The sequence below is a fragment of the Callithrix jacchus genome, chromosome 5 (assembly GCF_049354715.1).
Source record: "Callithrix jacchus isolate 240 chromosome 5, calJac240_pri, whole genome shotgun sequence".
Lineage (NCBI taxonomy): Eukaryota > Metazoa > Chordata > Mammalia > Primates > Cebidae > Callithrix > Callithrix jacchus.
In genome coordinates, this window is record NC_133506.1 from 116,637,752 (window position 1) to 116,781,072 (window position 143,321).

The 143,321-nt window shown below is 45.1% G+C and overlaps 2 protein-coding genes across 31 annotated transcripts; one reads left to right on the top strand and one right to left on the bottom strand.

The window, feature by feature from the left end:
* The first annotated feature begins 8,117 nt into the window (after positions 1-8,117).
* Positions 8,118-88,673, top strand: SPOP (speckle type BTB/POZ protein). Of its 30 annotated transcripts, none has more exons than XM_078374226.1 (15): positions 8,118-8,292; positions 10,265-10,385; positions 17,747-17,794; positions 18,562-18,684; positions 51,246-51,296; positions 58,610-58,715; positions 66,324-66,467; positions 67,143-67,264; positions 69,827-69,978; positions 70,099-70,226; positions 77,750-77,927; positions 81,510-81,565; positions 82,076-82,198; positions 85,995-86,137; positions 87,426-88,673. In XM_078374226.1, the coding sequence occupies exons 7-15, from the start codon at positions 66,390-66,392 to the stop codon at positions 87,568-87,570; spliced, it is 1,125 nt and encodes a 374-aa protein (XP_078230352.1). In that variant the 5' UTR covers positions 8,118-8,292; positions 10,265-10,385; positions 17,747-17,794; positions 18,562-18,684; positions 51,246-51,296; positions 58,610-58,715; positions 66,324-66,389; the 3' UTR covers positions 87,571-88,673. The 30 variants fall into 30 exon arrangements, with proteins under 30 accessions (XP_078230352.1, XP_078230357.1, XP_078230362.1 ...); XM_078374231.1 differs by lacking the exon at positions 10,265-10,385 and adding an exon at positions 17,931-18,412 and having other exon boundaries at positions 17,747-17,807; XM_078374236.1 differs by lacking the exons at positions 51,246-51,296; positions 58,610-58,715 and adding an exon at positions 17,931-18,412 and having other exon boundaries at positions 17,747-17,807.
* Positions 88,674-106,163: 17,490 nt separating this feature from the next.
* NXPH3 (neurexophilin 3) lies at positions 106,164-110,789 on the bottom strand. Its single transcript, XM_002748452.7, has 2 exons — positions 110,242-110,789; positions 106,164-107,930 (listed from the first exon to the last, which is right to left on the bottom strand). Exons 1-2 carry the CDS (start codon positions 110,293-110,295, stop codon positions 107,226-107,228), a joined length of 759 nt encoding a protein of 252 aa, XP_002748498.1. The 5' UTR covers positions 110,296-110,789; the 3' UTR covers positions 106,164-107,225.
* Positions 110,790-143,321: the final 32,532 nt, after the last annotated feature.

Below are 143,321 nucleotides of genomic sequence, written 5' to 3' on the forward strand. Positions count from 1 at the left end.
CGCTCACCGCAACCTCCGCCTCCTGGGTTCAGGCAGTTCTCCTGCCTCAGTCTCCTGAGTAGCTGGGATTACAGGCACACGCCACCAGGCCCAGCTAATTTTTTGTATTTTTAGTAGAGACGGGGTTTCACCATGTTGACCAGGATGGTCTCGATCTCTTGACCTCGTGATCCACCTGCCTCGGCCTCCCAAAGTGCTGGGATTACAGGCATGAGCCACTGCTCCCGGCAACAGAAAGGTTTTAAGCCAGATTGCAATGTGGTTGCTGAGAGACAAGCAGAGAACGAGGAGGAATAAGTAAGATCCTCTTTCTATGGTCCAGGCAAAAGAGGATGGTGGCTAGAACTTCGATGGGACAGAAGAGAAGTAGACAAGTGGGTAGATTCATGAGATACTTTGAAACTAGAACTTAACAGGAATTCCTATGGATTAGGTGTGAGACAACGAGACTAGAAGAGCCAAGGATAGTGGCTAATTTCTTTTTCTTTTCTTTCTTTTTTTTTTTGAGATGAAGTCTCACTCTGTTGCCCAGACTGGAGTGCAGTGGCCCGATCTTGGCTCACTTCAACCTTTGTCTCCCTGGTTCAAATGATTCTCCTGCCTTAGCCTCCCGAGTAGCTAGGATTATAGGCATGCACCACCATGCCCCCACTAATATATTTTTTTTTTTTTTTGAGACAGAGTTTCACTTTTATTGCCCAGGCTGGAGTGCAATAGCACAATCTCAGCTCACTGCAACCTCCACCTTCCCAGATTCTCCTGCCTCAGCCTCCCCAGTAGCTGGGATTACAGGTGCCCCAGCTAATTTTTGTATTTTTAGTAGAGATGAGGTTTCACCATGTTGGCTAGGCTAATCTTGAACTCCTGACCTCAGGTGATCCACCGCCTCAGCCTCCCAGTGCTGGGATTACAGGCATGAGTCACCATGCCCGGCCTTTTTGTATCTTTTTAAATAGATACAGGGTTTCACCATCTTGGCCAGGCTGATCTCTAACTCATGGCCTCAAGTGATCAGCCTGCTAGTCTTCCAAAGGGCTGTGATTACAGGCATGAGCCACCAAGTCCGGTTGATGATGGTTAATTTCTGAACTGAATGGGTAAAAAGAGAACCAGGTTTGCTTGGCTTGGCCTGTCCTTGCCCCATTTGGTCCCTCCCTCACCCACTTCTTGGAGCCCTTGAGGCGAGTCTTCAGAAGCCCAAAGCTTGGGAAGCAAATGCCATTTGAAAACTGGGTTGGAGAAGCTTTAAGGTCCCTTTTAGTTATAAAATTCTTTATTTGAAAAGTCTGTGAATAGGGACAATATTCTATCTCTTTTGACTCATCCTGGAGTACCCTGCCAGAGTCCTGTACCTGGGGAGCGCTCAGTTGACTTTTCACTTTGGCGCAGATCTTGCATAATTGAATTTTAGATTAAATTCTTTTTTAAAAAATAAGATTCTAATGTAGAGTAAACGTTCAGCTGAAATCAATTCACCTTGATAAAGTAGAGCTGTGGCAAGGATCATCTAAAATAGTAAAATCCAAAGTAATTATTATTTGAGTTGATGTAGGAAAAAAATTTGTTTTTGCTAAACTAATTATCTACATTTAGGTAAATGTTATTTTCGGGCAAATGCCAGCAGATGGTAGATCAATCCCATTCAGAATAGGACTAAAAAATCCACAGAAAATAATTCATGACAGTGAATAATAAAATCTACTTTTGATAATATATTCTTTGTTGAAAACAAATATTAACCTTCTAAAACTTATTTTGAAGTAATGACTTCAGGTAACTTTTAGACCCGTTTTAAAGATGAATGAGATGGAGATGGAGTTGTGTTGCTAGTCCAAGACAAAAATCCAAGAAAAACAGGCTCAAACCTGCCATTTCCTTTCCTTTCTTTTTTCTTTTTTTTTCCCCCGTTTTTCCTTTCTTTTTTTTTATTGCATCTTCTTTGCCTGGAGTGCCACCCTGTAGACATCATGTATCCCAACCCTTCCCCAGGTTAAAACCTCAGAACTTCCATATCTGTCAACATACTGATTAGATCCTCGGGTAAGTACACCACTCCAAGCCTGTTTTTGTTTGTTTGTTTTTTTGAGACAGAGTCTGGCTTTGTTGCCACAGCAGCACAATCTCAGCTCACTCCAGCCTCGACTTCCCCTGTGATCCTCCACCTCAGCCTCCTCAGTAGCTGGGACTACAGGTGCCCACAATGCCCAGCTATATTTTTCTGTAGAGATGGGGTTTTGCTATGTTGCCCAGGCTGGTCTCAAACTGCTGGGCTCAAGTGATCCTCCTGCCTTGGCCTCCCAAGGAAATCCCATGGGATTACAGGCATGAGCCACTGTGCCCAGCTGTTTTATTATTTTATTTTACTTTATTTTATGAGTTGGGATCCCAGTCTGTCAACCAGGCTAGAGTGCAGTGTTGCAATCACAGCTCGCTGCAGCCTCCAACTCCTACACTCAAGCAATCCTCCTGTGCCTCAACCTCCCAAGCAGCTGGACTACAGGTGCAAACCATGGCCCAGCTCTCTTTTGTTTTATTACAGAGGGAAGTAATGTAAAGGAATCCTTTTGTATGTCAAGCACTTTTGAACAGATATCTCATCCAATGCTGTTTATTGCCCTATGATGGAATGTCCCACTTCACTGTTGGGATGGGGGCCTGGAGGTCCAGCATCTGACCTGCTTCATGTTTGGGATGAGTCCTCTGCTGTGGATCACATCAGTGAGGAAGGTTACACATCACACCGTGGACACCATGTGTAACAAGGCTTTTCCTTGTTACCCTCCATGGTGGTCAGGGCCCAAGAGGTGGACTAGGATTGGACAACTGGGTACTTCCACCTGGAGCTGTGGGTATGCAGCATGAGACACAAGATGAAGAGATCAGACACCCTTTGCAGCAGCAATGGCAGCGATGTGTCTGGGGGTGGCACACTGTGGCAGTGTCCAACAGCTGGGCCTCCTCTCCACACTGTCCTGCTGAAGAAGGTGGTTGTTCTTCCTCCACCAGCCACTGGTTTTCAGCTGAATTTCCAAGTTGGACTCTTTAGGTCTTATTAATTCTCGGAGCCAGCAATATTTCTTCAGTCAATTCCAGTTCTGGTTGATGTAGCCAGAGGTGGTGGAGTTCTTGCAGCTGGGAACCCTGGCTGATGTTTGAGGAAACAGGTTCTGAGGCCAAAGAGCTTGTGCAGAGGCCACAGTTAGCAAGTAACAGTGTTCCAACTGAGAAGTCTGTGCTGTTTTGTTGATTCCACATTCTTCAAAGAATTCTGAAGAAAGGCACAGAGGCAAGAAATGGCACAGTGCACAGATGAGAGTGGGACTTGAAGACTAGGAGATATGTGAATACTTACTCCAAAACATCCATTCAGTGACACATTAATAAATAAGTTGATTCTACTCAACTTATGCCAGAGACCGTGCTGTGTTCAAATACTATTTCAGCCAGGTGCGGCAGTGCATGCCTGTAATCCCGGCACTTTGGGAGGCCAAGGTTGGCGGATCACCTGAGGTCAGGAGTTCAAGACCAGCCTGACCAACATGTTAAAACCCCATCTCTACTAAAAAAAAAAAAAAATTAGCTGGGCGTGGTGGCAGGTGCCTGTAGTCCCAATTACTCAGGAGGTTGAGGCAGGAGAATAGCTGGAACCCGGGAGGCGAAGGTGACAGTGAGCTGAGATTGCACCACTGCACTCCAGCCTGAGCAACAGAGCGAGACTCAGTCTCAAAACAACAACAACAAAATACTATTTTAGTTCATTCTCACATGGTATGATAAGGTGGGCATTATTTTGCTTATTGTTGCAATGGAAAAACTGAGCCTTAGAGAGGTTTGTCTAAGTTGATATTGTAGTAAGTGTCAGCACTGGATTTGAACTTGAGTCTCCAGACAAGGGGGCTGGAGCACATTCATTAAGCCACAGCTGCCTCACTATGCAATTTCATGAATCAATCAAAATGTCTCCACTGCTAATGTTTGTGAATTCCATAGTGGCCCCAGAGCAATGTCATCAATGCATTCTTCTTGTTTCTTTGTGCATGTTCTTACACCTGTGTCCTGGGGTATGTCATTTGTCTCTTTTCATTTAGGCTGGATATTGCTGGAACACAGGATTCTGCCCCTACTAAAGATCTTCCTTCCCGTATAGTCATCTCCCATGTCCACGAAGGGCTCCACTAAAGGAGCCACTGGGCCTGGGGACCAACTGACCAAATGAGACGTTGATCATTGACCACCCAATGGAAGAGCTGTCCAGAGAGAAGAGAGGGACTTCAGCTTCCCTTGGCACTTACAACTCAAATGAGAATCTGTACTCATTTTCTATTCAGCCCTGCCTGCCTCCACCTCCCCTAGAGCTTCGAGGAAAACCATGCCTTTGCTTGCTGGACTGTAAAATGGAGCTGAAGGTCCTTGTTGGCATACTGAATAAATACCAGGCATCTCAGCGTCTTTGGGGAAGACCCTGAGCCCAGACCTGGCTCATGACAGCCAATGAACACTTTGTTGTTTGTGTTTCGGATTAAGAAAATGAGTTGGATGTTTCTGGATGTTGCTTACCGTCACAAGGAGCAGTGAACTGAATTGGTGCCATTGCAAGCTTGACTGTTGTTGCATAGATAAAAGCCTCATTAAGTCCCTCAGGAGGAGACAAGAATTTTATTTTGAGGAAAGAAGAACAAGAAGGGCTTCTTGCTTGTTGTCATTACAGCAACAAAACATTAAATGGAGGAAATAATTAAATAACTTCACTGTTTTTTCTTTACTCAAACCTCGTCAAGAGGCTGGGTGAGTTTTTAATTAGTGCTGCATTTTCAATAAATCCCTATCTGTATGTGGTGCCGATTCTTTCCTGGATAAGGGAAAGATAATAATGAGAATCCTATTTTTCAGTCCCACACTAAAGGGATGCCTGGTATATTTAATCATGCTGAAGAAATCCTGGCAGCTTTCTCTGAGCCCAGCCTCTGCTCTAATTACATTTCTAGATTTTAGTAAATTGAAAGGGAAAATGTAGGAACAAAATAATTAAAACCGAAGAGGAAGTGCATATTAAAAAGGAGAAGCTGTTTAAAATTCTTCCACATAGTGCTTCCAAGGACATCTACAATCGTTTAATCAGCTCCACACCAAATCAAAGTCCTTTGTACAGAGGCTGATAGGATCACATCTCAGGTGGGAGGTATGGTCCCCACAGTATAATAGGAGCCTCATCGCACCAGGCTACAGATGGGGATAAGACCTCTCATATCCTTCGAGATCACCGGGGATTCAGGCCCAGCCTGGACAAGCTGTTGGCACAGACTCCCTTTCCCTGAAGAGTCCCCTTCCAGGTCCTGGGTAGAGTCTGGCGAAGCTGTTACAATTAGCTCCAAATGTGAGGGAGCTAAAGTAGGTTGTACATGCATCCAGTTTCCTTTTTCTGCACCCTGTTCCCCACTTCCATGCTCCTTCCCACAAAGAGTACCCCTTTTTCCTCTGCTTTCATGTGAACTCTGAAGTCAAGAGAATGGGTAATTGAACAGCCTCAGTGACACCAGGAACCAGTTACTTGTTATTGGTCACTGGGTTATTTCTGGGGCATTATGAATTTTCATAAGGACCAAAAATCTTGCTGGCTTCAGCTAAAGGAATTATGTTTGTTGATAACAATAAGTGAAATCTCTCTTTTTATTTATTTATTTTTTTGAGATGGAGTCTCACTCTGTCGCCCAGGCTGGAATGCAGTGGCGTGATTTCGGCTCACTGCAACCTCTGCCTCTAGGTTGAAGGGATTCTCCTATCTCAGCCTCCCAAGTAGCTGGTATTACAGGTGTGTGCCACCACACTGGGCTAATTTTTATATTTTTAGTAGAGATGGAGTTTCACCATGTTGGCCAGGCTGGTTCTCAAACTCCTGACCTCAATAATTCACCAGCTTCGGCCTCCTAAAGTGCTGGGATTACAGATGTAACCACTGCACCTGGCCGATAAGTGAAATCTAATTGGAAATTTCAAGCCTCTGCCTAATAGGTGACAAAAGCTCTTTTTGTTTTGCAGTGGGGCACATCATTGTAGAATTTAGAATCTACATTTCTTGATCATTCTGGCTGAAAAATCGGTTGTGTAAACTCTAGGAGTCTGGAATGTTTTGTCCATGATTCCCAGGAAATTTTAAACTGTGAGATTATAGGGCTTGTTTCTGTATTTGAAAGTGGAAGACAGCCTGGCACTGTCAGGGGGCTTTTTTTTCCCCCAAACCCCTGCAGTTTTGCTCATGGGCACCCAGCCTTCTCAGCTGAACAGACTCACCAACCACCTGGCACCAGGACGCATGTGGCAGGAGACAGTGCTCACTGTCTCCTGGAAACAGTCACATAGGCCTGGGGGACAGCAGGGCTCTCAGAAGCTGTTCCCAAGGCAGGGCCCACACTGTGTCACCTCCCAACCCACAGGTTCCTTGAGTTGGTCTCTTGTGTCCAATGCTCTGTGTGTGTGTGTGCGTGTGTGTGTGTGTGTGTGTGTAATGACACAATTCCAGCATGCAAGAGAGACAATGACTGCTCTGGATTATTTGGCCTCATTCAGTAAGAATATTAAAAAACATTTTATTAGGCCAGGCATCGTGGCTCACGCTTGTAATCCCAGCACTTTGGAAGGCTGAGGCGGGTGGATCACCTGAGGTTGGGAGTTCAAGACCAACGTGACCAACATGGAGAAACCCTGTCTCTACTAAAACTACAAAATTAGTTGGGCATGGTGGTCCATGCCTGTAATCTCAGCTACTGGGGAGGATGAGGCAGGAGAATCGTTTGAACCCAGGAGGCAGAGGTTTTGGTGAGTCAAGATCGTGCCATTGCACTCCAGCCTTGGCAATGAGAGCGAAACTGTCTCAAAACAAAAACAAAACAATTTTGTTTAAAGACAGGATGTCACTTTGTTGTTCTGGCTGGAGCACAGTGGCATGGTCATGGCTTACTGCAGTCTTGAACTCCTGGGCTCAAGTGATGTGATCCTCCTACCCTAGCTTCCCAAAGTACTGGGATTACAGACACGACGTAATAAAAACTTTTCTTAAGAGAAAGTATCACTCTGTCGCCCACTTTGGAGTGCAGTGGCACAATCAGCTCATTGTAACCTCAAAGTCCTGAGCTCAAGGGAACTTCCTGCCTCAGCCTCTTGAGTAGCTGGAGCCAACAGGCACTCACCAACACCTCGGCTAATTTTTTTGTAGAACAGAGTATGGAGTCTTGCTTTGTTGCCCAGGCTGGTCTCCACTCCTGGGCTCAAGTGATCCTCCCACCTCAGTCTCCCAAAGTGTTGAGGTTACAGGCATGAGCCACTGTGCCCAGCTCAAGAATAATATTTTAAAAGTTTGACCTAAAGGAAAGAATCGTAACAACTGACACCCAACACTAACATTATTACTGTAACACTGAGACAACTTTTTTTTCTCCCAGGGCCAACATGATCTGAGATCTTTCCTTTCACTCAGCTGAGCAATCACTTATGGCCTGTGGGAGCTAAGATGTGAAGCTGACGGGGACTCAGGTGTCCAAGACAACAAATTGTCACGGAATTAGCTTCCTTTTAGTTAGGTCACCTATATTTCCTGCCTTCCCCTGAAAGGATAGTCCTTGTTTTTGTTTCCAAGTGCTAAGTTTTAAAAGTTACTTAAAAGAGTCTCTAGCATCATCATAAAGTTCAAAAAATATTTTACTGACAGGGCTGGCTTTTAAAAAATGAGTTAATAGCATATAAGAGTCGTTGGTACTCCACAAATTACTTGCTGACCTAAGTCGCTGTTGTGAAATGCCTTTGTTACTCTGCCCACTCCCACCCTTGGCTTGCTATACCTCTCTTTGGTCCTCGCACCTCGGCGCGGTCTCCTGCGCCCTGCACGCGACCCCCTCCGAGTTCCCGCCTCTTTTTACTGAGACCCCCTCCTTCCTCTCAAATCCTTGGGCCCTGGCTTGGCCCCGAGACGCATGCGCGCTAGTGAAGGTAGGCGGAGTCTTGAGGACCAGGGAGGAGGAGCAGGAAAACCCAGGAAGGGGAGGGGAGGGGAGGGGTAAGGAGTAAAGGGGAGGAGGCCGTGCGGGGTGGGGCCCAGCAGTACGCGCTGGCTGCGTCGACGTGCTGACGCCATGACGCCCCGGCCGGTGTGTGTCGATGTATGTGTGTGTGTGTGAGTGTGCGCGCTCCGAGTGTGTGTGTGTATTTGTGTATCGGCGGTCCCGCAGGTCCCGGATGTTGCGGACAGTATGAGGCGAGCGCAGGGGGACGGGGACCAGCAGCTGTCGCCGCCGCTCTCAGGTGAGTGGGGGGAGGAGAGTCGAGGGAGGCGGTTGTTCTGTCGGGGTGGGGGGCCGCCTCCCCGAAGAGGTGACTGACCCCCACCGCCCCCCCACCCCCCGCCACACACACATACTCTCTTCAGTCCCATTTCCAACATCCTGATTACGTGGCCTGCGAAAGCCAGAGCCGAATCAGCCGTCCCTTCTCCCTATCTCAAGCATTCAGGAGACACAAACGCGCCCCCTGCCTTCAGCTCCCCCCCATCATTTCCCAGCCCCATCCCCCTTGCCAAATAGTGAGCTGTCGCCTGTGGCGAGATGGGTGACTGCGCATGTGCGAGTGTGAACGAGCTCGAGGTGCTTCTTCGCTGCCCCCGGGGCGCATGCGCATCGCGGTGTTGCGGGGACCTGCGGGATAAAGAGCCGGTGGACCACGAGTCTGCCTTCTTCCCACACTGTGGGCTAGACTTGCTGCCGGATAATGAGCCTGTTGCTCCTGTCCAAAAGGAGGAATTTAAATAATGTGAAAGACTTATGGACAAAGCACTATTCTCATCTGGTGTTGCCTTAGAGACTCCCAGGCTACAAACGCCTCCCAGAGCCAGCGTGTCCCACGCTGACCCTTCTTTTGAAACTGTCACTTCATCTTCTAGTTCTAGAATTACTTTTCCATTCCTGTGCGCTCATCGTCGTGCTTGTACCTTTTAGTACCAACTTACCCTAAATTTAGGAGTAGGTGCTCCATCCTATCACTTATTCTGGCAGGGGATTTTGGAAGCCTTGCTAAAGAAGACTAAAGGTCATAAAAGAAACCAAGTGAGGCATTTCATTTTAGTAAAATTCTTACTTCGCAGAACTAGATAAGATAGAGATAAAGGTACAAAAGTGTAAAGTTTAGAATCGTAACTGTAAATAAAGACATCAGGATTCTCACCCACCGGCCCTCTTACTTTGTGTGACCTATTTGCCTCTTTTTGGTCAAAGATATTCCTTAGCACTTTTCATTTTATCTGTACCTTATTGGTGCTCTGTGACATGGAAACAAAGGCAATCTGAGACTGTTGGTGGACACTAACTTATTCAGTGGAGGTTTTAAGTAATGTGTTTCTTTCACATTGGCAGATAAAAAGAAATGTGAATAACGAACTTCAAAGTACAATAATATTTCAGTGATCTAGGATGTGGGTTTTCAGTTGACGGTTATATGTGGCTCTTTGATTTGCTCCTATGCTGCCACTCTTTTGGATACTTTGCTGCTCCTTACCTCTGCTATCAAAACAGAGTGAAGAAAACATAAACTCAATAGCGAAAGGTTTTCTGGATAGCACTGAAATGAGTAGCTAAATGGTTGTGGGGAAGGGAGTGGGAGGGGGGGAAATTTTTTGTGTTTTTCAGTTCTTGTCAATCCTGTCTCCTAGCTGGATTACTGGGAAGGGACCTATTAGTAAGCTTTACTTACTAGTCTCTTTAATTTGTATTCTTTGATGTTCTTCTGTTAAGGCTTTTTCGGCTGCCACTGTTAACTCCAAAACTGCATGTTCTTGGGCCTTAAAATATATGTATTTTTCACTTCCCTTTTAACCCTGGCCCTTACAGGGTTCAGTTGTCTTTTGTGCCGTTTCCTGTTGCCATGGTTACAGTTAGAACCAAGAGATGACACACAGGAAGCAGAGGAATTTGGGGTGCATATATCTTCCCAAAAGAGCTGGAGAGTCATCTCTTTTGTGTGAAGACTGAGGAATAGAAGTTACTGTAAGACTACCCCACTCATAGGGTTGGGGCATTTGGTATCCATTTGGTACTTCATTGACTTCTCCTTTTAGAACTCTTAATAGTAGCTAGTTTGGTACTTGTAGATGTTTAATGTTCCCTGTGTCCATATTTAGAATAGGTTCTAGTAATAGCTAGAAGTGAGACTATTGTAGTAATAGATTTCAACCATTAGGATGCTTTGATTTCTCTCTCTCTCTCTCTCTTTCTTTCTTTCTTAGACGGAATCTTGCTCTGTCACCCAGGCTGGAGTGCAGTGGTGCGATCTTGGCTCGCTGCAACCTTCACCTCCCAGGTTCAAGCGATTCTCCTGCCTCAGCCTCCTGAGTAGCTGGGATTACAGTTGAGTGCCACCACATCCAGCTAATTTTTGTATTTTTGGTAGAGATGGGGTTTAGCCATGTTGGCCAAGCTGGTCTTCAACTCCTGACCTCAAGTGATTCCCCTGCCTCAGCCTCCCAAAGTGGTGGGATTACAGGCATGAGCCACCGCTCTGGGCCTGATTTTTTTCTAGAAACATTTCGTCTAGTTGAATTCACTGAAACCTCATTTTAAATGTTGATGGCATTCAGTGCTTTTAGATTAAGGTGAATATTGTTAAATAATTCTTACTGGTGCAGAGCCTTTTTTTTTTTTTTTTTAAATCACTCTTTAAAATGAATAACATGTATATACATATGAAACAAAATTTGAAAGTTACACAGAGAGTGAACTCTCTTTTCTTACTGTCTTCCTTTTATCCATGAGTTCCCCTTCCCAAAGGCAACAATCTTGTTTATTCATCCAGAGATAGTATATCATTTTACAAGCCTATATACCTATATATTCTTCACATTTTTAAATTTTATTTTATGCAAATGGTAAGACACTATGCTCATTCTGCACTTTGCTTTTCTCACTTTATTTATCTTGGTGATCATTCCATGTAGTAAATACAGTTCCTCTTCCTTTTTGAAAGATGGCAGATGATTCCATTGTATAGATGTACCATCATTCAGCCAACACTTACTGGACACTTAGGTCATTTCCAGTGGTACAGTTAATTCCTTGTATATACTTACTATGTGTACATGGTGTCTGTTGGATTAAATTCCTAGTGGAAGCGCTGGATCAATGGATGTGCATTTGTAATGTGGTTTTGTATTACTAAGTGCTTTCCACAGAGGTTGTATGAATTTATATTCCTGACAGCAGTGTGAGTCTGCCTATGTTCTTACCAACACCATTATCAAAATTTTTGATCATTTGTGCAGTCTCTTATCTAATATTTTAAAGTTCATTATGTAGTCAGTTAAGCTTCATTACACTGAAGAGTTGTGTGTAAATATCATCACTGTTTTGCAGATGGGGGAGGGGTCATGGAGGATTTTGTTTGAAAAATAATGTCATGAGAATAAAGTCATGTGTCTGGATAATAGCAAATCCATGACAATGCTAGGAAGACATACAAAACCTATATTCTAGTTTCTTCCTTTAATTCTTACATGCTAGTTTGTCTGTTAGATATTCTGTAAGCCTGTAAGTGATTTATGATCTCCTTTTAATCGCTGTGACTTTAAATTGTTTATCCAAGTAAACTGCTATTCTGCTGAGAAATTGAAAAGCTAACCCAGTTAGTTAAGGTGCTTTAGTGAGTGTCTGCTGTCTTGGCACAGAATACTGGTACTAGCATTTTTTAAGTCTGCTGATTGCAGAATACTTCACTATGAGCTTCGAAGAAATAGAAAAGAATTAAATATAACTGTGCCTGAAGAGAGCTTACAGTCTTGTTGGAAAACCTAGAAGAAATGGATAACTTTCTGGACACATGTAGCCTACCAAGATTGAACCATAAAGAAATAGAAAACTTGAACAGATCAATAATAGTGAGAAATGAGAGTGAAGCAATAATAGTCTACCATCAACGAAAAGGCCCAGGGCCTGACAGCTTCATCGCTGAATTCTACCAAACATTTAAAGAAGAACTGATACCAATTGTCCTCAAACGGTTCCAAAAAGTTGAAGGGAAGGGAGTATTTCTTAAACTCATTCTATGAGGCCAGCCTTACCCTGATACCAAAATCAAAGACGTAATCTTGTAAAGCCACACCTACTGAATATATGAAATAAAAAGAGAACAATTAGAAAACAGAACTGGTACAGTAATGCACTATTTTCCATGCTGAGAGGACCTTGTGAAGACATGATTAAGGGTTGGAGGAGAGTTCATTTGGGAGGCCTTCCTGGAGGAAGTGCATTTGGAACCTTTTTTTTTTTTATAATGGTTTAAGTGAAAAATTTTAAACATACAGAAAAATGGAAAGAATATTACAGTTATCATCTTTATATTCATTACTTAGATTCAACAGTTGTTCACATTTTGCTACATTTAGGTTATGTATGTGCATATATATTTAAATATATAAATTTTTGTATTGCAAACATCATGACACTTTACCCTTAAATACTTTATATTTATCTCTTTAAAGCTTATGGTACTTGTCACAGTTAAGGCAATTAACAGGAATTTTCTAATTGTCTTGAAGGTGACACTTCTTTTTTTCCTCCAAACATACCTCTTTAGTCTCTTTAAGTCTAGAAGAATTTAGAAGCCACATGATACCGGTTTTTTTTTCGAGATGGAGTTTCACTCCATCGCCTAGGCTGGAGTGCAGTGGCACGATCTTTGCTCACTGCACCCTCTGCCTCCCAGGTTCAAGCAATTCTCCTGCCTTGGGCTCCCAAGGAGCTGGGATTACAGGTTCCCACCACCATACCTGGCTAATTTTTTGCATTTTTAGTAGAGACGGGGTTTTACCATGTTGGCCAGGCCAGTCTTGAACTCCTGACCTCAAGTGATCCACCCACCTTCACCTCCCAAAGTACTGGGATTACAAGCATGAGCCCACATGCCCAGCCTCATTATAATAATTTTTTAGGAGACTAAGCTGTCTGTCTTGCAGAATATATCACTTCTGGAATTTTCTGGTTATTTCCTCAGATTCATAAACTGATATTGAGCTCTAAAGTTCTGATTAGATTATGGTTAGATGTTTTTAATGAGACTCCTTTATTTGTGTTTCTCAGCTCCTCGTTCCATCATAATAGGAGAAACATAGGATCGTAATATCCCATTACTATGATGTTGAGTTTATTTGATCATTTAAGGTGATAAATATCAGACTCCTTTGTTGTAAAGACATTTTCCACCCTTTGTAATCAGTAAGTTATCTGTGGAGTGGTGCCGCTTTGGCATTGTTGCTGGCACTTCTCCAGCAACATTTCACCTGATGATGATGATCTTTGATTAAATTAGTTAATTCATTGGTTTTTGGAAATAGTGATTTTTCTAATCCTGTCATTTATTTTACACTGATTAGCTTTTAATCTTCTGTAAGGATTTATTTCATCAATTAGGAATAAATTATACATTTTGTGTGTGTATATTTTTAGTAGATATGGGGTTTTACCATGTTGACCAGACTGGTCTCAAACTCCTGACCTCAGGCAATCTGCCTGCCTCCGCCTCCCAAAGTGCTGAGATGACTGGCGTGAGCCACTGTGCCCCACCCTTTTTTTTTTCTTCAGGTGGAGTCTCGCTCTGTTGCCAGACTGGAATGCAGTGGTGCAATCTCAGCTCACTGCAACCTCCGCCTCCTGGGTTCAAGCAATTCTCTTGCCTCAGCCTCCCAAGTAGCTGGGAATACAGGTGTGTGTCACCACGCCCAGCTAATTTTTGTATTTTTAGTAAAGATGAGATTTCACCATGTTGGTCAGACTGGTCCCGATCTCTTGACCTTGTGATCCACCTGAGTTGGCCTCCAAAAGTGCTGGGATTATAAGTGTGAGCCACTGTGCCCGGCAATTTTTTTTTTTTTTTTTTTTTGAGACAGAGTCTTGCTCTGTCTCCCAGGCTGGTGTGCAATAGAGTGATCTTGGCTCATGCAACCTCTGCCTCATGGATTCAAACGATTCTTGTTCCTCAACCTCCCAAGTAGCTGGGATTATAGGCACCCGCCACCACACCTGGCTAATTTTTGTATTTTTATTAGAAATGGGGTTTCACCATATTGGCCAGGCTGGCTTCGAGCTCTTGACCTCAAGTGGCCCTCCCGCCTCAGCCTCCCAAAGTCCTGGGATTACAGGAGTGAGCCACCATGCCTGGCCTAAATTATAATTTCTGGTAAAAAATATAGGTCTGGCTCACACCTGTAATCCTAGCACCTTGGGAGGCTGAGGTGGGTGGACCACCCGAGGTCAGGAGTTTAAGACCAGCCTGGCCAAGATGATTGAAACCCTGTCTCTACTAAAAATACAAAAATCAGCCAGGTGTGGTGGCATGTACCTGTAATCCTATCTACTTGGGAGGCTGAGGCAGGAGAATCACTTGAACCCAGGAGGCAGAGGTTGCGGTGAGCCAAGATCCTGCCACTGCACTCCAGCCTGGGTGACAGAGAAAAATTCTGTCTCAAAAAAAAAATATATATTGAGGTAAATTCTTCTTTTTCTTTTTGGTAAAATCTTTATTTTTTTTCTTTAATATTTTTCTGAGTACAGGGATGGTATAATATCATCTCTAATGGTGGTAAATGAGGTTTTTTTTTCACCCTCATTGTTTTAATGTCATGGATTTTAGTTTCTTCTGTGTTTTACCAACACATTCTTTTTGATGCTCACACTGTCTCATATTTGAACTGTGGGAACCTTTAAGCTTGGGCTATGAGTGCTTCCTTGCTTTCTGTCAGAAGAAGTTCTGAGCTCACTTTGTACTTTCCTGTCCCCGATGCAGAACCCCTTACCTTTACCTTCATATATATGATATTTTCTTCCCTTTCAGTAAATTATTAGGTTGGTATAAAAGTAATTGCAGTTTTTACCATTACTTTTAATGACAAAACCTGCAATTACTTTTATACCAACCTAATAAATTATTTGTCTACCATGTGGAGCTTCTGGAACCAAATTCTGAAAACTAAAGGTGCTTTTATTTTAACCTGATGCACCTAGTGGTTGACTCACTTCTGTGTCACTGGCATTGCTGGATTCTGGATTTTAGAACTCAGCTTCCTTGTCTTGAATATTCTTCGTGAAGGGCAGTGTCTCTGAAGAGAGCATTGACCACCCCCTCGCCCCCACCTCTCATGAGCAAACTTGATTTTCTTTAAGATGAAAAGCACACAGAATAAAATTTAGAGGTTGAAATTATGTGTTTCTAAGCTTTGGTATATGACAGTTTTATTATTATATAAAAACATCTGTGCATCCATGCGCAAGTATGTCTTCCCTTTCCCTCATCTCTACACAGTGTTACGTAAGATTATGCTGTAATCACATATTTTTTTATTATCACTAGATTTTCATTATAAAAAAGAAGTAAGGCAAATTGTTCTTGGTTTGGGAAAAATTTCAGATAGGCCATAAACTCTGATATCTAGCTGTCTTACTTAACTTAGGGTCTGGAACAGTGCCGAATCCTGTGGCTTTCTATCATGTACTTTAGACTCAGAAGAAATGTCAGGGCAGCCACAGTGTTTCCTGAAAATTCATCACACTAATGAAGGTTAATACAAACGAAAGATGCAGCAGAACTGCATTCTAAAGTGGGTTTTGGGGTGGACTAATTCCTGTCTTAGCAAAAAATGTTTTGTTAGACTCCTACAATCTAGTGGTATTTGAGTAATCTTACTGATTTCAGGTTACTTAAAGCCAGACCATAACAGTATTCTGATATTTATCTGAAATTCATATTTCAGTTTCTTTTTACCATTTTGTCATATTTACAAGGTTATTCTCAACCTGGTTTCATAACAATACTGGTCCCAAATTCAATTCTGATTGTGTATTCAGGGAAGCACACCTGTTTCTTGTGTTTGTTTTCAGGCATAGTGAATCACTCAGGCTATTCTGATACATTTGCCAATAAGATCTAGTAGCTTCCTTTACTTTTGTTTTTGAAAAACTCCCATTACAGGAAAAAAATTCTAAAGTACACATTCTTTAGGAAATGCTTGGGCTGTCATTCTTTTATTTTATTATTTTTTTTTGAGACGAAGTCTTGCTCTGTCGCCAGGCTGGAGTGCAATGGCATGATCTCAGCTCACTGCAACCTCTGCCTCCCTGGTTCAAGTGATTCTCCTGCCTCGGCCTCCCAAGTAGCTGGGATTACAGGCACACACCACCACACCTGGCTAATTTTTTGTGTTTTTAGTAGAGACAGGGTTTCACTGTGTTGGTCAGACTGGTCTCGAACTCCTGACCTCGTGACCCACCCGCCTCGGCCTTCCAAAGTGCTGGGATTACAGGTGTGAGCCACCACGCCCAGCCAGGCTGTCATTCTTACAACTATGATCATGTTTTAATAGAATTGGCAAGGAGGTGCCTAGGTACTCTATACGACAGAGCTAGTCATGCCGCTTTGGAAGAGCTGGTTGAGACCTTAGGGAATTAACCATTCGGACACACCTGCTTGACCATGAAGACCTTTATTCCTGACTTTTAATTTTCTCAAAAGTTGTTAGTGTAAATCTTCCTGCCATGGCAGTAGTTCTTTGAAAATCTCTAATCTCTCCTATCTATGTATCTATATATTGGTAAGAGGAAAAATGTATGTGTGATCATTCATCTCCTCAAATTGAGATTTATATATTCCTTCATTTGATATTTGGAAACAGATAACCATATAGAAATTTGCTGTAAATACCACAGTTTTTCAGTGAACATCTTTTATGCCATCTTAATTTTTTAATTATAAAATATCTTGGGTGGGCACAGTGTCTCATGCCTATAATCCCGGCATTTTGGGACGCTGAGATGGGTGGATTACCTGAAGTCAGGAATTCAAGACCAGCCTGGCCAACATGTTGAAACCCCATCTCTACTAAAAATGAAAAATTAGCTGGGCATGGTGGTGGGCGCCTGTAGTCCCAGCTACTAGGGAAGCTGAGGCAGGAGAATCACTTGAACCCAGGAGGGGGCGGTTGCAGTGAGCCGAGATCATACCACCTCACTCCAGCCTGGGCAACAGAGCCAGACTCGTCTTAAAAAATATATATATATATGTGTGTGTGTGTGTGTGTGTGTATATATATATATATATAAAAATATAAGGAATACTACCATGCATATAACCATCACCCAGCTTTATAAAATCTGGACATTTTGTTATATTTGCTCCCAGATATTTTTTCTAGTAAATAAAACATTACTGAAATAGCAAGGCCTTAGGGTACTCCTGTTCTCTTCTTCTCTCCCTCCTTATCGGTAACACCTATCATGAATTTGGTATTTATCATGTTCTAACTGTGTTATAATCCAATATGTACTATATACTCCAATATGTACCATTCTTTGCCTTAATATTTTTGCTTAATATTGTTTTTTGAGATTTATTTATGTTTATACATATAACTTGAATTCATTTTAACTGCTGTTTAGTATTTGGTTGTATGAATATGCTGTACCACAATTTATCCATTTCCTGTTAATAGACATAAGGTATTTCCATTTTTTATTACATATAATAATCTTTTATTGTTTATTTTTATTGTGGTAAAAACAATATTAAATTTAACACCTTAACCATTTTTAAGTGTACAGTTCAGTAGTGTTTAATATTTGCACAATATTCACATTGTTGTGCAACAGATCTCTATAATTACTTTTTCATCTTGCAATACGGAAACTCTATACTCACTAAACAACTTCTTGTTTCCTCCCTCCCCCAGGCTCTGGGAAGTACCCTTCTCCTTTCTGTCTCTAGGAGTTTGACTACTGTAGGTACCTGGTGTAAGTGAATCATACAGAATTTCTCTCTTTGGTGACTGGCTTGCTTCACCTAGCCCAGTGTCCTCAAGGTTCATCCATGTTGTGGCATGTGCCAGGATTTCCTTTCTTTTTTTTTTTTTTTAGATGGAGTTTCGCTCTTGTTACCCAGGCTGGAATGCAATGGCGCAGTCTCAGCTCACCACAACCTCTGACTCCTGGGTTCAAGCAATTCTCCTGCCTCAGCCTCCAGAGTAGCTGGGACTATAGGCTGCACCACCATGCCCAGCTAATTTTTGTATTTTTAGTAGAGACGGGGTTTCACCATGTTGACCAGGATGGTCTCGATCTCTTGACCTCGTGATCCACCTGCCTTGGCCTCCCAAAGTGCTGGGATTATAGGCATGAGCCACCATGCCCGGCCGATTTCCTTTCTTTTTAAGGCTGAATAATATTCCATTCCACATTCTGTTTATCCCTTTAGCTATTGATAGACACTTGTGTTGTTTTTATCCTTTGGTTTTTGTGAGTAATGCTGCTATGAATGTGAGTGTACAGACATCCTTTCAAGACCCTGCTTTCGGTTCTCTTGGGTATATATGCCCGGAAGTGGAATCGTGGATCATGTGGTAATTCATTTCTAATTTTTTGAGGAACCTCTATACTGTTTTCCATAGTGGCTGAACCATTTTATCTTGCCAGCAGCAGCTAACAAAAGTGCCAGGCTCTCTACAGCCTCACTAACACTTTTTCTTTTCTTTTCTTTTTTTTTTTTGAGATGGAAGCCTCACTCTGTCGCCCAGGCTGGAGTGCAATGGTGCCGTCTTGGCTCACTACATCCTCCGCCTACCAAGTTCAAGCGATTCTCCTGCCTCAGCCTCCCAAGTAGCTGGGATTACAGGTGTGTGCCACCATGTCCAGCTAATTTTTTGTATTTTGGTAAGATACAGGGTTTCGCCATTTTGGCCAGGCTGGTCTTGTACTCCTGACTTCAAGTGATCCGCCCTCCTTGGCCTCCCAAACTGCTGGGATTATAGGCGCGAGCCTCTTTTTTGTTGTTGTTAAGGGTTTAGATACCTGTTTAAGGCAACACTTATTGTTAAAAAAATTTTTTTTGTAGTAGCCATCCTAATGGGCGTATTTTGTTTTTAAACTTAATTTTATCTTTTATCAAACTGAGTTTTTATATATATATATATTTTTTTTTTTTTTTTTTCATTTTCTTTTTTTTTTTTTTTTTTTTTGAGACGGAGTCTTACTCTGTTGCCTAGGCTAGAGTGCAGTGGCACAATCTTGACTTACTGCCCCCTCTGCCTGCCAGGTTCAAGTGATTCTCCTTCCTCAGCCTCTTGAGTAGCTGGATTACAGGTACCCGCCACTACACCTGGCTAATTTTTGTATTTTTTGTAGAGATGGGGTTTTACATTGTTGGCCAGGCTGGTCTTGAACTCCTGACAGCAAGTGACCCACCTGTCTGGGCCTTTCAAAGTACTGTGATTACAGGTGTGAGCCACTGTGCCTAGCCTTGAGTTTTAGATTTTCATGCAGTCAGATTTATTATATTGTTCCTATATGTTTTATGTGTGTGTGTCTTCATGACACTATACTGAGGTAATGGTTACATCCTATATTTTCTTCTAAAAGTTGTAAAATTTTGCTTTTCGCCTTTAAGTCTCTAATCCACCTAGTATTTTGATGTTTGGTGTGAAGTAGAGATCACATTTTTTGTTTTCATAAGGATAACGCTGAAGTGTGGATCTAATTTTCTTTCCATAAGGATAATCTTGTGACCCAGCATCATTTATTGAATAGTCCATCTGTTCCCTACAACTTTATATCACTTACATGTTTCCATATATAAGAATTTGTATTTTCTCTATCCTGTACCATTGGTCTGTTTGCTTATCTTGTACTGGTACTACACTGCATTAATTCTGATAGCTTTATAATAATTATTTATATTTGACGGGGCAAGTCTCACTCCCTTGTTCTTTTTCTATTTGTCAGGCTTTCTATCAAATTGTTTTTTTGTGTGTTTTTTGTTTTTAGACAGAGGCTTGCTCTGTCGCCCAGGCGTAATCTCTGCTCACTGCAAACCCCACCTCCTGGGTTCAAGCAATTCTCCTTCCTCAGCCTCCCGAGTAGCTGGGACTACAGGTACACACCACCATGCCTGGCTAATTTTTGTGTTTTTAATAGAGATGGGGTTTCACCGTGTTGGTCAGGCTGGTCATGAACTCCTGACCTCAGGTGATCCACTCGCCTTGGCTTCCCAAAGTGCTCAGATTACATGCATGAGCCACCTCACCCAGCCAAATTGGTATATTTTAATGACACTATTTGTTGTCTAAAATATATTCACATAATATGTAACGAACTTTGCCAAAATAAAAGAAAAATTGCGTCTTCCTTATCTAATAACTGATCACTTGTTTTGAATGAGCCTACAATTTCCATTCAACTTTTAGTATTGTTAGAGTGATTTTATAAAACAGTTTGGGTAAAGGCATTGAAGATTTATGGTGTTACGGCTTCTGTGATCATAAGGAAAGAAAATCTATTCAAACCAGTTGGTACAAAAGAGCTTCTAATGCCACATGCAAGGTTGAAAACAAAAGCGGCGGGGGGGTAGATTTATGTAAAGGAAAAAGGAGATAGCTGTTGCAGACATCAGAAAAGGCTGGAACTGAAACAGTGCCAGGGTTTTCCGACAGAGTTTATGGTCTCTAGATTTCTGCTATAAATAGGCTTTAGTCTCTATGAGGACTAATTCAGATTCCTGGGGGAGATCTGATTTGGTCAGTTGAAAGTTTGATTTTCCCCTGGGCCAGATATCTGCCCCAGGTTCAACTCCAGTTTCGGGTGAGGAAAGGGGAAGGGGAGATTTTGGTACAAACAGAGCAATTTTGGGAATGGCTGGAATCAGAGGCATATTTTCTTAGAACAGTGATTCTCACTGTTGTCTCAGGAGTGTATACTCTTAAAAAAAATTTTGGCCAGGCCTGGTGGCTCACACCTGTAATCCCAGCACTTTGAGAGGCCGAGGCGGGTGGATCATGAGGTCAAGAGATCGAGACCATCCTGGTCAATAAGGCGAAACCCCATCTCTACTAAAAATACAAAAAAATTAGCTGGGCATGTTGGTGTGTGCCTGTAATCCCAGCTACTCAGGAGGCTGAGGCAGGAGAATTGCCTGAACCCAGGAGGCGGAGGTTGTGGTGAGCCGAGATTGTGCCATTGCACTCCAGCCTAGGTAACAAGAGCAAAAATTCCCTCTCAAATAAATATATATATATATATATATATATATATATATATATATTTTTTTTTTTTTTTTTTTTTTTTTTTTTTTTGAGACCTCGTGATCCACCCACCTTGGCCTCCCAAAGTGCTGGGATTACAGGCGTGAGCCACCGTGCCTGGCCTCCAGGTTTTCTTACCTACTTCTATTCAGTTTGATGTGATAATTTGTTTTGATTGAAGTATCTAAAGAAAATATGGCCTGAAAGAATATGTAGTTGGAAAAGGGAGAAGTATTTTATAGTCTTTTCAGACAATTGTGCATATTCTCTGATACTACACCAAAACTTGACAAGTATTAGTTTCTTATAAATTAAGTTGTAGTATGGATTCTGAAATTGTATTGATGTTACTGTTACATTAAGATCCATTGGTCTGACTTGCACTTGAATGGATCTTTTACACACATGTGATTTTTAGAGTATTGTGCTGTGGTCATTTGGGAAATACTAGTGAATTGAGTTAAGCAGATCTTCTGAATGTTTAAACATTTTATAATACAATATCAGAAAACCCACATTATTATCACCACCCATTTCATCAGCAAAATCTTTGTAAGTATTGGGAAGCTGTCAAGCAGCTACAAGTTTTCCAAAATTCTAGTTTTTCGCTGGAAGCCTGGATTTTATCATTGGCAACAAATACTGTCACTTGTTTTCCCCAGTGACAGACTCCATTTTCAAGAAAATGTCTGCTAAATATTCATGTCTAAATAACTAGTTTGTTCTTTGTTTCAAGTAAGTGTAGGGTTCCATGAAAAAAGCAGCTAGTTCAACTCATAGCCCAGAGTCACAAGTGCTTTTCCTGGAGACCGCCCATGGTACTTGAGTACCTTGCAGAAGTGCTTTCTTCATACTGCCCCATTTTGTTACAGACTATTTAAAAGACCTGCACTCAAGCGTTTAGATTTAATTAATAATTTTTATTGCTGCATCAAGAACATTCTTAAATGCAAGCAATTGTTTTTTTTTTAAATCACCTATGTGTGATGACAAAAGACAATGACAATGACTATAGTACAGTTCAATGTCATTTACTCATGCTAGCAGTGGTCCCCAACCTTTTTGGCCCCAGGGACTGGTTTTGTGGAAACCAAAACCATTCCCCTGGTAGTGGGGAATGGTTTTGGGATGAAACTTTCACCTCAGATCATCAGGTATTAGATTCTCATAAGGAGCATGCAACCTAGATTCCCTCCCATTTTTTTCATAGTAGGGTTGAGGCTACTATGAGAATCTAATGACATTGCTGATCTGACAGGAGGCAGAGCTCAGGCAGTAATGCTTATTTGAGTGCCCACTGCTCACCTCCTGCTGTCCATCTGGTTCCTAACAGGCCACGGGTCAGTAAAGTCTGCAGCCCTGGGGGTGGGTACCCTTGCGCTAAGACACCAGCAGTTTTACCCATTATTGCTTTTGTGCTGTCAGCACAAGTATCAACACAATGAAAAAGGCAAATGTTATGAAAATAATGTTGACTTCACAGACCATTTGAAAAGGACCTCCAGGAATCCACTGGGACCATTTGAGAACCACAACATTAAAAGAGAGGATGTGGGTGGGGAAACAGGTCAGTACTTGAAGTGCAGGTTTTTCCTGATGGAATTTTACTGGATTGTTAATGCAGTCACTTAATATCACTGAGCATAAAGTCGACATGAATGGGATATTTTTATTTATTTTTTTTTTTGAGACGGAGTCTCACTCTGTCACCAGGCTGGAGTGCAGTGGCGCAATCTCTGCTCACTGCAACTTCCGCCTCCCAGGTCCAGGCAATTCTCCTGCCTCAGCCTCCCGAGTAGCTGGGATTACAGGCGTGCGCCACCACACCCAGCTAGTTTTTGATTTTTTAGTAGAGACAGAGTTTCATCATTTTGGCCAGGATGGTCTCGATCGCTTGACCTCGTGATCCATCTGCCTCGGCCTCCCAAAATTCTGGGATTACAGGCATGAGCCACCGAGCCCGGCCGGGATATTTTTAAAGATTATAAAAACTTTCAAATTTCTTTTGAACAAAAATGTTTTTCTAAGAATTATTTTCTTTTTTTTTTCTTCTTTTTTTGAGATGGAGTCTTGCTCTGTCACCCAGGCTGGAGTGCAGTGGCGCGATCTCGGCTCACTGCAACCTCCGCCTTCCAGGTCCAAGTGATTCTCTTGTCTCAGTCTCCTGAGTAGCTGGGATTATAGGCGCCTGCCACCCCGCCCGGCTATATATTTTTTATTTTTAGTAAAGACAGGGTTTTATCATGTTGGCCAGGCTGGTCTCGAACTCCTGATCTCAGGTGATCTGCTTGCGTTGGCCTCCCAAAGTGTTGGGATTACAGGTGTGATCCATCGAGCCAGGCCTGGAATTACCATTTCCAAACAGCAGAGTTTATGGTGTTCAGATTTTCAGCCAGATAGTGGCTGAAAATTTTCAAGTATGTGATAATCTTAGGTCAGACCATTTTAATATAGCTTATGAATTTGCCTCATGTAGTAGTACATAGAGCTTAACATTCTTTTTCAAGCATTTAAATGTATTTTGAAAATCTGTCAGAATCTGAAGGGGGAAAAATCTGAGCTCTATCAATTGCATTTGGGTAGGTCCTGCCTTTCTAGAAAAGGCATAGAAGAGAAAGTTTAGACGGAGAATCCTCCATTCTAGCTTTGTATCTTTTCGTCATTCAAGGGTCTCTCTAAAGAGGGAAAGGCCCCCATCCCCCCAAAAATTTAAATATGTTTTATGATATAGAAGGGGCAATAGTGTTGGCCGGGTGCGGTGGCTCATGCCTGTAATCCCAGCACTTCAGGAGGCTGAGGTGGGCGGATCACCTGAGGTAAAGAGTTCGAGACCAGCCTGACCAATATGGTAAAACCCCATCTTTAAAAAAAAAAAAAAAATCCAGATGAGGATTCTTACCAAATAAAAAAAATAAAAAATAAAAATAAAGTAATAATGAAAAGGGAAAAAAAAAGGAAGGGAATAGTGTTAACTGACTTTTCTTTTTAACAAATACCTGCTGAGTGACTATAAGTAAAAGACAGTAGAAAGTCAGGGAGGGGTATGGTCTGAAATGAGTGGGAGATTAAACCAGTATTATATATTTAGTGTTTAGAAGAGGAAGAGATCTTTGGGGAAGCTGGGGTGAGAGTCAGGACTGTCTTTCTGAAGGTTACATTTGAGCTGGACTTTGAAGGGTAGGTATTTTGAAGTTGGAATTTTCGTTAGCAGAGATGGGGAAGGGAATTCAGGGAGAAGGAATGTCATGAGTGAAAATGTGGAGGTGGGAAAGTGCAGTATTAGTTTAGGGTGTGTACTGGAAATAATGAAGAGCACAGCATGGCTGAAGCAGAAGATGGGATAATGGAGGATAAGAGTGGAAAATAAATGGGCTCAGAGCATGGAAGGTTTTCAACAATGGCCAGGCAGTTTGGGTTTAATGTGGTAAAGCATTAGAGACTGAAAATTTTTGATTGAAGAAATAACATGGTTAGAGTGTGCCTTTCACAAATTTTATTTCACCTCACTCATTTATTTACTGATTTATTGACTGTTTTTTTAGTAGCTCCCCTGCCATATAAGTGAGGAAAAGTGTATATAATGGTGGACCTAGTAGAAAATCCCCACTCTCACAGAATTTGCAGTCTAGAAAAGGAACTTCAACAAGTGAATATAGTTATAGATTATTATAAATGTAATGAAGGAAAGGAATAAATTATTAAGGAAAATAATGAGGAGATTAAATTTAGTCGGAGGAGTCAGTGAAGGCCTTGCTTAGGCATGAAATATTAATTTGGTACCTACTGTGTGCCAGATACTATAGATGCTGGGGATATAGTTAAAGAACAAAACAGACAAAAGTCCCTGCTCTCATGGAGCTTATATTCAGGCAGCAAACAAAATAAAAAAAATATATGGTATATTGGACAGTGATAAGTTTCAAGGAGAAAAATGCAGCCCAAAAAAGGGATAGATAGGGAGTGTTGGGGTGGGAGTAGGTGTTGTGATTTTAGATAGAATGCCAGGGAAGGCCTCACAGAGGTAATGCTTCAGTAAATATCTGTAGAAGATGAAGGAGTGAACTAACACTCTAGACAAAAGAAATATTTGTGCCTGGCATATTCAGCGAACCAGTAAGGAGGCCGACATGGCTGGAGTTAAGTGAACAAGAGAGAAAGTAGTTGACGTGAAGTCAGAGAGGTTGGTGGAAGTCCAAATGCTGTAGAGCAGTGGTTCTCACTCTTAGCTGTTTGTTAGAATCACCTGGGGTACTTTTTATACTCCTGATGCCTGGGCTGCACCCATACCACTTAAATAAGAATCTTTGCAGGTGGGACTTAGTGGCAGAAGAGATGGAGAGAAGTGGATGGATTTGAGAAGTATGTTAAAGAAAGAATTCATTTAATTATAGATTGAATGTGGGGGTTGAGGAAAAGGAAAGTGTCAAGAATGACTCCCAGGTTTCTGGCTGAAGCAACTGGATGGGTAGACGTGTCACTTACTGAGATGAGGGTGGGAGATAGGAATGGGAGGAGTAGGTGTGGAATTTGGAGGGAAGATCAGAAATCAGGAGTTCAATTTTAGACATGTTAAATTTGAGATGCGAATGAGGCTAAGTATAAATATGTTAAGTAGGCAGATATATGAGTGGAGCTTGAAATGAAATCAGAGCTTGAGGTAATACAATTTTATATCATCTGCTTATTGGTGGTCTTGAAAGTATCTAAATAACATCATATAGGATAAACTTAAGGGCGAAAGAACTGGGGATATGGAAACTAGCTTATTCTAGTAATCTGAACAAGAATGGTGCTAATGTGAATCAGGATAGTTTCTGTGGCACTAGAAAAGTATAAGTAGGTTGGAGGCTTAAGGACTGAGGAGCCTGTGTGTAATGGAGGTGGACAGCAGGCGAGGAGTGAAAGATAATGTTGAGATAAAGCCTGGGTGAATGATATGAAGTTGTCGGAGGAGCTGGTTTGGGAAAAAAGTGTTTGGCTTTGGTTGTATTGATATTTAGGAGAGGCTGCCTAGTAAGCAGACAGTTGGATCTGTTGCTTTGAGTTTTGGAAGAGTAAATGAGGTTCAAAACATAGATCAAGAAATAGATTTTCATACCTTGAAAATGAAACAATTTCATTTGCATAAAATTGATTCACCGTGGGAGCAGCAACATTTATGAAAATAACAACATCCACAGATTTATTACGACCTGTTAGGATCTCTGTGATACGGTCCTTGCCTGTTTCTTTTAGTGTTTTCCTTTGATGACCATGTTCAACCTATACTGCCTTTCTTTCTGTTTGTCCGGTATACCCAGCTAGGTCCTCCCTTAGGGCTTTTGCACTTTTTGTTTTCTCATTTTAACTCTTCCCTCCTTCTTGGTAGAGGGATAAGGGGACAGAAAAAAATTCAGAAGTTGGTATCTGGGAAGTGGAGAAGGTTCCAACCAGATCTTTGCTAAGGTGTGGGAGTATGGATGAGCACATGAAGGAGAGTGGCTGTGGGAGCCCTTATGTTGATGTCCTGTCAACATAAAGACACAGAGTAGCATGTTGGTCTCAGTGTATCCCAGACTCAAATCTGTTGATCAGAGATGCCACAGCAGTGGTAGTTCCCCTCCACTTGGTGGTCTGACGGTGGTGGTGGTAGTGGTGGTCCACCTTGGAAATATAACTTGACTTGGTGATGACTTGCCTCATTGCTGTTTTTTCTGCCATCATGGATGGAAACATCTTCTGCATATGTGAGAAACTCCCTTCAGTGAAAGCTATGGGTAAATGATTTCAGAAACTTGCTGGCTTGAAGAAACTACAGGAAAACAGCAGGGAAGTTTTATGCAGTCTACTTTGACACATTGTTAAGAATTACCACTCATTAGGAGCACCTATGTGGCTCTTTAAGTGGTGGTGTTAGTAGTAAATGGGAGTATTGCATTCCACAGGAATCCTTAAAAAGACTTGACAGTTAAAAATCAACATGGTATTATTTTAGAATAAAAGTATTTGCTTTTTCTGGTTATAAAACAATTAATGGGGAAAAAAAAGAAAAGTATAAAGGAAATAGTAAAAAACTACCCCAAATCCCACCACACAGAGTTAACTACAGTTAACTTTTCTGGACGTCTAATTGTGCATTTCTCTAAATGTGTGTGTGTATATTGATATTTAGATCTTTACAGAAAATTGTGTGTTTTTAAAATGGCTTTAAAAATTCAGCATATTGTAGACCTCTTTTATGCCAGTAAAAAATATAATTTCTTAAACTACATAGAATTCTGTTGTATGGGTGCATCGTATTTTATTTGGCCAATTTCCCAATAATGAACTTTTTTCCTCCAGTTTTTTCTCATAAATTTTGTTGTGATGGCTGGGCGCGGTGGCTCACGCCTGTAATCCCAGCACTTTGGGAGGCCAAAGGCAGGCAGATCATGAGATCAGGAGATCAAGACCATCCTGGCCAACACAGTAAAGCCCTGTCTCTACTAAAAATACAAAAAATTATCTGGGCATGATGGCACGCTCTGTAGTCCCAGCTCCTTGGGAGGCTGAGGCAGAAGAATCACTTGAACCCGGGAGGTAGAGGTTGCAGTGAGCCAAGATGGCACTAGCCAGTGACAGAGTGAGTCTACAAAAAAAAAAAACGTAAATCTTTATACATCAATCAGATTGATTCCTTACGATTTATTCCTGGAGTAGAATTGCTGTACAATATTAGATTTTTCCTAATTATTCCTTAAATATTCTTATAATTGAAAAAAATATGTAAACAGCATTAAAGGACATTTTGATAAAAGGAAAAAAAATCAACTTTTTTTCTGAGGCAGAGTTTTTTTGCTCTTGTTGACCAGGCTGGAGTGCAATGGTGCAATCTCAGTTTACCGCAACCTCTGCCTCCCAGGTTTAAGTGGTTCTCCTGCCTCAGCCTCCTGAGTAGCTGGGATTACAGGCATGTGCCAGCACGCTTGGCTAATTTTGTATTTTTAGTAGAGACAGGTTTCACCATTTTGGTCAGGCTGGTCTCGAACTCCTGACCTCAGGTGATCCGCCAGCCTCGGCCTCCCAAAGTGCTGGGATTACAGGCATGAGCCACAGCGACCGGCCAACTTTATTCTTACAGCAACTATTTTCTTCTTTCCATCTGAGGAGTTGAAGTACCAATTCCTAGGTCTTACTAGAACTACAAAACAGAATTTTGGAGTAGGGAAAAACATATAGAGAATTAAAACTCTTGGCATTCTACGTTTATTGGCAGCTAATGGGTTCTTAGTAACATTTGTTAACTGCCAAGAAAGTGACAATAGGAATTTAGAGTATACTGGGGCTGTTAGGAAATGCTTCAGGACAAGGTAGGACTTGACTTGGACCTGGAAGGGTAGTATTCAGATAGGAGGCAGGAGAACACTTCTAGCTTTCTGGGTGGTATGAATAAATTTGGGAAAGGCATATGGTTGTATGTATGAGCTGACAAACAGGCTAGTATCAACTAATTAGAGAGGAGGGTTTGTGTTGTGGTGTAGTGGAGAGGTTTTTATGGGAGTTGTGTCCCAGAGGACTGATTTTATTTTTAGCACATCTCAAGTTGTGTAGTATGCAAGTGTAAGATAAAGCAGATATCTAGATGTGTTCTAAGTTTAAGCAAACTGGATACATTGACATGTCTTTTTACAAGAAATACAGGAGAGCCGGGCGCGGTGGCTCAAGCCTGTAATCCCAGCACTTTGGGAGGCCGAGACGGGTGAATCATGAGGTCAAGAGATCGAGACCATCCTGGTCAACATGGTGAAACCCCGTCTCTACTAAAAATACAAAAAATTAGCTGGGCATGGTGGCACGTGCCTGTAATCCCAGCTACTCTGGAGGCTGAGGCAGGAAAATTGCCTGAACCCAGGAGGCGGAGGTTGCGGCGAGCCGAGATCGCGCCATTGCACTCCAGCCTGGGTAACAAGAGCGAAACTCCATCTCAAAAAAAAAATACAGGAGAAAGTTTTTTTTTTTTTTTTTTTTGAGACTGAGTCTTGTTCTGTTGCCCAGGCTGGAGTGCAATGGCATAATCTCGGCTTACTGCAACCTCTGCCTCCTGGGTTAAAGCAATTCTCCTGCCTCAGCTTCCTGAGTAGCTTGGATTACAGGTGCCTGCCACCATGCCCAGCTAATTTTTGTATTTTTAGTAGAGATGGGGTTTCATCATGCTGGCCAGGCTGGTCTTGAACTCCCCACCTCAGGTGATCCGCCTGCCTCTACCTCCTAATGTGCTGTGATTACAGGCATGAGCCACTGTGCCTGGCCAAGAGAAAGTTTCTTTCTTTATATGTGAATTATTTAAATAATGGTCTTCCTACTTATTTATTTTACTCGATAGTTTGACAAACATGTTACAACTTCTTTGGATCTTAGTTTCTTTCATAATATCAGAGAGTTCAGACATAGTGATTTCTGAAGTCCTTTCTGGCACAGAGATTATCACATAACTTTTAAGAATACCTGGCCGGGCATGGTGGCTTACACCTGTAATCACAGCACTTTGTGAGGCTGAGGTCAGGAGTTTGAGACCAGCCTGGTGAAAACCCATCTCTAGTAAAAAATAAAATTAGCCAGGCACACTGGAGTGTGCCTGTAATTCCAGCTACTCAGGTGGCTGAGAGAGGATAATCTCTTGAACCTGGGAGGTGGAGGTTGCTGTAAACTGAGATTACACCATTGCACTCCAGCCTGGGTGACAAGAGTGAAACTCCATCTCAAAAAAAAAAAGGCCAGGCGCGGTGGCTCACGCCTGTAATCCCAGCACTTTGGGAGGCCGAGGTGGGCAGATCACGAGCTCAGGAGATCGAGACCATCCTGGATAAGATGGTGAAACCCCGTGTCTACTAAAAATACAAAAAATTAGCCGGGCGTGATGGCCCGCGCCTGTAGTCCCAGCTACTCAGGAGGGTGAGGCAGGAGAATCACTTGAACCCAGGAGGCAGAAGTTGCAGTGAGCTAAGGTTGCGCCACTGTACTCCAGCTTGGGTGAAAGAGTAAGACACTGTCTCAAAAAAAAAAAAACAAAAAACCTTGACATTATGAAATAACTTGGCCTATAGTAAGGCTGGTACCCACTTGTATCTCCTCAGGCACAAAAATATATCCCAGTATCTGTAGAAGCAAAAATCCTCAATTGGACTATTCTTTAATGGTCTCCTAGGTCTAGATTGATTCACTTTTGGAAATTCAGTTCTCATCTTTTTTTTTTTTGAGACAGTCTCACTCTGTCACCCAGGCTGAAATGCAAAGGCACAGTCTCGGTTCACTGCAACCTCCGCCTCCCGAGTTCAAGCCATTCTCCTGCGTCAGCCTCCTGAGTAGCTGGTATGACAGGTGCCTGCCGCCACTCCTGGCTAATTTTTGTATTTTTAGTAGAGATGAGGTTTTGCCGTGTTGGCCAGGCTGGTCTTGAACTCCTGACCTTGTGATCTGCCCGCCTTGGCCTTCCAAAGTGCTCGGATTATAGGCATGAGCCACTGTACCCAGCCTCATCAATGACATTTAGAAATTTTCATTTGAAATATATTTTATGGCTAAGACTGAGCTGCTAGAAGATGCTGTGAGATCAAGAGGAATTACTATATAATAATCAGTTTTAAATTATCCTTATTTATCTCATGCTTATTTTCTATTTTATCTTGAATTTACTCCCATTATGTCTTTTAATCTATGTCCAGGCTACGTAAATAATTACTATTAGTTCAGCTAAGATAGAATTTTGGATGTAAATCTACAGGAAAAAATCACATAATGCATTCCAAAGTAAAATGTTAAGGATTTCTTTTTTAATACCTGTTTTGGAATATTTATATCACTTTTTACATCCTTTAGTATGGATAATTGAGAACTGACTAGTACTTTTTTAAACTCAGAGACTTTCTTTTTAAAAAGTATATAGTTGGGCTGGGCGCGGTGGCTCAAGCCTGTAATCCCAGCACTTTGGGAGGCCGAGGTGGGTGGATCATGAGGTCAAGATATTGAGACCATCCTGGTCAACATGGTGAAACCCCGTCTCTACTAAAAATACAAAAAATTAGCTGGGCATGGTGGCGCGTGCCTGTAATCCCAGCTACTCAGGAGGCTGAGGCAGGAGAATTGCCTGAACCCAGGAGGCAGAGGTTGTGGTGAGCCGAGATTGCGCCATTGCACTCCAGCCTGGGTAACAAGAGCGAAACTCCGTCTCAAAAAAAAAAAAGAAAGTATATAGTCATGGTCAGAAGTTATCAGGGACATACTAAGTATCTCCTTCCTAGCATCACATTCTTTTCCCTAAATTATATGACTTGACTAAAATATTGCATTTTAGGGAGAACCCTGGTAAGGCACCATAAGGTAACTGGCTCTTCTGACAGGCCTTGTCAGGATGCTGTGAACTGGGTGGGGTCTTGAAGATTCAGGATTAATTCCTCAGTTTTGCTAGTAAACTCAGTTTCTTCATTGTTACCAGAGTTAATTGGTCTTGGGAAAAGTAGTTAACTAAACTCACTAATAGTTGACAAAATCAGAATGCCATTTAATATAATTTAATTTTTATTTTTATTTTTATTTTTTTTTGAGACGGAGTTTTGCTCTTGTTACCCAGGCTGGAGTGCAATGGTGCGATCTCGGCTCACCGCAACCTCCGCCTCCTGGGTTCAGGCAATTCTCCTGCCTCAGCCTCCTGAGTAGCTGGGATTACAGGCATGCGCCGCCATGCCCAGCTAATTTTTTGTATTTTTAGTAGAGATGGGGTTTCACCATGTTGACCAGGATGGTCTCGATCTCTTGACCTCGTGATCCACCTGCCTCGGCCTCCCAAAGTGCTGGGATTACAGGCTTGAGCCACCGCGCCCAGCCTATTTAATTTTATTTTTGAGACAGAGTCTTGCTCTGTCATCCAGGCTAGAGTACAATGATGCGATCTTGGCTCACTGCAATCCCCAACTCCTAGGTTCAGGCAGTTCTCCTGCCTCAGCCTCCTGAGTAGCTGGGACTATAGGCATGTACCACCAAGCCCAGCTAATTAAAAAAAAATTTTTTTTTAATTTTTAGTAGAGATGGGGTTTCACCATGTTGGTCAGGCCGGTCTCAAACTCCAGACCTTAAATGATATGCCTGCCTTGGTCTCCTAGAGTGCTGGGATTACAGGCCTGAGCCACTGCTCTGGGCTGTAAAGGTCAAAGTTTTTAGACTTGCGATACCTATAGAAGTGATTGGGTTAATTCTAAATCCCAAGAATGTTGGACAACAATTTAAAAACTGCTTACTTTTGGAAGTTATTTGTATGGCCAGGCACAGTGGCTCAGGCCTATAATTCTAGCACTTTGGGAACCTGAGGCGGGTGGATTGCCTGAGCTCAGGAGTTTGAGACCAGCCTGGGTAAAATGGTGAAATCTCGTCTCTATTAAAGATACAGAAATTAGCTGGGCGTGGTGGTGCATGCCTGTAGTCCCATTTACTTGGGAGGCTGAGGCAGGAGAATTGCTTGACCCAGGAGGTGGAGGTTGCAGTGAGCTGAGATCATGCCACTGCACTCTAGCCTGGTGACAGAGAGAGAGAGACCGTCTCAAAGAAAAAAAAAGGTTATTTGTATTACCTGATCTGATTGGATAAACTTTTCTGACAGTTGTGGGCAGTAACCAATAAATATGCACTTGGATATCTAGATTGTTGACAGCCAATTGTGAGCTATTATTTTCTTTTATGTCATAGTAGTTTGCTATGGCAACCCAAGCAAACATTGCTTTAGTTTGTTCTTGATGGTATGTGCAAGCTCAGTGTTAAGTTGAATTGTCTTTGGATTTGATTTTTGGGTTAGTTTCATGTTATTTATTTTTTTCTCCTTATTCCATTGCCACTTAATACCAATCTCAAGTCCAAGAAACAGATTGTTGTATGTCTTGGAAACAGCAGATTGTATTGAGGGGTGTGATTACTTTTCCTCAGTCGGAGGCCGGTTTGTTTAGTTGTTGGTTGGAATATTTGTGACGTTTTTGTGGTTGTTTTCTTTTGGTGTTGTTTAAAATTTTTATTTGAAAACACTTAACCTAAAATTTTTATTTACTAATCTGTGGAATTCAGTCCGATAAATGGGACATTGGCTCTGTTAAGCAGAATTTTCAAGCACTAGAAGATTTTAATTTTTCTTCAGCTGCAACTCAAATCATATGCCTACAGGTAAGAGTTTCTTTATTAGTGATAAAATTTGGGGACCTCCCACAAAATTTTTTGATAATAGGCCAGGTGCCTTATAAAGTAGCTTTTTGTTTTGTTTTGTTTTGAGACAGGGTCTCACTCTGTCACTCAGGCTGGAGCACAGTGGTGTGAATATGGTTTACTACCAACCTCTGCCTCCTGTGCTCAAGTGATCCTTCCACCCCAGTTTCCCAATTTGCTGGCACCACAGGCGGTAAGCCATCATGCTTGGCTAATTTTGGTGTTTTTTGTACAGATGGGGTTTTGCCATGTTGCCCAGGTTGTCTTGAACTCCTGAGCTGAAACGATCCTCCCACCTTGGCTTCTCAAAGTTTTGGGATTATGGCATGAACCACTGCACCCATCCCAAAGTAACTCTTATATTTGACTTTCTATCCCATTTAATTCAGCTCACCCTCCCTTTTCTAGTTTATGCCCTGTTGGATACCTGGAACTATTTGCTTTTAGCCCAGTGTCTGCTGTTGAGCCCTATCAATAAATTGTGGTGTCGTCAGAGCAAATACTAGAAGACCACCTTCATTTTGAAAGAAGTATTTCTGGTCCTCAGCATAATACCAGTTGGTTTTATGTGTAAGTGTATATAAGGCAGGCTTTGACTCTGAGTGCTTCCCATCAGTGGGAAGCATCTGAGTGCTTAAAGTAGTGAGGCCTGTGTTTTAGTGACTCCTGATAGTAGAAGAAACTGGGGCCAGGTTTTGTTGTTGTTGTTGTATTTAGTTATTTAAGAGATGGGGTTTTCCTATGTTATCCAGGCTGGACTTGATCCCCTGAGCTCAAGGAATTCCCCCTGCCTCAGTCTCTCTCATAGGTGGGCCCAGTGGGGGGCAGTTTTCTTAAGAGATTTAGTGTTGGGTGTAGTTGGTTTACTTGGGTGAGGAGAGGAAAGAATGTGTTGGGAATAGTCTCATATGAATGTTCATAAGTTGTATTTTCCTACTTATAAAATTAGAGGGAGCTTTGATTGAAAACAAATGTACCACTTTAGATATACTAAGTTTCTCTGATTCTAAAATAGTCAGTTTTTTTGCATTTCAATTTAAGAGCAAAGTATTGTTTTTTTCTTTTCCTCTTCAAAATTGATAGCATGTTACAGTCGAAGATATAAATATTTATAATAGCAAGTTACAGGAAAGGAAAATGGGAACTTCGCACACACTTATTTTGATTTTAGGAACTCATATATTCTTCCTCACCCACTCCTAGGGTTGCCTGGTGTTTACATAGTCCTTTGCAAATACTTTCTGTTAAAACTAAGCTGATACTCAATACTGTGTGCCTGTAGTCCCATCTATTAGTAAGGCTGAGGCTGGAAGATCCCTTGAGCCCAGGAATTCAAGTCCAGCCGGGGAAAGATAGGAATACCTTGTTTTTCTCTTTTTTAAAGATACCTCCAACTGTATTGCACAGGCTCGAGTGGCTATTCACAGACACAATCATAGCAACCTACAGCCTCGAACTCCTAGCCTCAAGTGATCCTCCTACCTCAGCCTCCCTAGTAGCAGGGACTACAGGCATGTGCCACCATATGCAGCTTACTGTCTTTTTTTTTCTTTCTTTTTTGAGACAGAATCTCTGTAGCCCAAGCTGGAGTGCAGTGGCATGATCTTGGCTCACTGCAGTCTCTCCCTCCAGAGCTCAAGGGATTCTGGTGCCTCAGTCTCCTGCGTAGCTGAGACTGCAGGCACGCACCACCACACCTGGCTAATTTTTTATATTTTAGTAGAGATGGGGTTTCACCATGTTGCCCAGGGTGGTCTGCAGCTCCTGAGCTCAGCCAGTCCTCCCACCTCGGCCTCCCAAAGTGCATAGTCTCTTTAAAAAGAAGAAATAAAAGAAAAAAGAAACAAATATGATTTCCAAAGTGGATGCCATGAATTTAATAGTTACTTATTCAGTGTCTACTACATGCCAGACATTGTAAGAGTTACTCAGTGGAACATTTAGTTGCATGTGGTGGTAGCATACCTGTAGTCTCAGCTCCCAGGGAGGTCAGGGTTGGAGGATCACTTGAGTCCCTGAGTTTGAGACCAGCCTGGGTAACATAGTGAGACACTGTCACTAGTGAAAAATAATTCAAAAAATACCCCGAGAACATGTTTATCACCTCTAGAGTCCTGCACTGTCCTATTTAATTAGGGGATAATGGCTGCATTAATAGGTATCCTTTGTCAGTGACAAAGACAAGGAACTAAATTCACTTTTCACTTTGCTGATAACCATTTCTGGATGAAAGAGGCCAAATTATATGTAGAGGAATTCAGTTGTACATTTAAATTCACATCCTGATCTAAGAATTAGGCCTTCTTGGGATTCTTAGGATTTGCAATACAAGTTGATCACCTACTCTTCTTGAATAGAAGAAACTGTTTTTTCTATCTGTATCTTCTTTCAGAAGCTCTGCAAGGAAGCATCAACACTTAAATCTTGTAAACAAAGTACCACATATCATATCCATTATATATTTATATGTAATGTATATTATTTATATTATTTTTATATTTATAAAAGATATTTCTGACTTTTTCTTTTTTTGGTCTAAATCTCACTGGCTCTCAAAGGTTTTTTTTTTTTTTTTCAGTGCCAACAAGCCTGATCAAAAGGTTTTTTTGTACCTACTCTTCTATGACTATCTCTGACCATGCTGAATGTGTTAAAGAGGGTAGATGCTCAAGTGGGAGTCACATTGGAAGTACATGTTGATATATTTTGGAGGGTAATTTGACAATATCAGAATAAACAGCATGCAGGCTATTGGGCATGCTTGTGCTTATGTTTAGATACACTTATTGCTACATTGTTTGCAGTAGCAAAAACCTGGAAACCAGCAGGGTATGGTGGAATTCTTTGCAACCATTAGAAAGAATAAGGTGTGTCTACATACACATAGACACACACACACACATAAACACACATACATGTGCTGGTAGATGCCGGTTGATTCATTTTTTGTTGTTATTGTTTTTGAGGATACAAAAAACTCCCTCTCTAAAGGCTTAGAGGGGGATTTGGAATTTAGAAGGAAACTTAATTTTCAATTGTAGCTTCCTGTAACTTTTGAATTATTTAGGTTATGTATTTCATCTTTAAAATGCATATATGAAGAAAGGCAGACACAATTTTAACAGTGTTTCCAAAGGGGCATAGAACTTTAGCACTGAAGGGACCTTAGAGATTCTTATACAGTCACCTTCAAATAAAGATGAGGAAATTCAGATTTAGGAAAATATCTGTAAGCCTGCACCAGAATTCAGGCCCTGAGGATAGCAGTAGCTTACGAATATATTGACTTGTTCTTATTCTGACAGTTTATTTAACTGATGTCCATTTCTCATTGTGAAGAATTGATTTTTGGAAGACCCAATAAAATGTTGACCTTTGTAAGACAGTTCTCAAAGCAGCTACCTCTGGCAATAATGATAAAGTGCTAATGTTAACTCTTCCCCATGTTTTGTAACTTTGAGGGGCCCAATCCCTTAGAAATATATTTATAAGTTCCTGAAGAATTATTTGAAGTGAATTTGAGTCTAGAGTCCAGAGTTTCCCTTCCTGATTTGAATTCCTAGCTGACTATTCTAGATGTTTAAAATTGGTTTTACTGTGTTTTTGTTCCATTTAGTATGCAGGGGTGAAAGAGTCGGGATATAATCTTGGTGACTTCTAAATGGCTTGGAATTTAAAGGAAAATTTACTGTAAGAGATGATAGGAAATTGTCTAAAGGAGGAAATTTTATGTATTCCTAAAGAAGAGAAACTCTTTAGTTTTTGAAAATATGAATTATTCTTTAAAATTTATTCTTTTCCTGGCTCTTCAAGGGCAGAAACACTTTCTCCTTATTCAAACCACACAAAGAAATTGGTAATGGTGAGATTGGCAGTTCAGCATGGGACTGGACATTCAAACTACATTCAATGAATATTTTTTATGGTTAATTGACTTTAAGTAAGGCTCAAGCAATAGAAACACATTTACTATTGTTAAGATCAGTTGTTAGATTTAAGATTAAAATCTATCTGTACTAGTGACTCTGCTACAGGTTGAGCATCCCTTATCCAAAATGCTTGGGACTAGAACTGTTTCATATTTTTTATTTTTTTTTCCAATTTTGAAATATTTATACCCCAATCCAAATATTCAAAGCCGAAATGCTCTAATGAACATTTACTTTGAGCATACCTGTGCTCAATAAGTTTTGGATTTTGGGGCATTTCAGATTTTCAGATTAGGGATGATCAACCTATAGTAGTATATGTGGTGAAAACTTATTCTTCCCATTTTTTTGTGGGGGGGGGTGGTCACTGTCGCCCAGGCTGGAGTGCAATGGCACAATCTCATCTCATTACAACCTTCACCTCTTGGGTTCAAGTGATTTTCATGCCTCAGCCTCCCGAGTAGGTGAGATTACAGGCGTGTATCAGCATGCCTGGCTAATTTTTATATTTTTAGTGGAGATGGGGTTTTACTACGTTGGCCAGGCTGGTCTGGAACTCCTGACTTGAAGTGATCCTCCCGCCTTAGCCTCTGAAAGTGTTGGCATTACAGGCATGAGCCACTGTGCGGAGCCTATTCTTCCAAATTTTAGTGATTCATAGGCCTCTCACAAAATGGATACTCTAAATATTTAATAACAATTTGATTAAATGATAGGATGAATCTTTGCTTTATAAGAAAGAGGAAATAAAGGTAGCTTTTTATTCAGGAAATAAAGATACCTTTTCACATCTTAAGAATCAAAGTCAAATTAGGTCTATGCTGTTTTAATCAGTAAAGGTTTGGTTGAATTGAAAATAAAAAAGGTTCCAGGAGCCAAGAACACATAGAGTTGCAAATTTATCTTTGTAACTCCATATCCTACGGAGGAATCCAGTTTGTATAGCCACTTTAATTTTGTTGTGAATATAGACTGAGCAGTGGAATTGAGTAGCTTGACAGTTGACTTAATTTGAACAGTCACTGGAAAGCTAGGTTGAGGGAAGTCAATTTTGTGTGTATTTTCTGGTTTTGTTTCTAGTATCCTTTCTGATAACAGAGAGAATTTGGTGGCCTATTTGGACCCTACTTAACGGGTAACTATAGTGCCTCACCAATATCTTTCTTGCGCTAGTTCAATTTATCAATCATTATTGGACCCAAGGTCCTGAATTACAGTCTGATTATTTCTCACCAGTCTTTTATTTTTCATTTACCTGCACTGAAATTCTTGAGCCCATCATCTCTTTTTTCCTACATAACTGTGGGGAGATAGTGTGATAGCTAGGTACTGTTCTAAACTCTGCTGCTGGCTTCCTATATGTGTTATAATCTATCACATTGGGCAAGCTACTAAGCTGCTTTGGGGTTCAGTTCCTTGATCTGTAAAATGAAATCATTTGACTGGATATTATCACGTCTTTTTTATCTCTAGAGTTATTAATTCCTTTATTCATCAGACATTTCTTATGAAGCACCTTCTCTGTACCAGGCACAATACAAGCTGTTCTGGGTTCAAACCCCTTGCCCACAAAGAGAATTAAGAACTTCTGTCACGTTATTCAAATAAGCTTAGTCTTGTAATAGCAAGTTTTCACAGTTTTTACTATCACTCTACAAGGCATTTGTTACAATTGCTGGTATTATTTAGATCTTCATCTCCAAAAATACTCATATCTCTTCTTTTTGTTTTTCTATTTATTAATTATTATTTTTAAAACAGAGTCTTGCTCTGTCACCCAGGCTAGAGTGCAGTGGCATGATCTCAGCTTATTACAACCTCTATCTCCCGGTTTCAAGAAATTCTCCTGCCTCAGCCCCCCAAGTAGCTGGAACTACAGATGTGTACAACCATGCCTGGCTAATTTTGTATTTTTGGTAGAGATGGGGTGTCACCATGTTGGCCAGGCTGGTCTCAAACTCCTGACCTCTAGTGATCCATCCGCTTTGGCCTCCCAATGTGCTGGTATTACAGGCATGAGCCACCGCACCTGGCCTGTTTTTCTATTTATAAGCCAATTTCTCATCCTGGAAAAGAAATCTCATCTTCCTGGTCACATTATGACTAGTTGTTGTTTTCGTTAATTGGTAGAAACTGAACTATGTACTATAGAGTAAGAAAAACTAGTGATTTTTTTTTTTTTGAGGTGGAGTTCTGCTCTTGTTGCCCAGGCTAGAGTGCCATGGCGCAATCTTAGCTCACTGCAACCTCCTCCTCACGGTTTAAGCAATTCTTCTGCCTCAGCCTCCCCAGTAGCTGGGATTACAGGCACCCACCACCATGCCTGGCTAATTTTTGTATTTTTAGTAAAGATGGGGTTTCACAATGTTGACCAGGCTGGTCTCAAACTCCTGACCTCAGATGGTCCACTCACCTTGGTCTCCCAAAGTGCAGGGATTATAGGCGTGAGCCACCACACCTGGCTGATTTCTTTAAGGCAAATAAAAAATACAGAATCTAGAGGTGTGATGTAATTTTTAAAAACAGAGACCTAAACAATATCATAGGAAAATTTTCTAAGATTGAGAATGGCTTTGTTTAAAAATTTTACACCTAAAGTAAAAAGAAATTTTAGTAGATATTCTGTTGGACACTTAAAAGAAAAAGACCAGGGGGCTGCTTCTGACTTGGAAATGGGCATTCACTCAGCAGAGCCCCCAGTAGTCGAGGTTCTGAGCCTCAGCCCTGAAGGACCACATGTGATTATTATACAGGCACCCAGATGATCAGGCTGTAGACTGTAGATAGTGTAGAAGATTAAGTCTCATGAAACAAATTCATAGCAGGGGTAGGAGTAGAGCTGCTACTTTTGGCTGTGGTCAGAGAAGACCTAAGTAACAAGAAGCAATGTGAAGATCTAGAAAAAGTGTCTTTCAGTCTGAGGGAAGACTACAAAGACCCTAAGATGGAAACAATTTTGACTCGTTTGTAGAAATAAAACCAAGTGTGTTTGGAGTAAAGTTAGTAATAAGGGAGAGTGGTAAGTGATAAATTTGGTCTAATGGGCCAGTTCTTATAGGACACTGTAGGTTCAGATAAAGAGCTTCAATTTTATTTATTTTCTGAGACAGCTTCGCTCTTGTTGCCTAAGTTGGAGTGCAATGGTGAGATCTGGGCTCACTGCAACCTCTGCCTCCTGGGTTCAAGCGATTCTCCTGTCTCAGCTGGGATTACAGGCATGTGCCACCACACTCAGATAATTTTGTATTTTTTTTTTTTTTTTTTTTTTTTTAGTAGAAATGGGTTTTCTCATGTTGGTCAGGCTGGTTTCAAACTCCCAACCTCAGGTGATCCACCCGCCTCGATCTTCCAAAGTGCTGGGATTACAGCCACCATGCCCAGCCAAGAGCTTGAATTTTAAGGGTGGTTGAGTGAAGAAGGATATCTGGATTTACATTTTAAAAACTCACTGTGCGGCCAGGTGTGGTGGCTAAAGCCTGTAATCCTAGCACTTTGGGAGGCCGAGGCCGGTGGATCACCAGGTCAAGAGATCAAGATCATCCTGGCCAACATGGTGAAACCCCGTCTCTACTAAAAATACAAAAAATTAGCTGGGTGTGGTGGCGTGCGCCTGTAGTCCCAGCTACTTGGGAGTCTGAGGCAGGAGAATTGCTTGAACCCAGGAGGTGGAGGTTGCAGTGAGCCGAGATTGTGCCACTGCACTCCAGCCTGGTGCCTGGCAACAGAGCGAGATTCTGTCTCAAAATAAATAAATAAATAAATAAATAAAAGTAAAAATAAAAATTAAAAAATAAAAGCTCACTGTGTTGGCCAGGCGTGGTGGTTTACACCTATAATCCACAGCATTCTGGGAGGCCAAGGCGGGCAGATCCACGAGGTGAAACTCAGTCTCTACTAAAAATACTAAAAATTAGCTGGGTGTGATGGTACAAGCCTGTAGTCCCAGCTACTTGGGAGGCTGAGGCAGGAGAATTGCTTGAACCCAGGAGGTGGAGGTTGCAGTGAGCCGAGATTGTGCCACTGCACTCCAGCCTGGTGCCTGGCAACAGAGCGAGATTCTGTCTCAAAAAAAATAAAAATAAAAAAATAAAAGTAAAAATAAAAATTAAAAAATAAAAGCTCACTGTGTTGGCCAGGCGTGGTGGTTTACGCCTATAATCCACAGCATTTTGGGAGGCCAAGGCAGGCAGATCCACGAGGTGAAACTCAGTCTCTACTAAAAATACTAAAAATTAGCTGGGTGTGATGGTACAAGCCTGTAGTCCCAGCTACTTGGGAGGCTGAGGCAGGAGAATTGCTTGAAGTGGGGAGGCGGAGGTTGCAGCGAGCGGAGATCGTGCCACTGCACTCCAGCCTGGGTGACAGAGCAAGACTCCGTCTCAAAAAAGAAAAAAAAACAAGCTCACTGCGGCTGCTATGTGGAGAATACATAAATTGAGCTACAGAGGAAGCTGGGAGATCAATTAGAAACCAGTAACCATTCAGGTGAGAAAAGTCTAGCTTGGACAGAAATGGATAAATGTGGGATCCATTGAGCAGCAGAACAGCTGACAGGATTTGCTGATAAAGAGGATAGGAAAAGATAGGGTTTTTTAGCTTAAGCAGTTGAGTTGAAGAGATACCAGTTAGTATTTTAGTCATGTTAGACACCTGAAATGAATTTAATTAAAGAACGGTAGAAATTGTGCTTTTTAATTATGTAAGTTTGTGGCAAAGGAGAAAAAGATAGCTGTGGAGAAAGACCCTGGTTTCTTGAAAACTTAGACTGGAAAAATTACTCTGACATGTTAGAACAGTAGGTACTTTATTTGAAAAAAATGAATGATAATTAGGTGCTAAAGCATGAAAAGTCATTCTAAAATAATTGCAACATAGGAGGGCCAGGCACAGTGCCTCACATCTGTAATCCCAGCACTTTTGGAGGCCAAGGCACATGAATCACTTGAGGTCAGGAGTTTGAGAGCAACCTGGCCAACAAGGTGGAACCTCATCTCTATTAAAAATACAGAAATTAGCCGGGTGTGGTGGCGCACACCTGTAATCCCAGCTACTCTGGAGGCTGAGGCAGGAGAATCACTTGAACCTGGGAGGCAGAGGTTGCAGTGAGCCGAGATTGCACCACTGCACCCCAGCTTGGGCGACAGAGACTCCATCTCTAACTCAAGAAATTAAAAAAAAAAATTAAAATAAAAAAATGCAACATAAGATTTGTTCCTAGGATCCAGTCATGGAAGTAGGCATGAACCCATTAATGATGTGCTAAGGTCTCCATTAATTTGCTGAGGTGCTCCACGTTCATTAGAACAAACAAACATACTTTATTTCCCTTTTTTTTATACAGAGTCTTGCTCTGTCACCAGGCTGGAGTACAGTGGTACAATCTCGGCTCACAGCAACCTCTACATCCTGGGTTCAAGCGATTCTTCTGCCTCAGCCTCCCAGGTAGCTGGAACCACAGGCTCGTGCCACCACGCCTGGCTAATTTTTTTGTATTTTTAGTAGAGACAGGGTTTCACCTTGGCCAGGATGGTCTCGATCTCTTGACCTTGTGATCATCTCACCTCGGCCTCCCAAAGTGCTGCAATTACAGGTGTGAGCCACCACACCCAGCCTCTTTTTTTTTTTTGAGATGGTGTCTCACTCTGTAGCTCAAACTGGAGTACAGTGGTGCAATCTTGGCTCACTGCAACCTCCACTTCCTGGGCTCAAGTGATTCTCCTGCCTCAGCCTCCGGAATAGCAGGGACTACAGGCATGTATCACCATGCTGGCTAATTTTTTTTTTTTGGTCTGTGTATTTTTTAGTAGAGACAGGGTTCCACCATGTTGCCCAGGGTGGTCTGGAAATCCTGAGCTCAGGCGATGTGCCCGCCAAGGCCTCACAAAGTTCTGGGATTACAGGCATGCGCCACCTCGCCTGGCCAAAAGACCATACTTTCTTTTATACAGAGTTGCCACTTGAAAATGAAATTGGAACCGTAAGCTAGGGGAATATGCTTCTCTTTCTCAGCGGTTTATCCTGTTCTACATGTTGAATAAAAGACCATACCTGCTCTAAGAGTCACCCCAAAGGAATTCCAGAGTGTTGGTTTAGAAGTTAAAAGACTGTGTTCTGAACTCAAGCCCATTAATGGCCTTGTGACCACAGCAAATCGGGACTCTGAGCTTCTGTTCCCTTATTTGTAAAATACTTGTTCTGTGTGCCTCGCAGAGCTGTTGAAAATCCCAAATAAGATCATAAATGTCAGAGTACTTTGAAGACTGTGAAACATTGAATACTGCTTATGAGGGAGTGGTTATATAGCTTAAAGCATTTAACTGAGAAGGACCTTGGAAATCCTTTTAAAGGAGGATGGGGGTAGAAATACAGAGTTTGTTTCTTTCCGCTCTCTCTTTTTTTTTTTTTTTTGAGACAAAGTCTCACTCTGTTGCCCAGGCTGGAGTGCGGTGGCATGGTCTCAGCTCACTGTGGCCTCTGCCTCCCAGGTTCAGTCAGTTCTCATGCCTCAGCCTCCCAAGTAGCTGGGATTACAGGCCTGCACCATTATGCCAGGCTAATTTTTGTATTTTTAGTGGAGACGAGGTTTCACCATGTTGGCCATGCTGGTCTGGAACTCCTGACCTCAAGTGATCTGCCTGCCTTGGCCTCCCAGAGTATTGGGGTTGAAGGGATGAGCCAATGCCCCCAGCCTAGGTTGTTCCTCTACTGTGAATCTTGAGGTTGTGGTTTCCTCTAGACTATAGTGCTCAACTATAGTGGCCTATTCTAAGTGGCCTTATAATTCCTAACCAAAGTGACTTGTGAAACAAAGGACCCTGCATAAATTTAAATGCTATAAAGATGATAAAATGTACAGGTAAGTTTAATTTTGCTCTCTTATTTGGTAATTAGAGCTTTATTTCCTAGCCACAATACAGAAAGGAAAGGCAGCAAAATACGGTTAGTACTTTTTATGTGAGTTTTTTTGATTTTTGGGTTGTGGAGTGGAAGCATCTTTTTCTTTAAGAAGTGAAAAATATAAACATGCCAGAGCTTCCTAGCAGTTAAAAGCTAGGTCAGTGAGAGAATGGAAGGAAACAAATAAACAAACAAACAAACAACTGGTTAGAGATGGGAAAAGTAAAGGAAGAAGGAGGAAAAACATATTTGAAAGGGAAAAAAGGCTTAAGTCAATTCAAGAAGGCAAAAGAGTCTCAAGTGTTCTTTTTATAATCTGTCTTTGAGTTTCAGGTACTAAAATGTAAGATGATTAAAAGAGAGGTTGGTTCTTAGAGGAATAAATAAAATTAAGGCAAAATAATAAGGATTTATGGTCTCTATGAAGATGTGTTGGATTACTATGAACATTATTTTTATTTAAGATGTGTTTTCTTACTGACATATATGGAGTCAGTCTCTTTCTCTGCTTAAGGGACCCCAGTGCTGTATAATGCTATAGGAAAAATATTTACCAACACAAGATTTTCATTAGTGAGATGATCTGTACTGACATTGGTTCTTTTTGGTTTGATTTAGGCTGTTTTAGTATCTATTTAAAATATTGTTCTGAGTTTTTTTCTTTAGCTTTTTTTCTCTATATCACAAGTTGTTAAGCAACCTTTAGCTTTTCTAATTTACCATTTATGCTGAATTCATGAATTTGAAAAGCTTAAAAAAAAGCCAAACGAAACTGTGACACTGTCAGCTAAAGTTTTCTTTATTTACACACTCAGTTCTGTTTTCAGCCTTCACTCGCAGAGACAGCCTATTGCCGTGAATTGAGTGTGTATCATTCCAGTGCAATGTAGATGTATATGTATGTGTGTGTATCAAAATGTATTGCTTTATGTGTTTAATTTTTAGACAATAAATTATATATGTATGTATGAGTATATATGTGCATATGTAAATATATTTATATATAAATTCTACAGCACTCTTATTTTCATTCTTGTTTTCTAAAATCTATACATGTTGATAGATTCAGATCTAGGTCTCCCATTTTAGGTCTTGTTTTTATTATACAGTCTGAATATTTCACAGTTTTTCCACAGTCCCTTTGATGGATATTTAAATTGTTTTTCTTCTGTTCCTTGTTACATTATAGACAACTGGTGAACCACCTTGTACATATCTATTCTGGTCTTTGTCCTCATCATCTTCTTCTTCTACCTTCTCTTCTTTTGTTTCAGTGGTTTGCTTTTGTCCTAAACTGTCTTATTATTCAAGTTCTCCCAGTGGGTCCAACACTTTAGTATTTATAGTCATTATTTAAGGGAGGGAGAAGGATGAGGAAAACCTTCCATACTTTGAATAAGGAACCTCTTTTATCAGAAAACAAGAGGCTTAGATTGTTTTTGGAATCTGATAAATTTTGCAACTTCGAATTTTATTTTAATTTAATTAATTTTTTTAGAGACGGGGTCTCACTATGTTGCCTAGGCTGGTCTTGAACTCCTGAGCTCAAGTGATCCTCCTGCCTTGGCCTCCCAAAGTGCTGTGATTACAAGGTGTGAGCCACTACGCCTGGCCAGCTTTGCATTTTAATATTTTGCATTTCTATTGTCTCAAGTTATTAACTGTTCTTTCTTTTTTTTTTTTTTTTTTTAAATAAGCTTCAGTAACTGCTCACCTTTTATTCCTCTTATAAGCTTTCTTTTACTACTTTTTTTTTTTTGAGATGGAGTTTTGCTCTTGTTACCCAGGCTGGAGTGCAATGGCACGATCTTGGCTCACCTCTGCCTCCTGGGATCAGGCAATTCTCCTGCCTCAGCCTCCTGAGTAGCTGGGATTATAGGCACGTGCCACCATGCCCAGCTAATTTTTTGTATTTTTAGTAGAGATGGGGTTTCACCATGTTGACCAGGATGGTCTCGATCTCTTGACCCTCATGATCCACCCGCCTCGGCCTTCCAAAGTGCTGGGATTACAGGCGTGAGCCACCGCGCCCGGACTTCTTTTACTACTTTTTAACTCCGAGAATGCTTTCTTCCTGCTGAGTGTGGGACTGTTTAGTGATCTCCAATCCAGTTTATGCACTTCTTATGTTACTTTATGAGTTCAGTGTGATCCAGACATAGCTGATATTTATAGAAGGATTTCTTGAAGCATTCTTAAGCCAAAGGAAGCATTTAAAAAATATGTCTTCACCTTGAAAATTGATTAGAATTATTACATTTAAATTTTATTCAAAGACCATATGTTTCAATTACCAGTGGTTTTCATTTATAAATTTCTTTCTGGAGTCTAATCCACTGTGCTTTATTCATTATTGTGAGGTTGAGTGTATTTTTAATTTTTATGCTCCCTGTTTTTTTCACCCTTTAAACCTGGCTCCTATTCAGAGCTTTGAGCACTTGGAATCCTGAAGTGTTACAAATGAAAACTGTTACTCTTCTCTAATAACACACTCTGCCTGCTGCAAGTGTTTGAGTAGGACTTCCTTTCTTAACAAGTACTTTGGGCAGCCACCTGTCTCATGAATATATCAACTATCTTTAAGAATTTGAGAATTTATGTGCTGAGTATTTTTTTTAAGACAATGAATAAGACCTTCAAATAGAAATCAGAGTAATAAATAGAACTAGAATATTAGATGTCTGTGTGTTTTGTCTCAGATCTGTTCTTGTCTTAGGGTTTGGTTCAGGTAGGTAATAAATAGTGTGGTTGGAACGTAACCTTTGGACCTAGGCTTACACCAGCTTTAACACAGATGATGTATTCCATCCAAACTACAAGCACTATATGTATACTCTGGAGTATCTGTCATGTCACCCAGTAGTAGGCACTTCCATTTAGTGAATTATCTTTCCTTTGCCATTGTAGTCACCAAGTTTGAATGGAATTTACCCGCCCTTTGTCACATCAATCCCACATTTTATGCTGCAGAGAAATGTTCCTATCTTAAATCTTTCTTTAGAAGAAAATTATGCTCTTATATGGAACACTAACACCATAGAGTTTGTTTTCCCTTCCACTCTGGAAACTGCTATAAAACTTTTTTTAGTTCCTAAGTAAAAAACCATTATTTTTCTAACTGTGGTTACGCTCTTGGGATATTTCATCTGGATATGCAACAGAAGCCTTTATTGCTTTGGTTGGAGTCAAAATATAATATAAATAACTTTCCTTTTTTTTTTTTTTTTTTTTTTGAGACAGACTCTCTGTCACCCAGGCTAGAGTGCAGTGGCATGATCTTGGCTCACTGCAACCTCTGTCTCCCTCCCAGGTTCAGGTGATTCTTCAGCCTCAGCCTCTTGAGTAGTAGCTGGGACTACAGGTGCCCACCACCATGCCTGGCTAATTTTTGGTAGAGATGGGGTTTCACAGTATTGGCCAGGCCTGTCTTAAACTCCTGACCTCAGATGATCCACCCACCTCAACCTGCCAAAGTGTTGGGATTGCAGGCATGAGCCACTGCACCTGGCCAATATTACACATTTGTTAAAGGGAAAATATAGTTCTGTTTGTATCAACTTTTTAGAAGTCTTAACTCTGACCTATTAGTAAGTGCATAAACCTGAAACATGTTAGTAAAATAAACTTCGTTAATTTGACATAGAGAGGAAACTGGTGTTTTTGTTTGTTTGTTTTGTTTTGTTTTTTTAAACTATAGAGTTACTGTCTGATCTTTCAAGCACAAGGATCTAAAAACATTAATTCAGTCATTTATTAAATAAGTATTTGTGGCCTTCCATGTGCCAGACACTGTCTGGGTGCAGCAGCAAAACGACAAGAACCTGCCTTGGTAGAGCTTATTTTCCAGTTAGAGAAGACAGATTGTAAAAAGATACAGGATGTTAGATGACTTTATGTGCCATAGAAAAAAGTGATGAAACAAGAATAGGATTGTGGCTGTTAGGGGAGGGAATTTTTTTTTTTTGGGGGGCAGGGGGATGAAGTCTTGCTCTGTCATCTAGGCTGGAGGGCGGTGGTGCAATCTTGGCTCACTGCAACCTCTGCCTCCCGGGTTCAAGCTAGTCTCCACCATGCTTAGCTAATTTTTGTGTTTTTAGTAGAGACAGGATTTCACCATGTTGGCCAGGCTGGTCTTGAACTCCTTACCTCAAGTGATCTGCCCTCCTCAGCCTTTCACAGTGCTGGGATTACAGGTGTGAGCCACCATGCCTGGGTTGAACATTTTTATTATGGAATACAATAGAAAAATACACAAAACATTAATGTATAGTTTAAAGATTAATTACAAAAGGCAAATACCTATGCAACCACCAGTTAGACCTAGAAATGTATCATTGCACCTAGAAGAAGCCTGCTGCGTCTCCCTTCTAGATCATAACCTATACTATTGCTCAGAAATAACTACTGTTCTGACATGTGTGATAATCATATACCTATTTTTCTTTTTGATTTTACTACCTAGGATTCATTCTAAACCAATATAATGTAGTTTTGTCTGTTTTTAAACTTTGTATAAATTGGAATAATACATATGTGATTTTTATATTTTTATGTCATCTTTCAGGAAGAAGCTAACAATATATATGTACATAACTTTCGTCCATATTGCTATATAGAACTGTAGTTTGATTTCATTGCCATATAGCATTCTGTTATATGAATATACCACAATTTATGTATTCATTCTACTGTTCATGGACACTTGGATTGTTTCTAGTTTTTGGCTGTTAATGAACAATGCTGTTTTGAATATGTACAGAAGTTTCTCTAGGCCATATACTTACCACAGAATTGCAGAATCTTCAGTCTTATTAGATAATAAACTATTTTCCAAAATGGTGGTACCAGATTGTTCTCCAGCCAAACTGTTCTAGCCCTTACCTATATTGTCAGATGCTTTACATTTTGAGAAACCAAAACCTTAAACTTAAAAAAAAATTGGAGAGTAATGAATTAAAGGTGTTGGTTTCTGCTTTAAGAATCACAGCTGTTCATTTTCATTTGTTAGAATTGGTCAATACCTTCTGCCATAGTTACTTAACAGCATTCTATCTTTCTGTCCTCAGAGGGTCAGGAACCTTGTCTGTTTTTTTGCCACTGTGTCTCAAAGAATGCCCTGCAATTGGTACTCAGTAAATATTTGTTGCATGAATTCACCCTGACTCCTGCTGCTATTAACTGAACTATGAGGGATTTTTAAGGGCTTTTTTTTTCTTTTTTTTTTTGAGATGGAATCTCACTCTGTTGCCCAGGCTGGAGTGTGGTGGTACAGTCTCTGCTCACTGCAACCTCTGCCTCCCAGGTTCAAGCAATTCTCCAGCCTCAGCCTCCCAAGTAACTGGGATTACAGGTGCCCGTCACCATGCTTGGCTAATTTTGTATTTTTAGTAGAGATGGGGTTTTACCATGTTGGCCAGGCTGGCCTCAAAATCCTGACTGCAAGTGAATTTATTTTATGGTATCTATTAAGACTGCCCTGCTTTAGCATCACTCATTTAGCACAGTTTTTGGTGATGGCTCATTCGTTTACTCATAGTAACTGGGCTCAGTTTACCAAAACGTATTATGGTCTAAGAGAAGTTTATTTGGACCAGTGTACTAAAGTTGGTGTTTACATTTTAGGAAGAGATTCTGTTTTTAAGGAATCACTTACCTGTGATTTATGCAATACTTTATTTTCCCACAAAAGGTAATAATAGCACTGGAATTTTTTGCCTATGTCAGACTCCTAGAAGCATTACTACTTCTCTTATCCCTGTTTCTGTTTTGGGTTACTTTGTAGGATATGGTAGATTATCAGGGGTTGGTGTTGCTTAGCTATTTCTCCAGTCTTCAACAGGAGCCTCTTTCTCTCCCTGGTATAATCAGTATTAACCCAGTCTTTAGTGTCCACTATTCTGCTATCTCATTGTCACAGTTATTTATTAAAACCATAGGGCCAGCCATGGTGGGGTGTGCCTTTATAGTCCCCACTACTCCTGAGATAGGAGGCTGAGGTAGTGCACTATGATCAGGTCTGTGAATAGCCAGTATACTCCAGCCCAGGCAGCATAGTGAGACTGTCTCTAAACAAAGAAACAAAATCATAGGATACATGCCTTTGTTTATATGTGTCTTGCTTTGGTGCAGTTTACCCATAGAGCACTTCTTTAAAAAGATGTTTTACATACAAACTTGGCCAGGCACAGTTGCTTATGCCTGTAATCCCAGCACTTTGGGAATTAGAGGCTGGCGAATCACCTGAGGTCAGGAGTTCAAGTCCAGCCTGGTTTCCAACATGGCGAAACCCCATCTCTACTAAAAATACAATAGCTAGGCATGGTGGCGGGCACCTGTAATCCCAGCTACTTGGGAGGCTGAGGCAGGAGAATTGCTTGAACCTGCGAGGCAAAGGTTGCAGTAAGCTGAGATCACTCCATTGCACTTCAGCTTGGGTGACAGAGCAAGACTTCATCTCAAAAAGAACTAGCTTGGATTTTTCTGACTTCCATTTCTAAGTATAATCTTTTTTTTGAGAGATGACTAAGAAATAAAACATTCAGAGCCAGTAATGCGATAAAGGAGTGTTTTTTTTGTTTTTTTTGTTTTTTTTGAGAGTCTCACTCTGTCACCCAGACTGGAGTGTGGTGGCACGATTTCAGCTCACTGCAACCTTCACCCCACCTCTCTCTGCTGGGTTCAAGCAATTTTCGTGCCTCAGTCCCCCAAGTAACTGGGACCACAGGCATGCACCACCATGCCTGGCTAATTTTTGTATTTTTAGTAGAGATGGGGTTTCACCATGTTGGCCAGGATGATCTTGATCTCTTGACCTTGTGATCTGCCCACCTTGGCCTCCCAAAGTGCTGGGATTACAGGCGTGAGTCACTATGCCTGGCCTGGCTAATTTTTTGTATTTTTAGTTGAGGCAGGGTTTCGCCGTGATGCCAGGCTGGTCTCAAACTGCTGGCCTCAAGTTATCCGCTCGCCTTGGCCTAAGAATGGTAATTTTGGCTAGTAAATTTTTACCATTTCTTTGCAAATGTATCACTTGCTTTTGTGAGATTTTTCCCTTTTAGGAATAGACAAAGTAAGTAAAGACTTGTATGAGATTCAGAATTTAGTTAAGTCTGATTCATCTTCTCTATTTCCAACAGAGATTTCCTGTTAGACAAGACAAATTAGAGTTTTTCTACTGACTTAACTTGGTGAGTTTTTACATAGTTTTATTTTAAATATAGTTTAATCATGCGGGAAAAAGCAGAATGAAATGCATAAAAATATTTACCATGACTTTAAAAAATATACCTCTTGAGTATAATATACTGTTTCATTTTAGTGCAAATGATAGGTAAAGTTAAAAAGTTAAAGTCATATAAGGTAAGCATGTAAGATTTTCTTTTTAAAATAAGAATAATTACAGTGTTAAATAAACATTTTTCATGAGTGGCTTCAAAAAAAGTCTTATTCTAAATATTCTTACCTGGAGTAAGCCAGAACTATTTATTCTGATCTTCTCTGGTGATTTCTAGATATAGGATAAGACTTTACACTAATGGTAGAGGGGAGAAATGATGTTTGAATTTAAATTTTTAATCAATGGTTGTTAATATATGATACGGAAAACTTAGGATCAGATTATTTTTCTTCCTAGAGAAGTTTTTCAGGAAGGTTGGGCATGGTGACTCATGCCTTTAATACCAGCACTTTGGGAGGCTGAGGCAGGAAGATTGCTTGAGCCCAGGAGTTCAAGACCATTCTGGCCAACATGGTGAAAACCCATCTCTACAAAAATTATAAAAATTAGCCAGGTGTGGTGGCACATGCCTGTAGTCCCAACTACTCCAGAGACTGAGTTGGAGGATAATATGATACCAGGAGGTGTAGGCTGCAGTGAGCCATAATTGTGCCACTATATTCCAGCCTGGGCAACAGAGCAAGACCTTGTCTTAAAAAAAAAAAGCTGGGCACAGTGGCTCATGCATGTAATCTCGGCACTTTGGGAGGCCGAGGTGGGTGGATCATTTTTTAGTAGAAACCCCGTCACTGTTAAAAATACAAAAATTAGCCAGACATGGTGGCACATGCTTGTAATCCCAGCTACTGGGGAGGCTGAGGTGGGAGAATCACTTGAACTCGGGAGGCAGAAGTTGCAGTGAGCTGAGATCATGCCACTGTACTTACTCCAGCCTGGGCAACAGAACGAAACTTCATTTCAAAAAAAAAAAAAAGGAAAAGAAAAAGAAAAGGGATACCTTAAAGAAATTTGTAGGCTTCTTTTACTCTATAAAAGGAGTTTGATTTTGAACAAATTGCCTTTGTATATTGTCCCTTGGAGCTCATTTCTCTCTGGGTAACTTACAGAAAAAAACTCTCTACCATTTTGTGTAGCATCTTAAAACTTTTACTTTGTAGTGTGAGACTTTTGCCTCCAAAGCTTGTGTATGTTTTGATAGAGTCTTGTTGGGTTAAATAGGTGTTACTGCATTTTAATCTTTTAAATTCTGACACAGATTATTAGGAGCCAGGAAATTCTGTTAAGACAGACGTTCTGTCTAACTTTCCCTATTTTGTCTGCCTATGTGGTTTTACTTTTTCCTTGAGTCATGAATTTTGGAATGAACATTTAAAACTGAGAACTTCCTGCCCATCCTTTGTTCCATTTCGTTTACTTAGAACTGTAACATTAACATAGAATTTTGCTTATTTTTAATAATGTTGGAGGAGAGGGAATTTATTTTCTGCAGATTGTTTCTAGGTAAGGCACGTGGAGTCTATGTAAATAGTAGTCTGGTTTTTTTAGTTAAGACCGTAAAGGGGAAGATTAAAAACATACCTCTATCTCTCTTTCTCTTTCATAGTTGGAAGGAGGTCTAGGTGCCTTTCAGGAAGAAAAGTGTCTCATGGGAATACTGAATTCTGTACTGCTGGATAATAATAGTTAGTGTTGAACGTAATTAGTTGTCCTTGTAGGAGACCAAATCCTCTGGAGCAGGTGGGCCTTTTCAGTCTCCAAGTTAATGAACTTACTCTGAATTGTATGCCCGGAGACTAATTAGACTTTCTCCTTTGATAGTCATTCCTTGAGTCCCTTACACAGCCAAATCATGTTAGCAAGAAATATTTTTAAATGGCTTGGCTGAAGTAGATGGCCAAAGAGAACTGCCTGTTGAATTTGGCTTCTGTAAAGGCCAGGGGACTCTCTGGGGTTACATAAGCTCTATTTGTTTCAAGAGATGACTCTTCTGTTTTTGAATTCCTTGCAGATTGGACTTGCTTAAATAGTATTAGGGCCAGCTCTTTCATCTGTCTACTATTTAGATTTTATAAGGTTCTTCCTAGTCATAATTGGGGGGAGTGGGAGATAGACTATAACTGCTAAAATCCCAAAACAGCTGAGAATATTAACCTATATAATAAATGGAATCGTCTTACCATAGGGCTTTTCCTTGCTTCCTCCTTTTCCAATTATTTTTCAGCTCTTCTTTAGAATAAGTAAATCTTCTCAACCTAGAGGAGGAATCTTTGATAACATGTAGGAGGTGTTAAAATCTTCATTTTTCCCAGGTTCACTCCTTGTGGCCCTAGAGATTTGTGCCCAAGCCATTCCGTGGAATCAACACATGATTCTAATTTGTGAGAGTGGAGAAGTTGTTGATTGATTGCTTTTGTGTTTCTGACTTCATTTCTAAAGATGTTCTCTTTTGGAACTGAGACCCACTTTGAAGTGAAATAGCTCCTTTATAATCGGGTTTGTTTCCTGATTCAGATTCCTCTCCTTCCATTTCAGGTATTTCCCAGTGTGGAACCCTACCTGCTTTTTTTTTAGCAGCTGGGGGAGTTTTTCTTCCTAGCAGTGGTTCCATAATTAACAGCAGCAGCACGTCACCTGATGGTATTAACCCAGACCTTGTGAAATCTGTGCTTGTTGAGGCCATTTTTTTTTTTTTTTTTTGAGACGGAGTCTTGCTCTTTTCATCAGGCTGCAGTGCAGTGGTGCAATCTGGGCTTACTGCAACCTCTGTCTCCCGGATTCAAGTGAATTCCCTGCCTCAGCCTCCTGAGTAGCTGGGACTAGAGCCATGCGCCACCATACCTGGCTAATTTTTTTTTTTTTTTTTTTTTTTTGTATTTTGATAGAGATGGGGTTTCACCATGGCCAGGATGGTCTCGATCTCCTGACCTCATGATCCGCCCGCCTCGGCCTCCCAAAGTGCTGGGATTACAAGGGTGAGCCACTGCACCTAGCCTGTTGCAGCCATTCTTTATTCTGCTGGATCCTCCATCCAAATGGAGACAGAGGAATTTTTTCCTCTGATGCTGTTAGGCAGATGTGTTTAGCTCCGGAATCCTTTGTGCCTAAATTAAAAGCAAAACAAAAGTTCAAAAAGTCTTTTTAAGATCCAAGGAATTGCAGTCCTGCAAGACGGTTGAGTGACATCTTCCCCTTTCTAGGACAAAGTTCTACATTTGCGGCAGAGATGCATTGCATTTTCCCTGGACGTATTTTTGGGTAGATAATTATGCTAATATGTTTATATCAATAACTTACCTAGTGGACAGTTTCTAGGGTGAGGGAATAGTCCCCCTGCCCTAACTTAACATGGCAATACATTTTCCCCTTTTTTGATTTTTTTTGCTAACTGGAAAAGATCCATCCAAAGTGAGAATTATTCCATATTTTAACCTTTGAGCTGGCTGCTAAGGTCTCCTTGGGGATAAGGACAGTTTGTAGTTATTTATAAACTGTAAGAAGAGCAGTAAGCCTGTAAACTATCAGCACGCACTGAGGCTTTGGAGTCGGAGCATTCTGTTGTTATCCTATTGGGTTTGGTGACTTGAGAGTCATGTATCTTCTAGTTCGTCTTCAGCTTGACTTTATCTATCTAGATGAGCCTTACTAGCTAAGCATTTCTGTAAAATTACCTTATAACACTTAGATTGAGGAGAAGGAGGAGAAGTAAGCTTTTATGTACAAGTGCATATCTAATCGTCAAAATCATTTTAGAATCTATACTTACCTAAGAAATATCTGTAAACTGGGAAAATCTTACAGGTACTGACTTGAACACATAATACTATGCTTGTTTCTAGGTTTTCCTTATATACAACAGTTACAAAGCAATTCAGCTCTTAATTAGAGAAATACTTGGCTGTGCCAGCAATGTGTTGTACATCTTAGCCTGGTATAGAAAAAATTTAGTTTACACACCTAGACATGTTTTTACATATATAGATATTTACACTGGTCTGTATTTAATAAATGTTAATTATCTTTTCTCCATACATCCAGAATCAAACCCAGTGTCAGATATAAAAATAATAGATAAAATCTAAGTAGATGCTAAGGATTTCCCTCAATCAATATATTGGAATTTTATTATAATATATAGAATTTAACTTGAAGCCAAGTGTGATGGCTCATGCCTGTAATTTCAGCACTTTAGGAGGCCAAGGTGGGTGGGTCACGTGAGGTCAGGAGTTTGAGACCAGTCTGGTCAACATGGTGAAACCCCGTCTCTATTAAATATACAAAAATTACTCGGGCATGGTGGTGCTCACCTGTATTCCCAGCTACTTGGGAGGCTGAGGCAGGAGAATCGCTTGAACCCAGGAGGCAAGGGTTGCAGTCAGCCAAGACTGCGCCATTGCACTCCAGCTTGGGCAACAAGAGCGAAACTCTTGTCTCAAAAAAAAAAAAAAGAATTTAACTTGAAATACCTTAGAGTTTAACCTGGTTCCTGACAGCTGCTGTAATGGTACTGTCTATAACCAGGATCGACTTATTCTGGGAAATGGACTTCTCTCACTGTTGTCTTGTGGATTCAGGAACTTACCCCATAGCCTTGCAGTTTTCCCTTTTCTTTTGTTTTCTTGGCTTTGAAAAGATTTTTTAATCAGGGAAGGCTGTAAATAGTTTTGTAATGGACTGACTAAGATCTTAAAGTTGGAGTAGACTTGATAGTTTTCTTTTTAAAATGTTTTATTATTTTATTTTATTTTTTTTTGAGATGGAGTTTCACTCTTGTTGCCCAGGCTGAAGTGCAGTGGGTCGATCTCAGCTCACCACAACTGCCGCCTCCTGGGTTCAAGCGATTCTCCTGTCTCAGTCTCCTGAGCAGCTTGGATTACAGGCATTTGCCACCATGCCTGGCTAATTTTGTATTTTTTTTACTAGAGATGGGGTTTCTCCGTGTTGGCCAGGCTGGTCTTGAACTCCCAACCTCAGGTGATCCACAGGCTGGTCTTGAACTCCCGACCTCAGGTGATCCACCCGCCTCGGCCTCCCAAAGTGCTGGGATCACAGGCGTGAGCCACCACGACTGGCTGTGTTTTATTGTTTTAAAAGTATATCTGGATTCCTATAGCTACATTCATTCAACAGCTCCTAAACTTTAACTTGTTAACTAGAACTCATTAAGGGAAAATGATCCCAAAAGAGAAGAAGTCTAGTTTTTCTTTTTTGTTTTCTTTTCTGAGATGGAGTTTTGCTCTTGCTACCTAGGTTGGAGTACAATGGTGCAATCTTGGCTCACCGCAGCCTCTGCCTTCTGGGTTCAAGTGATTCTCCTGCCTCAGCCTCCCGAGTAGCTGGGACTACAGGCGTGCACTGCTGTGCCCAGCTAATTTTTGTATTTTTAGTAGAGACAGGGTTTCACCACGTTGACCAGGGTAGTCTTGATCTCTTCACCTCGTGATCCACCTGCCTCAGCCTCCCAAAGTGCTGGGATTATAGGCATGAGCCACCACACCCAGCCAGGAGTCTAGTTTTTCAACCAAAATTTCATTGAACAAATATTTACTGAGTGCCTGTTATGATGCCATTCTAGGCACAGGGGAATGCTGTTCTCATTGAGTTTAACTTCTAGTAGGGAACACAATAGATAAAAGCAAGATAATTTCAGGTAGTGGTAATAAGGAAGAAAATAAATAGGGTAATGTGATGAGAGGAACGGGCTAGAAGTGGGAGTGGCTTCAGATTGGGTGGTCAGGAAAGACCTCTGTGAAGGTAACTTCATTTGATAGGAGATCTAACTGACAAGGAGGACCCAGCAGTAAAAAGACCTGAGGGAAGAAAGAGCTTTCTAGGCTGAGGAAAGAGCCCAATGTGTTTGTGGATTAGAGTTAAAGACCTGAGTGACTAAAAACATCAGACCTGAGAAGAGTATTAGAGAAGGTCAGGGAGGTAGGTATGCTGAGGCCAGGTGATTGTGATGAAAGGTTGATTTTATGCAGATAGCAATGGAAGCCAGTGAATAATTCCTTTCTTGTCTCTCCTGTGGGTCTGATGTATAAGCCTCCTCACAACTTGGAAAAATTAATTGTAAAGGCTGCTAATTCCTTTTTAAATGTTTTATTTACTATTTGAATAGGTAATATATTTACATGGTTCAAAATTCGGAAAGTACTAAGAGTAATACAGTAGGACTTCTTCCCACTCAGGTGTATCCAGTTTCCTTCCATGGGAGTAGCCAGCATCTATAGACTCTTATGTCTTTTCAGAGATATTCTATATGTTAAAATAAGTATATATTCTATATTAAAAAATAGAGCTTCCTTTTTTTTGTTAACCAGATGTATATTATTGCATTATCTGTATTATAGTTTATTTAATCCACTGTTGATGAACTTTTAGGTTATTTCCATTTTTGTGTGTTTATAAATAGTGCCACAGTGAAAAACCTTTTATATTTGTCATTTAAAATATATCAGAAGGGATACATTTCTAGAAGTGAAATTGCTGGATCAAAGGGGATATGCATTTCTTTCTTTGATAGACATTGCCCTTCACAGAGATTGTAACAATTTATACTCCAACCAGAAATGTTTTCTTTACCCTGGGTAAGTGTTATCAAACATTTTGATCTTTGCCAATTCAGTGGGTGAATCAATGTGTGATTTAATTTGCATTTTTATCTTGAATGAGAGTTGAGCATCTTTTCATATGTTTAAGAACCATTGGTATTTCCATTTCTGTACACTGTTGGTTGTTCTTTGCCCATTTTTCTGTAAGGCTGTTGACTTTTTTCTCCTTGAGCTCTAGATTCATTTAGTATTGATAAATTCCCTTAGAGATGCAGTGTTTAAGAATTTAAAAAATGAAAACAGGCTGGGCGTGGTACCTCAAGCCTGTAATCCAAGCACTTTGGAGGCCAAGGCGGGCGGATCACCTGAGGTCAGGAGTTCAAGACCAGCACGACCAACATGGTGAAACCCCGTCTTAAAAAAAAAAAAAAAAAGAAAGAAAACCGGCTGGGCACAGTGGCTCATGCTTAAAATCCCAAGGCAGGAGAATTTTCTGAGGCCAGGAGTTTAAGACCAGCTTAGGCAACAAAGCAAGACCCTGTCTCTACAATTTTTTTTTTTTTTAAAAGAAAACAAACAGGCATATTTAATTTATAAAGTTTTACAAAGCATGAACCTGATAGAAGATGTAAAGGAACCGCAGTCTTTCCTTTGTTGATTGAGGTCTGTCTGAAGCCCTGAGTTTATTTATTTATTTATTTTATTTTTTTTGCAGGCACCGTCTCACTCTGTTGCCCAGGTTAGAGTGCAGTGGCACAATCTTGACTGACTGCAACCTCTGCGTCCCAAGTATAAGCAATTCTCCTGCCTCAGCCTCCTAGGTAGCTGGTATTACATGCACTCGCCACCATGCCCGGCTAACTTTTGTATTTTTAGTAGAGACAGGGTTTCACCATGTTGGTCAGGCTGGTCTCGAACTCCTAACCTTGTGATCCACCCGCCACAGCCTCCCAAAGTGCTGGGATTACAGGTGTGAGCCACCACACCCGGCCACCCTGAGTTTCATTTTAAGCAGTGTCTCTAAATATTTTTTAAGTACATTTAGTATTTTGTTGGACTAGATTGAACTGCAGAAAGTTTACTCATAACAAATATTCAAAAGTCATTTAAACCTTGCAATGATAGAAGTCAGTGTGACCTGTAATAACTACCTACCCTTGGGGTAATGAGAAAGAAATGATTACCTCCTGGGCTGTATATGATTGAGCAAACTGCAACAGAAGAAATAAAAAGCTCCTTTTAGGTCACATTAGTTTCTCAAAAATGAGTAAACCAAAGTCATATAGTTTTTTTTTTCAATTGTCATCCATCTTTTTGGCATCTTCTGTTTTGGAAAATGCAAACATCTCAGGTTTAAAATAGTTGTGACACTGGGGCTTTTCTTTATTTGGAAACTGTACAAAGCTTTAAACTAGAAGGAAACAGAGAGAGTGTTAGGCTTTTAAAAAGTCCCTAACATTCTCTGGCAAGAAGCTATGTTCCTAGTCATCTAGCTTGTACATGCTGTGTATTATGTTCAACCATATGAAATTGCTGATATTCAACTATTTTTGTTATATAAGATAACAGTTTTCATGGTTCAGTCGAATGTCTTCAGAATCTTAACTCCTGTCTTAAAACTGATGGATATAAGTAAGGCTGATTCATAGATACCATGTATCAGATTCATGCCTCTGTCTTAACTGATTGATTTTATGTTTTTAAATTTTCTGGATAAATAGATTAGACTTACTATGGAGAAATGCCCATGGGAAATAGGTGAAAGATTTGAAAAGTGACTGCACAAGCTGTCTATGTAACACTTTCAGAGGGTGTTTCAGCCTAGCTCTGTAAATACTGCAAAGTAAACTATTGAAATATTTTCCTTTATTGTACAGGGAATTTGTCTTCTGTCTTGAAAGAATTCTGATTATGTAAGAGTTTAGTTCAGATTAGTTACTGATTTGTGTTTTCAAATGAAGAAAATTATAAAAAGTCTTTCTCCTCTTGTGTAATATATACTGGATACTGGATACTGGATGAAAAACTGACTTTTATCAGGGCCAGAATTAGAGGTACCAGGCTGGGAGTTTTTGGCTTTGTAATATAATTTTTTTGAAATTAATTATTCTCATTATATTATAAATCTTACATACTCAGCATGTTCAAAGGGCTGTTTTAGAGGTATGTGAAAGAAACAGAAAACTTAATGAACTTGAATGCAGCTGGATGAGTGTTTCAATCATCATAGAGTTTTTTTTTTTTTTTTTTTTTTTGAGATGGAGTCTTGCTCTGTCGCCCAGGCTGGAGTGCAGTGGTGGGATCTCGGCTCACTGCAAACTCTGCCTTCCAGGTTCAAGTGATTCTCCTGCCTCAGCCTCCTGAGTAGCTGGAATTACAGGCGCACACAACCACACCTGGCTAATTTTTGCATTTTCAGTAGAGGAGGGGTTTCACTATGGTGGTCAGGCTGGTCTTGAACTCCTGACTTCGTGATCTGCCTGCCTCGGCTTCCCAAAGTGCTGGGATTACAAGCGTGAGCCACCATGCCTGACCTTCAACAGAGTATTTTACTGATTCCATTGAGTTCCAGGCAGGATGTGCTAGGTTGTAAGGGATAGTTAGAATAAGTTGCAGGTTCTATTTAAGGAGCTTAAAGTCTACAGGAGTCAGCAGAAGTGTTCCTAAGTATAAAAGAAGGCAGAAAAGAAATGCACTATAGGTTCAGTTGTGAAAGCATTATCTGTGCATCACAACAGCATTGTAGGTTGAATATCCCGTTATCTGAAATGCTTGGGACCGGAGTGTTTTGGATTTCAGATTTTTCTACATTTTTTGGAATAGTTTCGTTATGTACTTAACGGTTCAGCATCCCTAATCTGAAATCCAAAGTGTTCCAATGAGTATGTCATGTCAGTGCTCAGAAACTTTGGATTTTGGAACTTTTTGGATCGGGGATACTCAACCTGTAATGCATTTTTGTTTGTCCTTCTGTCTGTCCTCCAAAGTTTAATGTTCTAGTTAGAAATTGTATTGTTGACTTGAGTCACATCAAAAGTGGTTAATGACTTCATGGTCTTACCATACCCACTAGGAGGCAATCTGTTAGAGACTGCTATTAGTTACTAGCTGATAATACCTTCATTGGAAATTAAGCAGTATTACAGTTGACAGAGATATTTTAAAGTGTATTTTTTGATGTAACTCAAAGAGGTCTGTCCTCACAGGTCAGAATTTAATAGAGTAAACAGGAAAATAAATGGTGGCATATAATAGATATGTTCAGCCTCAGAGTTTCAGTGTACTAGAAAGTTTGGTAAGCTTTGGAAAATAAATTTCTTAATAGGGAATGCAGACAGACTTGTCTTAACTTGTTTGAAGGCAGGAGCAATATATTTTGGCTTTAGTTGTCTACTGTGGAGGTTCTCAAACACTAACCCTCAGGTAGATCTCCTCTTTTCTAAAATATTTTTCTGCTGGTCATCTGCAGCAATTGGCATGAAGTGCTAGAGAGTTCATGTAGCACCAGGCTACTTTGCTGATGAACCCTTTGCCCATGGTTCCTGCTATGAGTGAAATTAATTAGACTTGTGCTGTCCTAGTCAATTTTCTTCCCAGCAGGTTGTGTGGTTAGAGCTCCTCAGAGTCTGAGACTGATTCTCTAGTTCTGCTGGCTGTGGGGTTATGGATTTTTGAAAATTAGAAGAAAGGAAAAGAAGTAGCTACAAAATAAGTCAGAAACAAAATAGGTGGGAAAAAATGGTCAAGATCAAAGTAGTATTTTCTTTTTTCTAGTTATAATCATGAACCAAGGATCAGTAGCAACAATTAAGGTATTAAAATAAACTGGTTTTTAAAATTTGGCCTTTCCCTGGGCTTAGAGAATTCATAATTTGTTCATTGTTAGATAAGTTTGAAGTATTTTTTAACTTCAAAATAAGTTCAAATTAGTATTTTATGATTACTCATTGTAGAGCTGTGCCTATAATCCACCTCTCCAGAGCCAAATGTTTTGTTCTTAACTAACACATAAAGTCAAACCTTCATTGCCACCCTGTCCCAAAGTAGGAATTTTGAAATTTCATTCTGGCCATTAACGATAATTGGGCCATTTACAAGGTAAAACTAGCTAATTTATACTTACTTGTTAATGGAAAAATAAACAGTTCTTTGAGTATGTGTTTTCCTATCAAATGCAAACCTATCTTGGAGGTGACGATGGTAGCATTTGGCCTCTTTTGTTCATATTATCATGGAATCATGAATTGCTCAAGCCAGGGAGGCCCAAATGCCACTGCAGTGCTTAGTTTATTAGTTTAAGTGAGACAGCACACCATGTATATGACTGTTAGCTTATCTGTGATTTCATAGATGCTTTAATTGTAAATTCCTGTAAGATAAGTGTTTATGACCATGGGAATAGCATCTCATTCCACTTATTAGTATTACTCTGTGAAGGCGCAACTGTAGTTTATTAATCTCCTTGTTTATTATTTGAGTAGTCAGTGAATCTTTGTGAGCTGAGTTACTATTGCATGATTTGTTGTTACTTTTTTTTTTCCTCTGTCGCCCAGGCTGGAAGTGCAGTGGCACAATCTTGGCTCACTGCAACCCCCACCTCCACCTCCTAGGTTCAAGTGATTCTCTGCCTCAACCGCCTGAGTAGCTAGGATTACAGGAGCGCACCACTACACCCAACTAATTTTTGTATTTTTAGTAGAGATGGGTTTTCGCCACATTGGCCAGACTGGTCTTGAACTCCTGACCTCAGGTGATCTACCTGCCTTGGCCTCCCAGAGTGCTAGGATTACAGGCATGACCACCATGCCCAGCCTGTTGTTACTTATTTTTTTTGCACTGCAGCTGAGAAAACCTGGAAACCATGTTGTTACTTATTATACCTCTTTCTACAAATGATTTGAGGCAGATTCCAAAAATACTTAACGTATTAAAGATTAAAAGTTGGGATAATTATAGCAAAGAGAATAATTAAGAAAATAAGCTATTACAGAATAAGCATATGATCCTGTATGGGCTTACGGTTTTAAGAGATGAGTCACAGGCCAGTCGCAGTGGCTCACGCCTGTAATCCCAGCACTTTGGGAGGCTGAGGTGGGTGGATCCCGAGGTCAAAAGATCGAGACCATCCTGGCCAACATGGTGAAACCCCGTCTCTACTAAAAATATAAAAATTAGCCGGGTGTTTGGCAGGCACCTGTAGTCCCAGCTACTCGGGAGGCTGAGGCGGAAGAATCACTTGAACCTGGGAGGCGGAGGTTGCAGTGAGCCAAGACTGCACCACTGTGCTCCATCAAGACTGTGTCTCAAAAAAAAAAAAAGAGAGATGGGTCACAAATTTGTCTCAGGATTTCCTAGTTGCCAAGCAATGAGGGCAACGCGTTCAGTTATAAGATTCATATTGTTTGGCCAGCTGAAAACAAACTAGGTGTTCAGGAAACTTCTCCATTGTATATTATAAACAATAGATATGTGATATAATGGAATACATACTTACACTATTGCTCCAATATAAAAAAATAAATCAGAACAGTAGAAAAAGTAGTTTATACCCAGTACTAGTCATCCCTAACAGATATTTATATTATCATATTTTTCTTGTGTCCTTATTTAAAAAGAATCACGAGAGATAAACTTGAAGTGTCTTATATTATTTTCCCAGTCTCCTTCTTCTCCCTCCTTCTCTCAGTATGAAACTGATATATAGGCTGTCAAGCCTTTTTTTTTTTTTAACTTTTACTGCATCATGTATCTGTAAATAATAATAAATAATGTACTGTACATGTCATTCCTAAACTTGCTTTTTAAAATTAGCACTGTGTATGATATCCATGTTGCTATAGATCTAGTTCATTAATTTTAAATCCTGAAATAGAGTTTTCCATTATATCGAAATAATACAAATTATTATTCCCCTACTGAAGGATTTTTAGTTTGTTTCTAGTTTTTCACTGTTATAAACAGTGCCACATTGAACACCCTTGTCTGTGTCTTCTTGTGCCCACGTATAGTTTCTCTAGGGCAGCAGTTCTCAAAATGTGGTTCCAGGAACAGTACCTCAGAATCATCTGGGAACTTGTTAGAAATGCAAACTTGGGCCCATCCCAAATCTCTGAATCAGAAACTCTGGGGGTGGGGCCAGCAATCTGTTTAAAAGGAAATTCTGGTGCACTCTACACTTCAGAATCACAGCTCTAGCACTTGTATAGTTAAAAGTGGAATTACTAAGTTTTAGGGTACATTTATTTTCAACTTTACTAGATACAGCCAATTGGTTTTATAGAATTCTTTTTATGGAATCAATTTTTACATATTAAGTCCCTTGTTACAAGCTTTTTTTAAGTTTGTCTTTTGACTTTGTTTATGGTACTTAAAAATTGTAACCAATTTTTTTTTTTTTTTTTAAGACGGAGTCTTACTTTGTCACCAGGCTGGAGTACAGTTGCGCAATCTCGGCTCACTGCAACCTTCGCCTCCTGAGTTCAAGTGATTCTTCAGCCTCAGCCTCCCGAGTAGCTGGGGACCACAGGCATGTGCCATCATGCCTGGCTAATTTTTTTTGTATTTTTAGTGGAGATGGGGTTTCACCGTGTTGGCCAGGATGGTCTCGACCTCGTGACCTCGTGATCTGCCCGCCTCGGCCTTCCATAGTGCTGGGATTACAGGCGTGAGCCACTGCCCAAGCCAAAATTGTAACCAAATTTAAAAAATTGTGGCCCAGTGTGGTGGCTCATCCCTGTAATCCTAGCACTTTGGGAGGCCAAGGTGGGCAGACTGCTTGAGTCCAGGAGTTCAAGACCAGCCTGGGCAACATGGCAAAATGCTGTCTCCACAAAAAAATATTAAAAATTAGCAAGGTGGTATGGTGGTGCACACCTGTAGTCCCAGCTACTCATGAGGCTGAGGTGGGAGGACTACTTGAGCCTGGGAGGCAGAGGTCATAGTGAGCCAAGATTGCACCACTGTACTCCAGCCTGGGTTACAAAGTGAGACCTTGTCTCAAAAAGTAAAAATTGTATATATTTGAGTTATGCAACATAATATTTTGATTTGCATATGCATAGTGAAATGATTACTATAGTCAAACCAATGAACATATCCATTATCTGACAGCTACCATGCGTGTGTGTGTGCATGCATAGGTAGTAAAAGCAGCTAAAATCTATAATAACAATATTATTAACTATAGCCCTCATATTGTACATTCGATCTCTAGATGGATTCATCCTACCCCTCTGCAACTTTGTTCCCTTTGACCTACATCTCCCTGTTCCCACTCCCTCATCCCCAAGTTCACCAGCTTTTCAAATGACTTTGGTATTTAGAAAGGCTTTGGAAATCACTTGAACCTGGGAGGCGGAGGTTGCAGTGAGCCAAGACTGCACCACTGTGCTCCATCAAGACTGTGTCTCAAAAAGAAAAAAGAGATGAGTCACAAATTTGTCTCAGGATTTCCTAGTAGCCAAGCAATAAGGGCAATGCGTTCAGTTATAAGATTCATATTGTTTGGCCAGCTGAAAACAATATTGTTTTCAGAATTGAGGGAAAGAATTTTGAGTTGGATTTGATTTGCTACTGAGACACCCCATTGAGATGTATAGCAGTTATTTGAGAATCGTCTGAGGCTTATGAGAGAAGTGATAGTTGTAGAGATTTGGAAAATATTTGTATAAAGGCAGAAATTCAACATTGTTGGGATGGATGAAATTGCCATAAAGATATGTCTGTCTGTCTGATGAAAAACCAAAAATTGCCATAAAGAGAATGTAAATTGAGAAAATGATTGAGGATTAAACCATGGGGAGCAACAGTAGACAAAGAGAATCTGGTAAAAGAGGCTGAGGAATGATCACAAAGCAGAGTAAGGAGAAGAATCTGAAACATGAGGGGTGACAGGAATGTAAGCAGGGAGAGATCACGAATGCTGCAGAGAAAGGAATACATCTAAGAAAGGTGTAAAAATGTTGCCTTTCAAGAGAGCAGCTAGCAAAGGTTGAGGAATAGAAGACTCCTTAAGTTTCAGTAAAGCTTAGGAGAAGATGAAACAAACTTAGAGAGGGTAACAAGGTCATTTTGCTTTACTAGAGTATTTATACCCCAGAGGAAGGAGCCCATGGCAAGTTCGGTGTTAACGAGTCTATCTTCTCTTCAGGCAGCCTTTTCATAAATATACTTTAAATACCCTTTGAGTAAATTTATTCGCAATATTGTGCAGAAGTATAGTGTGATATAATTGTGACTAGGTGATTACTTTACATTAGGTAGTCTTCTCTGATGTTAACATTTAAATTTGGGACTTCAATGGTAAGGAGCCACTCAAACAATATGGAGACAAAATGTCCAGTATCTAGCAGGTCAAACAATAGTTGGGATAGTATCTCAATTTTATTAGATAGAATCTAATAAAATTCTTGCTTCTTGGATCTGACCAGGGTGAAGAGAGAACAGAAATCTTTGTCCCCTGACATTGGAAATCTTGTTTAACCTTCAAACTGGCGATGTCAAGGGTCCCAAGTCCTCCACCTCCGGCAGAAATGTCGAGTGGCCCTGTAGCTGAGAGTTGGTGCTACACACAGGTAAGTTCAAGTTTTCACCCTGTGAATCTTGCATTTGGGGAGGGTTTGGTGGACAAAAGGAGTAGGATTGCTTTTCCACATTGGGCTTCCTGCTTTCTCTGGAATACAACTGCCAAAGAGCAGATAGATAAGGGATTTGTTAACCTTAGGTTCCTTAGTTTTCCACATGGAATCTGTATTCCCTAGGCTAGTGTTTTTCAGTGGAGATTGAAAGGGGGAATCTTTGAAACTAGATCCACTTACATTGCCCTTGATAAAAGTGTGTTCTAAGTTTCCTTTGCTGGGGAAATAAATTTGAGATGGGCAACCCCAGGCAGTGACATCAGCATTTTAATTCCAGAGACCCATTTTAAGTACAGTTTTATCATATGCTTTCCCAGCTCTGTTCATGGTGGTAGTGGTGGTGGCCTTTTTTTTCCTGTCCATATTTCTCTCACTTTCCATCCAGTGTTTCTCAATAGCTGAAAAAAAGTAACAAAAACTATTGGTCAGTGTGAGATTTCTTAAAATGTGGATGAGGAAACCTAAGGTGAGAAAAAGCTGAAAACTGCTCTCTTTCCATCAGGATCATGCAGAGGGAGGGAGAGAGGGAGGGGAAATGATGATCTACTCTTCAGCCTGCTTTTTCAGGTTGTCCACTTCCTATTTAATTGCTTCCTGTTTTTCTATCAACAGATCAAGGTAGTGAAATTCTCCTACATGTGGACCATCAATAACTTTAGTTTTTGCCGTGAGGAAATGGGTGAAGTCATTAAAAGTTCTACCTTTTCATCAGGAGCTAATGATAAACTGAAATGGTGAGGAAGAATACATCTAGCTGTAAAATTTTTTCTAAAGCTCTCTGTTTTGTTTGGCTTTATGGGACACTGATGGGAATGTAAGTTCCATGAAGGCAGGGACTTTGTTTTGTTCTTACTGTATTTCCCAGTGCCTAGCACAGTGCCTGGCACATAATAGGTACTTATTAAATATTTGTTGAATTAATTGAATGAGTATATGAGAGATCAGCAAAATCAAGCTATAGGGTAATGCAAACAAGTAAAGAAGGCCAGTGTTATAAATTATATCCATAAATGGAATGACTGGTGACTGCTTGGCAAACTAGTAAGTGTTCTTCTAAAAGAGGTGCTGGCTACTCAGCTCCAGCTAACTATAGCTATGTATGAGTAAGGGCTGACCCTTGCCAGGTTTTCTAATTTTTCAAGAAAAGCAAGAAATCTAGATTTTAACATACAATCTCTTTACTTTTAAATTGCCTGCTTTTAAATAAGAAAGGGGATTTATTTGCTTATGTAACTGTATTAACAGGGTATAGGATAGGTTTGAAGGTAGCTTGATCCAGCAAGCCAGTGGTTAGAGTAAGAACCCCATCTCTCTCCTGGCCCTGCTCTCCACGCTCTTGGACATCTCAGGTCTGGCTTCCCTTGTGCTTGAAGGATGACTGGCAGTAGCAATGGACGTAATCCACTACATGCCAGCAAAAGTCTTTGAGCTTTCTCTGAACTAACTGTGTGGCCAGGAATATGTCATACATGCACTGATAGTTTTATGTCTGCATTCCCTGAACTAATCCCTGGAGCAGGGGAAATATGATCCAGGAGTGGGGATCAGCCTCATTCAAACTATGCGTCATCTTGCCCGAGGAGCAGGCAGTTAAGGATACAGCCATATACCCACTGCAAAGACCAAAACACATGTCCCCAAATCACCAGTTTTGACCTCTGTTAACCCACCAAAAGTTGTTCTTTCATTCATTTAGTATTTGTTGGCTATATATTGTGCATTGTACTATTAAGTGTTGTGAGAGATGTTTATTCTTAGATGTTATATTTAAATCTTCATCATTAGCAAGGCGTATAGTAATTTATGTGGCATATGCAGTCCCTAGAGAGACACTGGATTGGGCCACCTATTTGAGAGAGGTGCAGTAATACTGACAAGGCCTAAGGATACTTACGGCCTATGTATTGCATGTGGTAGAAGCAGTGTCTGAAACACAGGCATTTGACTAATGACATTCACAACTTAGTTCAACCTATTCTGTCTGAATTTTGTTTTGATCTCTTCGTAACAGATTGGCATCTCTAACTATTAGAAGTCTGGCCTGGCATTCTGTGTTGTATAATGGGAATTTACTGTCTCTGTGCTTCCTTCATATTACCTCCTTTATTTTAGTCTTAGAATATTATTGCCAGATTGGTAAAATATCTATAAAAGATTATGTATGTTATCATTATCTTTTTTTTTTGAGACAGACCTTTGTTCTTGTTGCCCAGGCTGGAATGCAGTGGCGCAATATCAGCTCACTGCAGCCTCTGCCTCCTGGGTGTAAGCGATTCTCCTGCCTCAGCCTTCTGAGTAGCTGGGACTACACCACACCTGGCTAATTTTTGTATTTTTAATAGAGACGGTTTCACCATGTTGGCCAGGCTGATATTGAACTCCTGACCTCAGGTGATCCACCCGCCTTGGCTTCCCAAAGTGCTGGGAGTCCGAGGCCGATGGATCACCTGAGGTCAGGAGTTCAATATCAGTCTGGTCAGGTCAGGAGTTCAGTCACCTGAGGTCAGCCACTGTGCTCAGCCCTTTTTTTTTTGAGACAGAATCTCACTCTATCCCCCGGGCTGGAGGGCAGTGGTGTACTCTCGGCTCACTGCAACCTCTGCCTCCTGGGTTAAAGTGATTCTCCTGCCTCAGCCTCTAGAGAAGCAGGGATTACAGGCGCCCACCACCACACCTGATATTTTTAGTAGAGACAAGGTTTCACCATGTAGGCCAGCTGTTCTCGAATTCTTTACTTCAAGTGATCTGCCTGCCTCAGCCTCCCAAAGTGCTGGGATTACAGGCATGAGCCACCGTACCTCGGCATGTTGTTTGCTCTTTAAAAGGTGACTCAGATTGCTTTAGAAAAGTGGTTCACATCCAGGTGTGGTTGCTTATTCCTGTAATCCCAGCACTCTGGGAGGCTAAGGCAGGTGGATCTCTTGAGGCATTCGAGACCAGCCTGGGCAATATGGTGAAACCCCGTCTTTACAAAAATTATCTGGGCATGGTGGTGCACACCTGTAGTCCCAGCTACTCAGGAGGCTGAGGTGGGAGGATCACCTGAGCCCAGGGAGATTGAGGTTGCAGTAAGCCATGATGACACCACTGCACTCCAGCCTGGATGGCAGAGTATGACCCTGTCAAAAAAAATTAAAAAAGAAGAGAAAGGTTGTTCCCAAGTATCATTCTACTGGATTATATTCTTCTATGGGGCCTGGATTTGTTCTTTTAAGTATCTCCCTCTTGAGTCTGATGTTCCATTTCTATCAACATGGATGCTTTTGACATTTCCTTTTTCTACCTGTTTTGGACAGGTGTTTGCGAGTAAACCCCAAAGGGCTAGACGAAGAAAGCAAAGATTACCTGTCACTTTACCTGTTACTGGTCAGCTGTCCAAAGAGTGAAGTTCGGGCAAAATTTAAATTCTCCATCCTGAATGCCAAGGGAGAAGAAACCAAAGCTATGGGTAAATGTCCTCTTTGTTTAGCAGATAACTTTCATATCCAGCAGTTTCATACACTGACAAGTTGTGGATTTGATCTGCTTTTTGCGTAACCTTAAATGTGACTTTTTTTTTTCACCCCAGAGAGTCAACGGGCATATAGGTTTGTGCAAGGCAAAGACTGGGGATTCAAGAAATTCATCCGTAGAGATTTTCTTTTGGATGAGGCCAACGGGCTTCTCCCTGATGACAAGCTTACCCTCTTCTGTGAGGTGAGTCCTTGTATTCTGCTGAGTCTAGCAGATCCCAGACCTGATGAGTATTGCTAGACTTAATTATATTGTATCAGGGATATAGAGTAAAAAAAATCCCCAAGTGGAGTAGTGCTGCACAAACGTTATTTATGTGACTGACTGAGCTACCTGATGATTTCAAGGTTGTTGGGCATGTCAGCTTTCTGCTTGTTACTGTTCTTAAAAGCAAAGATTGTGTGCTTTCCTGGTATGTGTCAGTTTTAAGTTGCTTTGGTCAGGAGTTTTCACTGTGGGTTTTTTTCAGACAGCATTTGAAAGTACTGTCACTTCAAGCTAAATTTGTGTATCTGTTCCTTATACTTTCTGGCTCCTCCTTAAGTGTGAGGGCCACGTGTGTTTGCAATTACTTTCCTTTCCTGCTCTTTGAACTAGATTCTTATCAAGAGTTGAGTGCCTCTGGTTTGTCTTGCTGGAGTAATTGTGAAATAGGAAGGTGAGAACCATTTTTTTTTCTAGGGTGAAGGCTATTTAAAGCTGTCTAACTCACAATTAGCTCAGAGAGTTAGCTGTAGTCAGTTAGGAAAGTCCTCTCACCAGTGACCTAAGAGCCTTTCCCAGGTTTACAGGAGAAGCCTTGAAGTAAAATTCCCAAACCAAGAATGAGCTGGAAAGTGGTTTCTTTAATGAGTATGTACTGATTAGTCATTTCATGCTGTTATGAATACATTTAGAAATACAAGCTCACAGTATAATAAGTGAATAAAATCTCCAGTCAACTGGGGCATTAGTGTTCCCTGCACATAGTGTGGTCGAGGAACCACTTCCTGAGCAGCACCGCTTGGTAATAATAAACAGTGTATCATCATGGGGGATGGTATAGTTGTTTCCCAGTTGCCAACTCGCTCTGTCAAAGAGTAGGCTCACTCTGAGTTAATGACCGTTTCAAAGGCATGTCACCACCTGAGAGCAGGGAAGGGAGTCCTTTAGGAATCTTGCCCTTTTGCAGAAAAGGCCTGGCTGTTAGTAGCAGGCTTCTGTATTTCTTTCTTTCTGTTTTTTGTTTTTTTGTTTTTTTTTTTTGAGATGGAGTCTTGCTCTGCCACCCAGGCTAGAGGGTAGTGGTGCGATCTGGGCTCACTGCAACCTCTGCCTCCCAGATTCAAGTGATTCTCCTGCCTCAGCCTTCCAAGTAGCTGGGATTACAGGCTTGTGCCACCAGGCCTGGCTAATTCTTGTATTTTTAGTAAAGATGGGGTTTTACCAAGTTGGCCAGGCTGGTTTCTCGAATTCCTGACCCCAAGTGATCCGCCTGCCTCAGCCTCCCAAAGTGCTGGGATTACAGGCATGAGCCACTGCGCCCAGCCAACCTTCTGTATTGCAACAGAGTGGTTGCAAATGTTTAGAAAACTTTGGAGGCAGTTTCTTACAATACCACACTAAGTATGTAAAATATGGTTTGCATAAATTGCTGTCTCCTCTCCTTTTTTAATTACTAAGGAAATACTAGAGTGATAGCATCTATAATAAATACATAAAATGTGGCAGTTCTTTTATGTCTGATAAACTTGAAGTGTGCATTCTGTGTAAATCTAACTGGTCACAGATTATACTCAGTTGCCTGAATAAAGAAATGAGAACAATTAGTTGGTTTTACATGAGGTTAGATGTTATATAATCAGACCACAGTTTGAGTCTTCACCTAGAGACTTACATTTCAGAAAATCTTAAAAATAGTAGAAGATGCTAGTTTTTGTTAGAAATGAAAGCCAGTCTTGAAACTGCTCTCTGAAGAAAATCTTCCCTAAATGCCACATCTGGCAATATTAGGCAACGCAGTAACCTTTACTGCAGCTTTTTTGAGTCCACAGTGGGTCCAGCCTTTTCTCAGATGCTTCCTTCCCCCTCTCTCCCCTATCCATTCCAGCTGCTCCAACCCCTGTCTTCACAGTCTTGATTTGGAAACCAGTTGGCCTGCCCTCACTTGGCAGTCTCTTATCCTGTGGTTAAATCTGAGGCCAAGTTCCAGCTCGGTGTCTCTCTCCCTTCACTTCCCCATATGAAATTCTCTTAGGAGAAATCCTGTGGTTAAGTTTAGATGTGCCTTGACTTAGATGGGAAGTGAGATGACACTTTGGAAATGAGGAGATGTTGAACAGAGAAACGTCTGCTGGGTTCTGCTGATGCCATCGGTTTCTTACCATCGAACCAGGTGTGCCATCTGTTCCTCTCACACTTCTCTGTTGGCCACAGGTGCTGAGTGTTGCTTCTTATACTTGGGCTTATGCCTAGTGAGACTTGTTTCTGTTCCAAGGCTCTCTGTGGACTTAGTAGCATTCAGCGTTGCAAGACGGTTGCGTGGGGGTGTGTATTGGATGTGTGGGTTTTAAAGATGTCTGCAGCTCATCTCGTCATCTCAGTTCTTAGCACTTTTCATAGCTAGATCATTTTTGGTGCACATTTTATCCCTTTGACCTGTTGTTGGCCTTCTATCAGTGGAATATTTATAAACGTATTTGTTTTAATTCATATTTACATTTTATTTGTTATTGGTTTAATTAGTACTTTCTGATTGTTTAGAGGCTTTTTTGAAGTTGATGTCCATATAGAAATCTAGGTTCTGAATACCCCACTGCCCCATGCCTCACTCAGCCTTTGGCTCAGGCACTTCTCATTCTCATCTTGATATAATAAATATGGTTGTTTCATAAGGGTTTTGGTGCTCCCAGAGGCCACAAGAGGGACTTCTACGGTGAAAGACAGAAGCGCTTATTTATGTGTGGTCTTTATTTCAGTGGTATTACTGTTGTTAAATGTTTAAATGATTGTGGAATCTGAGAGTGATGAATGGGTAGTCTTGTTTATAATGTGCCCTACATCGAGTTCACTTTCAGACAAGATCAGGCGTGTTCAGGGTGATATGACCGTAGACACTGAGATCACTTTCAATTCTCAGTGATGTTTTACCTATTAGGAAATGTGGCATTTCTCCCAAATTGATATTGCTTAGTTAACTTATTTGGAAGCATTTCCTAACCATTGCCTGAATTGTTCCTTATTACAACTCTTTGAGCCAGGTTTAGTGCTGTTTTCTTCATTTCATGTTACAAGGGAAAGAAGCAGTGTGTAGGGAGTCAGGTAATTTTTCCTAACATTGTGCAGCAAACTAGTGTGAGGGTCATGTCAGCTCCCTATTATTTACCTCTAGTCCACTGCACTACACTAACTGGAGCTGAATGTCATTCACCCAGGAAGCACAGACTCTCCCAAGTTTTCTTGATGGAGCATTTACTTTGGTAATAAAAGAGAGAGACATGAGAGCCAGGCAAGGTGGTACACACATACCTGTGGCTCCCAGTACTCCTGAGGCTGATGCAAGAGGATCACTTGAGCCCAGGGGTTCGAAGTTGTGATGTGCTGTGATTGTGCTTGTGAGCAGCCATTGCACTCCTACCTGGGCAACATAATTAGTCCCTGTCTGCCTGTCTGTTAAAAAATAAACAGACATGAAAGCATGTTTAAATTCCATTTAAAACTTTCTCTTTAATAATTTGGTCCACAGAAAATCTTCATGAAATGTATCAGCTTCTATTGACCCTTCTTTCCAGTTATTTACATTGAAAACAAATAGCCATTAGCAATAAAGATGCATTGTATTCCAACTTTACCATATATGCCTTTGACAGGTAGATAATCCCAGTGCCTCTCTGTGATACTGCAATTAAAGATGAAATATGAAATAACATACAAATGTTAAATATCCAGACACTAATCATCTTTATTTTATTTTTTTAAGAGATGGGATCTTGATCTTGATCTTGCCCAGGCTGGAGTGCAGTTGGTTAATCATAGCTCACTATAACCTGTAATTCTAGCAGTTTGGGAGGCTAAGGTAGGAGGATCATTCAAGCCCAGAAGTTTGAGACCAGTCTGGGTAACACAGTGAGACCCTCTCTCTACAAAAAATTTTAAAATTAGCCAGGTATTATGGTACATGCCTGTAGTCCTACCTACTTGGGAGGGTGAGGCAGGAGAATTGCTTAAGCCCAGGAGTTGGCGGCTATAGTAAGCTGTGATCACACCATCACCAATGCACTCCAGCCTGGGCAACGGAGGCAGACCCTGTCTCTAAATTTTAAAAATAATGGTTTTATACATGCATGTGTGCGAGCGCGCACACACGCGCGTGCACACACACACACACACACTTACACTTTTAATAGCCTAGAAATAGGTATTTTTGCCAAATTTTAAAGAAGTGGATCTATTCATTTTTACCTTTTTATCCTTTAATTATTGGATTATTTGAATACATTATTTGTACTGAATAAAAATACCAATATTTGATTGTTCTTGACCTACCCAAATGGTGACTTAATAGGTAACATTATTGTAGGTTATAAAGCATGAGAATATACCTACCACCCAACCTAAAAATGTGACCAGTAACTTGGAACTAACCTGTATATGCTTCTCGCCAATCCCTAAGATTTATTTCCCTACTCAGAGGATGATAAATAGCTATTTTGAATTTTATGTTATTGTGCACTTGTTTATTATTTGTATGTCTGAGTAATATATTGTTTAGGTTCCTTGTTTTGGAGCTTTATAAAAATGATGTCAGACTGTATGTAGTCATCTAAGACTTGCTTTTTTCATATTATGTTTCTAAGATTTATATAACTATACTTCATCCATATTTATCGCTGTATATAATAGTCTGTATGAATGTATAATTTATTCATTCTTTTGCCGATGGACATTTAGGTTGTTGCTGATCTTTTCTAGTAGAAATAGTGCCCCTGCTGTAAATAATTTGTTGGCAGTATCTATTTTACTTAGATTGTTTTAATTACATAGAAGTTAAAAAATGTATTTCCCTGGGTTTTACTTTATGTATAGATTAAATGTACAAGAATTGGCACAATCTTTAGTTTTTTATGAAATTTTCTTTTTTAAGAAAAGAATTGACTTTAAAAGTGAGACCCTTTTACAACTTGAAGTTAAGGGGATTATACAGCCTTCCTGAGACATTTTCATGCAGTCATTTATAAGATGACATAAATGTCACAGTCACGTCATCTTCACAGCTGCAGTTCTGAATGAGTCTCTACAGTCAACTTTATAGGCATTAAAAAAATCTTTAGTTTTTCTCAAAATGATCTCATTTTAGCATCATCATTTGCAGAGGAAAACAATCCCTTTCTAAGTTAAAAGTTTGGGCTCTGAAGACTCATTTGTGAATGCCATTTAGAATTTATTTTTAATTAAGCGTATTTAATGTTGGTGAGAGGTGCCAGACATTCAGAGCTCTGGAGACTCCAGGCATCTATATATCTACAGAACAAGCCTAGCTCAGACAATAAAGGTACATTCTCTTTCCTGCCATGTTCCTGTCTGTGTCCAGAGAGAGGAATTGCCCCAGTGAGAAATGTCACAGTCTTTGGGCCCCACTCATTACCACGTGTGCATCTAACCAGCAGAAGGCCCATTGGTAACCATGGTTTGATTATGTGAAATTCAGTTTAGCTCTTCTTGCCAATTCATTTCACCCAGTCTACTAAATTGCCATCAAGTGTTAATGATTTTGGGCTCCTGTCAACCTGGTTTAATTCAAGCTAGGAACCCAGTGCCAAAAGCATTCTCTATTGCCTTCATTGGTCTTCCCAGGAGATTCCTGCCTTTCCCTATGAGAAAGTTGGATTTAATTGGTCTTTTCCTTTTTTTTAATTAGTATTTTGGAGCTATAACTAAGAACAGGCAACTTCTACTTTTGGTGTTAATGTTATATCAAAGAAGTGAGGGCATTAATATGAGAAAGTGGCAGAAACAAATTAGAGATCTTACAGAGGACAAGACAGAATCTCTGTGGGATGGTTTGTACTGGGTCCTAGGCTATTAAAATAATGTTATAATCTGGCTCTGATAAATGTGATACTAATGCCAAGTACATTCATAATTGATTAACTTGGCTGCTTCATTGCCCAAGACCATAACAGCTAGTTTTAAACAAATGAATAAATTTCTTGACCTGATAGTAAATATCTCACTCCTGCACAGAAGGAACTACAGGTCATTAACTTTGCCTCTGGGTTTATGACTGCATTTAAGGGATGACTTGCATCTTGAAGGTTAAAGAAATCTGGGTCATTAAGGATGTTCCTAAGCTGTCTTTCTCATCTTACCTTTAGGAATAGAAAGAGTAAGGAGCTAATTCTCAAAGTTTTTGAGTTCTGTTTTGAATTTAACTTTTCTAACAGAATGTGATGTAGGAGATGGAGATGAAGCATAACAATGATTGTGAGGCAGATGACTGATCTGCAGGGTCCTATCTACAGTTTGGCAGCTGACATTTATTTTATGATGTATGATTTATAAATCCTTGAATTTGGTACCATAACCAATTTATCTCAGTTTCACTGACCCACCTAGAAGTTAACTTGATTTTTTTTATCTAGGCTGTACTGGTTAAAACATGCTTCTGCTGAATTTATAGTGGGAAGTTGGGATTCCTTTATAAACCTATCATCATCATTCTCTTCCAAAGCTATAAGTGCCTGTGTAGCTACAGCCAGGCATCTTGGATGTCATTATCACAACTGACTAAAGGTATAGAAGTTGTGGGATACTCACCCAGTTATCACTACTAGGAAGAGCTTCCAGGTCTAACCCTTCCTGATAGTGGGTCAATAATGTCCTGTTCATTAAACTAATATTTTTGAAGAAGTGCCAGTTATTTACCAGGCCCTGTTAAGGGTGCATTTTATGTGCATGTTCTCGACCTAACTAAAATAAGTGCTTTTAGGCTTCAGTTATTAGATTTGGTGAGGTGCAGTGGCTTGCACCTATAATCTCAGCACTTTGGAAGGCCAAGGATGGAGGATCACTTTGAGCCCAGAAGTTCAAGATAACCCTGGGGAACATAGTGAGACCTTGTCTCTGTAAACAGATAAAAAATCAGTCAGACGTAGTGGTATGCGCCTGTTGTCCCAACTACTCCAGAGGCTGGAGTGGAAGGATCACTTGAACACGGGAGGTCAACGCTGCAGTGAGCTATGATCATGCTACGGCACTCCATCTGGGGCGCCAGAGTGAGACTCTGTCTCAAAAAAAAAGTTATTAGATTCTTGTCGCTAGAGTTTAATTTAAATGGTAATATTTTTAGGAGTTCTTTTTATTTAACTTAAGGCAGAATAAGGTAAATACTTGAGGTTTAACATTTGTTTCTGTTTTGTCTCTCTGGCACCTTTGCCCAGGTTTGTAGTCCAAGAGAGGTGAAGCTTATTAGAAACTGGAGGAAAAGGAGATTTGTGGGGCTCTTTCCCCATTGTCCTGAGATGGTATAGAATAAATCTGATCGTGACAGATAAGGAGTTACTTGATCCAGGGATAAAGTCTTGATTTGTGGGGGTGGTTTCAAGATGATATGATTAATATTAATATCTGAATGTACTACAGCAATGAGGTAAAAGTTTTCTCTATATCTGCTGGCAAAAATATTCTGGGTAACAAAACCTTGGCTTGTGTTTCCTTGTCTTTCACAGGTGAGTGTTGTGCAAGATTCTGTCAACATTTCAGGCCAGAACACCATGAATATGGTAAAGGTTCCCGAGTGCCGCTTGGCAGACGAGTTAGGAGGACTGTGGGAGAATTCCCGGTTCACAGACTGCTGCTTGTGTGTTGCTGGCCAGGAATTCCAGGCTCACAAAGCTATCTTAGCAGGTTGGTATTTATTCACGAGGAATTTTATAGTTTTGGTGAAATGAGGAAAAACAAGTGATTGCATAATCACCTTTTGAACAACTTCAACTTTTTGAACTTGATTACAAAACAAACTGCAGCTAAATATATCTTTGTATTCTGATAATATTAATGCTCAATCAAAAAAAAGCTGCTCTCTATAAAATGACATTTCTGTATTTCCTCTCTGTAGTGGACCTAGGCCATCATTTTCAAGGAATGGATGATGACGTACAAAGGTATTAAATGCCTTTGCCCCTAGAGAGTAGGTGTCATCCCCTAGATAGGGGCTTAGGATGTAATGGAGAGGATTCTATACTCAGGACTAAATACCATCTAGCTAGTCCTCAGCCCTGGAGGCCTTAGCCCTCCCTTCAATTTAAACATACTCAAAGAATGAAACTGTTTGACATGGAGGATCAGGTCTTGCTCCAATAGGCCCGTGGTTTTCAAGACGAGGGAGACTGACACCAAGGAGGAACTGATGAGGAAGGACTGACTTCACCGCCCAGGGAAGGGTAACAGTCACCTTCTTAAGACTTCTCTTAAGACCTAACAGGAGATTTCATGAACCTTCAAGTAACACACTTCTTACCAAGACCCTCAGCTCTGTCATTCTAAAGTGCACACCTGGTAAAACCTCAATCTGCCTCAGTCTAAACATTTTCCTGTTCCCTCTCACAACTGTTACTGTGTAATACTCAAGGAATTCACCAGGTGCAGTAGCTCGCACATGTAATCCCGGCACATTAGGAGGCCAAGGTGGATGGAGCACCTCAGGTCAGGAGTTCGAGACCAGCCTGGCCAACGTGGCGAAACCCCATCTCTACTTAAAATTAAAAAAATTAGCTGAGTGTGGTGGCATGTGCCTGTAATCCCAGCTACTCCAGAGACTGAGACAGGAGAATCACTGGAACCTGGGAGGCAGAGGTTGCAGTGAGGTGAGATTGCACCACTGCACTGCTGCCTGGGGGACAGAGCAAGACTCCATCTTGGTGAAAAAAAAAAAACCCAAGGAAGTCTGTAACTCTTTGGTTAGTATCTCCACACTTAGCTAGGCCCTCAACACCACCAGTAGTTTTTCTGCAGGTACACAGGCAAGTCCCTTTCTTAACAATAGCTGTCTCAAACCTTAACCACTCTTTTAACTCCTTCCAAAGATGACCTTGCCTACTTCCTCCAAGAGAAAAGGAGGCCCTTTTGTATGAACTCCCTCAACTCCTGCCTCTCACCTCACTGCATTCTCAGTGTAGGTGTTCTTCCTTGTGGAAAAACAGACTATTTCTACTTCTGCTCTGTTTTCTATCCCATCTTGCCTCTGTAGAAACCTTACTGTACTGGTTATACCCTTGCTATCTGGTCTCTTCACTAGCTCTCTTTCTGTTATTGCCTCTTCACCTTCAGCCTGTAAACAGGCTCCAAGCTTCTCCCTCTAGTTATTCTCTCTCTTTTCCCCAGAGCTGAGTTTCTTGAGTTAGCATTTTCACTTTCTACTTCTTTACTCTCACTTGTCCTCAGTGGGCTATGAAAGCAGTTTTTCCAAATTATGAGATCTACTAGTTCCTAAATTTGAAGGACTTTACTTCATATACTAGGACGCCTCTCTCCTGGTTCTCTGGTTGCTTCTAACGTGTGGTCTCCTTATTTCTGCTTTGTCCATCCCTTTATACATTGGTGAGCGTTAAGGATCTGCTTCAGTTCTGTTTTGATTCCACTTCTTCTCTCTGAGTGGTTTCATTCCCATTGCATCAGCTGCTGCCTGTGTACTGAGGACCCTCAAGACCTGGCTGCTTTGGACCCTTGCTTCTTTATGGAAAGCACCAGGCCTTTAGTCTTAAATTTCTGAAATATATTTATGTAGTACTCTGTAGTCTATAGTCTATAACCCTTCTGATAAGAGCAATGAGGATTAATATCATTTTGGCATAAATTAAAATACTAAGGTTAAGAGGATTAAATGATTTGCACAAGAATATGTGGTTAGGAAATGGTAGAGCTAGGCCAGGTGCAGTGGCTCACACCTATAATCCCAGCACTTTGGGAGGCCAAGGTGGGCCCATCACTTGAGGTCAGGAGTTCGAGACCAGCTTGGCCAACATGGTGAAACCCTGTCTAAAAATACAGAAATTACTCAGGCATGGTGGCACATGCCTGTAATCCCAGCTCCTCCAGAGTCTGAGGCAGGAAAATTGCTTGAACCCAGGAAGTGGAGGTTGCAGTGAGTTGAGATCACACCTTTGCACTCCAGCCTAAGCAACAAGATTGAAACTCTGTCTCAAAAAAAAGAGACCAGGTGCGGTGGCTCATGCCTGTAATCCCAGCACCTTTGGGAGGCCAAGATGGGTGGATCATCTGAGGTCAGAAGTTTGAGACCAGCCTGGCCAACATGGTAAAACCCCGTCTCTACCAAAAATACAAAAATTAGCTGGGCCTAGTGGTGGACACCTGTAAACCCAACTACTTGGGGGGCTGAGGCAGGAGAATCACTTGAACCCAGGAGGTAGAGGTTGCAGTGAGCCAAGATTGTGCCACTGTACTCGACTCCAGCCTGGGCAACTTAGTCTCAAAAAAATTTAAAAAAAAAAAGAGAAATGGCAGAGCTAAAATTAGTCCTTTCTAACATAAACTATAGGCCAAAAGTTCCAGTTCCCTGGTAGCTCAAAGCCCTTCTACTATGTATTCTGTCCATTCCTTCACTCTTAGGTAATGGTTGGATCACAGCTTTGACCAAAACCCCTGATTTATTGACAACATGAAAAAATTTGAGTTCTTAGCCATTTTATTACTTTTGGTGATTGAGATCATTTACTTATTTTTCATGTTCATTGGACTAGAATAAGGATGAATTGGAGCACTGTTTTTCAGCTTCATTATCCCCACCTCTAAGGAGAAAAACTAAATTTAAATTCTCCCTGATGAGAGAAATAAAATACTAAGAAGATTCTATGAGGTAGGGTTGTGCTTTAAAGGGACACAAATCGTTATAATATCTAAGGTTCCCCCTCCCCCCCGCCACCTCTTTGGGACAGTATCTTCTGTGTTAGGAATGCATAACTTAGAAAAACAGACAGCTTGTCATAGGTGAGCATGCGCTTCATCTGGTTAGTGGATGCCATTGAGCCCAGTTCTTGACCTTCTTCCTGTGCGGTCCCTAGAGGTGCAGAAAGTGTGGTGTCAGTTCCAACAAAAACACAGGTATTAATACACCCTGCTTGATCATAAGGGACCTTGCATTTGAACCCCAGTCTATACAGAGAACATAGCATTGTCATCCAACATAGATAACTTAAGTAATTTCCTTGAAATATGAATGGTTGGAGTAGAACTGGTAAGAAATTACTTTGGAAGTAGTGGTTTCTGATGTTCCTTTACGTATTATAATTAGTTACTTATTGTTGTAATATATAAGGAAAGGAATTTTATAATTCTGATATAAGTTGAGGTTGAGACCTTTTCTATATAGCAGTAGGATAGGAAAGAAAATGATCTCTTCCTCATGACTGACAAAAACCAGGAGATTTCACTGTGATAGCCTTATCTGTTTGTTTCTCTTTCACTTTGTAGCTCGTTCTCCGGTTTTTAGTGCCATGTTTGAACATGAAATGGAAGAGAGCAAAAAGGTATGTAACAGGATGAAGACATGTCTGATGACACATCTGTTTAGCCAGGTATCTAGAATCAGATGATTTCCCACTTTAACTGCAGATTTATTTTCCTAATTATTTTTTTCTTACTGTGTTACTAAAATGGAATACGAGTCCCTAAACAGACTCCTTCTGAGAGCAGAGAGATGGGGTCTAGCAGTATTATAGCTAAAGCAGATTGACTTACTCAGCGAGGCTGGTCATCCACGGTTTTGGGTGAGGGTATTTAGACATATGCTTTCACTCAGAAAATTGTGGAAAAGGTGAAAAACTTAGAGTTGTTTGGCTGTCGTGTTTGAGAAGACAGAGATGGAATGTGCAGTGGAAGAAAAGGCTATTATAATCAAGCCGGACAAAGAAATTTCCCATTAATGTTAGGTTTTAAATGATACAAGGTTCTCACCAGAGCTTAAAATCATGAAAATAGTTTAGTTTAGGGATTTTGTTCTGTTGGAATGTTTCTCATTTTCAGTTTTCCTGGCATAGAATCGGGTTGAAATCAATGATGTGGAGCCTGAAGTTTTTAAGGAAATGATGTGCTTCATTTACACGGGGAAGGCTCCAAACCTTGACAAAATGGCTGATGATTTGCTGGCAGCTGCTGACAAGGTAAGATAAGAATAGAAAAATAATCAGGACTAGGAGTTATTGTGACTTCTTGAGTTTCATGAATGGGCTTCTATGTTGCATTGTAGGTAAAATGAGCATATATCCTGGTTTGGCCAGGACAGTCCTGGTTTACACATATTACTCCAACACAGTTATTAATAGCACACTTTTTATTCTCAAAAGTGTCCTGCTTTGTATAGTAAACTATATGGTCACCTAACTATGGGAAAGATGGGTAAGTTTGACATTTACCTCTCCTCTTTTCTCCATCTCAAATTTAACCACAGTGATAGTAAGGATTAAAATAATATATTTGGATTGTGCTTTATAATTTATAAAATGGTTTTGAGTTTATTAACATATTTAAACTTTATCAGTAAAACAGCCCTTTGTATCCGTGTGGATCAAAAATATTTGAGAAAAAAGAAGGGGCCGGGTGCAGTGGCTCACGGCTGTAATCCCACCAGTTTGGGAGGCCGAGGCAGGCGGATTACCTAAACTCAGGAGTTCGAGACCAGCCTGGGCAACATGGCACAACCCCATCTCTTCTTAAAAATACAAAATTAGCCAGGTGCGATGGCGTGTGCTTGTAGTCCCAGCTACTCGGGAGGCTGAGGCAAGAGAATAGCTTGAACTCCGGTGGCAGAGGTTGCAGTGAGCTGAGATTGTGCCACTGCTCTTCAGCCTGGGCAACAGAACAAGACTCTGTCTCCAAAAAAAGAAAAAAAAGAAACAAGAAAAAACAGGCTGGGCACAGTGGTGCGGGGTGCATGGTACATCCAGCCTGTAATTCCAAAATAAGGTGAAATATCAACAGATATTAGGTTGGTCTTATATGGGACCTACCTATATAAAATGGTTAAAAATACTGAGTTTAACCAAGTCAAATAGTTGCTATTTTACTGCAGGATTTCTCAGCACCTGTAACAAGTTAATGTGTACTGTGAATTTTCTAACAGGAATTATGATAGACAGCATTTCTCCAATTTAGTTTTAACCCTGAAATCCTGTTTCTCAAGGATCACCTGCAAGATTAGTGGTCCCCAAAACACACGTTGGGAAACTGACTTTCATTGTGTAGGTACAGCAGAGTGAGAGATCAGTGTTCTGCCGTTCTAGGCCCTGCAGTCTGTGGAAACATGACCTGTGGGGAAGGGCAAAAGAATTGGTATTTACCCCGTGGAGCTTTTCCTGTGCTGGGGGGCAAGTGCAGTTGGCATGAGGGTGGGAAAAGGGCACAGACCCTGCCAGCAGTAGACTTTCTGAGAAAGAAGGTTCTCTGCTGAGAGCACCCCTCTTCCTGCCATGATGCTGCAATACCCATTGGAGGGAAAAGTGGGCTCTGGTCTAAGGACACAACAGCCTTCCAGGATTTCCTTATGGGGTAGTCTCCTATGTCCTTTTGTGCCTGAGGACAGAGAAAAGTGCCTGTGTTTATAGTGGAGCTTTTTATTGATCGGCTTTTTGGAGTGTATATAGAAGATGGGGCAAGTAAATGCAATCAGTGTCCCCAATGAAGAAGATTGGAATATTAACCATATCCTCCTTGTCACCTTTCAAGACTTTATGAGTACAATTAAGCAGTGTGAAGATTCCATACCCTTTCAGTCTACGTCAATTCTGACCAGGAAAAACTTGCTTTTAATGGAGACAGTAAGAAAATATTCACTGCAAGCTCTGGGAAAGTAGAAGACACAACCCAGTAACTGCCTTTTATAAAGTTAATATGATTCTGCCTGATCTTTGTTCTGATTTTTAATGAAGTGGTCACTTGTGCTTATACACATCAGGTGTTTATCCTCTGATCTTCTAGATTCCATAAGGATAAGTATTGCAAGACCCACTTTTTAGACAGAAATACTAAGGCTCAGAGTTGTATATCCACAGAGCCAAGATTAAACTTCTGCTGTGTCCCTGAGTTTTCATTTTTGCTCCTTAGCCAGAGAACCTATTGATAACCTGCTGTAAGTACACAGGGCATGGTGATCAGCCTGAACTGCCATTTCAAGGATAGCATTTCAGCACAATGTGTTAACTTGTGGCTTTAAAAGATAAAGCTGTTGAATTACAGCACTGCTTTAAATTTATGAATGAGAAGTAATTGAAGGGTGCATTTTCAAATTCCATTCAGATTTTCCCACTAGACAGTTTTTGCTCCAAGCCTGTTTGAAAACATTTTTACCTTTACACCTCCTTGTGAGTTTTAGGAAAACAGAATAAGAAATCTTTCATGGAATGATCTAAACATCTAGAATTTACCCAAGAGGCTGAAACAGCTTCTTCTGAGCTTTTCCAGTCTCCTGGGGACATGTGTAATTAGACCAAAAACAAAACAAAACACATCGGCCAGGCCTTGGAGACACAATTTCCATCTCTTGGGTAAGTACTGCCATTAGGCAGGTTTTTCAGAAGCATAATTAAGGAAAAAACTTTGTCCCCAAGGGACAAGAATGGCTACTTTTGTCTAATTATGCAGTAGGGATCAGAGCTATTCACAGTAAAAGTCCTTTTAAAAGAATGTATTGAGAAAGGATAAGAGGAAACGTCTGGGCAGCACTGTATAAGGACTGAACATTTACTAAACCTTTTTTCTCCAGCCTTTTAAAACAAAAACAGCAACTTCATTTCTTGCTTATCTAATGTCATTCCTGTTTTCCATGGAAACTGTTTTACAGGTCCTCAATGTAAAAAATTAAAGCTGCACGAAAACCAATAAAACCTCTCTTTTGCTGCAGGGGATCACAGTGCCAGCAGATATGCTCCTCACCCAGAATTTATAACAATGAAATTGTCCTGGTTTGATTGCCATGATTCACCCTGAAGGGGCATTGTGTCATTGAGTTCTGGGCCCTTCAAGCTGGGGCCTGTAAGGAGATTGTACATAGCTTCAGAGCAAACTGTTTTCCTATGAACTGATTAATGACATTTTATTTTGTGCCTCCTTGTATTTCCTTTCCCTTTCCTATCCCTGAAGTTCCTAGTAAGTTTATAATCTCATATTAGAGAACAAGTAGTAGAGTTGTATCAGAACCAATCAAGTAGATCAGATGTGCATGCCCAACATTAACCTAGGCTTTCCATTTCAAAAACATTTATGCCTTTTACTTAGAAAATAGGAGTTTTTAAACTGAAACTGGATTTAGGGTCTCTGCACTTTGTCCTTTTACCCTGAGAAGCTTAACCTCAACCCCAATAAAAGAAGACTCTGTTTATCCTTTTCTATTTAAAAGGAGGCCTTTAGTTGACCGTCATTCAGGAACAACTAGTGGCAGAGATGCCGGTAAAAGTCACCACTGGGCTCCTTTTCACAGCCTGATGGGCCAGCTGGGATATCCTGCTGGGCTAGTGACAGTGCTTAAGTAGAAAGGATTGTGCTTCGCCCTCTTCTGGCTGTAAATAAGGGGACTGCAGAAATGTCTCTGTTGACTTGAAGCAGACTAACGCCTCACCATAATCCTAAGTGGTGAAGGTTTAAGAAAGACTTTCATCACAGTCAGGAGGAGAGTAAACTTCAGAATGCAGGTCTACCCTGTAGTTGCCGTTTCTCTAATAGGTAGATTTTAGAACTCTAACGGCAGCTTTCCAAGTTATTTTAGCTGTTTACATTTCAAGCTTAAACATCTAACCTTCAGAATACGGTTATGATTTATCATTGCAGTAGTAGCTTTTCATGGTCTGTGCAGTTCTGCTCAAGCATCTAGTTAATATGATGGTATGGCTAAAAAAAAAACATCTTCAGTAGTGGTCAGCCCAGAGCTATTGCTGCTCTGACGACAGCAGTGCTTGTGTTTTACAGTATGCCCTGGAGCGTTTAAAGGTCATGTGTGAGGATGCCCTCTGCAGTAACCTGTCCGTGGAGAATGCTGCAGAAATTCTCATCCTGGCTGACCTCCACAGCGCAGATCAGTTGAAAACTCAGGCAGTGGATTTCATCAACTAGTGAGTTGGCATCTTCAAAGTTCTTCTTTCAGAATAGTTGGATAGCTGAAGAAATGAGAAAGACTTTGAATTAGTGGGTAAAGCAGGCAAGTAGCTTCATTAACCTTTTGGCAGTTAAGTATAGAGTTTTCATCTCTTCCTTCAATTGACAGTATGGGAAATGGTTTTACTTTCATAGGTTGAATCCTATTGACGAGTAAAGTGTTTTACTTCCTCGTAGTGAATCGAATTGATGAAAATAACTTGCCGGTCTGAAAAAGCTGTGTGCCCCAAACATAGTATCTTTACATCACACTCAATGGCTTAATAAAAGACATGTAGATTTCTAGGAGGATAGAGGTACATTTATAAGTTGGTAAAATGTATCTCATGTTCGGTTGTAGAATGAGGAAAAGAGAAAGATAGGATCATCAGTAGCTGGTTTCATAACACTGTTTTGAGAAAGAAATGTTCATTGCACTAGGTCTGTTCCTTCATCTAAGTGACAAATGACCTGGCAATACCACTCTGAAATAACATGAAGGGGCCGAGATGAGGTCTGGTTACAATATGTTCTACTCTCTTGCCCAATGGAGAGAGCAAAGGCTCGAAAAAACCAAAAGAAGAAAAGCCCTCACAATAGCAGTCTGGAGCAAGACAGGTCTGAGACATTTCAGGTGGATGAGTGAACAGTATTCAACATAGAAAATTCCCAAAGTCAGGGAATAATATCCTCTAGGTCTAGTTGTAGAATTATTTTCTATGGAGTTACCAAGTGAGGCAGAAGAGGGAGGGGAGAGAGAGGCCCATCAGTGTGAGTTCCTTTGAGTGCTTCCTCTGTGTTGGACACTCACTTGGTGCTTTTGAGATATTAACCATTGAATGAAGTACGGTTATCCTCCCCTCTTTTTTGATAATCAAGTAGGCCCAGATCTCTGATCTGCCCTGTGGTTAAAGGCTGGTGAGTGGCAGAGCCAGGCAGAAGCTCGGGACTGTCTGGCCGAGGGAACCCAGGATCCTTCTTTATGATTGGCATCACCAGTGAATATAAGGAACATTGGGCGTGTTGAGGGCCTGGGGAACATTCTGCTTTTTGTTTTTGAGAATACAGTGACTCAAAGTCCTGGTTTTCAGATGACGACAGCCACGGGCAAGTCACCAGTCTATGCATTGTCTAACAAGCAAATTCTCATGCATATGAAGGGTTCTGTCTGTTTCTTGCGTTGACACCCTTTATACCTAACGCTGGAAAATTAGGCTATCCCTTGCTCACTCCCTTTGGTAACTCATTTCTCCACATTTCTCCTAGTCATGCTTCGGATGTCTTGGAGACCTCTGGGTGGAAGTCAATGGTGGTGTCACATCCCCACTTGGTGGCTGAGGCATACCGCTCTCTGGCTTCAGCACAGTGCCCTTTTCTGGGACCCCCACGCAAACGCCTGAAGCAATCCTAAGATCCTGCCTGTTGTAAGACTCCGTTTATTTTCCAGAAGCAGCAGCCACTGTTGCTGCCACTGACCACCAGGTAGACAGCGCAATCTGTGGAGCTTTTACTCTGTTGTGAGGGGAAGAGACTGCATTGTGGCCCCAGACTTTTAAAACAGCACTAAATAACTTGGGGGAAATGGGGGGAGGGAAGGGCCCAGGACTCGGGGGCTGTTCAACCTAATGAAAACCCTGTTGCTGCCTCACTGTGTTATCTATGGCCTGGCCGAGTTTGATACTGTGGGGATTCAGTTTAGGCGCTGGCCCGAGGACATCCCAGTGGTGGTACTTTGGAGCAATCTGTCTGCATCTGACTGAGCAGAACAAATCGTCAGGTGCCTGGAGCAAAAAGGAAAAAAAAAGAAAGGACGTTGAGTTTTAACAGAAGGGAAAAGGAAAGAAGAAAAGCTTTTTGCAGAATTTATCAAAAATCAGTTGGTGGATTCCAGTAGTATTTATACTGAGAGAAACAAATTTTAGTCCTCCCAGCTGTGCTAAAGCTTGGATATTTGTGAAAACTCCTCACCACCATACAAGTACCAGAACAGCTCTCTTGTTGTTAGCACTTACTGTTTGCAAGAGCAGAATACATCCTTTCATGCTTTTATGAAAAATGACAAGTGAAGGCGAAAGGGGAAGGTTATTTGATCTGGAAGATGAGTGTTCTGATGTGGTGGCTTTTGCAAAAATCCATTGGTGTTGAAAACTGGAAAAAATAATTCATCCAGAATTCATGCTGTGTTGACAAGAACTATGGTTATCTGTTTTTAGATATCGTGGAAAATGTTTTTTGGTATTTTTCTCCGATTTTATTTCTTCTCCCCCGTCCCTTTTTCTAAAAAACAAAAACAAAAAACACAAAAACAGAACGAAAGAAGAGAGAAGGAAATTTTATTAATTAAAAATGCTGTGTGATAAAATCCCAGCCCAGATTGCTCAGCTGTTTGTACCTGACTTGCCGCCTGCATAGGAGCCAGTTCTGTTCCTTCTGACTAGCCCCTCTTCCTCCAGGGGAAAACTTCCAAATGTTAATTTTTTTCTTTTTGAAAATATAAATAATTACTATTTTGTACTGTGTGGTATCTCTGGTCTTTTGTTTCACTCACCTGCCTTGTCTCTTGGGTCTGAATCTCTTGCTTTCGGGATTTTGAAGTCCTAGTTTTCAGCTTGCAGAGATTATGTTTGAAATGTCTAATGAGCCTTAGGGATTTGTTGAGACTCCGTAATCTCAAATTTTCTTTGTGAGCTATCAGCATCTGCCAGTCTCTTGTCCTCCCTGAGTATCTCACAGTCCATATCCTCATGAGGGATCAGGCCCCTACCTCTGCCAAGGCAAGTAATGGTAGTGGGCTTTTCTGCACCCTGTATGTTTTAAGACCTAATCCCCATCTCCCTTCTAACCAGATATAAAAAGATCCAGGGGACATAAATGTGGAGATTAAATAAAGGGAAATTATTGTCTCTGACTGATTCTGTCATTGACTTGATGTGTTTTGAGAAAAGCTAATATCTGAGCTCACAAGAATGTTCTAGGCTCCCTGTCTTCCTTTTTTGTGGCTCGTTAGGTCAGTGGGATATACTGAAGAATGCATCAATCGTTTGGCCAATGTGTATATTTTTTACCTTTGATGGAACCGCAACCTATTTCCTTCCATTTCCCATCAGTGAACCTTAGACTTTTTAAATTTTCCAACTTTGATTTCTCTTACTACCTCTAGAATGGATAAATATGATCAGTTACTATTATAATCAAAGGCAGGATTCGTTTATGGGAAACCACTCCATTGCACTTCCCGGTTTCCCCTGGGAAGCAGCCCCTGTGTGAGGAAATACCCGTTCTGCGTGCTGGCTGTTGGCTGCTGTCCTGTGCCTCCTCTTTCTTAGCTTTCCAGATCAGCACACAAGTCCAACGATCCAGTTGGACTCAAAGTCTCCCCCACCCGTATTGTCTTAGGTTTTTCCCACTAAATTTATATACAGTATTTCATCTGAACTCCCCAATAACTTGATGAACTTGGTAGGACAGGTGAAATATAGCATCTTCCCACTGTGTAGATGAGAGAAGCAGAAACCCAGAGGAGGGACATGCCTAAAATCACACAACTGTTGAATGCCAGCTCTTCTAATGGAGTATCCTGAAAATTATGTAATTAACTGGAGGAAGTTCCATTTCTGAAACGTTTAGGTACAAAACTGAAAGTAAAGCTTCCATCGTGTGTCGGAATAGCAAGAACAAAGCTCTGGAAAGGTGCCTCTGCTGGCCTGTTCTTCAGAGGTTCCAGAAGGACAAACCAGGCTTCAGATTTGCCTTCGTCTTCATTCACGGACAGCTGTGGGTTGGAGGACTGGTGAGTTCAGGGACTATGCCCTCAGGAGGACAGCAGTCCTGACACCTAACTTCTGTCAGGATGAAGGTCTCTTCTGGAATCTTCAGTATTTATGGAATTTCCAACTTGGGCTTTACTGTGGGTACAGAGCTGTTGGGATTTCAGGTACAGGTAAAGCTACTCGATGCTTCTGTCATTTCGTTCTTTCTGGACATGTTTGTTTTTGTTTTAAATGATACAGTTGAAGCCATCTGGTTATGACAACATCAGAGCCCCAGCATACTGTTCATAAACCTCCCACTGCCACCATCCCCCTCCCTTAGCTCCCCCCACATCTGAAATTTAATTCAAGTTAACTCCACAATCTGGGGCATGTGCTGTCACTGCAGAGATGTCCGTGCCAGTGAAACAGTTGGAGATTTCAATTCCACAAGGATATGGCTTATTTATCAAAACAGTATTTCAGTCAAGTAGTTTCACAGAATGATTGGAGTTGCAGTTTCAGGTCCAAATAGAGTATCTGGCATCATCCTCATCTCCCCTTCCCCTGTGTTGTCAGCTTCTCCCATATATCTGGTGACCTATGGAAAATTTGTCCCATTTCCTATGTAAAGATTAAAGCTCTTTGCATTGTTACTAGACATCTCAAACACCTTTGTGGATTTTAACAATTGAGATAAGAGATGCTCCTCTTTTCCTTTTCACTGTTAAAGCCTTTTAGGTCTTGAGGAGATTGCCTTTTTTGTTTGTTTTTTTTTTTTTCTTTTATTCTAGCCAGGGACATTGAGACCTTTCTTAGGCCAGAAGATCTCTGGCTTGACCACAGCTCTGCACATTCAGTTTTAAATCTGGTGTAAATCTATTGTGGGATCTCCATATTGTATGAGCCTGTGCAGATGAAAGGAAACAGCTTGTATGTTTATGAGCAGAACAACAAACAGGGGGAGTTGAGCTGCACTTTGAAACTATTGCTTTGTTCTTGCTCTTCAACTCTTATAAAAGAACAACTAAATCCCCCCGAAAATGACTGTATCAAAGCCTTTGGTTTATCTTTGTCAAAGACAAATTCTTGGCTGGAGCCCAACCTTATTTTCCACAACTAATTATCTTTTTAATCAGCCTGAGCCCTGTGTGTTTCCTTTATCTCATGACTTGTCACTGAACTCTGCCCTATATCATTTAGATTCATTTCTAATGGCTTGCTGACTAATCTAACATTCAGGTGAGTATCGTTGGACTGCTCTTTATGTACGTGTATGTGCAAGGTGAATGCGTTTTTCCCCCTTTTAACTTCGGAGGTGACCCCTCCATGTTGGGGCCTTTGACCCAATAGGTGGACACCTCATGGAGACAGTGAGCAAGAAGGCAAATGTAGGACGATCGGTATTTGGGATAATGAGCTGGGAGAACTGGAAGCCTTGACCTCCAGATGAGAACAGGAACTTGAATGTTGTTGACTGATGGTGTCTTTATGCCACTGAGCCATTAGCAAGATGATCCCTCCCCCTCTGTAAAGTCTATAGTGCTGGAGTAGAAAGTGGCTTCTGGAATACTGTTTGGTCCTGATTTCTGCAACTCCAGGAAAAAAAAAGGATTTTAGACTTGAGGGAATTCGGTGCAAGCAACCGAAATGATGAAGAAGTTGAAGGGGATCAACTCCAGGGGAGAAATGTTATGAAGATAAAATATGCATAGCTCAAGTATGGGGAGGTAGCTCCAGTGCCTGCAGTTTACAGTCTCACAGGAGTTCTCAGCACTTGCCGGCTTGTCTTGCACAGCTCCCATTCATTCCAATTGTGTAGCTTGGGAAGATGGCCATGTAACTTATTCAAGGTCACTTAGCTTGACTCTGAGCCAAGAAATAACAGAAGGTAAAGGGATAGCTTTGGGGCTTAGGCCCAACAACCGAAGAGAAGGTGAGAATCCAGGAGTTTGCCTGCTAATAAAGTGGACACATCCACTTATAATAATCACTTGAAATAGAGTTGGCTCTATAGTGGTGGCTCACGCCTGTAATTCTAGTACTTTGGGAGGCCAAGGTGGGCAGATCACAAGGTCAGGAGTTTGAGACCAGCCTGGCCAGCATGGTGAAAACCCGTCTTTACTAAAAATATGAAAATTATCCAGTCATCGTGCCATGTGCCTGTAGTCCCAGCTACTCAGGAGGCTAAGGGAAGAGAATCGCTTGAACCCGGGAGGCAGAGGTTACAGTGAGCTGAGATCACGCCACTGTACTCCAGCCTGGGCAACAGAGTGAGACTCTGTCTCAAAGAAAGAAAGAAATAGGGAGACTTAGCCCTTGCAAAACCCTTATAGGTGATTCTCGACAAACTGAAGGAAAAAAAGAAGGGGTCCCACATAGTTCACCTTTTTATGTCTGAGAATACAGATATCCCTGGAAGTGAGGTGGCATGCCCAAGGTCACAGAGATTTCCAGCCACTGAGCAAACAATTACTGAGCATCTAGGAGGCCTAGACATTGTGCTAGGCCAAGCCTAGTATGGAAGGTAGGATTTCTGTTCTGTTAACTCAGTCTAATGGAGGAGGCAGAAACAAACCAGAGAGCCCGTAGAAATGAAGACTGAAGAGAAGCCATTGAATTTAGCAGTAAGGAGGTCAAGGGTTGCCTTTGAGCAGTTTCAGTCAAATGGTGGAGGCAGAAGCCAAGCCTGACGAGGGGGTGAGCAAACATAGATTGAGAATAAGCTCCTCTTTCCAGAAGTTTGAAAGAGAGAGAAAGGGATCTCTCCCACTCTTCAGAATTTGCATCTCAATCTAGTCAACACATTTGTTTTTGTCTAGGAGTAATGGTGTACAGGTTGTTCTATAAATGATGGACACTTTAGTAACTGATATTTGTAATGAAAGTCATGTTTGCAGAACAACTATAGCTTTGGAAAAAAAAAAGCCTCAGCCCTTACACAATTTTGAGAAGGATTTCTTAAAGGCATGTTTCTACACTTCTTAACCTATTCATCTTCCTAGTAAACATTTGCTTCAGACCTTCAGATGTTTTGTGGGCCAGTGGTTTGGTTCTTGGTGTGCTATACTATGAAGGTACACCATTCAGTTCCCAGACATGGAAGCGCTGGCTGGCAGCATCGCCGGTTCCCACAGTGTAAACACTGCCACTGTGGCTGATTTTTGTTGGATCACTAAAATGACGTCACTGAAGCAGAGCTGGGAAGAGGCACACAGCCCACCATAGCTGAGCATGGATAGTAGTAAAATGTAAAATAATTAGGAAGAGAGAAGTTTTGAGTACTTACTACCTTTACTGATTGTATGTTAGTATAATTGAGTTTTTAATAAAGGCTGTTTAGCGACCAGCTCTCAAATTCCTGAAAATTTAATGATTAGCTTTAGAGAGCTGGTGTGAACCAGTTCCAGCGTATCACTGAACATTTGTGTACCTCATCTCTTGTTACCCATGACATTTTTTGAAATTTATTTATTTATTTTTAGACAGAGCCTTGCTGTGTCACTCACGCCGGAGTGCAGTGGCACAATCGAGAGACACTGCAGCCTCCACCTCACAGATTCAAGCGATTCTCCTGCCTCAGCCTCCGGAGTAGCTGGGACTACAGACATGCACCGCCACACCCAGCTAATTTTTTGTATTTTTAGTAGAGACAGCGTTTCACCATGCTGCCCAGGCTGGTCTCAAACTCCTGACCTCGTAATTCACCTGCCTTAGCCTCCCAAAGTGGTAGGATTACAGGCTTGAGCCACTGTGTCCAGCCTGAAGTGATTATTGTTTTGAAACACTAATGAAAAGTAGACTGACAAGTTATCTAACATAATCTTCAGTGATTCCAGGGAGTTTTCTCCATACTGCATCCTTCCTGCCCCATTATCTCTGAACAACAGTTTTTCTTTTTAAAAAAAGAAAAGTGCATTTGAGAGTGGTCAGCATGCCTGCCAACGGGTGATCCCGAGAGTCTCCTCCTCCCACCAGTATTTAAGAATCTCTGCCTTGGTTTGGCCAAGAGTTTTTACAGCTCTTTGTTTTCTTTGCTAATAGTTCATTTATACATTCCATATGCAATGTGCCAAGTACTGTTGCAGTTTCTAGGGATACAACAGTAAAACTAACTGTTCCCTGTCCTCACTGGAACCTAATGGGGAGAGATTATTCTTCATAATCCCACAAATAATGTCAAAGCATGGTAAATGCCTTGAAGGAAATGTGTAGGTTATCATGAGGTCCTCTGCCTGGAACTGTCTTGTCTGGGGAATCCAGAAAGCCCTTTCTAAGAAATCAGCTCTTGAAGTGAGAGCTGAAGGATGAGGAGCTGTCAACTTGGTACTTGGGAAGGCACATTCCATACAGAGAAATTGCATTCGTAAAGCCCTGAGGCAGGAGGGAGCTTAGTGTGATGTTCCAGGAGCCAGGGAAGGCCAGGTGGTTGGAGTGTGGAGAGGTGTGAGTGCAAGCTGGAAGCCAGCCATGGCAGAACCTTCGTAGGTCACGTTAGGATTTAGATACTTAGACTAGACTAGCAGTGGGAAAACCATGGAGGAGCTTTAGGCAGCAGGGGATGACAAGATCTACATTTTAATAAGATCTCTAGATCTTATTAAAGTGTGCAAAAATTAGCATTGGGGTTGGGGGTGGAAGAAGGCAAGAGATGACAGAACTTGAAGTAGGGAGGTGGCACAGCTGGAGAAGAGTAGATCTATTTGAGAGGGATTTTCAGGGAGGAAATTTGGCAGAACTTGATGAATTAGACAGAGTGAGGATGAAGAGGTTTCTCGTTTGCTTGAATAGATAGATTCATCAGAAGCGAGACCAATGGGAAGATAAACAGGCTTGAGGGGAATCAGGTCATTGATTTTATTTTACTTGTTGACTATGAGATGACTTGAGAAATCTAAATGGAGGTATCACATGGACTGTTGCATTGATAAGCCTAGAGCTCAGAAGAGAGGTTGGGACTGGAGAGATGGTTCTGGGAGACACAGGTTTAGAGATGCCGTTGAAACCCTGGGGTGTTAGATCACTGAGGAGTGTAGAGTGAGGAGAAAGGGGGCCCCAGACTGAACCTTATGGAATTCTTACACGTAAAGGCTAGTAAAGGAAGATACACCACAAAGAAGTGGCCAGAGATCTATGTAAAGGAAATACATAGTTAAGTGAACCAGACTTTTAAAAAAATGCCGTTGAATAACAGAGTAAAAGATGCCCACTGGAGTTAGCAACTTGGAAGTCATTGGTGACTTTAGCCAAGGCCATTTCAGGGAAGGGACACGATGGGGGACGGTGAGGAACTGGAGACAAAGGAAGTCTTTGAGGCATGGCTGTGAAGGGAAGGACAAAGTTAGGACAGTAGTTGGAGGAGGAAAATGCGTTGAGGGGAGTGTTTTGGTTTTATCTATAGGATGGAGGAGACATAACATGTTTAAAGCTGATGGGAAACGTCCAATAGAGAGGAAGCAGTTGAAACTCCAGGATCCGGTAGAACCGGGACAGTCTATGCTTTCAGGTTCTAAGAGTGCTGGAGGAGGAGCAGGTGAGTGGGCTTAGGCAGGGATAAATCCTCTCTGGATGTGAGGAGCATCCTGCAGATATAAGTGAGTTTGTCTGATACTGGGAAGCTGAGCAAGTTGTATGTTTTTCAGATCTAAGTGGAAATAAGGTCAGTGGCTGAGAACTCCTGGGAAAGGGTGGGGTTTGGAGATGTGATCTGAACTCGCTGTTGAAGAGGAGCTGGTAAGAGTGCAGGCTGCATCGAGGGCCCAGCTATGGCTGGCGTTTAGAGATCACACTCCTGGGGTCCAGGAATCTCGCTTCCATCTCCTGCTACCACTCATGATCCTGGCCTAGTTAAGCCTTAGTTTTCTCACCTGTAAAGGGGGTATATCTCAAAGACTTTTAGTGGGGAATTAATGAAAACATACACATCACATCATCATGGTGCCTGGCATTGAGGAAAGACCTCAGAGAGGTAAAGTGCTAGTAATGTTATTGCTATCTAATTGTCGTTTCTAAACTAAGCCATATGTGGCCTTCTGAGACCAGTTCCTTTTAGGATTTTTTGGATTGGAATAAAAATCTGCAATGAGACACTAAAATGGGTGCCTTTGGGAGTGTGGGAATCTTTTAAGCAGGATTCACTCTGGAAAAAGCATCTTGAGTAGACCAGCTGGCTGGCGTCCTGTGAGCCTCTAGGTGTCTCACCTGTTGTGATATGTGGAGGAGGAAGAGTCCAAAGAGGTCCCAGGAAAGAGCCTGCGTCAAATCTTACAGCCACCTGGAAATCACTCTTTCCTTCTTCATTGATGATCTTCACTGCCGTTGTTGTTACAGTCTCCGAAAGTTAGGAGATGAGGCATTCCAGTGAGGAAGGGCAGAGGCAGGGCAGAGGCACTTTGGCTTGTAGGTATAAAAATAAGAGTTGGGGCTGGGCATGGTGGTGCATGCCTGTAGTCGTAGCTACTCCAGAGGCTAAGGCGAGCTTAGGGCAATCTCTAATTGCCCAGGAATTAGAGACTATGTTGGATAACAGTGAGACCCTGTCTCTAAAAATTTTTTTTAATAAAACACAAGGGTTGCGGAGAGGAAGGCACTTGGGACCCAGGAGCCCTGTGTCTTGGGCTGTTGCTGCCTTCTGAGTGGCCTCAAGAAAGATGGATGCAAACCTAAGTCAAGCCCATCTGCCCTGCACTACCTTCTTTTGCTTCTCTTCTTTATTTTCCCTTCCTTTTTTGCCCCCATTCTTCTTTTCTGGAACATGGAAGCTTCCATTTATTTCTCCCTAGACATTTATCTCCCCATCTCCAGCCCTGCTCACTAGAGTGGCATCTTGAGCCTGATCCTGCCGCATTTAGAGAAAAAACAAAACCTGCCTATAGTGAGCCCTCCAGTTCTGATCTCTGCTGAGATGTGGCAGATGGCAGAGCCTGATTGAGTGGCAGCAGGCCCCCTCCTCTCCCAGGCCTGGGAGCTGCCAAGACTGGGAAATGGGGGCATTATATACCCCTCCACACTCATACCCCCATCTACCCTCTATGTACCCAAGCCTGCATGGCATGGCAGAAAGTAGCTGCCTCTTCTCCTCTGTCTTTCCCTTCTCTTTCTCCCTGTCCCTGTGAAAGATTCCCACAATAGAAACTGCATTGAGTTCATCTGCGAGTCAACCAGATTTACCAGCCAGGCCCTATGTGTACCCCAGGCACTTAGCCCTTCTCAGAGTATGGAAAGAATGGGTCACACAAGGTCCTGTCCTCAGGGGACTCACTATGCGGCAGAACAGACGTGGCCCTCACCCTCAAGGGTACATTCCAAGACAGGGACATGTTTCACACACCCATTCATAGAGGGTACCAGCAAGGGATCATGGGGCCATCCAAGCCAAAGAGAAACTGATCTGCCAGGTGGAGGTGATGAGGATGGATAAGGAGAGAGGGAGGGCACTCGGTTATCAGTGCATGGTTGGGGGACAGGACACTGGGGCCAGGACCCAGGGCAAGGTAAGGCAGGAGGGTGCCCTTGCCTGGAGGGAGTGCCTGGTGGACAGCTCTTTGGGTCCCTAAATAAAGGTCCTTTGGCTGCCTGCATTCTCTGAGCCTTGTTTGTTTACAGGTAGAGGTTCAGAGGGCAGCACACAGATGAAACCACTCAGTGCACTGGAAGGCACCTCCGGAGCGCTTGCACACGTGGGGTGCTAGGCTGGAACAGAGGAAATGCAACCAAATGCCCCACTTTTTGGCCAGAATCAAGGAAAACAAAAGTAGATTCCTTTTTATGTGTCATCTTTTGTAGACATGACAGGCTTCTGACCTTCCCTGGGAGCTTTTTCCTGCACATTCTTCCTGAAGCAAGTAATGATAGAGCCCATGGCCATTCTTCTCCCTACCTCCTACCCAGGCGTGGGCAGGAGCAGGAGGGGCATCATGAGGAGCTGCCATTGGGCAGGTGGTCTTGAGCACTGCCCCTGTGCAAGAGACAGCTCCAACTCACAACGGCCCTCTGCAAGGAGCCAGCATCCCCACTTTACAGATGGGGAAATTGAAGCACAAAGATGTTCTATAACTTGCCCGAGGTGTACAGTCAGGAGGTGGCAGAGCAGGAATTTGAATCCAGGCAACCTGGCTTCAGAATCTGTGCACTCAACTGTTGTACTACCTAGCCTGAAAAGAAAGAGAAACCCAGCCCTCTCCCTGTTCTGTGGATGCCCATGAGCACCAGCAGGTGGGGCCGACAGTGACGTGGGGCTCACCATTCACTGGGTTAGTTTGGCCCTCACGGGGACCACGTGAGAGGGTGGGGGAAGAATTGCTATCCAAGGCCCAGAGAGGCAAGGTAGGTAAAGATCACATGTTAGGCTGGGCGCGGTGGCTCAAGCCTGTAATCCCCGCACTTTGGGAGGCTGAGGCGGGTGGATCATGAGGTTAAGAGATCGAGACCATCCTGGTCAACATGGTGAAACCCCGTCACTACTAAAAATACAAAAAATTAGCTGGGCATAGTGGTGTATGCCTGTAGTCCCAGCTACTCAGGAGGCTGAGGGAGGAGCATTGCCTGAACCCAGGATGCAGAGGTTGCGGTGAGCCGAGATCGCGCCATTGCACTCCAGGCTGGGGTAACAACAGCGAAACTCCGTCTCAAAAAAAAAAAAATCACATGTTAATTAAGACTCAGACACAGCTCTCTTCAAACATATCCTAGCTGGGTACAGCTTTGCCTTCACCCCAAGGTGAGGGGAGTCCAGGCTCCTTAGGACCGAGTAGGGCTTGCTTTGCCAAGCCATGAAGGGGATCTGGAGTGAGGAAGCCTGGCATAATGGAAAGAAAAGTCACTGGATTCGGAGCCAGAAGCCTTGGCTCTTCTGACCAAGGGATTCAGGGTGAGACCTGCCCCTCACTGAGCCCCAGAAGCCAACCTGGGTCTCTGAAGACCTTTCTTGGGAAGACAACATACAATATCAAGGATAGGTGGGAGGAGGGGTGTGCCGACACTGGCTGGCATGCCGCCATCCTCTCCCGCCTTCACCCTTCCTGCCACACCTGCTCTTCCGGCCAGGAGGACCTGGGAATTTGGGGTGCACACCATGCAGCAGTCTGTCTTCCTGTTGCCACTTCCTCTCCCACAGTAGCGGTTTGAGGCTGCGATCATGCCTCAGCATGCAGGCCAGTGAGGCACAGCAGAGATGACCTCCCATGCAGAGTTGGATGAGCTGCAACACCTGCGTGCAGGTAGCTTATCAGCCACATCTCTGTAGGGTGTGCCACCCCGCCTCTGGGAAGTCTTGAGGGACACAGCCCCTGCCCTCGGCGAGTCTCTGGTTTGAGGGGGAGGCTGCTCCTATTCCCCATCTCTAGTCTAGAGGAGACATCCACATTTCCTGCTCAGAGCATCCACAGGTTGGCACTCCAGACACTGCTCCAGACACAATCTGAGTCCAGGATAGGAACAGGCTCTTTAGAGGCTGTGAATGGTAGGGACAGCAGAGGAAGCAAGATGGGGAAGAGGATGATGTGGGTGGGAGCACCAAAGCCTTGGTGCTGGAGGGCTTGTTTAATAAAGCATGAAGATAACCTCCTTGGCCTTAGCTTTGGAAGAATCTTTGAGATGTGGGATGGTGGGGCTGGTGGTTTCAGCTCTTCCCTCTTGAGTTTCTCCTTCCTTTTGGGATTTCTTGGTTCAACTCCAGCTGCTGTCACATTGACTCCGATAGAACATTTCTCTCGCTTTAAGACTATGGCTCAAGGTCAGGCACGGTGGCTCCTGCCTGTAATTCCAGCACTTTGGGAGGCCAAGGTGGGTGGATCACGAGGTCAGGAGTTTGAGACCAGCCTGACTAACACAGTGAAACCCCTTAAAAAAAAACAAAACTATGGCTCAAGTGTGAATCAAAACCTCATCACCTGGATCTCCTGGCCCAGGGGAGACCAGCCGGAACTTTCAGAGGCTTTATTAATTAAGCAATATTTGTTGAATGAGTAAGTACTAAGGGAGCTCTGAGGGTGTATTAACACATGATATCCCCCAAACAGCCCAGCTCACAGGTCTGGGTTTCTGAGACTGCCTTTGCCAAGGCTTGGCAGGCTCTGGCCTGGCCTGGGCTCCTCCTTTCTGCCTCTACTGGGAGAAGCCAGTTGAGACTCAAGACAGTGAGAAGGGGCCAGGTGCGGTGGCTCACCCCTGTAATCCCAGCACTTTGAGAGGCTGATGTGGGCGGATCACCTGAGGTCAGGAGTTTGAGACCAGCCTGGCCAACATGGTGAGACCCCTGTCTCTTCTAAAAATACAAAAATTAGCCAGGCATGGTGTTCATGTCTGTAATCCCAGCTACTCAGGAGACTGACATATGAGAATCGCTCGAACCCAGGAGACAGAGGTCGCATTGAGCCAAGATCATGCCACTGCACTCCAGCCTGGGCGACAGACAGAGTGAAACTCTGTCTCAAGAACAAACAGAAAAAAACAACCACCAGCGATCCTTACAATCCCCAAGAAACCACATGGCCCCTCTGCAGCCTACTTTGGTTACTCCCTTTCATCACCCCTCCCCACGTGGATGACACCTTGGAAGACCCTGATCACAGGGGCATGAATTTCCTTGGTGGTTGCAGAGGTACTCCTGCTTCTTAAGCCAGGCCACTCAGGAGAGATTAGAGCCGTGTCTGCTCCTACCGGAAGTGTCCTGCAGGAGCAGGGTCTTGGGAGGGCTTCAGACCTGACCAGAACAGCTGTGCTGGTCTCAGTGACAGCATAAAACTAACACTGACAGCTCCAAGGGCCCGGTACTCTGCTCCGAGGCCGTGTAAACCAAGCCAGAAGCCTGGACCACACTGGCAGTTCCATGCAGTTTGTGCCCACTGGGGTGGGAGAAACGCCTGATGTCCCTGGGTTCCCTCAGTGCTTAACGGGCAGCCACTACTCTGCCTGTGGATGGTGCCCGTCCTGTCACAGGGCCCTTTTGCATTGGACTTCCAGAGCAGTGTTGTTGCCGGTAATTAAAGGGTTTTAATTAAATTAGGATCCCATCTGGCTGGGATCAGTCAGGCCCTTAACAAGGATTGTGTGTCACCAACAGCAGAATGTAGATGGGACTCAGAGGTGTGAGGGATCAACCTGGGGACTGAGGCCTTTCAGACAGGGCTAGAGCATCCTCCTGAGCTCCTCCAGGGCTCCTGACAATGTGGCAGCAACTTGTTACTCCCCGCAAAATGGAGGCTGTGGGCTTGAGACGGAAGGACCAGAGCCTTCTCACATTTATTCTTGCCTATGAGGTTTTTTTTTTTTTTTTTTGAGACGGAGTCTTGCTCTGTCACCCAGGCTGGAGTGCAATGGCAAGATCTCGGCTCACTGCAACCTTTGCCTACCTCAGCCTCTTGAGTAGCTGGCTTTGCAGGCACACATCACCATGCCTGCCTAATTTTCTTTTTCTTAGTAGAGATAGGGGTTTCACCATGTTGGTCAGGCTGGTCTCGAACTGCTGACCTCATGATCTGCCCGCCTTGGCCTCCCAAAGTGCTGGGATTACAGGCATGAGCCACCATGTCCGGCCACCTATGAATCTTTAAAACCTCTCTGGTGTGTGGCAAAATATGTAAGCATTCTCAGTCCCATAGATGAGGAAACCGAGACCATGTAAGTAAAGTGCTCAAATGCATCTACTGACTTAGGTGGAGCGAGAATTAACTGCAGGAAAGGGAAACCCAAAACACAGTGACTTAAATAAGATAAAACTTTAATTTTTCTCTCACATCGAAGTCTGAAGGCAGGCAGCCTAGGGCTGGTATGATATTTCTTTCTTTTCTTTTCTTTTCTTTTTTAATTGAGATGGAGTCTTGCTTTTCTGCCAAGGATGGAGTGTAGTGGCACAATCTCAGTTCACTGAAACCTCTGCCCCGCCTCCCCCCCACCCCCACCGAGTTCAAGCAATTCTCCTGGCTCAGCATCCCACGTAGCTGCGATTACAGGTGTGCACTACCACACCTGGCCAATTTTTGTATTTTTAGTAGAGATGATGTTTTTCCATTTTGGCCAGGCTGGTCTCAAACTCCTGACCTCAGGTTATCCACCTGCCTCAGCCTCCCAAAGTGCTAGGATTATAGAGGCATGAGCCACCATGCCTGGCCCTGGAATGATATTTCTATTCCACAACATTCCCAGAGACCAAGACTTCTTCCAACTCACTGCTCTGCCACTTCTAGGGTGTGGCTCTTACCTCCTGGTCTAAGATGGCAGCAGTCTTGTACCTATTCCAGGCCACAGGATAGAGTGGAACAAAGGGACAAAGAGTGCACATCAGCTGTCTGACAGTTTCTGGAAGGTGCCATCTAAACCTTTGGCTTAAATGTCACTGGCCAGATCTTAGCCACATGACCACATCTCGGGAGGCTGAGAAATAGTAGTTATTTCAGGCAGCCACAAACAGAGCTACAAACAGAGAACCCCATTCCTATGGAGAAAGGGAAAACGGGTATTATGGGACAATTAGCAATCTCTGCCACATGCATCATGGGGCAGAACCAGGATAGGAATCTAGGCCTCCTACCTTCCAGCCTGGGACCCTTTCCACAGTCCACACCAGGAGCAAGGCCAAGGCAGACATCAACCCACCTTAGGAAAGAGACAGGAGGAAGTAACATTTATTGAGCAACTCATTTAATTTTCCTAACAATACACCGAGGTAGGCAGAGCCCTAGTTTTGCATCTAAGGAGGCTCTGGGAGATTATGTCATTTGTCCAAAGCCACACATCTAATAAATTACAGACCCAGGATGAGGACCCAGCTGTATCTTCCTGCAACATGTGTTACCAGTTTATTGGCAGCCTCTGCGGTTCAAGAGGACCTAGCTTGTCCCTTGGGACCACCTAACCAGGTGGCCTGAGATGAGGAACGGGGAGGCCGCGAACTTGGCATCCTTCACTTGAATTATCAGGTCAGCCTCTGAGCCTGGGAGACCAACAGGAGACAGGGACCCTATGGAATCACAAGTCAGGTGAGTGACAGGTCTCCTCTGGAATTTGTGCCTTGGTGATGGTGCCAGCTGTCACTCCAGGACTTTGGCATCATTGGCAGGTGCCGCCCCTCACCCCACCTTGCCTCTGCCTGATGGGGCTGGTGGCGCCTCTCCTCACCTGTCACCTCAGCCCCCGCTTCTCCTGGCAGTACCACAGGACTCAGAGTCTTCGGAAGTAACATTTCTCTCTCCCACTCTCAGCCGTGACACTGGTTCACTTCCCAACACGGAGCAACTGGTTCATCGTGTCTCTCCAGCCCCCCTGCACATACCGGTCCCTGGCCACACCCACCTGCCCTTCAGCCACCTCGATCCCCATAAACCCTCCCCCACCCTCCAGCTGCATCTCTGAGCAATGGACCTCACCACCCGAGTCCGCCACAATGCAAGGTCACCAGCATTTCTGCCAAGGATGGGGAACAGGGTGACTCAGTTCCCGCTTGCTCATCCCAGGAAAGAGAAGGGCGGGGAGGGGAGAGGGACCTAGATACTCATTTGCTTTTGCCTTAAGCTTCATCCAGAGGGAGACTTGGGCGTTGCTGCCAGTTGACCTAATGGGTAGTCCCCCATATTAGCTTCACAGAGTGCCAGGAGATTCACCCCACTCAAAAAGGGGACGCTAAGAGTCAGACAGCACCTTTGAGCAAAGCTGAAGGGCAGAGGCAGCCTCCAGGTGCTCTGATGCTTAGGAAGAGGCAAGCTGCCCCTCCCATCTATTGCACAGTTCTTGCCCTCAGGGAGACTCTGGTCTGAGGAAGGGGGCATAGCCTCTGCCCTCAGGGACCCCCAGTCTATAAGGCCATCCAGCCCTCGACATCAGGGAGTCCTCAATCTGATGAGAGAGGCATGGCCCCTGGCCCTAGATGTTCCCCAGCCTGATAACAGAGATCCAAGCTGTGTCCTTAAAGAGCCCCTAGTCTGGGAAACTTGTCCCAGAGGCTCCACTGATGGAGACAAGGCCCCTAGCCCCCAGCTGGGCTGAGGGGTTGGGATGCAGGACCACGGGACTGCTAAACGGTCTGAGGGCGTTTCAGACTGCCTCGTAGGGCAGTGGATGGGGGAGGCCAAAGGGTTAGGGTGTGAGTAGGACCTGGTCCTTTGCCGTCCGGGCAGAGCTGGGGACAGGTTTCTTCAGAGGGATCTCCTGTAAGTGTGTGTATGGCAAAAGTGGGAGGCCAGAGCACTTTGTCATGACTGCAGGTGGGGGGAAGGTCACGATGGGGACATGGCTCGACATTGGGGCAGAGGCGATGTCTTCTTAGCCAGAGGAGTTAGATGGACCCCTTGCCCTCATGAGGACCAAGGGGGCACAGAAGAATCTGGCAAGAACAGTAGAGACCAGAGGGCTCTTCCAAATAATTCAGATTTGGGAGGAAATATGTTAGCTGAGGAGAAGGCAGGACGGAGGGATAAGGCAGCAGTGTGCATGAGGGCGAAATGAAGTTATTAAAATGAACCCACCCCTGGTGCAGGCAGAACTGTGTGCCAGGCAGGCCAGGCCCTCCAGCTGTCGGCAGCATCTGGCTCTCCACAGGCAGAGAGGAGCAGGAAGGGGGTCAAAGTGCCCCCAGGTGCCTGCTGAGAGTTTGGCCAGGGCAGGTGGGAAGGCGCCCGGGGCCTCTGGCCCCATTGCTCCCTCCTCCCTTCCTGCAGCCTCCACAGTACTGTGGGAGGCTGAGTGGCATCCGATGGGCATCCACCGGTGGGAGAACACTCCAGTGCCAGCAGCCTCAAGCGTCCAGAGTGGGGAGCAGAAGGTGGTCTGGAGGGGAGATGGTCCCTGGAAGCATGGTGTGGGAGAAAGAAGCTGGGTCACTTCTTACAAGGTGAGCTGTAACCAAACAGCTTCTCAGCCCTGCCCAGCTCTGCGCTGCAGTGTGAGGGGACCAGTCCTTGCTGAGCACTGCTGGGCAGGGGGAAAAGTTGGGGGGTGGCAAAACCACCTTACCCCGGTGCCAGGACTCTCCTCTCCTCAAGAGGGCCTCAAGGGCCCTGACTGCTGCCCTCCCAAGACAGCGGACTTAGAATGACCTCCAGAGGGCACTGTGACCTTGGTCACATCTTTCCTTCTCAGAGCCCCAGAGGGCACAACTAACTCCCAGACGAGGTGCCACTGGCAGCCGGCCATTCTGAGGCCTCTTTTTTTTTTTTTTTTTTTTTTTTTTTAGACAGAGTCTTACTCTGTCACCAGGCTGGAGTGCAATGGCACAGTCTTGGCTTACTGCAACCTATGCCTCCTGGGTTCAAGTGATTCTTCTGCCTCAGTCTCCCCAGTAGCTGGGACTACAGGAACACATCATCACGCCCGGCTAATTTATATATATTTTTTTAGTAGAGATGGGGTTTCACCATTGGTTGGCCAGGATGGTCTCGATCTCCTGACCTCGTGATCCGCCCACCTCGGCCTCCCAAAGTGCTGGGATTACAGGCGTGAGCCACGGAGCCCAGCTTCTGAGGTCTCTTATTAGCTGCGGGAGGGGAATGGCTGATGCAGGCCCTGTGTCCACGCACTCCAGCCTATTCCTTCACTAGCATGTGGTCAGATTGAAAACCCAGTACAATACCCTGGTTTCTCTGAATGGCCCCTTCCCCAGGAGAACAGATGGAAATTACATCTGGGAAAGTGCATCCAAGGTGTTTCCCTGTCCTGTGGAGCCAGAGATGAACTTCAAGGTCCTGTGAGTGGGTCTCCTAGCATGGGCCTAGACCAACAACATCAGCATAGACATGGGCATGCATTAGAAATTCTGATTCTTAGGCCCCACCCTGGCCTACTGAATTAGAAATGAGGGTAGGACCCAGAAATCTGCGATTACCAGGATCTGCCTTTGAGAACCCCTTGTCTGTGCAAGCCCCTCATGTTAGAGAGGAGAATGAACAAGGCCAAGGCCACACAGCAAAATGACAGGGCTAGGACCCCACTGAGTCTCCAGATGGTAGTTCAGGGAGGACACCAAGGAACACCCTTTTGGCCCATTCTACCATACCAGCTAGCTCTCTCTCCCTGAGCTGTTTTTGCGGATGCCACACCCCTCCCCTTCCCCACAATGCCCAGGGAGTTTGTTCAGGTTTCCCCATGTGGGATCTGACAGCCTGGAGTGGGGACTGGAGAGGGAAGCCCTTAGCCCTCAGCAACATCAGCTCCAAGGGTGGCTGGAGCCCTGCCACTCGGATCTCTAGCACATGTCCCTTGGCCGTCAGAGAAATTCTTGCTGGACCAAGGGATGCCCGAGGCCCTCTCCTTGGACAACTCTGACTCCAGTACCCCAGGACAAGCTTTATTTCCTGCTCCAAGAACACGATTCTGCACACAAAAGTCGGCAATCCGTGGTTTCACAAGACTTCCCTCCCCTCCCCCACCCACAGACAGACACACAGAACAGATCCAGCACATGCTCTGCAGCCTGGCCCCGCCCCACCCGTGCCTGTGCCCACAGCTGAGAGGGCAGTACCATCCAGATCCGGGAGAACCCTGGTCTGACAGGTGAGGCTGACTGTTGAGGGACCACTCTCCCGGACAGGGATGCCCCCAGAGGAGCCAGCAGGGGGTGAGGTCCTGGAAGAGGGACACAGCACGCGGACTGGCTGTGACCTTGGTGCGGGGAGGACCACAATCATTCCATCTTGGCTTCAGGATGGATGTGCCATAGCAATGGGTGGTAGAGGGGCAGTGCTGGCAGGAGAGGAAATTTTGGAAAGGGGTGGCCTGTCTGGGACAGATGGTCAAACTGCCAAGACATCAAAGACCCCAGGGTCACCACTTGCTCATGCCTTGCTCAGCACAGGTCAAGGGGCTCAGGGCTGCCCACTAGGGGCTGGGGAGCTCCTCTGGCCCTACCCTACCCAGCTGACTGGCTCCCTAGGAAGCCCTGTCTCAGCCATCCATCCTAAATTGACAGGCTGTCCACATTGGTGAAATCTCCCCTCCCTGTCAGTGTCCTTCCTCAGGATGGCAAGAACCAAGGGATTAGGTTCCTCCCATGACTTGATCTGGGGCCACACTGACTGGCCTGCCCTCGGGCCTCCGGGCCCAGCATCTCTCTGTGGCTCCGTTGCAAGGCCCTGTGAAGCTACAGAGAGCCCGCTCCTCCTCCAGTGCTCCTGTGATCTAGTCGCTCCACAGACTCAGGTTGGGGCCAGCACTTGGGGCCCTTTCTCTGCCACTTGAGACTTGGCCCTGGCCCCACTTGGCATCTCCTCCTCTCCACCCCCCTCCCTGCCTGAGGCTCAACCCCATCCCTGGCCGGTGTCCAGATGGTCTCCTGCATGGGCAGGCCTGTCCTTCTAGCCCTGGCCTGGCCTCTGTGGCCTGCCCCGGGTCACCCAGATGGGTAGTAGGGGGTATCACTATGGTAGTTGTAATCTGGGCACACCTTCTGGACCAGCCGATAGTCCGTGCTGTAGAAGGCGATGTAGACACAGACGACTTTGAAGGGCTGGGAGCAGCTCCAGGTGGCTGAGCTCTGGGCGTGGTCTCGGGAGCAGATCTTGGCTGGGTCGTGGGTGCAGAGCGAGGTCCGGCGGCCCCGTTCTACCTTCTCCCACTCCATCCGGCAGTTGAAAATTTTGGAGGCCTTGGCTTCGATAAAGATCTGCTGTTCCTGGTGGAACTCTACAGCTTTGCTGGGCGGCACAAGGCTGATGGAGATGTTGCCCTGGCCTGTGGCATTGTGGCGGAAGTGAACGCTGAAGGTCCCGTTGCCATGGTCCACAATCTTCCCTGTGACGAGCAGGTTCAGGGCCACCGTCTTGATGTTGGAGTAGAAGTCGCCCCAGCCAAAGATTTTCTTCACTTTGGCTGACGGTGGGGGGCTGTGGTTTGGGCGACTGGGGGGCTGCCCAAGAATGCCCCAAGCCTCCCCAGGTGGGGCCAGCAACCCTAGGAGAGTGGAATTGGCCATGGGGCGGGACTTAGGTGAGATGTGGCCCCGCTTCCGAGGCACCCGGGGCCGGGGCTGGCCCTCGTGGTCATCATACTCAGTGTCCTCTGAGCCGGGAGGACCATCATCCTGGCCACAGATGACCTGTGGAGGGAGTCGTGAGTACAGTGAGAGCCCTGTCCCTGGAGGTCCACCCCCAGCCCCACCAGCATCACCTCTTTCCCTGCCACTGCACTCTGATCTGGGTGAGGGGCTCCTGCACGTTGCTTACTGAAACTGGGGAGCAAGTGTACACTCTAGGTTGTATACATGTCAGGTTCTGACAGTCAGGTCACCCCTCATGTCCTTTCCTCACTGTCCTGTCTGGGCCACGATTCAAAGTCTCAAGGATGGACAATAATTCTTTCCAGTGGACTGTGGCACCAGGGACAATGGCTCCTACCCTTAGGGAGTCCCCAGACTGATGGGGGAAGTCCAGCTTCTGATCCCAGGGAGCCCCCATCTGATGGCAGAAGCATCATTCCTGTGCTGACAGAGCCCCTGATCTGATAGGAGGTGGAATCCCTGCCTCTGTGAAATCCCCAGGCTGATGGGGGAGGCATAATCTCCGTCCTCAAAGAGCCCTGAGTCAGATAGGGGAGCACCATCCAAATCCTGGGAGAGCCCCTGCTTTGACAGGAGAGGCTAGCCTCTGCCCTTTGGGTCTTCCTAGTCTGTTGGGTAAGACACCGTCCCTACCCTAGGGTAATTTCTACCCTTAGATGCAAAGAGAACCACCAGACAATGAAATAAGAAAGCAGAACACAGTGAAATTCTCAAGCATGAATACAGTTTTTAGGGTGGGCAAGAGGACTAGGGGAGACTGGGAGTGAACGCCACACTCAGGATGGCCATGGGAATGGAAAGCCAAACACCTCTCCAGGGGACACTGACGATGACGTGCCAAGATGTTACTTGCATTCTGAGGTAGCTCTCATTCCCATTTCACAGATAAGGACACCGGGCTCAGAGGTTACACCACTACAAGACTGAGTTCACATAGGGTCATCCCTTCCGTTACACTCCACACTCCCAGCCTCCCAGACCAGATGTGTCTTTTTGAAAGGGTTTTATCGCCTCTGAAATCTGCAGGGGCTCATCCTCCCTCTGCTGGATCAGCTATGGTGACAAGCCACACCTGGGGAGATTCCTGGAGGTGCCACAGGGAGAATGGGACAGCAGTGGGGGGCATCGGGGTTGGCAGAGCTTCCTGAGGGCACAGCCTAGCTGTGTGTCTGCTCAGCTCTTGAAAGGGACCACTTGCCCTAGGTGTCTTTACCACTGGCACCGGGGGGCACTGGCTCAGCTGGGCAGCATCCGGATTTGGTGACACTGGAGTGGGGACAATACAGTTCCAAGGGGCTGTGGGGTCTTCATGCCCGTGTTCTGGCCTGGGTGGTGCCAGCCACTGTGTACTGTGGCCGAATCTGTCTCTGCCCCACAGTTCAGGCTGGCCCTGTCTGCCAGGCCCCAGGGGTGGGGTAGAAGGACAGCTAGGAGGGGAGGTTCGGGGACTGGCTCAGGGCTGCAGACCTGAAGGTACTGGCTCCTGGGGGTCACGGCTGCGTGGCTGAAGGGTAAAGGGCCACAGGTGGGGCCGTGAGAACGGGAAGGCTCTTCCCACAGTAGCATGGGGCGGTGGCAACGGGCTTGTTTATTAAAGGGGCAGGTCCAGACGCGGGGCTGAGGCTTCTCCACGACAGGATTGCCGGGAGGGTTGGCGGACTCTCGGTCGGAGGGGAGTTTAGCCCCGGGCTGGGTTCATGGAGGGGTTCCCCTGCGCCCTGGGCCGCCGAGAAGCCGCGGAACCGGTGCACGGGGAGCGGGCTCTGGGCGCTCCGCTCAGCTGCCGCGAGCGCCCGGGGCGGGAGCCGCCTGCCCAGGTCCTGTGGGGCTCCGGCTGCGCGCAGCCGGGAGAGGAGAGGAAAACAACAGGCGGGGAGGGAGGGAGCGGGAGGGAGGGCGGGAGCGAGGGACGCGGGGGCCGCCCCCAGCCTGGACTGGCTCCGCGCTCTGGGGGACTCAGAGCCCGGGCTCTCTGGATCCCGGAGGTCAGGGGAAAAGCCTGCAGGTCACCAGCTCCACTGCCCGGCCCCCTTCCGAGGTCCTGGGGCTCCTGAAAGGGGTCGGGTAATCCTGGCGACCCAGCTCCGGGCCTTTTTCCGAGCGCTGGTCGCACCTCCAGCCACCCGCCGCGGAGTGGGTGGGCCAGACAAGCACCCTCTCCCCGCCCCTATTAACCCTATCTGTCGAGCCTCCGGCCTCGGACCCGCCCTCTCCCCCAGCCTCCAGTCTTCCCCGCCATCCCCGGGATGTCGGGGGAAGGGAGAAAGTTTCAGGGCTCGCAAGCTTCCCGCGCTCTCCCCCGATCCTCCGGGCCCCCGCCCCTCCGCGCAGCTCCCCGCGGACCACTCACCAGATAGAGGCTGCCCTGCACCAGGAACACGAAGCAGCAGCGAGTCAGTTGCATCCTCCTCCTCCGCTCTCGTCCTCTCGCTCTCCTCTTCTCCTTTCGGGGTCCCAGGCCTCTTCGTCCCCTTCCTGCTCCTTCAGGCGCGCCGTCCCATGCTCCAGTCCCCGGCGGCCCGCGGCCCTCCCCTCAGCCGGTCGCCCAGGGCCGACCCCGCCCCCTTCGGTCCAGCTGTGCTGCCGCCGCCCCCCTCCCCTGGTCCAGCTGCGCGTGGCGCGGCCCCCACTCGAGGTCCCAGATGTGCGCCCCGAGCGCCTCGAAGGGCCCCAGCTGCGCCGTGGCTCCGCGGCTCCAGATCTGTGCTCGGCGCCCCCCTCGGCTCCAGCGGCGCCGCTTTCGCCCAGATGTGCTGGGGACCTGCGCGCGTGCCCGTCCTGGTGCTAATTCCCCAGACCAGGCTGTTCTCCCGCCCCGTCGCGGCGCGCCCCCTGGCGGACGCCCCCGGCCGCGCGGAGCCCCGGCCGCCCGCTCCCCGCGCTGTGCCCCGCCAGACTGGAGCGCTCCTGGCGCCCAGGCTGCTCCCGCTTCCTCGTCCCTCCCACCGGCGGCGGCGGCGGCGGCAGGTACAGTGAGCCCAGCCGGTACCTCCGGAGTTAACTCCTCCCCTGCCGGCCCGCAGCCCGGGGACCTAGGACGCCAGCTCTCCAGCCCGAAGGGGACCGCACGCGGGGGCGGAGTAACTCTTGGAGAAGAAGGGAGAGCCAGGGGATACGGACCCTACCGTTTCCACGCCTCTGGCAGAGCGCCCGTTTCCCCGGAGGGGCAGCGAGAATCTGCTGCCCTGCCCCCAACCTAGGAGTCCTGGAATTCAGAAAGATCCTTTTTTTTCAAAACCCATTCTAAGAGCCAAAACCTGTGGTGAGGGAAGTTCTTCTGGGTGTCTAGCCTGCACTCCTTTTATTACGATGTCTGTTCCTTCCCTCTTCTACTTTACTTGGAGGGGCTGAGATAATCCCTGGACCGTCTAGGTCTAGTCACTGTGACAGGAAGCATTTGGCTGGGCCCTGGGCTGAAAAGGCTGTTAGGGGCCAGCTGGATTCTGGGGCCCTGGGCAGGTCCTGAGAAGCTGGAGAGTGAGGTGGACAAGGCTGTCCTAGAGGCTGTCCCGTCATTCTTCACTACTTACCCTCTCTACACCACGGGGGCCTCCAGGCTGAGAGGGGCTCCTGTCCCAGTGGGGTCTCTGCAAACCTCTAGGGCAAGAAGGAAGAACACGACCCTGATCTGACATTCCCAAAGATGGGGGCCCATCCTCCATCACCCCTACTCTGTATCTTCAGGTCTCCTTTCTGGAATTTCAGGGTCCCTTTAGTCTTTAGAAAAATAAAAGGTCAAGTCCTGGCACCCCTTGGAGGCTATGAAGGTGAGGAGGCACCCCATCATTCAGAGCGGTCCCAGCTTGGCCTGGGCCCAAGGAGCGTGGTGGGTGGGCGCTCTGCTCTGTGGCCCTCTGAGGCCCAGCTTGGTCCCGTGGCTGCAACCCCGGCACGCACCCAGCCTCCTCCCCCACCATCTGCCAGGCGGGTGCGCGGGGAATGCAGATGAATCTTAATATCAGCCTGGGCCAAGTGCGATGAGGGAGACAGATTCTGCAAAACCCAGGCAGCGTCACAGAGCCCCCTGCATTTCCAGGCACCCTGGGCTATACCAAGATGCAACAGCTCTTTCCTGGTGGTGGTGGGGGAGAGGGGGTTGTACATGTTTAGTCAAAGACCCCCCAAAGCCAGGGGAGGAAGGAACAGGCAAATCTTTGTTTTGGCCTCTGAGCCTCTGGTCCGGCTGGGAGAGAGAAGCTGTTGGCCTGAGTGTGGGCAGTTGGTTCCGGTGCTCCTAGGCAGGGGGCGTAGCTGGGCCCACTCCTTGTCTGGTTTCCAGAAGGTCCTGTCCCTAGGAGAGCTGTGTGGCCCAGAAGAAAGAGCACAGGTTTTCAGGCCAGACAGTCCCAGATTCTGTTCCAGACCTGGCTGTGTGACCTTGGGCAGGTTACTTTGGTTCTCTGATGTCCGTTTCCTGATCTGTTCTTGCAAGAACCAAATGAGAGAAAATGTGCAAACAAAGCACAGGCACGGTGGCTGGCGGGCAGTCGTAGGAGTGCAATAAACGGAAGTTCTCAGTTCTCCACTTCCCACACGTTTGCTCTGCCTGCTCCTCCTGCCAGGCTTGCCCTCACTCCCCTCTTGGTCATTTCTGCCTCTCACTTTGTTTGAGTCCCCCCGCCCGTATTTATCCATCACCTCCTGGCCAAGCCTATCCTCCGTGCCAGGCGCCAGGCCAGGGGTTGAGATAGAGATGAATGGGACACCGTCCCTGCCCTCAAGGATCTCTTCGGCAAGTGTGGAACAGAGACATGAAAATCGATAATTATAACTCAGGGTGGTGAGTGGAATAACAGATCCTTGAACAAGGAAGGCATTACAGATGCGCTGAGGAAGCGGGGTGGGGGGGGATAGGGGCGGGAGGGTCAGAGATGACTTCCTGGAGGAGGTGAGACTGCGGGTGTGAGGAAGAGCCTGCCTGGCAAGGGCTAGTCCTGGCAGAGGGCACTGAATGACTAAAGGTCTGGAGGCTGGAACTGAAGCAGTTTGCTGCTCCCGGAGCACAGAGCGGGAGGAGGGGAGGCTGGGACTAGCTGATGGAGGGTCAAGGGTGTGGGACCTTTGTTTATGAGGAATCTTTGAAGGGTTTTAAGGGGGCTGTGATTATAGTTAGATTTGCATTTTAAAAGCTTTTGGAGAATTCCCTGGACTAGAAGGGAGAGGAGAGGAAATCGTCAGGAGATGAATGCAGTGGTTTGGAGGGGGGGCAGGGAGAAGGAAGGCATCTTTAGGAAGCAAAATGATCAGGATTTGGTTGTTGGTGAGGTGAGGCAGGAAGGGAGAGGGAGTCAGGTGTGATACCCAGTTCCCTGGCTTGAGCAACAGGCTGGATAGTTGACAAGGTGGGAGCCATAGGTGGGAGGAGGATGGGGTCTGGGGTGAGGGTGGCAAGGTCAGCTTTGGCTATGTCAAGTCTGGGTACTGTCGGCGATCCAAGGGCAGGAGAAAGTCTAGCCTGGGGTGCTGGAGGTATGGAGGGTGCCAGAGGAGCACTGGGCACCCTGGCATTTAAGGTAAGGTGGTCAGAGAAAAAGAACCCCCAAAGGATCCCAGGGATGAACAAGTAGCCAGGGGCTAGGAGAACAGGTGGGGCTGACCCTGAAACCGCAGGAGAAGTGGGGTTCTCACGCTCAGGGTCCAAGCAGAGTGGACACGGTGCAGTGTGCACCGCCCATATTCTGGGGTCCCATTCCAGGGAGCCTGAGTTGGCAGGCAGGAGCCCAGGACTACATATTTCATAAGACCCTGCCTCCACCCAGGGGATGATGATGAAGGTGGCCTCTGGACCTGGGTGTGGGGAGTGTCAGGAAGGAGGGAATGAGCCACAGCAGAGAGACCTGGCAAGGGAGAGACAAAAACGTGACCACTGGGTTTGCAGAGGTTTGACAACTGTCCCCAATGTAGGGTCCTCCAGCCACTCCCAGAGTGGGAAGACGGATCCTAGACACAGTAAACTCTGTGTACCAAGCACACTAACAGCTGTGCTAGAGGTGATGTGTCTGCTGTTCAGGCGCACTCTCCATGTTCCCCACCCCTCTCCTCAGCCATGTTCTGTTCACAGCAGGTCCTCAGAGAAGTGGGCAGAACCAAGTGCTCTAGGTCCACCCCTCTGCCTCCAGCCTCCTCTGTGCCCATTTGCACCCTGGCTGGGCATTTGCTGAGCACCTCTGATGCTTTCACCTGCTTCCCTCTGACCCTTGGAGAATCCTGTCTACACGGCTTCCCTCCTCCCTCCCTCCCCAGTGCTGTCGGAAGGAAAACAACGCGACACAGTGGGCACCTGAGCAGTGCCGAGTGAATGAATGGGAAATGGGGCTCCTAATGGTTTGAAAGGCAGAGAGAGTGATGCCCTTGAGCCAGCTGCTGCGGAGAGGTCTGGGGGAGAGGCGAGAATAGATTATTATTGTTGATATCTCTCATGTTTAGCTGGCAATTTGCAATTTTAAAGTGTTAGGATGGAGTGTTATGTATAGGGTACCAAGGGGGCCCAGAGGGAAACCCTAATTCAAATGAGGGGGCCATGGACAGATTAATTGCAGAGAGATTAATCTTAAATGACGTGTGAATCTGCCCAGGTGGGAGGGAATGGAAAGAACCTTCCAGGCAGAGGAAGCAACTCTTGCAAAGGCCAGAGATGAAAGAAAGCCGGGGAATGGGGTTCTGATGAGGACGAGATGAAAGATTCATTTGTTCCACAAATACTTACCAAGTGTCTACTTTTATGTCCGGTCCTGGGCTGGTGTGGAGGTACAGTGTGAACAGGGCAGACTGCAGTCCTATTTGCATGGAGAATTTGGGCTATGGGAGAGGCAGACATTAAATAACTAAGCACATGAAAACATAAGCTCTGACATGTGTTGGCAAGAGGTATGGGGGAAGAACAGCGGATTCCGAGCAGGAGAGAAACCAAGGAGGGATCCTCATTTACCTGGGAGGGGTCAGGGAATGCCTCTGCAAGAATGCGACCTTTCTGCTGGGATCTAAAGGCTGAAGAGCTGGATAGAGGAGCTGCACCTGCTGAGACCTACGAAGAGCTAGGAAGAGCTTTGGAGGAGCTGAAAGGAGCTGAGCTTAATGAAGTGTGTGTGTGTGTGTGTGTGTGTGTGTGTGTGTGGCCGGGGGGGCGGGGGGAACGACACACCGCCAGAGACTTGGTGGGGGCCAGAACATGCAGGGCCTTATGGGTCTAGCTAAGGGTTTGGGGTTTCATCCTGTAGTTAAGATGTCTTTGTATCTGTTTTGATTATGAGGTTTAAATAGAGATTGGATCTGCATTTGAGGAATGTCTCTGGAAAGACCATTCTGGCAGTGGTGAGGAGGGGGTTCCGAAACGACGGGTGAAACTGGAAGCTGGGAGGTGATGGTGGCCCGAATCAGAGCAGGGGCATCAGCATGGGAAGGAGGGATGACCTTGAAAGAAGTCTAAGGGGTGGAATGGAGTGGGGACACACTCTAGGACATGAGGGTGAAAAGTCAAAGAGGACCCCCCCCCGTGTCTCAAGGAGCACAGGTGTGCTGGCCTGCAAGGGGTTTGAGGGTGCTCAGGGGACTAGCGGGGTGCACAGTGGAGTTCAGACTGGAAGGACAAGTCTGGGAGGTGCCTGAGCCTGAAGAGCCATCTGAGGTGAGTGTCAGGAGCTCACAGAGAGCAGAGCCCAGGGAAGCCAGAAGTCGCAGAGGAAGGGATGAGGAAAGATAGGGAGGGCCGGAGCAGGGGGCGAGGAAGCCAGGGGAGCGGAGGAACCTCCAGCTCCATAGGCCCGGAGGGGCGTTGCCACTGACATCCCAAACCATGCAGTCCTCTGGCCCAAGAGGTTAAGATTTCTGTCCCCCTGCCTCTCACAGGACCTCACCCGCCAGAAGGGACCTTCTCCTGGCTGTGAGTGCTCCTGCCTGTGCTCCGGTAGAGTGGAGAGGATGTGGCAGCTGGCGTCCAGAGGCATGGATGGGGGCCTTGCTCTCTGCGGTCAGGGTGATCTGGGGCAGCCTCTCCTCTTCTTGGGCCTCAGCCTTCTCATCTGGAAAGGGGGGTCATCCTGCCCATTTCCTGGGGTGAGGACGTGGCGACTGTGAGACGTAGTGGGTGGGCACGTAGCCGGTGGAAAGTGAAGCTCTGGCGGGAAGGGGTCGTGCGGGGCTCTTTCTCGCTCCATTTCAGTGTCTTCAGAGGTGAAAAGCAAGGGAAGAACGCAGGGCCTGAGCAGGGCCTTAGCAGGGCCGCTAGACGACAGGGCACCTGGCAGGGAGCCAGGGACACCTGGCACCAGGTCAGTGGCTGTTCCCTTGGCCACCTGTCTGCTGGACCCAAGTCGCTGCGGTCCACTCCAGCTCTGTAGGGGGCGATGGAGAGACCGAGCGGGTGTGGCGCGTGGGAGGAGAGTGGGGTCAGCGCGCCCCCTGGTGGGCATTCGAGGCTCCTCCCAGGGGCGCTTGGCCGGGGAGAAGGTGAGGCCCCGCTGCGCCCGCCGCGCGCTCTGCTCACTCGCCTCTTGGGGCGCAGACCATTTCCGCTCCCGGTGCCCGGCGCACAGCGGCTCTCAATAAAGACAATTTAAAAAACGAATGGCGGGCCGGGCGCGGTGGCTCGCGCCTGTAATCCCAGCAATCTACTTTGGGAGGTCAAGGCGGGCGGATTGCTTGAGCTCAGGCGTTCGAGAACAGCTTGGGAGACACAGCGTGCCCACCCCTCCCCACCCCCCGCCCCGCCACCGCCGCAGTCTCTACAAAAAACAAAAATTAGCTGGACGTGGTGGCGCACATCTGTGGTCCCAGCTGCTCGGGAGGCTGAGGCGGGAGGATCGCTTGAGCCCAGGAGGTCGAGGCTGCAGCGAGCCATGATAGCGCTACTGCAATCCTGCCTGGGTGACCGAGAGAGACCCCATCTCTAAAAAAATAAAAAATAAAGCATTTGCTACAGAGAGGCGTTATGAGCTTGATCTTGATCTCTGGAACAAGATCGCCTGGGTCCCTATCCTGGATTTGCCACTGTGTTGTCTGGCAAGTCACGTCACCTCTCTGGGCCTCAGTTTCTTCGTGGGGATAATAAGAGTATCCACATTGAAGACTGCTGAAAATAGCGTCTGGCACACAGTAGGTGCTCAGTAAGTGATGGCTGTTGTTACATTCTTACTCATTTACTCGTTCTGCCACAGACTTTCAAGTGTCGCTGTCGTGCTAGGAGATCACATCTCTGGAAGTAGTCTCGACTGGAGGGGTCATGGGGTTGGCGCCGCTTGGGGTACGAAGCTGAGACTCGGGTTCTTTATTTGCGAATAAAGATAACGCGTAAGGAGAGAAGTTTCCGCTTCCTTTGCACTCAGGGGCCCGGGGTGGGCGTCCAGGGTCTGCACCCTCTCTGCACTCATAACCACAGCGGCCCGAATTCAGGGGTGCGTGCCTCTCTGGACCCCCGATGGACACTGGGGCCAGAACGCCAAGTGGCAGCCATCTTCGGACGTCCCCGGCCACCCCACCGGGCCTGCCCAGACGCTTCAGCCAGTCCCGAGGCTGACGGTCCCCCGGGCGTCCGAACGAGCCTGTGCCTTTCATTTGATTTCCAGGCCGGTGGTGACGCCTGGCGGTGCATGGAGGTATAACCGCGACCTCCATTCGACCGCTTACCTCCTTTCCAGAACCCCCACTGAGAAGCTCCTCTCTGGGGGGCACCGCTGGGCTCCAGTGAGTGGTGGCGAAGGGGAGCAGCGGACACTGTCAGGGGGACCCGCGAGGTAGAAGGGCCTCTTAGAGCTGCGCTTACCTGGCCTTCTACCGGAGGGATGGAATCTAGGATCTCTGATTCTACATCAGACCAGAGGTGGGGGTGGGGGGAGTGGAGGGGCACGCAGCAGGGTTCCAGTCGGGGTGGACGCCAGAAGAGATATTAGAGAGTTCCGAAGGAAGACTTCCCGAGTTCCTTCCTCCACCGCATTTGGGTTATCACTATTCTCCTTTAGTGCCCAGCCCCTTAAGATTGCAATGGGGCAATGGAGGGCAGTACATGGCAGGGAAATAGGCCTGAGGGTGGCTGATGCCTGACTGGGGTCCCAGGCCAGATGCTCTCTGGAGGACTCAGCGGCAGCCACCAGGCCTAAAGGACGAGCAGAGGACTGAGCAAAGCAGCAGGAAGGCTGCCGCCACCTGGAAAACACTTCTGACCCCTGGTCAGCCCTGGACCACCAGGCAGGCATGGCTGCCAGTCACTGTATGTGAACTGAGCACCTGCCAGCTCCAGGAATGCGGGGTCTGCGAGGGGCCTGACCTCAGCCCATGGGCACTGCCCACTCACCCCTGAACACCAGCCTGAGGTCAGCTGCCTCCAGACACTGACTCCTCCAACTCAAGGTATATAAATTGGGTTCTAGACACATCCTGTCCCAGAAATCTGTGAACCCCTGTGGTCCCTTTTCCACGAAGGGCCAGACACTTCCCCTCATAGAATCTCAGTGCCAGCTTTGCCTCTGGTCCCTGTCTCCAGAACACAACTGCATCTTCCTCTCCACACTTTCGCAGGCTTCAGGTCTCCATCGTTGCTTCTAAACCACAGCAGCCTCTGACTGGGCTCTCCCAGTCTCTCCTTAGCCCACAACAGAGGGAGATCTAGGTCTGAGATGCAGACTCGACACTGCCCCTCTTCTGGGTCAAATGCATAGAGGGCTTTTCATGGCCCCAAACTAGCCAAGGCATATTCACTAAACACTCCCCACATTCCCTCACTGAGGTGCACAACCCAACGATGTAGGTCCTGTTATTGCCACATTTGACAGATGAGAGAACTGAGGCTTTGGAAAAGAGGTGGCTTCCCCAAGGACCCCCAGCTCCTCAGAGCTGGGATTTGAACCCAGGCAGCCTGGCTGTGGGTGCCCATGGCTTTCCCTTGCCAGTGTTCCTGAAATGAGGTAGGCATGCATTGGCTGGGAGAGTCCTCTCTCTGTTTTAAAATAGTACAAATGAACATTTTACATTTTAATAGAAATATGTTTCTTTTTAAAGGCTTTTTTTTTCTATTTTGTTTCTGGCAAGAGATACTAGTTTCTCATTTATGGGAATGATACAAAGTGTTCCTTTAAAATACTTTTTTTTTTTTTTTGAGAAAAAAAGTAGTTGATTGAAAGAAAAACACTAAGTACGTGAGAGCACAGGTGGAATGTGGATGTGGAAGAAGGAGTGTTGGCATCCCCATCACAACATACTGCTTCTCAAGAGGGAGTCCAAACCTGCCAGCACGCCCACGTCAGGGCGCGCAGGCCGCTCACCCCCCAGCCCCGCTCCACCTTCCCTTCCTCCTCCCTCTCCACTATGGCCTCTGAACCATTTGCAGCTCCCTGAATGCAGCAGGCTTCCTGTGCCTTTGTACACACTGTTCCCTCCACCTGACCCCTCCCTTTCCTTCTTGGCTGTCTGGCAAACACCTACTCACCATTTGAGGCTTAAGGGAGCTCAGATATCACTTCCTCCTGGAAGCTTTTCTGAAATGGAATTAACACCCCTCCCACCACTGTAACCCCAGTCACCTGTCCTCAAGCATCATTATACTCGTTTCTCTGCCTTCCTCCTGCCCCTGGCTTGAACTCCTAGAAGACAGGGACAGTCTTCTCTGGTCCAGCACCCGACACCCAGGGGGAGCTCAATAAATGTGTATGAAATGAATGAATTCCATGGGAGTGCAGGTGGGGAAAATGTTGATTTCAGATGGGAGGACCGGGGTGGATAGGAGAAGCCTTTAAGAAGAAGGTGGGTGTGGGCTTTTGAGCTGGATGTTGATGACCTCATGGAGAACTGGGGGAGATGATCTCTCGGAAGCAGATCCAGGGATCTACATGGGAATTTCTCATCTGTTCAAGGGGAAATGCCAATTTAGGGCAAAAGTCAGTTTATTTAATAAATGATGCTGCCATATCAGCGATCCATCTGGAAGAAAATAAAGCCAAATCCTCCCTCCCATCTGATAACACCTACAAAACAGATGGACTAAAGATTTCAAGTAAAAATCTAAATATATTAAAAGCAACTAAAAATATTAGAAGAAAATTTAGAAGACTAATTATTTTCCCTTGTGGGTGAGGAAGTTCTTTTTAAGTAAGACAGAAAACTAAGAAGCCACCAAAAAGAGAAACAGTGAGTGAAAGAGATTTGATTATGAAAAAATTTTGCTGATTGACATAAGGGTCTGTAAACAATACAGACTGAAGTAATATTTGCAACGTGTGTAACAAAGGATCAATATCCTTTCTTTTTCTGAGACTGAGCCACTCTGTTGCCCAGGCTGGAGTGCGGTGGTGCAATCTCCGCTCACTGCAACCTCCACCTCCTGGGTTCAAATGATTCTCCTGCCTCAGGCTCCTGAGTAGCTGGAGCTACAGGCACCTGCCACCACACCCGGCTAACTTCTGTATTTTAAGTAGAGATGGGGTTTGCCATGTTGGCCAGGCTGGTCAGTATCACCTCCTGACCTCAGGTGATCCGCCTACCTCTGCCTGCCAAGGTGCTGGGGTTACAGGTGTGAGCCACTGTGCCCAGCCGGGATTAGTATCCTTTCTATGAAAAAAAAACTATAAACCATTTTTAAGAGACAAAAAAAAATTAAAAATAGAGGTATGAACAAGCAGTTACAGAAGAACATACAAGCATACCTTGGAGATACTGTAGGTTCGGTTCCAGACCACAGCAGTAAAGTGAATATCATAATAAAGTGAGTCACGCAGATATTTTGGTTCCCAGTGAATATAAAAGTTATGTTTACACCACACTGTAGTCTATTAAGTGCGCAACGGCCTATGTCTAAAAATGTACATACCTTAATTAAAGAGTACCACATTGTTAAAATATGCTAACCATCATCTGAGCCTTCAGTGAGTCGTAATCTTTGTGCTGGTGGAGAGTCTCCCTTTGATGTTGGTGGCTGTAACTGATCAGGGTGGTGGCTGCCGAAGACTTGGGTGACTGTGGCAATTTCTTTCTTTCTTTCTTTTTGAAACAGAGTCTCACTTTGTCACCCAGGCTGGAGTGCAGTGGCATGATCATAGCTGACTGCAGCCTCGACCTCCCGGGCTCAAATGATCCTCCCGCCTCAGGCTTCCTAGTAGCTGGGACTACAGGTGCATGCCCCTACATCCAGGTAATTTTTTGTATATATGCATATTTTTTAGAGACAGAGTTTCACCATGTTGTACAGGCTGGTCTCAAACTCCTAGGCTCAAGCAATCCTTCTGCCTTGGCCTCTCAAAGTGCTGGGATTACAGGTGTGAGCCACCGTGCCTGGTTGCAATTTCTTAACATAAGACAACAATGAAGTTGTGAGGGTCTTCGTGGAGTGGGGATTGCCTTGATTGACTTTTCAATTCGTGAAACTATTTCTCTATAGCATTTCATAGCACTTTACCACAGTAGAACTTCTTTCAAAATTGCAGTCAGTCCTCTCAAATTCTGCCACTGCTTTATCAACTAAGTTTATGGCATTTTCTAAGTCCTTTGCTGTCATTTCAACAATGTTCACAGCCTCTTGAGGAGGAGTAGATTCCGTCTCAAGAAACCACTTTATATATATAATTGCACTTTAGGTTCTGGGGTACATGTGCAGAACATGCAGGATTGTTGCATAGGTATATACATGGCAATGTGGTTTGCTGCCTCTATTCCCCTGTCACCTATATCTGGCATTTTTCCCCATGTTATCCCTCCCCAACCTCCCTACCCACCCCTGTTCCCCCTCAACAGACCCCAGTGTGTGATGCTCCCGTCCCTGTGTCCATGTGTTCTCATTGTTCAACACCCGCCTATGAGTGACAACATGCGGTGTTTGATTTTCTGTTCTTGTGTCAGTTTGCTGAGAATGATGGAAGAAACCACTTTTTTTTTTGCTCATCCATAAGAAGCAATTCCTTACACATCCCATTTGATTGTGAGATTGCAGCAATTCCGTCACATCTTCAGGCTCCACTTCTAGTTCTCTTGCTATTTCCACCAAATCTGCAGTTACTTCCTCCACTGGTCTTGAACCCTTTAAAGTCATCCACAAGGTTGAAATGAACTTCTTCCAAACTCCTGTTAATGTTGATATTTTGACGTCCTCCCATGAATCATGAATATTCTTAATGGCATCTAGAATGGTGAGTCCTCTCCAGAAGGTTTTTTTCTTTTTTTTTTTTTTTTGAGACAGAGTCTTGCTCTGTTGCCCAGGCTGGAGTGCAATGGCACGATCTTGGCTCACTGCAACCTCCACCTCCCAGGCTCAAGAGATTCTCCTGCCTCAGCTTCCCAAGTGGCTTGGACCACAGGGGCATGCTACCATGCCAGCTAATTTTTTTTTGTATTTAGAGATGGGGTTTCATCATGTTGGCCAGGCTGGTCTTGAACTCCTGAGCTTAGGTGATACACCTGCCTCAGCCTCCTAAACTGCTGCTGGAATTATAGGCATGATCCACCATGCCCGGCCACTTTTTCTTTTTTTGAGACAAGGTCTCATTCTGTTGCCCAGGCTGGAGCACAGTGGCACGATCATAGCTCGCTGTGGCCTCAACCTCCTGTCTCAAGTGATCCTCTCCTCCCAGCCTCCGAAGTAGCTGAGACTACAGGCACAAGGTTCCATGCCTGGCTAATTTTTTTTTTTTTTTTTTTTTGGTAGAAACAGAATTTTGCTATGTTGCCTATGCTGGTCTCAAACTCCTGACTTCAAGCAATCCTGCTGCCTCAGCCTCTCAAAATGTTGGGATTATAGGCATGAGCCACTATGCCTGGCCCAGAAGGTTTTCAATTTACTTTGGCCAGATCCATCAGAGGAATGATTACCTAAGGCAGCTACAGCCTTCTTTATTTATTTATTTTGAGATGGAGTCTTACTCTTGTTGCCCAGGCTGGAGTGCAATGGTGTGATCTCAGCTCACTGCAACCTCTGCCTCCCGGGTTCAAGTGATTCTCCTCCCTTAGCCTCCTGAGTAGCTGGGATTACAGGCATGAGCCACCATGCCCAGCTAATTTTGTATTTTTAGTAGAGATGGGGTTTCTCCATGTTGGTCAGGCTGGTCTCGAACTCCCAACCTCAGGTGATCTGTCCACCTCAGCCTCCCAGAGTGCTGGGATTACAGGCATGAATACTGAGACTGGCCTGAAATTGATTTCTTAATAAGCCTTGAAAGTTGAAATTATTCCTTGATCCATGGACTGCAGAATGGATGGTGTGTTAGGCATGACAACAGCATTCATGTCCTCTGCATCTCCATCAGAGCTCTTGGGTGATCAGGTGCATTGTCAATAAGCAGTAATATTTTGAAAGGAGTCTATTTTTTTCTGAGCAGTAGGTCTCAACAGTAGGCTTAAAATATTCAGTAAACCATGCTGGCAACATTATGTGCTGTTAGCCAGGCTTTGTTCCATTTCTAGAGCACAGGCAGAGTCTATTTGGCAGAATTATTAAGGGTCCTGGGATTTTCAGAATGATAAATGAACACTGGCTTCAACTTCATGTCACCAGCCACACTAGCCGCTAATAAGAGAGTCAGCCTGCCATTTGAAGCTTTGAAGCCAGGCGTTGACTTTTCTTCTTTAGCTATGAAAGTCCTGAATGGCATCTTCTTCCAATAGAAGGCTGTTTCCACTACACGGAAAGTCTGTTGTTGAGTGTCGCCACTTTCAGCAGTTTTCTTAGCTAGATCTGGATAACTTGCTTCATCTTACACTTTTTTTGTTCTGGAGATAGCTTCTTTCCTTAAACCTCATCAAGCCACCTCTGCTGGCTTCCAACTTTTCTTCTGCAACTTTCTCACCTCTCTCAGCCTTCACAGAATTAAAAGAGTTAGAGCCTGGCTCTGGATTAGGTTTTGGCTTAAGGTAATGTTGCGGCTGATTTGATCTTCTGTTCAGACTTTCTCCACCTCAGCAATAGATGCAACTTTGATTTGCTGTTTCACTTTCTTATCATTCGTGAGTTCACTGGAGTAGCACCTTTCATTTCCTTCAGGAGCTTTCCCTTGAGCTTTTCCAGGTTGCATTCACAACTTGGCTGTTTGGTGCAAGAGACCTCATTTTCAGCCCATCTTGGCCTTCAACGTGCCTTCCTCACTAAGCTTAATCATTCCTAGCTTTTGATTTAAAGTGATAGATATGTCTTTTTTTCACTTGAATACTTAGAGGGTTATTAATTGGCCTAATCTTTTTTTTTTTTTTTTTTTTGAGACGGAGTCTCGCTCTGTCACCCAGGCTGGAGTGCAATGGCATGATTTCAGCTCACTGCAACCTCTGCCTCCTGGGTTCAGGTGATTCTCCTGCCTCAGCCTCCAGAGTAGCTGGGATTACCGGCACCCACCACCATGCTCGGCTAATTTTTATATTTTTAGTAGAGACAGAGTTTCACCATGTTTGCCAGAATGGTCTCAAACTCCTGACCTCATAATCCACCCACCTTGGCCTCCCAAAGTGCTGGGATTACAGGCATGAGCCACTGCACCCAGCCTGGACTAATTTTAATAATGTGTCTAAAGGAATAGGAAGGCCCAGGAGACAGAGAGAGATGTGGGGATGGCTAGCTGGAGCAGTCAGAACACACGTAACTTTTATCATTAAAGTTTACCGTCTGTTATGGGTATGGTTTGTGGCAGCTCAAAACAATTACAATAGTAACATCAAAGGTCACTGATCACAGGTCATCATCACAGCTATAATAATAGTGAGGCTGGGTGCGGTGGCTCATGCCTGTAATCCCAGCACTTTGGGAGGCTGAGGTGGGAAGATAATTTGAGGCCTGGAGTTCAAGACCAGCCTGGCCAACATGGTGAAACCCCATTCTACTAAAAATACTAAAAAACTACTAAAAATACTAAAAAAAAAAAAAAAAAAAAAAAAGCCAGGCATGGTGGCAGGTGCCTGTAATCCCAGCTACTTGGGAGGCTGGGGCAGGAGAATTGCTTGAACCTGGGAAGCAGAGGTTGCAGTGAGCCCAGATCACACCACTGCACTCCAGGCTGGGCGACAGAGCAGACTCTGTAAATAAATAAATAAATAAATAAATAAATAAACAAAAATAATGGAAAAGTTTTAAATATTGCAAGAGTTACCAACATGTGATACAGAGACACAAAGTGAGCACATAATGTTTGAAAAAATGGTGCCAATAGACTTGCTCAACATGGGGTTATCTCAAACCTTCAATCTGTGAAAAACACAGTATTTGTGAAGCACAATAAAGTAAGGTGTGCCGGTCTGTGTGACAAGAGATTCAGCCTCAGGAGGAGTTGGGGAAATACCATTTAAAAAACAACGAGGCTCGGTGCGGTGGCTCATGCCTGTAATCCCAGAACTTTGGGAGGCTGAGGCAGGTGGATCACTTGAGGTCAGGAGTTTGAGACCAGCCTGGACAATATGGTGAGACCCCGTTCTACTAAAAATACAAAAATTAGCCAGGCATGGGGCAGGTGCCTGTAATCCCAGCTACTTGGGAGACTGAGGCAGGAGAATCCTTTGAGCCTGGGGGGCAGAGTTTGCAGTGAACCAAGATCACATCACTGCACTCCAGCCTGGGTGAGAGAGTGAGACCCTGCCTCACAAAAAAATAAAAACTAAAACAATAAGATATACATTTTTTAAATTAATAGACAATTTTTTAGAGTTGTTTTATACTTATGGAAAAAAGTTGAGCAGATAGTACAGAGAGTTCCCGTGGACACCTCCCAACCCACCATAGCATAATACGTGTTACAATCAATGAACCAATGTTTAGAGATGCTTATTAACTAAGGTCCATAGTTGATTAAAATGCCTTCGTTTTGGCCTCGTGTCCTGTTTTCTTTTGCAGGATCCATCGTTGCCGGATGCCTCATGGCCTCTGGTTGTCATTTCCCTGAGGCCTCTCTGAGCTGTGGCCATTCTCAGACCTTCCTTGTTTTTGATGACCTTGACAGTGTGAGGAATACTGGTCAAGGATATTGTAGGGTCCTGCTCTGCTGGAGTTTGACATTTTTCTCATAGTTGGGGCTGTGGGTTTTTGGGAGGAAGACCACAGGGGTAAAGTGCCATTTCTCTCATCATATGAAGGAGCCACAGGACGGTTGGAATTGACCTTGATCGCGTGGCTGGTATCATCTTGGTCAGTGTCTCCACTGCAGAGTTACTCTCCATCCAGTGCTATTTAGAAGGAAGTCCTGGCCGGGTGCGGTGGCTCACTCCTGTAATCCCAGCACTTTGGGAGGCCAAGATGGGTGGATCACAAAGTCAAGAGATTGAGACCAGCCTGGCCAACATGGCGAAACCCTGTCTCTACTAAAAATACAAAAATTGGCCAGGCATGGTGGTTTGCTCCTGTAGTCCCATCTACTCAGGAGGCTGAGGCAGAAGAATCACTTGAATCTGGGAGGCAGAGGTTGCAGTGAGCCAAGATCGCACCACTGCACTCCAGCCTGGTGACTGAGCAAGACTCCATCTCAAAAAAAAAAGGAAGAAGAAGAAAGTCCTGATGTGTAGCCCAAGGTGGGGAGTTATGTTCCCCTCTTTTAAGGGGAAGTCTCTACATAATTTATTTGGAATCCTGCATGAGAGATTTGTCTCTTCTCCTCCACTTATTAATTTTTATTTTTTTTTAAAGATGGAGTCTCGCTCTGTCCCCAGGCTGGAGTGCAGTGGCATGATCTCAACTCGCTGCAACCTCCGCCTCCCGGGTTCAAGCAATTCTCCTGCCTCAGCCTCCCGAGTAGTTGGGATTACAAGAGTTTGCCACAACGCCTGGCTAATTTTTGTATTTTTAGTAGAGATGGAGTTTCGCCATGTTGGTCAGGCTGGTCTTGAACTCCTAACCTCAAGTGATCGGCCCACCTTGGCCTCCCAAAGTGCTGAGATTACAGGTGTGAGCCACTGTGCTTGGTCCCCATTTACTAATTTATTCAATCATTTATACATATCAGTGTGGACGCATTGATATTTATTTTATACTTTAAGTGATAATCTGATATACTTCATTTTTGTTGCTCAAATTGTGATTTTTTTTAACCCTGTGGATTGGAAAAATCAAAATATTGATAAATAGCCAGTGCTGTGGCAGCTGTGGGGCTGACCTGGAAGTACCAGAAGGAAAAGGGACTACAGCAGGGCAATCTGGGTCATTGGGCTAATTTTTACTTAAAAAGAAGGTTGGGCATGGTGGCTCACACCTGTAATCCCAGTACTTTGGGAAGCTGAGGAAGGCTGATGGCTTGAGCCGTGGAGTTTGAGACCAGCCTGGGTAACATGGTGAAATCTTATCTCTACAAAAAGTTAAAAAAAAACAACTGCTGGGCATGGTGGTGTGTGCTTGCAGTCCCAGCTACTCAGGAGGCTGAGACAGGAGGATTGCTTGAGCCCAGGAGCGTGAGGCTGCAGTGAGCTGTGATCATGCCACTGCACTCCAGCCTGGGCATCAGCATTAGGCCTGTCTCAAAAATAAATCAATAGAAGGAATAGCTATTTTATCTGTTAATCCCTATCTATCTATAGCTATTGATTATCTATTATTCAACCAATGATCAACCATTATTTATTATCTATTGAGCAACTTCTCTATTGATCTATCCATTATCTACTGATTTATCTATCCATTATCAACCTAGGTGTCTAATTTGTTTCCTGCCACCTACACTGTCCCACTCTCAATCCGTTCTCCACCCAGTGGACACCCAAGGGGTCCTTGCCAATGCATATCACATCAGGTCCCCTCCTTTCCCTCAATGGCTTTCCAGTGCCCTCAGAATAATGTTCAAGTGCCTTATGGTGGCCTCCAGTGCCCTCTATTGGAGCTCCCCTCAAATGTCCCACCTCAGAGAGCCCTTCCCTTGCAATCCCACCTGCAGCAGTGGGAAACGATGCTTTACCCCTGCTCCAGGCCACATGACTTCCAGTCCATCACCCATCACCCCACCATCCTTTCCCCCCAAGAAGTCATCACTATTTAAAACATTCTCCTCCCCTCCACTAGAATCTACTCCCCATAAGGGCAGAGGGCTCCATGGCTGCTGACTCGTTGGCTCTTGTAGCCAGGCTTAGCCCAGAGCCCAACAGATAGTAGGTCTCAATCCCTCTTACTTGTTTAATAAAGGTCCTTAGAGAAAAACCTAAGGCAGAACAACAGTCCTTCTGCCACATTAGTGACCAGGGAAGGGGGACTGGAAAGGGAGAATGGAGATTATCAACTTTTTCTTTAGCTACCTCTGGTTAGTTTAAGCCGTTACAAAGGACATGTAGTACTACAGTTTGTAATTAAAAAGAAAATCCAATAAAGTTAATCAAAAAGGAAAAGAAATAGTCTTCGCTGCTTGGTGACAAAAGAAGAAAGCAGCAGAGGCTTTCAGTGGGAAATGGTTGGTGTATCAGGGGCACAGGGGGTCTCCCGAGGCTGTGGATGGAGTGAAGCAAAGAGGGCTGGAGGGTATGTGAGAGCGGAGGGTGTGAGGAGACAGGGGGGCTCTAGAATTGTTAGGGATTGAGGCGCCTGCAGTCTGGGAGGAAGGGGAGGGGGGCAGAGTGGGGGCTGGGAGACCTGTCTAGAAGCTGTGTTTGTGCAGTCTGCTGGATGTGGGTTTGAGGTGACTCGTGGGGGTGACTATGGAGTCCTGAGCCATCCCATGCTTCCACCACTGGGACCTGGACAGCCCTGCATTCCATTCCCTGGCCCAGCCCCCGGGTGCATCTCTTCTCTCTTGGCTTCAAGTTTCCCAGCAGCAGAATTGGGCTTGGCACAGGAGTCTTCAAGGTTCTCCCGGCTGGGATGGCCGCCTTCGTAGGAGCTGACTCCGGGACGCCTGTCCCGAGCACCTGCCTGTCTAGCAGGCAGCCTCTGTCCCTGCGTCCATCACAGGCTCTGAACAGGCGGCCTCCGCCTCCGGCCAACAGAGGGCGCTGTGGCACCGCCGCACCCGAGCCGGCTCCGCGCGTGTCAGAGCGGGTCCCTGCATCCCAGGCCCTGAGTGGGCCCCAGGCATCCGCTGCCTCCTCGTCCACGTGTTCTCCGCACAGCCCTGTTCACACCAGTGTCCACACGACTCGAGCGTCCGGTTCTCAGGGCCATCATGCTGGATCTGGACCTGCCCAGGAGGTCATTCCTTCCATGCCCCTGCCTCTGGGCAATTTGCAGCCGGGTGCATCTCCGGGCAGGGGAGGCTGCTCTTCTTGCGCCGGGCAGACCTGACCCCTGGTGCCAGCTCTTGTGGTCCAATTCGAATCTCTCTCACTGTAGTTAAAAGCGACATGGCTGCTTCCAGAGCTGAGGGGGAGCTGGCATTGAAGAAGCCAGGAGACCGGTGTCAGCTGCTTTCCCAGGCGTCCTAGTGGTGCCCTGCCCAAACCAATAAATCTCAATACATCCTGCAGCCCTCTACCCCCAGCACAGCCCTCCTCCCTCTCTTCTTGGGAGTGGAGAATAGCTGGGATGGGAGTCCTGGGTCCCAGGGGCAGTTGGGAGAAGCTGAATTGGAAGGCTTCTACCAGATTCTCTCCAAGAAACCTGGCGGTAGGAAGGGGGCTGAGAGGGTGCTGGCCTCCTGGTGCATGTCCGGGGCGGGGGATCCCAAGGCTAGACCATCCCTGGGCGGCCTTTCCCTGTGCACGGCAACCTCTGTCACGGGCTCTTCTAGGCCTCACTCTCCCTACATGCCTAATCCCTCCATCCCTGCTCCTCCCCAGACTGTCCCCACGCCCAGAGCTGGCTGTGCCCCAGCAGGGACATCCAAGGGCAGGACCAGCCCCAAGCTGCAGGCCTGTCACTCCCATGTCTTGCTTCATCCCAAGAAAGCTCATGCCCCATTGGCTCTGCCATCCCAGGCCTGGCAGGCGCTTGGGGGTGTCCTTGGTCCCAAGATCAGAGGAAGCTCTGCCGTCTCTCAGACACCTTGTTTGTCCCTGCTGGGATTTGGGCCATCCGAGATACCCTCCCTGAAATGAGGTCCCACAGGTGGGACCAGGCCCAGAGCAGAACATCCAGGGACTCCCACCCCCTGACAGCCAAGCCCCCAGCGGGGTCAGGGAAAGGAGCTCCCGCTGACTCAGCATGGGGGCAGGCAGGCTTGGGCTTGCTGTGTGATTTGGAACCACTCTCCGGCCTGACTGTGGCCCAGGTGTCACCCACATGAAACCTATGTGCCCCTGCCCCTTTTGCCCTCGGCTGTCCCCATAGGCGTCCTCACTGGGCTGAGGGCCCCCATTAGGCTGTTGGCGGGAGGTCTGTAGTTGGATGGTGGGGGGAGTAGGGCTCCCGGAAGTGCATTCCAGGGCAGGCTTCCCAGGAGGTGCGTGGTGCTCACTCTCCTGTGACGTGTGAAGTGGAAAGGGTCTCCCCAGCCAGGTGCTCTGGGCCGGGATGCTGAGCTGAGCTGGGAGGGGCTGAAGAACCAGCAACCTGGGCCCACGTGGAAAAAGACCTTGGCCCCAGACACTCCTGTCTCCCCCTCCCCTTGTGGCCTCCTGTTCCTGGGTATGGAGGAACCTGTCCGCCGTGGGGCTGGGGCCACGGGGCAGCTCTTTCTTAGGTGTCCCTACTGTCGTCAGTTGCTGGAGCACAGGCTGAGTGTGTGGAGACACAGCGAGGGCATAGACACACACAGGCCACACCACCAACTGGCCATGTGATCAGTTTGCCCAGAACCATCATATCCTGACCCACAACAGCAACATGAGGACATCATGGTTAAGGCTCTGCCAGATTCAGGCTCAAATCTGCGTTCTGATCTTTGCTTACTGTGTGACTTTGGCAGTGAGGGCCCTAAGCCTTCTGAACCTGCTTTCCCTACCTGTGAAGTGGGATAACCATATCTCCAACAACTCCAACAACGTTGGATATAAGTTGATGTGAGGGTTGAAGGATAGTGCATGCAATAATAATGATACCGCCAAACACTGAGGGAGTGCCAGGGAACTCACCCTGTGAATTCACTCTAATCCTCATCAGAAGTCTAAGGTCTGTCCTCTTATCCTCATTTTTCAGATAAAAGAGACACAGCCCTTGCCCTCAAGGGATTTCCAGTCCAGCAGGGAGACAAAGAAGCCAGCACAAATCCTTTGAGCCAAATGAGTCTTTACTGTTCGGTGTAATGAGAACTCAGGTCATAAAGGTTCACGTTTTAATTGGGTCCTCACAATCCCTCACGATGAGCCCGCGGTACAGGCAAGGGAAACAGGCCCCAAGAGGCTGCAACGCTTGCCCAAAGGTGCACAGCAGAAAAGGGGGAAGCAGCGCTCCCGTGCCTGGGCCCTTCCCCCACCATAGACACGAAATATTATTTAAATCAAAATGCTTGCCATGTAATTTCAGTTTCCAGAAAAGTCCCCTAGCCCCTCCTTACAAACGGAGGATTGCAGCCCACGAGCCCCTATCTGGAGCAGGCCAGTCCTATCTCTCCACCATGCTGTTCTGCCTCTGGATGCCCAGAGTGAGGAATGATTACTTCTGTCTGGCAAAGCTGGAGAAGAGTTTACCCACAAGGTAACATTTGAGGTGGGATTTGAAGGATGCATAGGAGTTCATCAGGTGGACAGGGAGGCAAGCCCATCCAGAAGGAGGGAAGAGAATGAGCAAAGGCAAAGAGGCATGTGTTTATGGTGGAGGAAGGCGGGGTGTTCTTGGCGGGGAACAGGGTGAGCAAAGGCAGAAGGCAGGGTGGCCTGGGAAGCTGTGTTTGGTGGTAAATGAAGGCAGGGGACTTGAGAGGATGGGAGGGGTGATGGAGATGAGATAGAAAATGCAGTTAGGAGCCATATTTCAGCAGAGACAAAGCTCTAACTAAAGTGAAGGACTGCCCCTCTAACTGTGGAACTCCAGAGAGCCCTTGCTGGTCAAGCCACTGGGATAGTCACACAGGACAGCTGCTGCCAGTCCTGCCCAGGTTGGGGTCTGGGAGGGGCTGCTGCTTAGAGCACTCGGTGGCAGCCAGGCCTGGTGTGTGGAGCGTGTGCAGGCTCTGGGCCCTGTGTGAGGCTGCGATGTGTGCTTATGTGTGAGTGGAGTGTACAGAATGCACTAGAGGCTCTGGGGGGTGTATAGGAGTGTAGACAAATATGGGTGAATTTTGTGTGTGTGTGTGTGTGTGTGTGTGTGTGTGTGAGAAAACGCATAACCATGGGTGTCTGTACACCTGCCTGTGGAAGTGTAAAGATGCGTGTAACAGTGGACACCCCCGTGGAGCATGCACAGGGCCAAAGACCCAGGATGCTTATGGAGGGGGCTGTGGTTCTGTGTATGTATGCAAATACAGGTCTCTAAATGCAGGTATGTGCAGGGACTGGACTGTGTTGCTGTCCCTGAGGTGGTGTCTGGGTCGGGGTGGGAGGGAGAGAAACAAGCCCCAAGGAAAGATGTGAGGAAAGGCTCAGCATCCTGAAATAGGGTGCCAGCATTACTTAGAAATGGCCAGCCGCATGACACATGCAAATCAGATGGGACTGATATGCAAATAAGCAGCTTCTCCTTCCTTGCCTTGGCCTGGGCTGTCACCCCAGGAGTCTTCATGGAGTTCTGGGGACAGGGCCCGTGGAAAGAGGGGGTCTGGCCATGCTGGGAGCAGAGCTCCTTGTTGCCTTGGTCCCTTCTAGCTCATGGGTTAAGGCTGAAAACCCCATAAGACCCCACATCTTCCATGAGACCCCAGGGGAGGCTTCCAGCTGCCACTGGGCCTAGTTCCCAGCTGTGGAGGAACGAGTAGGGTAGGAGGGAGGAGTAGCTGGGGGAGAGCTGGGTGAGGGCTCCCAGGTCCCACCGCGGAGAATGGATGTCACAGTGACAGCTGGCTTGGCCAGCATTCACTGGTCAGGCCCAGTTGTCAGGGCGCCAGTGTGAGGGATCAAGGGTAGACAGAGGCCTGCAGTGGGCATACAGGGTGCCTGGGGCTTTCCTTGGGGCTCAGAACACAGGCACATGTTGCTGGAGAAGCTCACACAGCCTTCTGACTGCCTCCCTGCACACAGGGCACCCGAGATCACTCAGCACAACATCGTCGGGCCAAGACTGTGCCCAGGCTCCCCATTCCAGGTGGGTGCTTGTCTCTCTGCCCGGGAGGACACAGCCTGACTCATGCACGTGTGCTGCATGAGCAGTGCACACGCCTACACCTCACACCCTCCTAGGCCAGCCACACAATGTCTGTACGTGTGCATTGAGGACCGTGCACCCAGGCACGCCCAACCTCCGGGCCTAGTGTGGAACACCTGCCCACAGACGTGCTCACAGCCCTGAGCAAGACTTTCTCTCATCCACACCTCTTTCCCTATGCACCTGTCCAGAAAGGCCGTGGGAAGGGGGCGATGCCTGCTCCCCCAACACAATGCACTTTCTCCTGGGTGGGCGGCCATCTCTGCTTCCCATAGCTTCTGATCAGTTTCATAGTCACACGTGGTTGGGGGTCCAACTGCCTCCAGAGCTGGGGCTTCCTATTTGCCTGACTCCAGAGTCTCTCTTCATGTGACAGGTCTCTTCCCTGAGACAGAGCCTGGGACTCCCTTTGACTGGGTGGGGCCCCTGATGGCAGAAGCTAGGTATCTCCCAGAGGATTTGAGCTCCCTGACGGTGGTGACTGTCCCCACTGTCCTGAAGGCAGGGGTGTGTCTGCCTCTGACCACCAGACAGATTGCTAGCCCCTCTCAGAGCCCAGCCCTGGGTTCTACACAGTCCTAATGACCTGGGGTGAGTGGACAAACAGGCTTGCCCGACGCCAAACCAAAGGCCAGAGGTCCAACACCACGAATGCCAGGAAGGGAAACCCAACCCAGAGCAGTCCAGGATGAAACCCTGTCGTCCTGCTACAAAGGGCAAAGGTGTCCCCCTAGACTGCCGTGGCCCTAGGCCCCTCCTGCTGGCCAGCCAGATGGAGCCCTGGGGAGAAACGACTTGGGCCAGCCCAGCGGCTTACATACTTCTTTCTGGGAAGTCCTTCTGGGTGTCAGCCTCAAATCTCTCATACTATGCCGTTTCCCTGGTGGGGGAAATGGGGCTTTGCCTCATAGGGCTCTCACATGGGACAATTCCTCACCTTTCAACTTCCAAGATGTATTGTCCCTATTGAAGTTAAAAAACAACAAATAGGCTGGACGCGGTGGCTCACACCTGTAATCCCAGCACTGTGGGAGGCCGAGCCAGGCAGATCACTTGAGGTCAGGAGTTCGAGATCATCCTGGCCAACATGGAGAAACTCTGACTCTACTAAAAGTGCGAAAATTAGCTGAGCATGGTGGTACACACCTGTAATTCCAGCTACTCGGGAGGCTGAGGCAGGAGAATCACTTGAACCCAGGAGGCAGAGGTTACAGTGAGCCGAGATCACAGCACTGCACTCCAGCCTGGATGACAGAGCAAGACTCCACCCCAAACAAAAACAAAAACAAAACAAAAATAATTCATAAGCCCTCTCTCCTGTTGCAAAGTAAATTTAACACCCGCTTGTCCCGCCGGGTGGGAGCTCTGTGAGATTCCTCATTTGGCCCGTTCATGGCTGTCCCTGCACCTGGCACAAGCCTGGCCTGTTGCAGACCCTCACTGAAGCACTGAACTGAAAGAGGAGCGACTTGCAGTCATGCTCCCAGGGAGACTCCAGTTCCTTTCCCTTCTGCAGGTCCAGTCAGTCACCAGGAACTACCGATTTTCCTCCTAAACACAGACTTGGCCCCTACCTGGGCTCCCGGGCCACTGGGCTTTAGACCCCCACCATGCCAGAGGGCCAGACTTACCAACCCCTCCTCCTCACAGCAGCCAGAGTGGCTCTCCAAAACCCACATCTGAGATGCCGCTTCCTGGCCTCAAACCCTCCATGGTTCCCCAGGAGAATATCCCAACTCCTTGCCTGGCACTCAGAGCGTGTCACCCCCGGCCCCACAGGGCTGCCCTGCCATACCCCAGCCTCACTTTTTCTCCAACAGCCTGAAGCCCCTCTCTCCCTCTGCCTGCCCTGGCGATGAAGGCCCTTCTGCGTGCTCCTGCAACCCTGCGTGTCTCGGCATTTGTCAGGGCTGGGAGGTCTTGGGGCAGGGCCTGGTGCCCATTCACCTTTGGATCTGTCTCCTGACACATACCAGGACCCAGATCCTGAGAGATGGGCAAACAGCTGCTCTCTAAACCCTGGCCCTGACTGCAGCTGCCCTCCCTTGCGTAGTGAGGCTCTCACATGGGATAATTCCTCACCTTTCAACTCCCCAAGACATATTGTCCCTATTGAAATTAAAAAACAAAAACTAGGCTGGGCATGTTGACTTATGCCTGTAATCCCAACACTTTGGGAGGTCGAGGCGGGTGGATCACTTGTGGTCCCCCCAGACCCCTGCTCACCCCCCTTTTTATTTCCTTCCTGTTACTTGTCACATCTGGGATGACTCTGTTTTGCTGATTTGCCTATGGGTTCAATGTCTGCCTCTTGCACAAGAACATGAGTTTAAGATGGCTCGGACGTCGTCACCCCCAAAGCGTGCTCAGTACCTGCGATTGTCATAAAGATAGTGTGGCGGGCATGGCCGCCTCTTGTCCCCTATGGGGCTCTTGTGCTCACCACCAGCCTGCAGATGGGGAAGCAGGGACTCAGAAACTTGTCCAGGCTTGGTCAGTGGGTGGGGACCTGTGACCAGGCTTCACCCATGGCTCTGAGCTGCCTCCAGAGCAGAGGCAACGCCCTGGGGACATGGAGGTGCTGGAGCTCCCTGCAGACTCGGTGACGGCCATGTCTCCTGCTCCTACCATTCCTAGACCTATTTCCTGTTGGCCTGCATGGAGGCTGAGGGGAGCTGCACGTTCAAGGGAAGGAGCCGCTGGCCAGAGTGGGGTAGTCAGCAGCTGCCACAGCACATGGACAGCAGTGACCATGTCCGAGTGGGAGCAGGGTCAGACAACAGAAAGAACTTCCAGACGCTGGCCCCTTGAGTGCAGAGGCTGTGTCTTACCTGTGTCTGTAAAAATGAGGGAATGAATGAATATGTTCTTCAGGAAGCAAGGAAGGGGAGCATGAGGCTGGAGGAGAGGAACAGCAGGGGTGAGCTACCCGGGGACTCCTTGGGGCCATGCTGGAAGAGAAAGGGTTAAGCCCACCCCCTGGCCGGCCTGCTTGCTCAGACCCCTGCCCAGTGTATGCTTTGGCTCAGGGCGGCAGATCTGTTTGTCTGAGGTGTCCCCTGTTTGCCCTCCTTCCCGGGGCTATTGGCAGGCCCACTGTCCCACCGGCCAGGCGGCCAGCTGTGCAGCTGTCTGGGGCCATGTCTGGGGCGATGGGGCGTGAGAACATCTGGGCTGGGTGTGCAGAACAGTGAGGCAGTGGGGAGGGGGCCCCTGGGCCTGCTGAGGCAGGCACAGAGGGGTGACCCACCCTGGGGAGTGCCCACAGCCTGTGGACACACGGCAGTGCCCCTCTGGCTGGCTGCGCCTCTGAGCCCGTGCAGGGGTTCGGGATTCAGGGGCTTTTCCTTTATGGTGTGTGAAGTCGGGGGAAGGTGCCAGGTTGGACTTGGGCACACAGGAGTGTGGGTGGCCTTTGTGTTGAGAGAGGATAAGAATTAGGGACAAGGAGGTTGCTTCTACACCTTATTTTCATGTGTGAGGGCCAGGAGGCACGCCCCTGCTCTTTCTGTTTTCTCTGCCATGGTGCGTGGGGCGATGTGATATATCGGTCACCAGCATGGCTTGGCTGCCTCCTTCCGTCACACCCCCTCCCATCCGGGCCTCTGTGGACTTGCCAGACTAGGTCAGATCCCTGGTTCTTTGCTCTTACAATACCCCGTCCTCTCCTAGTTCACACTGCAGATGTAATTGATGACTCGGGTGTTCTGTCCCGACTGGTCTTTAAAATCCCCGAGGCCCCCTCTCTGCTGATTCAGTACTGCATTCCCAGCCCCAAACACAGTGTCTAGCTGATAGTGGGGGCTCAATCTAGAGGAGGAAACTGGAGTCTCAGAAGGCATCCATGACAAGATGCTATCATGTCCCCCACCCGAGGGCATACGTGGCTCCCGTTGCCCCCAGCCTGCCATTCCCAGCCCTCCCCCAGCTGCCTGCCTGTGAGCCTGATCTGTCTCTCTAAAGCCCTGCAGTCAACAGCCACATTGTTCCCCAAATCCACTTTGCTTAAGCCGCCCCTTAGCAGGAGCAGTCCTTTCCTCTCCCCACCCCCCACCCTGGCTGTCTGCAGATTGCCACCAGCCCTGGCTCAAAGTACCCCTCTGCTTAGACACTTTCCTGCTCTCCTCTAAGGACCTTAAGTGGCTTCTTTATGTGGAGTTAACCTCCCAGATTAGGATGGGGGTCTCAGGCCTGCACACCCCTGGCATGCCTGCTGCACCTTCCACAGCCCTTGTGGAGTCAAAGTTGAGGAAAGAAAGGGTTCCCACCTGGCCCCTCCCTGGCTATTGGCAGGCTCGCTGACTCATGGAGACCGAGAAGGTAGAGGTCTGCAGAAGGAGGAGGTGTAGTGATGGGAGAAAGAGCCTCGGTGGCAGAGGCAACCTAAGGTGCCCCAGGGAGTCATGCTCTCAGGGGTGAATCCCCTCCCCTGAGGGCAAGCAGGATCGGCACCCTGCTTTCAGCCAAGGAACATGGCACAGGTGAAGGGGCTTTACAGATATAATTAAGGTCCCAAATTGGTTGTTTTTATCAAAAGGGAGATTACCTTGGGTGGGCCTGATGAAATCAGGTGAAAGCTCTTTTTTTTTTTTTCTTTTGCGATGGAGTCTAGCTTTGTCATCAGGCTGGAGTGCAGTGGCATGATCTCGGCTCACTGCAACCTCCAACTCCCTGGTTCAAGCGATTCTCCTGCCTCAGCTTCACAAGTAGCTGGGATTACAGGCACGAGTCACCATGCCAAGCTAATTTTTGTATTTTTAGTAGAGACGGGGTTTTACCATGTTGTCCAGGATGGTCTCGATTTCCTGACCTTGGGATCCACCAGCCTCGGCCTTCCAAAGTGCTGGGATTACAGGCATGAGCCACTACGCCCAGCCCAGGTGAAAGTTCTTAAAAGAGGGACTGAGGCCCTCCCTGAGGTCAGAGAGAGCCTCCTGATGGCCTTGAAGACATGCCCCGCCCTGCACTGAGAGGGCCTGGGTGAGGGCCAGGGACTGTGGGCGGCCTCTGGAGCTGAGAGCAGTCACTGGCTGCCAGTTGGAAAACTGGAACCTCAGCCCTAGGGCCACAAGAACTGAAGGCTGCCAACAACCATGTGAGCTTGGAAGAGGCCCGTGAACTCTGTAAAGAAATGTAGCCCAGTCGACACCGGGGAGGTAAGACCCTGGGCAGAGGACCCGCACCCAGATTCCTGGCCCGTGGAACCTGTGAGAGGCTGTTTGAAGCCGCTGAATGTTTGGTAACAGAGACAGCAACAGGTACAGGTGGGTTTAGGACAACCGGCCTCAGCGGCGATGGAAGGAAGGGTCGCTCCGTGTCAGAGCCTTGGAGAACAGGAGGATTTCATCATGTATTGACGCTCCCACCTGCTCCGAGGTTTACCCAGCCCCACCTCCACCCAGCTCACCAGAGTGGGCGAGCCTGGAGTATTGGGCGCTTGGCTCAGTGAGCCCGTGTGGAATCCAATTGGCCTCCGTGGCTGACTTGAGAGGAGTACAGGTTTGGGGGTCTCAGTCTCAGGGTCTCCTTGAATTCTGACCAAAGATGGGATAACACTAATTTTATCTCAAACACACACCCAGCCCTAGCTCTGACTGTAAGCCCCCAAATGACCATAGAGGCAGGTGAAACACGGATCCCCACTCTCGCCACCCCCTCCAGAGCCCCGGCGTCTGCCTGTGGCCAGACAGCCTCAAGCAGACAGCTGCCGCCCCCTCGGCTCTTCTCCTGTTGCTGTGAGCAGCCGGGCAGAAGGAAGAGTTCACAGTCTCCGTGGTGGGCAGCAGCTGGGGCTCCAGATGTGAGGGAGCCCAAGCCCAGGGATGGGGTTACACCCAAGTGGCTGTTCTGCTTTCCTGGGAGGGGTGGGGGTGTCTGGGAATGGGGCATCTGGGGACTGGGCTACTTTTCTACTCTACCCTCACCCCTAGTTCTGCTCCTAGGCCCTCTCCTGGGTGTGGATAATTTGGAATCAGTTAAAAGGGGGTCTTGATGAGTGGATCTGGGTCCCCAAACTGCCACCTCCTTTGAGTCGTTCCTGTCCCTCAAGAGAACCTGACCCAGATGTCCCAAGACCTTGCCGGAAGCCTCTACCAGAGCAGCTGGTGAGAGGAGCCTGACCCCCTCTCTAACCCCTTCCTTTTGTCCATATGAATACACCTGGATTTGGTTTCTCTGCTGATCCCCCCACCCCACTCTGGCCCAGGGCTCCCATCCATCCTGTCTCCCCCGGGCCTCTCCAGGATGCAGACAAAGACCTGCATCTCAGGTTCCCTTGTCTGGGCGCCTGCCCTTTGATCTGCCCCCTCCTCCCTCCCCGGGGGGTCCTGGGGTGCCCTCAGGAAGTTCTATCTAGGGACAGGCACCCAGAGATAAGATCTGGGATGGGAAGGAGCTCAGGGCACCGAGAACTTTAAAGGGGTGCCGACAGCTCCTCTTCACCAAGCTCGCCTCTGCCTGCCTACTGAGGCCCCTCCCCTCCCCCACCTGCTTGTTGTTCTCTCCCCAGGCCCTGGACTCCCACTGGGACCCTGACTGGGAGATTCTCAGAGTGCTGAGACTATTGGCCCTCCACCCCCTCAGTGGCTCTTTGGGGGAAAGATGCCCATCGCCTGAAGCTCGGGGCCTCTCAAAGAGGAGCCCAGGTCACTTCCTGCAGCAGTGCATGTGTGTGAGGTAAAGACAGCCCTGGTAGTGGTAAAAGAGTAGACAAATAGGTCAGTGGAACAGAATACAGAGCCTAGAAAAAGACCCACATAAATGTTTTGACAAAGAAACAAGGGAATACAATAGAGCAAATTAGTCTCTTCAACAATGAGTGCTGAAGCAATTGGACATTCACATGCAAAACATGAATCCAGACACAGACTTACATCCTTCACAAAATGAACTCAAACTCAACCATAAACTTAGGCTGGGTGCAGTGGCTCATGCCTGGAATCCCAGCACTTTGGGAGGCCAAGGCAGGTGGATCACTTGAGGCCAGGAGTTCAAGACCAGCCTGGCCAACATGTTGAAACCCCATCTCTACTAAAAATGCAATAACAATTAGGTGGGCATGTTGGCACCCACCTATAATCCCAGCTACTTAAGAGGCTGAGGCAGGAGAATTGCTTGAACCCAGGAGGTGGAGGTTGCGGTGAGCTGTAATCATGTCACTGCACTCCAGCCTGGGCGACAGAGTGAGACTGTCAAAAACCAAAACAAGGCAAAAAGAATCATAAACTTAAATATAAACCACAAAACTATAAGACTTTCAGATGATAACATAGGAGAAAACCAAATTGACCTTGGATGTGGCAGAAACTTTTTAGCTATAACACAGAAGGCATGATCAATGAAAGAAGTAATTGATAAGCTGGACTTCATCAAAAGGAAAAACTTCCACTCTGCAAAAGACAATGTCAAGAGAATAAGGACACAAGCAACGAACGGGAAGAAAATATTTGCCAAAGATACGCCTGATAAAGGACTGTATCAAAAATATCTGAGGAACTTTTACAACTCAACAAGAAAATCAACAACCCAATTAAAAATGAATAAAAGACCTGAAGAGACACCTCACCAAAGAAGGTATACAAATGGCAAGTAAGCGTATGAAAAGATATTAACATAATGTGTCCTTAGGGAATTGCAAAGCAATATGACAATGACATACCAGTACATACCTATTAGAATGGCCCAAATCCAGAGCACTGACAACGCCAACACTGCCGAGGATGTGGAACAGCAGGAACTCTCATTCACTGCCGATGGGAATGCAAAATGATACAGCCCCCTTGGAAGACAGCTTGGCAGTTTCTTACAAAACGCAGCATACGCTTACCATACTATCCAGCAATTGTGCTACTTGGTATTTACCCAAATGAATGGAAAACTCATGTCCACAAACCTGCACATGGATATTTATAGCAGCCTTTTTTTTTCCATAGTTGCTAAAACTTGGAAATAACCACGATATTTTCAGGAGGTGAATAGACAGATAAACTATGGTACATCCGGACAATGGAGCATTATTCACTGCTAAAATGAATTATTCACTGTCAAGCCATGAAAAAACATGGAGGAAACCTAAATGCACATTACTAAAGTGAAAAAAGCAGGTCTGAAGAAGCTACACACCATATATTGCAACTATATGACACCACAGAAATGGCAAGCTATGGAGACAATAAAGGATCAGCGATGGCCTGGGGGCTGGCGGAGGGAAGGATGAATGGGTAGAACACAGAGGATTTTTAGGGCAATGAAATTGTTCTGTATGATACTGCGATGGGAGATAGAACTCATTATACATTTGTCAAAATCCATACAATGTACAATACCTAGAGTGAACCCTAATGTAAACTCTGCACTTGAGAGGATAATGATGTGTCAATGGAGGTTCGTTGATTGGAACAAATGTATCCCTGTGGTACAGAATGTCAACAGGGGAAGCCTGTGTGTGTGCACGGGTGCGGGCAGCGGAGGCAGTGTGTGGGAACTCTGTACTTTCTGCTCAGTTTTGCTGTTAATCTAAAACTGCGCTAAGAAATTAAAGTTTAGGGATGGGCTCAGTGGCTCATGCCTGTAAACTCTGAAGATAGAGGTGGGGGGATTGCTTAAGGCTGGGAGTTTGAGATCAGTCTGGGCAACAAAATGAGACCTCATTTCTACTAAAAATAAAAAATAAAAAATTAGCCAGGCCTCCTAACTATTCGAGAAGCTGAGGCGGGAGGATTGCTTGAGCCCGGGAGTTCAGGGTTGCAATGAGCTATAAGTGTGCTACTGCACTCCAGCCTGGGTGACAGAGAATGACCCTGTCCCTAAAAAAAATTCAAGTTTATTAAAAAAACAACAGCAGCAGCAGAGCATTGAGGAAGGAATGTTGATCATTGCTTTGTTTTTGGAGGGGTGATTCGGATAGAGAATGAATTCTCATTGCATCTTGAGCATGTTGGGTTTGGAATATTGGCAGAACAGACAAAAGGCAGTAACCAGAAAGCCAGCTCCAGGATAGAGGTGGTGCCCAGTTAGCAGATTTGGGAGGCGTTTAGAGCGGGATGGGAGCCACCATGGCAGCGGGGTATCTTTACACAGGAGGGCAACACCACCTAGAGAGAGTAAAGGGCTGGCTCACACCTGTAGGCCCAACACTTTGGGAGGCCAAGGTGGGTGGATTACCTGAGGTCAGGAGTTCGAGACCAGCTGGCCAACAAGGCAAAACCCCGCCTCTACTAAAAGTACAAAAATTAGTTGGGTGTGGTGGCGCATGCCTGTGATCCCAGCTACTTGGGAGGCGGAGGCAGGAGAATTGCTTGAACCCAAGACGTGGAGGTTGTAGTGAGCCAAGATGGCACCACTCCAGCCTGAATGACAGGACAAGACTCAAAAAAAAAAAAAAAGAAAGAAAGAGAGAGAATAAGAGGCCAAGAAGGGGACTCAGAAGCTCTGGCCTCCAGGCAGTGGGCAGAGGATTGGATGGAGAGGTAATTCTGTGTCCCTGCAGCTTAAGGAAGGTGCGGCCTCAGGGCCCAGGCTGCAGGGAGGCTGGGAAGGTGAGGCTTGGGTCCCACAAGGAGGGAGGCCAGCTTGCAGTGGAGGAGGTGAGGAATTGGAGGGGAGTGGGATGCTGTTGGTTGCCAGTGGGAGGGATAAGGGGGTGAACCTTCTCCCTCACAATCTGGAGTTCTGCAGGGAAGGCAGGAGAAGTGTGAGAGGGTGGCAGGGCTCGGGGAAGGTGTTTATAGGACAGAGGAGGTGGGAGAGTGTTTATAGACCGAGGGACGGAGTCTTCAGAGACAGCCCAGAGCCCCGAGCACAGGTGGGAGGAATGAGGGACTTTTCCATGGGTTGCTTCAATTTATCATAGAAAAAGTATGACATTAACTCCTAAGAAAGAAAGAAAGAAAAAGAAATGATATGAAAATTCTTTCATCTCTTTTTAATTTCATAATTTTATCTCTCTGTCTGCTCAAGGGTTCAGTTTTCTTCTGATGTCAAAAAGTTTTCCTGGCAGAGAGAAGAGGGGAATCCAAGGAGGTCTCATCCCAAGACTTTGGTCTGCCTTGGGAAGAGTAGACGGGGCGGGTGGTGGGTGGGCTGCGGGCTGGGCGCTGAGGACCCGGTGGCAACGGGATCTCGTAAGGAATCTGTCAGAAATCAAGAAAAAGCTTGTCCCCCCCAGCTCCTTTCTATCTCCTGGTCCCCCCTCCTCTCTTCTCTCAGGCCACCCCTTATCAGGGACCCACCCCTGAACCCCTGCTGGGAGGGCCAGGCCGCAAGTGGGGAGGTTGGACAGTAATTGAATCCAGGGGCCTCAAGACAGGCAGAGGCCAATGGCTTTTCCCGGCCTAATTAGAGGGATTTTTTTCTAAACCCAGGAAACAAATCCATATGGTCTGCGATTCTTTCTCAGGCTC

What these genes read in the sequence shown, in the direction of transcription:
- SPOP (XM_078374228.1), top strand. Translation starts at nt 66,390, where the DNA reads ATGTCAAGGGTCCCAAGTCCTCCACCTCCGGCAGAAATGTCGAGTGGC. An exon ending in AGAAGAAACCAAAGCTATGG is followed by an intron (nt 69,979 to 70,098) that starts GTAAATGTCCTC and finishes TTTTCACCCCAG; the next exon opens with AGAGTCAACGGGCATATAGG. An exon ending in AAATGGAAGAGAGCAAAAAG is followed by an intron (nt 81,566 to 82,075) that starts GTATGTAACAGG and finishes TTCCTGGCATAG; the next exon opens with AATCGGGTTGAAATCAATGA.
- NXPH3 (XM_002748452.7), bottom strand. Translation starts at nt 110,295, where the DNA reads ATGCAACTGACTCGCTGCTGCTTCGTGTTCCTGGTGCAGGGCAGCCTC. An exon ending in TGCAGGGCAGCCTCTATCTG is followed by an intron (nt 107,931 to 110,241) that starts GTGAGTGGTCCG and finishes CTCCCTCCACAG; the next exon opens with GTCATCTGTGGCCAGGATGA.